Source organism: Sus scrofa, chromosome 8 (assembly GCF_000003025.6).
Source record: "Sus scrofa isolate TJ Tabasco breed Duroc chromosome 8, Sscrofa11.1, whole genome shotgun sequence".
NCBI lineage: Eukaryota > Metazoa > Chordata > Mammalia > Artiodactyla > Suidae > Sus > Sus scrofa.
Window position 1 is genome coordinate 108,352,674 of NC_010450.4, and position 144,179 is coordinate 108,496,852.

General features: G+C 36.4%; 2 long non-coding RNA genes and 2 pseudogenes across 3 annotated transcripts; 3 read left to right on the forward strand and 1 right to left on the reverse strand.

Annotated features, from left to right (window-relative positions):
- LOC106504735 lies at positions 17,135–42,054 on the forward strand. Its single transcript, XR_002346827.1, has 3 exons — positions 17,135–17,898; positions 34,583–34,743; positions 40,170–42,054. It is a non-coding gene; the product is annotated as an uncharacterized LOC106504735 (long non-coding RNA).
- On the forward strand, positions 27,437–31,013 carry LOC110262169 (annotated as a pseudogene).
- LOC110262170 lies at positions 42,296–79,474 on the reverse strand. Of its 2 annotated transcripts, XR_002346826.1 has the most exons (4): positions 77,796–79,474; positions 55,597–55,681; positions 42,683–42,799; positions 42,296–42,429 (listed from the first exon to the last, which is right to left on the reverse strand). It is a non-coding gene; the product is annotated as an uncharacterized LOC110262170 (long non-coding RNA). The 2 variants fall into 2 exon arrangements; XR_002346825.1 differs by lacking the exon at positions 55,597–55,681 and having other exon boundaries at positions 77,796–79,467.
- On the forward strand, positions 117,445–118,464 carry LOC100620254 (annotated as a pseudogene).

A 144,179-nucleotide genomic window follows, 5' to 3' on the forward strand; every position in this document is an offset into this window, starting at 1 on the left:
CTTAAATTCAGGGAGCCAACTTTGATTGGTTCACTATGTTGACAAAGATGCTGAGATGACATTCTGCTTTAGCCAGAACTACTTCTGTGATCTATTAGCAATGCCTGCTCAGGTCTGAGAGCTACTGGTTGCTATGCATTTGAGTTCTTCGTCTAGTCTAATCACCACATTTTCACCACTTGGGCACACTTGAGCTCTCAGTTGACATGACATACTCAACACTATCATTTATTTAATGACAGGAACTCTGGTGGTCAGATTAGTGATCTTCTTTGTGTCTTGGTCTTTGCCTGTTTCAGTTTTTACATTTACAGCACTGATAACTACAAATCTTTCCTGGAGAAGCTGAAAAGATACTAAAATTAAAATTTAAATCTATAAAACTTTTGCAATTTTTAAAGCACTTTTATCTTGACCTTATTTGAACTGTAGGATGGCCCTGTGCATCCTTAATAATCTCATAAAGTCATCTTGGGCCCTAAAGTGAAAAAGCAGGCCCTCCAGACAGCTCTTTATTAAACTGGATTTGCCTGTCACTGCTGAGATTTTTGTCAACAATTCTATGTGTAAAATGTAACTTAAAATTATTACCAAATTTATTAAATATTCTTAGTGTACTTACAGCAAAAGGAAGGAAGAACCAAAGCTTCCAAAGTGTTCAAGATAAGCTTACAACTGCCATTCTTTCTGCATTGTGGGGAAAAAGAGGAGGAGTTCATGCTGAGCTACTGTGATGACTAATGAAATTTTTATTCTTTTCAATAAGAAGAGCTTTAACAATTAAGCTGTGTTATAATGAAATGTTCATTTGTCCAAACTCTGATTCCTGGTCCATCAATACCTCTTTGTGAGAGGTACATCCCTAAAATATGCCTTTGTCTTGAATGGAATGCAACCAGAGGCGTTTAGTGCAAGGACTTTCAGTAAAGCAGCCTGAAAGGAACAATGGACTTCAGAAAAGCTAAAATTAAAATGTATATATACATATATTTTCTTTCCTGTACCATGTGCTATTCATTACCTGACTAAATACCTAAAACAATGAGAAGCAAAAATTCACATTTTAATATGAGCACAAATAAATGTTTAAAAATCCCAATTGTTGGATTTTTGTGTAGAAGCACATTCTACATTCTCTGGATCAGCAGAAAGGATATCTGAAAAATACTTTTTTTTTTTTTTTTGTCTTTTTGCCTTTTCTGGGGCCGCTCCCGCAGTGTATGGAGGTTCCCAGGCTGGGTGTCTAACAGGAGCTGTAGCTGCCGGCCTACACCACAGCCACAGCAACGTGGAATCAGAGCCACATCTGTGACTTACACCACAGCTCATGGCAACACCAGATCCCCAACCCACTGGGCAAAGCCAGGGATCGAACCTGCAACCTCATGGTTCCTAGTCAGATTCGTTAACCATTGAGCCACGACGGGAACTCCTGGAAAATACTTTTTTGTTGTGTATTTTGCAAGGATTTCAGTCAGAACTGTGTAATTTTAAATAGCCCACACTTTCTTAGAAATATTTTGTTTTATATTTTAATAAGTAGAGTTAACCACGCCCTCCCCCCCCCCTTGTTTCTAATGCAGCTGGAACCATTTGGGATCTATTTTAATTACTTTCTTGTTCTCCTACTACTCCATCCCTCTCATTACTATTTAACAATTAGGGAGTGCCAATGAAATGTTGAGTCTGTATTAAATATATCCATCACAGTTGGCTCCCATTTCCAACATGACAGAAAAGAACCTTGTGTTTATAAAGAATGTACACAGCAGAGAATAGAAGTGACATGGTAATAATTTGGGAGATTTACATCAACTACAGGTTGATTCTGGTTCTTTTCATAGCTTGAGATAATTCCAAAATGCCACTGAGAGTGCTAATGGGAAACATTTTATCAGGGATGACTTTAAGTGAGTAGTGGAGAATATCAGGCTCCTGGAGATGGAGGGAAGTGAGCAACAGGCAGAAGTGGGATCAGTGAATAGTAGTAACAGTAAAAAGGGCCAGTGACACTGCTCATTTCATCTTACAAGGTTGTGTGGTCAACCCATGGCTCTGTGGACATCTAATGAGTCTTTGGTCTCTGTTCTGCCATCTTCATCCTCCAACCCATGTGAGAGTGTTTAGTGGGATACGGGAACAATTGGGCCTAATTTTTTTCTCATAGACAATGTTCATATTCTGTTTTCCTGCTCCTGAAATGAGAGTCCACTTTTTGAGCCTCGGTAACTTCTAACACACAGCCCCCCAACACACACAGTCAGTGAAAAACACTCGCTTTGATAAACCTCTCTGTTATCTACAGTCTGAATGAAATGTCCCTCATTTGAACTCTTGTAGTATCTTGGGCACACTTCTATTCTTACAAGATTATATGTATTTTTAACATACATGTGTTTTTTTTTGTTTTTCTAAGTTTCTCTTAAAAGATTATACACTACTTGACAACAAAGAGAATATCTCATTTAAATGTATAGACATATACATTGAGAGAGAAAAAAAAAAAGAAAAGGAAGAAAAAAGGAAGGAAGGAAGAAAGGAAGGAAGGGAGGGAGAGTGGGCCAGACCCAGCTCCTGGAGAGTGAGAAGTGCTCTAGAAAGGCTTATTGTTCTTACTAAAGAACAAGAGAAGTGATCATATTTTTCATTCTGCTTGTTTTGCCCATTTCAGGTAAATTTTTTTTAATGTTAGATATTCTGAGAGAAAGAGAAATAAAAATCCATACACCATGGTTTTACAGAAGCTTCTGTAAAAGTGGAAGTGATTCTAAAATGATAAAAAGTGATCTGTTGCATTTATCAACACAGGATATGTTAGCAACATCATTCATAAGAGCTAGTTGCAGTGAAAATTGTAGTGGGTGAAACTAGCTTGTCTTAGCAGGATCTTTTGTAAAGCTTGTATAAAATGTCATTTCAAGCAGAATTGACCTCAACAAGGAACATGAATTATCTTCAGAGGTAATTTGCTTAGAGACATTGATGGCTCCTGCATGTAACAATGGACATGGTCCTGAGATGCTCCCAGCATGCAAGCTTATCATTTCTTCTGCCTTCCATCGTATTGAAATCATTGTACGTTCTTTTAGGCTTAAGTTGTATTCATTAGGAGTGATAACACTAGAATGTTGTCATTTCTCACTTGTTAATACCAGTGAGAGCTTTCTATTCACTGCTTTCTAAGAATTCCTTGCAAAAAAGGAGCAGAAGACAGGTGGTGCATAAAGAAATGTACAAAACCACATAATCTGAAGTTTATCGTATAATAGCACTAGCTAGAAAATACTTGTGGGACTTTGAGAGACAATTTTTGGGGGCTTTAATCAGTCCCCTATGAAACAAAAGAGTGGAAAAATTTATCAGTTCTAAATTTCTAAGAGATACACCATTATATATATATATTATATATACATATATAATATATATATACACACACACACGCATATATACATATACATATATTGGCTGTGCCTGCAGCATGCAAAAGTTTCCAGGCCAGGGATCAAACCCGCACCACAGCAGTGAACCAAGCCCTAGCAGTAACAATGACAGATCCTTAACCCACTAGGCCACTGGGGAACTCTCCAACTTTTTATAATAATTGAGATAATAAAATGAAGGCCCATACCATATCATTAGAAGGCTCTTGAATAAAGAACCAAGATGGACAAAGAAAAACACTTAAACCTGATAATTCAGAGTATGAGATAATGGGGTTAAGGTGACAATCTAATGATATCATTCATTTTGCAACTTTGTTTAAAGCTAGTAAGAGAGAAAATGGGAAACTACAAAAAAAAAAAAAAAAAAAAAGAATGAAAGAATGGCAGGCACAAAGTGTATGACCCTCAGAGCAATTAGAATCTTGAAAGATTTCTGGAATAGTAATCTGAACCTTAAATAATAGAAATAAAATAAAATGAAATGCCAGTGGGGTTCATATTTAATAAACACATTTATCAGCTGCTTGAGGTTTTACTTATAGAAATCTATACAAAAGAATTGGCTTTACATTAAAGTAACAATAATAACAAGTAATAAATATTAGTTACTCTGTTGATAAGCACTTGCTAAGTACTCCTTCTATTCTCTCCACCATCCTATGAGGTACGGATTCTTTTTATTGGCATTTTACCAATAAGGAAACTGACACACAGGAAGTTTAAATAATTTGTTCAAAGTAAATAGTAAAGAGTGTTTTGAGGCCAGGGAGTCTGATTTCAAATCAGAGTTAAACTCTTATCCATTTAGCTGTAATACATTGATTAAAATTATCCTGAAGTAGATCATAAAGAGTTTAAAAACTCAACACAGACATAGAGAACAGACTTGTAGGTGCCAAGGCAGAATAGGTAAAGAGTGGGATGAACTGGGAGCTTAGGGTTGGTAGACACAAACCACATTTAGAATAGATAAGCAATGAAGTCCTGCTGTACAGCACAGGGAACTATATCTAGTCTCTTGGGATAGAACATGATGGAAGATAATATAAGAAAGGGAATGTGTATATGTGTATGTGGGTAGGTGTGTGTATGTATATATGTATATCTGTGTCACTTGGCTGTACAACAGAAATTGGCACAATATTGTAAATCAACTATAGTAAAAATATAAATTAAAAATAAACTCAGCAGTTTTTAAAAGTGGTATTCTGGGATGATGTAAAGCATGCAGACAGTCCTTCATCCCCAAGGTATCTGCCACTTCCTCCCTATTGTTGCTAATAAGCACCTGTGGTCATAACCTGCTACAGAGGAGGCAGACTTTGTCTGGCCACTGCAACCTTCTCTTCCACCCACTTCCATCCTGCAGGGCCACAGAGGTCCTCTTGAGATCTTTAACTCTCCAGCCCCGAAGTTCTCCCTATCCTAGTAAAGGGAGCCAGACTTGGCCCAACTAGATAAGCATCTCTACATAGAAAAATGAAATGGACAGTACCTCTTTGTTTGCCCATGTTCCCCAAGACTCCTGACACAGGACTTACTGTGCTTACACAGATGAGGATGTTACTCCCTCATGTCAGAGATTTAGGTTCCTGGAAGACAACTCAAGTCCCAGAATGAGGTTAAGATTCAAATTCCCCCAAATATCCATTCATCACATTTTTAGCTTTGTAGCAACATATGTTCAGTTTCCTTTTGACAATGGACAGAAAGTTAAACTCTCAGGAGAAAATACCTAATTATGACTAGAAGCTCATTGAGAATAAAATTCACAAATAAAACATTTTAAAATTTGCCCATTTACCATACCACAATAAAACAGTCTTAAAATTCTATGATTTTATGCCAGTATATTTTGGGGTGCTTTCATGTATAACAAATTCACAAAATCAAAGTATATACAACTGAGATTCTTACACACTCTAGTTCTGTGCCTAAGATTCAGAGACACTGAATTGCTATTATCTTAGGATGTAAAGGTCTCCCAGTTCCTATTTCCACTTCCTTTCTGTTATACAGAATTGTCTTAGAATTTTGACAACACAAAAAGTTAAATCGTGACAGGATTTATCACAGTCTCAAGTGACTTGAATTGTCAGACGGCAGTGTGGCATTTTTTGAAATAGTACTCTCTCCTATCAGTAACCTGTCATCCAACACATAGCTTCTTACAGTGAGATCCCCAATCCATGTAACTTCAATGAATACCCTTTTAGAAGACATTCCTGAGAACTTTTTAGTTTAGATTTGGCTATAGTCGTTTTACATATGCCTTTGTAGCCTATCTCACCAAGCTTCTATCTTACAGATAATGACGATAACTATTATTCTACATAAAGCTCCCCTTCATGCTCTGGAGTCCAGTTTTATGAAATCACTCTTTTAATAAATCACTTTTCCTTGGACAACCATGTCTCCCCAAGTTTTTTGTTGCTGTGGTAGGTTATTCATTTCGGAACTTAATCTGTGAAATTTTCTTCCCAAGCAAGCATCTATCACATCCTCTAGGCCGAGTAGCGCCTAAATGTGCACCTTAGACCCAGACTTGCCTAAATACACATCTTAATTAGAAATCCATACATAGGTCATTGCTTTGGCTACTCTGGCAACTGCCTATTTCCACAGACTAACCAAAAGAACTCTTGTGGGCAGTATAATCTTTTCTCTGCCTAGAGCTCCAGGAAGATGTTTCAGAGATTGATAGAGTTCCAAAGCTTGCTTAACATGGGATACCAGCCACACTTTAAATAAGTTATGTAGCTTTCCCGGCAGAACCAAACGCATGCTGAGATGAAGCCAGAGCCCAGATGGCTTGGCTTAAAAGGTAAGGAAAAGGACTCCTGCTCTAGGATGTTTATTCACCTGCTTGTATTTCTAACAATCCTTTCTCAGTTTGATTATTTTGAGTGAAGCTACAGCTCTGTGTTCATCATGTTTGCTTTTAGAATATGATATCAAAAGATGCAATCATTAAAATTAGCTATGTTTTGTCACTCCTTTTTCAATATAATAATTCAAAATAGACTAACAGGTGAGACAGTACAAATGGTGATAAATGAGATCTAAGATGAGAGCAGAGGTTTCTGGGGTATAAAACATGGTGGAACAGAGAATAAAATAAGTAGGAAATGAAAAACTGCCATAGACAATTCTTAGCTTGAAACATTGCCTAGGACTAGCTGAGTTTCTAGAACATCTTGGAGTACAACCAAGATGTAGAAGTTCCCTGAAGAACCTGGCACTGGGCTGTCAGCATGTCCCTGGGCATACAATATGAGTCTCCACTTGGGAAAATCCTGAATTTTTAGAAGCCATGCCAGCTCTATTTTTCTTCTAAAAAGATTATTAAAAGAAATACATGCTCCTTGAAACTCTGTTAAGATACTGTGGGTTCTTACAGACATCACACAACTTACACAGGTGGCCACAAATGTATTCATATGAGTTGGACAAAAAGAGCATCACTCAGTGAGAGGAGGTTGTCCAGCCTGAGGAAAGCTGAGTAGTTTAATAACAGTGACATGGTACATAGATGGTTTGCTATAAAGGTGAGAACTGTCAGCTGATTACAATCTGTGCTGTGGTTATAGCAGAAGGAGATAATTTCAAAGCATAGGAAGTATAATGAAATGTAAAGGAGAACATTTCACTAGTGGTAGGGCCTGATGCAGCATCTTTTTCTTGTTCTGATTTGACAATGTTATGTTGAAGGATGACACTGAATAACTTTCCTCTAGAAAAGCGGTTTACTAATTTTTATTTTAATCACCACCAACCTTCTAAACTGCAAAGATAAGAATTGTTTCCTAGTATTTTGTAATCAGGTAACCTATTTTGTCAATGAAGTCATATCAGCAAAGTACAGTGAGCTAAAGGATTATGAAAAAAAATACATAGTGTGTTTAGTTTTTGCACAACTTCAAGGTCAATACAAAAGCAGAGAGTTGCTGAAAGAGGTCCAATATACCCTTAGATATTTTCTAGATCTATAGAACTCTAGAATTCTATGCCAGGAGAGTCCCTATCACCCTTCCTCCTTTTACACATAGTTTCGTTCTAAGTTTAAAAGGGTTCCAGTTAACCATAATGGTATTGAAAACTCCATTTACTATTGCTTAGAAAGATATATTCTTATTTACCTGAGTGTGTGTGTGTGGGGGGGGTCATCCTCCCTGATTCTACCAACATCCTTTTCTACAAATTTCTCTCTTCTCTCAATCAAATGTAAGCCAAATGAAATTTTTATTCAGAATTTTCCATTCAATGACCTTTGCTTATTTTTTAAATCCTATTTCTTGATTTCATCTACTTTATGACAGAAAAGCATCTGCTCTAGTTTACTTTCAAACTAAAATTTTAATGAAATGTCTTTCACTAATGATTTAAATTTCTAAACTAAATTATATCTGAGGAATAGGGAATTACAAAACAATGGAGTTGGGAGAAACAGGGAAATCCAAACAGTTTGTGCATCCAAAGTATTTGCCTTGAAGCCATCACCATACCTGACTAGTTCCACACTCACGACAGGAGTAGTGGTGGGTGTCTTTTGAGCAGATAGACAACTTTATTACTCAACTCTGCTAACAAGCTAAGGGCGCTTCCATTTTTAAACTTAAAGGAAATTTTGAATGATTTCTTGATGCATACTAGTAGTTTTCTTCCTTTTCTAGAGCTGCACCAGTGGCATAGTAAGTTCCTAGGCTAGGGGTTCAATCGGAGCTACAGCTGCCAGCCTATGCCACAGCCACAGCAACGCAGGAGACGTGTCTGAGACTTACACCATAGCTCACAGTAACATCAGATCCTTAGCCCACTGAACAATGCCAGGGAATGAAACTGCATCCTCATGGTTACTAGTCAGATTCACTTGTTTCCACTGTGCCACAATAGGAACTCCCTACAATTACATTCTAAGAGCAATAAAACCCCTTTATAATGGAAATCATCTATAGGGTAAATAAATTGATTATATTTTTTCTTAAATTCCCTACACCTTAACATCTTTCCTGCCCATTAAAACAAAATTAATATTTTTTACAATATGGGGGTTCTTAAGTTCTTTAACTTTTGCATTATAGTAGAATAGACCGATGGGGAAAAAATCCATAAAAATTACTGAATGATCTGAAAACCAAAATCCATTTAATTATGGCCAGAATTTATAGGAAGCTGGAGAAGGGTCTTATCTAAGCAGCGTGAAATCGGTGCCAAAAAGTTGGAGAGCACACTGCTACTACGTAAGGCTAAGGGAGTGTTCTTTATTGGGCAGTGGGGGAGCAATCCTTGAGCTCAGCTGATAGGAACATCATGCTTTCTGGTTCAAATGATTTAGTCACTTAAAAGTTTGAAAGTGTTTGGCCCATGTGATTAGAGAGAAAACTCGGCTTAGGGAAAATGAATAGGCTGTCAGAGAACAAGAAGGCAAAGGTGGCATAACTTGAAGGACATCTAATGAGCTTCTGATTGTCCCACTGAGGTGTGCCAGGCAGGAAATCCCCATTTCAAGCACATCTCTGAACTTCCTGAATCCTGCCTACCCCTTAGCAACAACTTCTGACCATGTCACTGGAAAGTATCTTTGACAAATAGTTTTTCCTCATGTGTGCCCTAACATTAAAAATTTGTAAACGTTTTCTCTGGGAGGATGTTATAGTGGACATGTTCTTCATTAGTCAGAATTACTTACCTCCTTCACCTTCCATAGTGAATCCTAATACTATTTAGTTAAGCTACATGGCTGAGACATAGGTAAGTGCCTCTTAGAAAGTGGGCCTGGTAGTTCTAATGCCAGTCCCACTCCCAATTTTAGTTTTTGACTCGGAGACGGGCATGGGCAACATTTAGAATACTGAAATTCTTACTGAGATTTGTAGGGAGCTTATGGAAAAGATCCTCTTTGCTCTTGTGGAAGAATTTCCGGAAACCACTCTTAGATTTGCTATGAACAAATACGCATGTATCTTCAGTTGCAACTATTAGTCATTCTATAATCAGGTAGGGGATTAATAGTAAAAGAAAGATTACAGGAGTTCCCACTATAGTGCAGTATGTTAAGAAACTGACTGCAGCAGCTCAGGTCACTGTGGAGGCACAGGTCTGGCGCAGTGGGTTAAAGTTTCCAGGATTGTCACAGCTGTGGCATAGGTCACAGGTTGCAGCTATGGCTCAGATTCAATCCCTGGCCTAGGAATTTCCATATGTCATAGGTGCAGCCATAAATTTAAAAAAAAAAAAAAAAGATGACAATGGGGGTCACAGCAGGGAAACAGACCCTGGGACTTGAGGACCTTTTTTGAGTGCTAGATTAGCCAAACTCAAACCTGTGTCTCTTCGGATTTTCAGTTGCATTCACTAACACCTTCTCCCTGCTTTTTGTTTGTTTGTTTGCTTGGCTTGATTTGTTTATTTAATTACATAAATAAACAAATCATCCTAGATAACAGTGCATTTGATCATAGGATATATTGTGTAAGCCTGGCTTTAGTGTGCAAAAAGTGACCAGCAAACTTTTCCAAAATGAGATACATAACAAATGCTTTTGCAATTGAGTCAATAACGGTTGGTTGGTTTCCATCAACATTTTTGACCCTACTTTTTATTGAAGTTCAGTTGATTTATGATATTAGTTTCAGGTATATAACACAGTGATTCAATAGTTTTATAGATTATACTCCACTTAAAGTTGTAAAATACTGCCTATATTCCTGTGCTATACAATATACCAATGTTGCTTATTTTATACATGTGTCTTAATTCTCTACCTCTATCTTCTTCCTTCCCACTACCCTCTCTCCACTGGTAACCACTAGTTTCTCTCTGTATCAGTTAAGTCTGCTTCTGTTTTGTTATATTCACTCATTTGTTTCATTTTTTTATATTCCACATGTAAGTAAAAACATACAGTATTTGTCTTCCTCTGTATGACTTATTTCACTAAGCATACCATCCAGGTCCTTTCACATTACACATGGCAAAATTTCACCTTTTTGTAAGGCTGAGTAATATACCTATATATATGCATATACATATATATACATATATCTATCTATATAATATCACATCTTTATCCATTTATCTGCTGATTGACACTTAGGTTGCTTCATATCTTAGTTATTATAAATAATGCTGTTATGAACATTACAGTGCATGATCTTTTAAATTATTTTCATTCTCTTCTGATATATACCAAGGAATGGAATTGCTATATCATTATGGTGGTTCTCTTTTTAGTTTTTTGAGAAACCTCCACACTGTTTTCCATTGTGTCTATATCAATTTACATTCCCACCAACAGTACACTAGGATTCCCTTTTCTCCACATCCTCACCAGCATTTATTATTTTGTGATCTTTCTGATGACAGCCATTCTGACAAGTGTGAGGTGATCACTCATTGTGTTTTTGATTTGCATTTCTGATGATCAGCAATATTGAATACCTTCTCATGTGCCTTTTGGCCATTTGTATGTCTTCTTTGGAAAAATTTCTATTCAGGCACTCTTCATTTTTTGATTGGGTTGCCTTTTTTTATATTGAGTTGTATGAGCTGTTCATATATTTTGGATACTAACCCCTTGATGGTCATTTCAACAGCAAGTATTCTTTTTCCATTCATTATTGTTTTATTATATTTTTTTTCAATCTGCTGATGGTTACCTTTGCTGTGCAAAAGTTTTTAAGTTTAGATCTCATTTGTTTACATTTGCTTTTGTTTTCTTTTTTTGCATTAAAGTATGGTTGATTTACAATGTTTCTTTAATTTCTGTTATGCAGAATAGTAACCCAGTCACACACAATTCCCTGTGCTGTACAGTAGGAGTCCATTGCCCATTCATCCCAAATGTTACAGTTTGTATCCACCAACCCCAAACTCTCCATCCATCCCACTCTCTACCCCGAGCCCCTGGCAATCACAAGTCTGCTCTCCATTTCCCTGATCTGTTTCTGTTTTGTAGATAGGATCATCTGTGCCATATTTTAGATTCCACATAAAAGTAACAGCATATGGTATTTGTATTTCTCTTCCTGACTTCACTGAGTATGAGAAACTCTAGTTCCATTGGTGTTGCCACAAATGATGTTATTTTGTTCTTTTTATGGCTGAGTAGTATTCCATTGTACATATATACCACATCTTCTTAATCCATTCATCTCTCAATGGTTAGTTAGGTTGTTTCTAGGTCTTGGCTATTGTGAATAGCACTGTGACGAACATAGGGCTGCATGTATCTTTTTGAATGAATGTTTTGTCTGGATATATGCCCAGGAGTGAGATTGCTGGGTCATATGGTAGTTCTATATCTAGTTTTCTGAGGTACCTCCATACTGTTTTTCTTTAGTGGTTGTACGAATTTACATTCCAACCAAGAGTGAAGGAGGGTACCTTTTCTCCACAACCTCTCCAGCATTTGTTAACTTGTTAATGATGGCCATTCTGATGGGTGTGAGGTGGTAACTCACTGCAGTTTTGATTTGCATTTCTCTAATAATTAGCGATGTTCAGCATTTCTTCATCTGCCTGTTGGCTATCCATATGTCTTCTTTGGAGAAATTTCTATTTGGGTCTTCTGCCTATTTTTCAATTGGATTGTTTGGTTTTTTTGGTTGTTGAGTCGTATGAGTTGTTTATATAAGGATTAGGCTTTTGCTGTTGCATTGTTTACAAAGATTCTTCTCCCATTCTTCTCCCATTGCTTTTTTGAATGGTTTCCTTGGTTGTGCAAAAGCTTTTGAATTTAATGAAGTCCCATGGGTTTATTTTTGGTTTTATTGTCATTATTCTAGGAGGTGGATCAAACAAGATGCTGCTGTGATTTAGGTCAGAATGTATTCTGCCCATGTTTTTGTCTAGGAATTTTAGGGTATCTGGCCTTTTATTTAGGTCTTTAATCCATTTTGAGTTTATTTTTGTGTATGGTGTTAGAGAATGTTCTAAATTCATTCCTTTACATGTAGCTTTCGAGTTTTTGCAGTACTCTTATTGAAGAGACTATCTTTCTTCCACTGTATGCTCTTAACTCCTTTTTCATAGATGAGTTGACCATAGGTGCTTGGGTTTATTTCTAGGCTTTCTACCTTGTTCCATTGATCAATATTTCTGTTTTTGTGCCAGTACCATATTGTTTCAATAACTGTAGCTTTGTAATACTGTCTGAAGTCTGAGAGCCTGGTTCCTCCATTTCCATTTTTCTTTTTCAGTATTACTTTTGCTATTGGGGGTCCTTTGTGTTTCCATACAAATTTTTAAAATATTCTGTTCTATTTCTGTGAAGAATGTCCTGGGTAATTTGATAGGGATTGCACTGAATCTGTGGATTGCCTTGGGTAGTATAGCCATTTTGACAATATTGATTCTTCTAATCCAAGAGCATAGTATATCTTTCCACCTGTTTGTGTCATCTTTAATTTCTTTCATCAGCATCTTATAGTTTCCAGAGTATAAGTTTTTTGTCTCTTTAGGTACATTTATTCCTAAGTATTTTATTTTGGTCTTTTTAGGGCTGCACCCATGGCATATGGAGGTTCCCAGGCTAGGGGTCCAATCAGAGCTATAGTCACTGGCCTACACCAAAGCCACAGCACGTGAGATCTCAGCCACATCTGTGACCTACACTACAGCTCATAGCACTGCTGGATCCTTAACCCACTGAGTGAGGCCAGGGATTGAAACTGCCTCCTCATGGATGCTAGTCAGATTCATTTCTGTTGAGCCATGATGGGAACTCCTATTTTATTCTTTTTGATGTGATGGTGAATGGGATGTTTTTGTTGCGTTAGGACATAGATGTATAAAAAATATTGCTGTGATTTATGTCAAAGAGTGTTCTGCTTATGTTGTCTTCTAAGGAGTTTCATGGTTTCCAGTTGTACATTTAGGTCGTTAGTCCATTTTATTTTTCTATATGGAAAGAGAAAATATTCTAATTTCAATATTTTACATGCATCTGTACAGTTTTCCCAGCACCACTTATTGATGAGACTGTCCTCTTTCCATTGTATTTTTTTAATTACTCAAAGAATTTAAAACATTTGTAGTTGTACAATGATCATCCCAATCCAATTCTATAGGATTTCCATTCCACACCCCCAGCACATCCCCTCACACCCCAAACTGTCTCCTTTGGAGATCATTAGTTTTTCAAAGTCTGTGAGTCAGTAGCTGTTCTGCAAAGAAATTCATTCTGTCCTTTTTCAGATTCTACATATCAGTGAAAGCCTTTGATGTTGATGTCTCATTGTCTGACTGACTTCACTTAGCATGATAATTTCTAGGTCCATCCATGTTGCTAAAAGTGCTGGTATTTCATTCCTCTTAATGGCTGAGTAATATTCCATTATGTATATGTACCACCTCTTCTTGATCCACTCCTCTGTCGATGGACATTTAGGTTGTTTCCATGTCTTGGCTATTGCAAATAGTGCTGCAATGAACATCAGAGTACATGTATCTTTTCGAGTCATGATTTTCTCTGGATAGATGCCCACGAGTGGGATTGCGGGATCAAAGGGTAGTTCTATTTTTAATTTTCTGAGGACTCTCCATACTGTTTTCCACAGTGGTTGCACCAATTTACAATCCCACCAATGGTGTAATAGGGTTCCTTTTTCTCCACACCCTCTCCAGCACTTACTGTTTGTAGACTTTTTGATGGCAGCCATTCTGGCTGGTGTAAGGTGGTACCTCATAGTGGTTTTGATTTGCATTTCTCTAATAATGAGTGATGTTGAACATCTTTTCATGTGTTTTTGGCCGTCTATATGTTTTCTTTGGAGAATTGTCTGTTTAGATCTTCTGCCCATTTTTTGATGAGGTTGTTTGTTTTTTTGGTATGGAGCTGCAGAAGGTGTTTATAAATTTTGGAGATTAATCTCTTGTCAGTTGATTCATTTGCAAAAATTTTCTCCCATTCTGTGGGTTGTCATTTCATTGTGTTTAGGGTTTCCTTTGCTGTGCAGAAACTTTTAAGTTTAATTAGATCCCATTTGTTTATTTTTGTTTTTACTGTCATTACTCTTAAGAGGTGGATCTGAGAAGATGTTGCTGTTGTTTATGTCAGAGAGTGTTTGGCCTATGTTTTCCTCTAAGAGTTTTATAGTGTCTGGTCTTTTATTACCTGTTTTGTCTAGATTAATTTACCATAAGTGCATGGGTTTATTTCAGGGCTCTCTATTCTGTTCCATTGATCTATGTGACTGGTTTTGTCTCAATATCATACTGTTTTGATGACTGTAGCTTTGTAGTATAGTCTGAAGTCAGGGAGCCTAATATCTCCAACTTTGCTCTCCCCCCCCACCAAGATTTCTTTGACTATTTGATTGAGCTGAACTTTTTAATTTTATAAATTGTGAGATATATATGATTAGTCTGAATAAACCACCTAAAATTAGTATCATGGTCTGTACCTCTGTTTTTGTCATCCAGTATTACACAGCTAGACTTCATCTCTTTGGGGAAATATTTCTTCCTATTTACACTGACTCAAACTTATTTAAATAGGAGTTCCCACAGTGTTGCAGCAGTTTAAGGATCTAGTGTTGTTTCTTTGGTGGTGCCAGTTCTATCCTTGGCCTGAGAACTTAAATAAGCCATTAGTGTGGCCAAAAGCATAAACAACAAATTATTCAAATAATAATAACATTCAGATGCCATGCAAGCTTAGAACATTATTAAATCCTAATACCTTGATAGTATTGTAGTGTTAGTGTGTGCCTGCCTTAACATTCACATTGAGAATGACTTAGCAGTCACTAATAACTGATAATGCTCACAATGTCTTGTATAGTTTGAATGCAAACACTTGCCTGAATAACATAAATTTGCTCTAGAGATTAAGGCCATATTGGCACCATTCTTCATCAATTAGTTCCTTAAAAATGTTCTGATCTTCCTTTTCCTTTCTGTATTCTATAACACCCCCCTATTCTAATTAGTTGAATAATACTGCTTTACTTCTTTGTCAATCTTTGCCTATATCTACTGGAGGCAATTGTTTCATTGTACAGTATTCTCTTGGATAGAGTCATTATAGTTACATTGAAGAAAGTTTCAAAATAAATATAATTCCAGTATTCATTGCAGACAATTTTACTCAATAACTTTTTCATATGCCTAAATCTATACATAAAAAGTTTTATCCATAGTCTTCTAGTTGGAAAATACACAACTCTGCATTCTGATGATTTCAACCAACACATATCATGTAATCTTTAACTTCAAGAGTAACACCACAAACTGTTTTTGTTTGTCCGATTGTTTGTTTTGCTTTTTAGGGCCACACCTATGGCATATGGAAGTTCCCAGGCTAGGGGTTGAATTGGAGCTACAGTCACTGGCCTACTCCACAGCCACAGCAACTCAGGATCCGAGCTGCATCTGCGGCCTACAACGTGGCTCAGGGCAACACTAGATCCTTAACCCACTGAGCGAGGCCAGGGATTGAACCAGCATCTTCATGGGTCCTAGTTGGGTTTGGTACACTGGGCTACTAAGGGAACTCCCACAAACTGTCAGTGGTGATCACCTCTGCAGAAATATCACTAGATGTTTGCTAGTGGAAAAGTCATTCACTTTATATGATAATTTTATAGATTAGTGGATTACGGTTATGTTTACTTCCTTATTTTACATTTTCTGTATTTTTCTAATAAAAAAATATAAAGCACATAAGCTGTAAAAAGCACTACCAAGAGAAACAAAACCAGAACTAAACAAAATATATCCTCTACTTTGGCCTAAGACCTTCATGAAAATCTTTTAAATGGTCTATAAAATATTTAAGTGATTGAATATACTAGATTTTCATCAATAAGTTCTTAGTTGATGAATGCATGGGTTGCTTAATTTTTTCACTATTCCATTTAGTACTATATTCAAGATGTTTTTAAACAAAGCATTTGCGTTATTTTGATAAATTTGGAGTGTAAATTCCCAGAGGAATGACTGTTTCATTTGAAAACTGGTGTGCCACTTATAAGAAGTTTTCAAATTAATATCCAAAAGGGTTGAATCAGTTTACATTGCCTTCGGCAATATAAATTTTTATTGTAACATTTTCTAAAAAGTATAGCAATAAACATTTATGGGACCACTTTGTCTATTGCTCTTAATTTTTGTTTTTCTTTGCTTGTTTAGCCATTTATTCATTTAACAAATATTGAATGAGTATCAACTATATATGCCAGTTACTGATAGTCACTGGTGAGAAAAACCCAGCAATGATCCTTATCTTCTTAACTTATCAAAATCTCAGGAAGAAAATATTTTTATCCTCATGTTTGCAGAAAAGGAAAAAAAAAAGGCTCAGGCAAAAAATTTATTAAAGGTCATATAGCAATTGAGGGACCTAGGGCTCTAGGATTCAAATCTAAACTATTAGATACTAAAGCCTATCCTCTTTTTAGTCTATCTAGCTATGACTAGGTATCACTAGTCTAGAAATTTCTATTTTTTTTATTTTTATTTTTTTAGGGCTGCACCCATGGCCTATGAAAGTTCCCAGGCTAGGAGTCCAGTCGGAGTTGTAGCTGCCACCATATACCACAGCCAGAGCCAACATGGAATCTGAGCCTTGTCTACAATCTATACTGCAGCTCATGTCAATGCTGGATCCTTAATCCACTGAGCAAGGCCAGGGATCAAACCTGCAACCTCATGGTTCCTAGTTGGATTTGTTTCTGCTGCTCCATGACGGGAACTCCTACTCCATGTAATATTTTATTATCCAGTTTTATCACCATAATTCAGTTAATGGAACTCTTCTCAATGAGTACTCTTCTCAATGAGTCATGTTTCCTTCATATATTTATTAATACTCTTTAAAAGTTAACAATCACTACCATTCATGCCTCTGATTAATTGTCTGAAGGTCTTTCGATGGTGAATTGAAATCTGTTTGAAGATTTATCTAAAAATAAGTTGAATATTATTTTTCAGCTTACATAAGGCACTGCAATTACAAATGAATAAAATATTACACAAAAGTATATTAGTGATATATTGACATACATGACTTATAACGACATAAAGTAGGGAAACATAAGGGGCTACTGCTGCTATGGCTACTAGCTACCATTTACTGAGCACTTAGTAAGTGCTACAACTAGCTAAATACTTTTTTTAAAGTGTTATTTAGTTTTCACAAGATTTTACATATTTAATGATTAAAATGAGGATTTTTTTCCCCAGATTATGCAAGGCTTAAGTATTTGATGCAGGTCATATAGCTAGTGAGTGGGTAGAGAGTATGAATTCAAATAAAATTCTAAATTTATTTCAGCAGGGAATATAAATTTTGGAACAGCTCTTTATAATTCTAGGGACAGTGGTGTTCCCCAGAACAATCTAAAAATATTGCCTTATGTGTTCCAGACTTAAAAATACTTTAGAAGTATGAATACTTACTCATGAGACAAATACAGAGAAATCAGAATGCAGATTTCATCAATATACAATGGTAAGTATAAATACCAAAAAGAATTAACCACTTAAAGTTCTTCAATCACTAGATTCCATTGACTTTTGGAGATTCTATCTAGAATTCCTCCTGTGTGATTTATGCACTCAGAAAGTCTGGCTGCACTTCCTCATTTGTGTTTTGCATGCTAATACTCAATTCTATTTCACTAGAAAACAATAAATAATAAAGAGAAAGGCAGAAGTTGAAAATTGAAAACTGGAAAGCTGAAACCAAAAAGCTGTAGACTAAGCTGTACTTAAGACTGTGATCATAATAGTGGATGTAGGACTGTGGCAGGGAAGGAAGCATAATGATAGATTTTAAATGAACAATAGGAAGCCAGAAGTAGGATTAAAGTATGGATGAGTTCAAAATGATAGTTTTAAAATGAGGAATAAGGGAACCTATTTAGAGTATGACTGCAAGAAAACACTGGGAAAGAGAAATTGTTTTGGAATTTGAAAGAAGAGATTATAGGAGTGGGAAAGGGGTTAGATACACTTCCAGAAGTTTGGGAGGACGGATAAGATTTACTAGGCTCTACAGGCAAAGAAGAAGAGCTGTTTTGGTGGTATGATGTTGTACCTCGTTACTCAAAGTATGGTCTGTGGACCTGAAACATCAGCCCTACCTGGAAACTGATTAGTAATACAGAAGCTCAAGCCATACTCCAGACCACATGAATTAGACTCTGCATTTAACAGTATCCCCATGTGAACTGTCTGCACATTAATAAATGAAAAGCACTGGAGTTCCTGTCGCGGCTTAGCAGAAACAAATCTGACTAAATCCATGAGGACGCAGGTTCAATCCCTGGGCTTGCTCAGTGGGTTAAGGATCTGGTGTTGCCATAGCTGTGGTGGATGTCACAGATGCGGCTCGGATCCTGCATTGCTGTGGCTGTGGTGTAGGCTGGCAGCTACAAATCTGATTCCATCCCTTGCCTGGGAGGCTCCATATGCTGCAGGTGCAGCCCTAAGAAGACAAAAAGAAAAAAAAAAAAAAAAAAAAGGAAGCACTTATGGAGTAAAATCTTCTACCCCCTATTTTGAGATGTTTGTTTTGCTTGGCTTTCAATCTTTAAAATAGATTAAAAGTAATGATTTCACAGAATTTGAAGATTATTAATGAAAATACATACTAATGGTTAGGCATGTGATAGGTGCTCAGTACATATTAATATATATATTCCCTTTTATTGAAAGTTTCTCTCCTGGTAATTTCTTGCCTTTTTTTTTTTTTTTTTTTGGCGGGGCGTGGGGGTAGGGAAAGCACATACCTATGGCATGAAGAAGTTCCCAGGCCAGGGACTAAACCTGAGCCACAGCAGTGACAACACCAAATCCTTACCTGCTAGGCCACCAGGGAACTCCTCTCCTGATAAGTTTCTTTCACAGTTAGAACAGAAATGAGAAATAAAAGGAAGACATTTTAAATTTCAGCAGAGGAAGTTTAGGTCATTAAGCTCTGTTCTTGAGCTGAAAATAACTAGAAAAAAGTAGACTAACACAAGAAACATATGTGAGAAAGCATTGGAAGAGCTAAAAAACAAAAACAACCCCAAACTGAAGGCAATGAGGAACTATGGAAATAAAAATCTGTGAGAAGAAAGCGTAAAGGTAAGTTTGGTGGGGTAGTCAATTTTTCCCTAAGGGTATATGCAGATTCTAGAAGAGGAAACAGCGAGTATGAAAAACTAAACAAAGAAATCAACAAATTCAATAGACTAAAAGGCCAAAAAATTGATATTCAGAGTTTGCCAATTGGAGCAGAGTACTAATAAATTTACAGATTTTGGTAGGTATCCCCAAAAGTTCAGTCCTAGGAGTAACGGCAAAGCAAAGCAAAAATATATACTTTCACTAAAGTCTAGCTTATAATCATCTCAATTCCAGAACAAGATTAAGGTGGTCACTTTATAATAAATTATTGAGTTATCCATGTAGTTCCATGCATTTTTATATGTGTATCACATTTCATTAAAAATACCAAAAATGAAAAAAAGAAGTGAAGGAACAAAATTGATGCCAAAGACTCTCTGCCAATTTTTGTACAGAAATTACAATAAAAATGAGACAATTAATAGGAGTAAAATAAATAAGGATTGGAAAGAAAGACATGAAGTTTTTATTTATATATTTTATGATTTTTCTACATATAAACCACCCAAAAAATATGGAAAAATTACCAGAGATACATTTAATAAATTTGCTGAAAAACAAAATAAAATCGTAGTTTAGATCTTTCATATTTAATTGACTGTCATAGTGTACCTAGGTAACAACTTTATAATGCATTAATAGGCATTGAAATATATATTAAATGAATACACAGACCATATTATAGACAAAAGCGAAGGACTTTTCCTAATTTCTAAAATAAGAGAGCACACATTTAGTTCCTAAATGGTCATATAATTTTTTTTTTTTTGCCTTTTAGGGTTGCACCTGAGGCACATGGATGTCCCCAGGCTAGGGGTTAAACTGGAGCTGTGGCCACAGGCCTACACCACAGCCACAGCAAACTGGGATCCTAGCCACTTCTATAACCTACACTGTAGTTCACGGCAATGCAGGATCCTCAACCCACTGAGCGAGGTCACGGATAGAACTCACATCCTCATGGATACTAGTCAGGTTCTTAATGCACTGAGCCACAATAGGAACTCCTAAAAATTTTTTAATAAGTTGTTATGACCCAGCACTGAATTTTATTATTTGAGATTAAAATACAGTTCATCAAGGACTATTGTCATTCTAATTCCCATTCACTGGAATCTTGATAACTTTGGATTTTTAAATTTTTAATTGGATTATAATTAACATAATATTATATTAGTTTCAGGTTTTTCAACAATGATTTGATATTTTTATATATTATGAAATGATCACCAACAAATCTAGTTATCAGCTATCACCATACAAAATTATTACAATGTCATTGACCATATTCTCTATGCTGTATATTACATTGCCATGACTTACTTTATAGCTGAAAGTTTATACCTCTTACCCCCTCCTTTACTTATTTCATTTGTCCCCCATCTCTTTCTCTCTGGCAACTACCAGTTTGCTCTCTGTATCTATGAGTTTGTTTTGTTAATTTTTTTGTTTGTTTTTTAGATTCCAGATATAACAGAAATCATATGGTATTACAGCATTAGTAAACTCAAAATGCATTAAAGACTTAAATGGAAGACCTGCAACCATAAAACTCCTGAAAGGTAGAATATATAGGCAGTAATCTTTTTTACATTGGTCTTAGCAATATTTTTTTCATGACTCCTCAGGCAACGGGAACAAAAGCAAAAATAAACAAATGAGACTACATCAAATTAAAAAGCCTTTGCACAGATTGAATAGGAAAAGATATTTGCAAACCATATATCTGAGAATAGATTAATATCCAAGGAACTTATATAACTCCATAACAAGAAACAAACAACTGGATTAAAAAATGGACAGAGCGCATTTCCCATCATGGTGCAGTGGAAATGAATCTGACTAGGAACCACAAGGTTGTGGGTTCCATCCCTGGCCTTGCTCAGTGGGTTAAGGATCTGGCGTTGCCATGAGCTATGGTGTAGGTTGCAGATGCGGCTCAGATCTGGCATTGCTGTAGCTCTGGTGTAGGCTGGCAGCAACAGCTCCGATTAGACCCCTAATCTGGGAACCTCCATATGTCACGGGTGTGGCCTTAAAACAATAAAAGACAAAAAAAAAAAAGGCAGAGGACCCTAAAAGACATATTTTCCCAAAAGACCTATAGATGGCCAGCAGGCACATGAAAAGATGCTCAACATCATTAATCATCAGCGAAATGCAAATCAAAACCTAAGGAGATACGACCCCATACTTGTCAGAATGGCTAATATCAAAATGACAAGGAACAAGTGATGGCAAGGATGTGAAGAAAAGAGAACACTGATGCACTTTTGGAGGGGATATAAATTGGTATAAGCCACTATGAAAAGCAGTATGAGCTTTCTCAAAAAAACTAAAAATAGAACTGCCATATGACCCAGCAATTCCACTTCATCCTAAGAAAACAAAACACTCATTTAAAAAGATGTATGTACCCCTAAGTTCACTGCAGCACTGTTTACAATAGCAAAGATATGGAAACAACCTCCATGTCTATCAAAAGATGAATGTATAAAGAAGATGTAGTACATATACACACAAGGGAAAAGGAATGAAATGTTGCCATTTGGAGCAACATGGATGGGCCTCGAGGGTATTTTGCTATATGAAATAAGGCAGAGGAATCTTGCTAATTTTGATATGGCTGTCATAACCTGGCATCCTAGTTGAGGTCTTACATGCTCGTAACTTACATGCTTGTCTGTCAGGGGGAACAGGTTTCGTGAGAAGCAGTAGTGGAGTACAGTGGATTCACAGTATACTCTCCTTTGTGCAATATTTTCATTTAGGGTGATGAACCACTTATGAAATTACTTTTTCTTCTATCCAAATTATTTTTATCTTGCAATATTATTCCCATAATAGCTGGCCATCTTTATGGGTATTGGTTGTATTCTTTTAGCTTTTCTGTACCAGATCAAATTTGCAGATAACTCAATTACCTGAATGCAAACTCAAGTTGACTAGTTATTTCTGCTGAGTAAAGAATCATCATTTATCCCCTAAAATAACCACTCAGTTCTGAAGCTAACTGGAGTCCTCTCTGTCCTTATACCGTTACACAGAGCTACAACTCATTATAGAAGCAGAGGCAAAGAAGATCCAAAATAGTAAATCAGGAGACTCTACGTTCCTGTACAGAAAAATATTTGTCTCATTTTGTAGTTCTTGTCAAATTTGAAGAGTTGTGTTCACAAAAGAAAGAGGTTCCTGCTACTGTCTTGTATCCAGGGATCTCAGGTCACTAATTTTCATTATAATAACATATCTGAAGGTGACCTCTTTTAGTCCATCCTCACTGACTTCAACACATTCCGAGCACAGAGGGCTGATAGTATAACAAATGATACAGTCTCTCCTGTTGTGAATTAATAATTGGACTCCTTACTTCTGCCAGTTATCTGCAAAAAAAGCAAACTGACTTTGAAACCTGGGGAAGAACAAGCCCAATGATTTAATTCTTCTTATTAATGATATAATAACATGCGCTTGTATTAGACAGTTCCATCTATATCTCCACGCTTCATTTGTTCACTTTAGGCATATCTGCTGAATCAAGCCAAGTGCTTTGTTTTGTGAAAGGCAGTGATGGAATTTTCAGGTGTGGCATGAAAAAAAAGCATAGAACCAGGAGCTTATGTCGAAGAATAAGCTCTAATTTGGGTTGTTTATTTGGTTTAAAGGGATATAGTGAAGAGCTGGAATTTTCAGGTGTGGCATGAAAAAAAAAAAAAAAGCATAGAACCAGGAGCTTATGTCGAAGAATAAACTCTAATTTGGGTTGTTTATTTGGTCTAAAGGGATATAGTGAAGAGTTTAAGAGCCTACTTAAAGGAAAACTGTTCAGAGCTTATATGCCTAACAAGCTCTCAAAACTAACATAACATGTATAAGAGAAAAAGTTTTGTCTCCTCAGTATCTTACTACACTCTTTAAGTGGAATTCTCACTAATGTAAAAACCTGAATTCTCATTTTTATTTATACATCCCATTGATGTTTAGCCACTAGGGGCCGACATCCAGAAATTACCACTATAATGATTTTGCATTTATTATTTTAAAAACAAAGAATTATTCCATATATATTAGAAAGCAAAGAAAAGAAAATATAAAGAATTCACCCCAAATCTTTTAGATTCAAGAAGACTACATTTTGATATGTTCCCATTCTCTGTGTGTTACAGATAAGGAAAGAGTCACTGCTCTAGAAAAGCAGAACTGACTTTTCTAGGCCCTGCTCTAGGAAAGCAGAACTGACAGAAGTCAGGGTCAATTTAAAAGGAATTGTTGTATTATGTGGCAATACAGCTTAGGCTTATAATGAGTGAAAAACTCATGATAACATTATTTCCTTTTGAGATTTTATTCAGAAGCATCTTTGGGAAACAACTTATGCATCAACAACTAGTCTCCTGCCCTTTTGGCACTAGTCGCACTGTTGCTCCACTTGATAATATGACTTTTCAATTCTCAAAATGCTAATCACAATGCATATCTTCATTAGCTTAAATACAATGTTAAGAGGTTTATTTTGTTGTCCAAGAAGGATGTATGGTTGTGGATTAAGTTTTTAACCATGTTTTTTGCCATCCTAAGTGATGAGTAAATAGCTTACCTTTATTCATTTGTTTACTCATTAAAATACTGAGTGTCTAATATGTGCTAGACTCTGTTACACTTGCTAAGGCTACAGAAGTAAACATAGCAGATTTCTCAAGAAATTTTAACTCCTCAAAAATGTATAAAACATATTCTGGTTTTTAATGTTCAAGTAAAAGTGAAACTGGCCTGGGTTTATTCCCTTGTATCCAAATACATCTTAAATGTTTTTAACTCCTTATCATTCAAAAAGGAAATGGGTCTCTTTACATTAATGTGTGAACTCTCAAACAATGTACTCAGGTATGCTTTTAGGAAAAAATTTTTTGGAAGTTATGTACTTGGTTATCATTTCTGTTTCAAGTTTTCTGACTTCATTCTTCTTCAGAAATAGCTATAAACGAGTCACATCTTTTTGTTATTTCACAGGTACCATCTTCTGTTTGATAGCTTTCACATGTTATGTACTTTTTTTTGGCCATATCCACCGCATGTAGAAATTCTCAGGCAGGGATTCGACCTGTGCCACAGCAACGACCCAAGCAGCTGCAGTGAGCATGTCAGATCCTTAACCCACTGCACCACAAAATAATTCCCTCTTGTGTACTTTTTAACTTTTTCTATCTTCTCTTTGATAGCTTTCATATATTATGTACTTTTAAACTTTTTTTCCTACATTCTTGGATACTTTATCAGCTTTTTGCTTCTGTTTTATGAATTATTAATTCTGCTCTTTTCTATATCCATATGGATTTTAACTTTTCTCATTACAATTATACATTTTCTCTATGAAACAGATTGTTTTAATCTCATTCTTTTTTTACTTCCTGACATTTCTTCATAGAAAACATTTTTTAAAATTTGCTAGTTTCCAAAAATTTAGTTTGTACCAAAGAAATCCTGAGGAAAAAAACAAAGCAGGAGGCATAAATGTCCCAGGCTCCAGATATATTACAAAGTGACAGCAATCAAGACAGTGTGGCACTGGTATAAAAACAGACATATGGATCATTGGAACAGAATAGAGAACTTGGAAATAAACCCAGACACCTATAGTCAATTAATCTTCAACAAAGGAGGCAAGAATATAAAATGGGAAAAAGATAGTCTTTTCAGAAAGTGATACTGGCAAAACTGGACAGCAGCATGTAAATCAATGAAATTAGAGCACACTCTCACACCATGCACAAAGATACACTCAAATGGTTTAAAGGCTTAAACATAAGAGAAGACACCATGAAACTCCTAGGAGAGAACATAGGCAAAACATTCTCTAACATCAACCTCACAAATGTCTTTTTTAGGTCAGTCTCCCAAGGCAATAGAAATAAAAATAAATCCATGGGACCTAATCAAACTTACACAGCAAAGGAAACCATAAACAAATGAAAAGACAACCTATAGAATGGCAGAAAATATTTGCAAATGATGCAACCAGTAAGGGAATAATCTCCAAAATCTACAAACAATTCATATATCTCAACAACAAAAAAATAAATAACCCAATTGAAAAATAGGCAGAAGGCCTAAAAAATATTTCTCCAAAGAAGAGACACAGTTGGCCAGCAGGCACATGAAAAAACTCCCAACATCACTTGTTATTAGAGAAATGAGAATCAAAATTAGAATGAGCTACCATGTTACTGGTCACAATGGCTATCATAAATAGTCTACAAATAAATGCTGGAGGGTGTGTGGAGAAAAGGGAACCCTCCTACACTGTTGGTAGGAATGTAAATTGGTACAGTCACTATGGAAAATAGTATGGCAGTTCCTCAAAAAATGAAATATAGAGCAACCATATCATCTAGCACCCCACTCCTGGACATATATCTAGACAAAAATTTCATTCAAAAAAAAAAAAATACATGCATCTCTATGTTCATTGCAGCACTATTCACAATAGTCAAGACCTGGAAACAACCAAAATGTCCATTGACAGATGAATGGATTAAGAAGATGAAGACGTGGTACATATGCACAATGGAATACTACTCAGCCATAAAAAGAACAAAATGCCATTTGCAGAAACATGGATGCAACTAGAGATTCTCATACTAAGTGAAGTCAGAAAGAGAAAGACCATGTGATATAACTTATACGTGAAATCTAAAATATGGCACAAATGAACCTATTTACAGAAGAGGAACAGACTCAGATACATAGAGAACAGACTTGTGGTTGCCAAGGGCAAGGAGGAAGAAGTGGGATGGACTGGGAGTTTGGGGTTAGTAGATGCAAACCATACATTTAGAATGGATAAGCAATGAAGTCCTACTGTATAGCACAGAGAATTAAAATCAATCTCTTGTGATAGAATATGATGGAAGATAATACGACAAAAAGAATGTATATATATGTATGACTGAGTCACTTTGCTGTACGGCAGGAACTGACGCAACATTGTAAATCAACTATACTTTAACAAAAAATAAATAAATTATTTTTGTTTCTGTGGTAGATCATTTAAGAAATCTACATTGCTTCAAGAGTGTTATTTGACATTCTCTTGTTCTATAAAGTTCTATATCTTGTTCTATAAAGTTTTTTTAAGTCTAAATATTTTGGTAGTTTGCTCATATTTAGACCTGGTATTTTTCAGTGGAATCATAAATTATCTTAGAACATTCCTACTCTCTTTCAACTGAAAAAATGTCAAATTCCTTTTTCTGATCTGTAGTTGGATGAAAGGATGGACCAGAGCCTATAATTACCCTTAGGCAGAAAAATCCTTTGGTGTTATTTCAAGTTGATAATCTGTAAATACTTCTTTCATACTTATTTAATAAGAAGAGCACTGGTGCCTACAAATAGGTTTTATAAATCAAAACCTTAATGCTAATAAGAACTATAATAACCATTGGATTACACGTTTCATGCTATGACTAGAATTCTCTGTAGAGCCCTAACTGCACTAGTACTTCCTTCTTATTGTTTTAAAGCCTCTTATAGACCAGCACAACTTGCAATGGTGTGACTGGCCTTTTGCTTTTCCACCTCTGATTGACAGCTGCTGAGTGTTAACAGTATGCCACCTGGAGAGACTTCAGATACTCTACTGCCTGCTCTGTAAAATCAGACAGAGGAAATATGTGAAAAGCCAGTACAACGCAGAACTTTGTCTTTTTAGGGCCACACCCCCACAGCATATGGAGGTTCCCAGGCTAGGGGTCAAATTGGAGCCGTAGCTGCTGGCCTACAACACAGCCTTAGCAATGCCAGATCTGAGCCACATCTGTGACCCACACCACAGCTCATAGCAATGTCAGATCCTTAACCCACTGAGCAAGGCCAGGGATTGAACCTGGGTCTTCATGGATACTAGTCAGATTCATTTCCTCTGAGCCACAACAGGAACTCCACATCTTGCATTTTAATTCAGATATTAAAGACTTTTAGTCTTTGGATATAGTAATTAAGGATGCATTCAATAAGACCAGAAAGTTTTATATGACGTACATTGAGATACAGCTGAAGGTGCAATATATGTATTAGAGATTAATAACCCTTCAAAGAAAATAAGGACTGGCAGCCATAGAAAACAACCTGAGAGGCAAGTCAGCCAGAGCTTTGCAAACCCAGACCAACCACATCAAAAAATGCATTAGGGTAAATTGTTTAAACCTCTAATTATAAGACAGATTGAGAGACTAGAAAAAAGTAAGACTCCCACTCTGTGTTATCTGCAAAAGACATACTTTACCTATAAAAACAGACACTTTAAAAGTCAAAAGTTGGAAAAAGATACACCATTGTAAACACTATTCATTAAAGATGATGAAGTGGACATATTAACATCAAGAAGAATAGGCCATAGGACACAGAGTGATACCAGAGATAAAGGAGGACATTTCATAATGATGAAAAGGCCAGTTCGTTAGAAAGATACAGCAGCTATCACAGTAGACTAAAAATATGAAACCAAAACTAACAGACATAAAGGGAGAACTATGCAAACTCACAAACAGGTGGAGATTTCAACTCTCTTCCCTCAGTAATTGATACAATAAGTAAATAAATTATGAGTAAGGAAATAGAAGATTTAATCTACATTAGCAATCAATTTGATCTAAAATTCTAGAATATTATTCTATAATACATGAAACAGTTATGAAGAGGTGCATTTTAAGAGGTGGGATCTCTTTGAAAAAGGATCAAATTCTTGAACTCAACACACTAGATATGCTTGTGAATAAACTTATAGCATAAATCCTTAATGCCTCTTCTCTGAAATATGGAACGTGATAATTGAGCATGAGCTTACTTTTTGAGTAATACTCCATTATTAGTTTATTAATTAAATATGTATGTGATTTTTAAAAATACACATTGTTTTTGGCTTCTTCATGGAATGTTGACTAATACAGACAATAGGCTGGGCAATATATTAATCTCAGTAAATTTCAAAAGCTTGAAACCTTAGAGAGCATGTTCCCATAACCCTAATGTTATTAAATGAAAAATCAGTAACAAAAAGATTTCTGGGAAAGCACCTGTGGCTTTTTTACTTGACCTTTCCCACTCATTCTCAAGCTCACTAGCAGCCTTAAAGATAACAGCCTACATTCCCAGTTCAGGAGTGATCAGAGCAGACTTTATTATCAAAGAACAGTGTCTTGTTTCCTTCTATCTTAGGGCTACCTGAAGGAATGATACAAGACATCTGTCTTTGTTTCTCCCAACTCAGAATTGTCTTAAGGGAGAAACGTGTCTTCAGAGAAGGCTTCCTAGAAAACACTGTAAGGCAAATGAACAACTCACTGCCTCTGCTGCAGAGGGAAAAGATTACAGTTGAGGCAAACAATAGGCATGGACAGGAGGAAAAGCTGGGAAGGGAATTTCTTTTGGAAATTAGGGCACTGAAGAGAACTTGCAACATACAAGGAATTTAGAGAGCCACACACATGCCCACAAGTTCAGAAAAGATCCAAGAAGACCCTCAGCTTTTACCTCTGGCTGATCTTTAAGCTCAGCACATGTAAGAACCAAAGGCTAAGGCAGAGTTGTAAATAGCCTGGCTAAGCATTGAAGGAGTGCCACAACATAGAGCCAATTTGCCATCTGCAGACAATGGGAGAATCATTTAGCTTTTTTCCCCCTTTTCTTTTTGTTCTTCTTTTTTTTTGGGGGGGGGTGCAGAGGTAATCTAAGCATTCAAGGAAATATCTGTCAAAACACTAGCTCATTGCAAGATTAAGGAACAGAGACTTTGGACGCCACATATGATAAAAAATTAACTACAAAAAATAGTTTAAAAATAATTTTTAAAAGTCAACTAAACAACCTAGTACAACCCACAAGGAACAATGCAAACATTGTTTCCTGAGGAGGGAGTAAGTTGCCAAGATGGTGTTGGAAAGCACTATGGTTTGGCTCAGCAGGATGCTGTCAACATAGTCTGTCACTCTAAGACCCACAGTCACCCTGAGAACAACGTGGACCTCATCACACTGGCCAATGAAGTGCTGACCACACTCACTCCTCACACCAGCTTCATCCTGTCTAAGCGCCACACTGTCCAACTCAAAGGCAAGATTACTGCACTGGCATCTATGTGGCCCATCTGGCCCTGAAGCATCAGTGGGGCAAGAATCAGAAGACTCGAATCACTGCCTTTGTGAGAAGCCCTATAGAGGACAATGAGAAGGATCTGGTGAAAGTGGCTAAATGCCTCAAGAAGGAGAAAGTAAATGTTGACATTATTAATTTTGGGGAAGAGGAGGTGAACACAGAAGAGGTGCCTGTCTTCATAAACACAATGAATGGTAAAGATGGAACAGGCTCTCATCTGGTGACAGTGCCCTCTGGGCCCAGCTTGGCTGATGCCCTCATTGGTTCTCTGATTCTGGCTGGGGGAAGGTGGTGCCATACTGCATCTTGGTGCCAGTGACTTTGAATTTGGAGTGGATCCCAGTGCTTATCCTGACCTGGGCCTGGCCCTGTGTGTTTCTTTGGAAGAGCAGTGGTGGTGGCAGCAGGAAGTGGTGTGGTGGGCAGCTGCCACCTCTGCTGCTGAGACCAGGATTGCTACAACTGGGACTGAAGGTGAAAGAGACTAGGACCATGCCCTGCTAAAGATGACCATCAGCCAGCAGGAGTCTGGTCACACTGGGGTCTCTGACCTCAGAAGTGTGACTGAAGAAGAACAAATTGACCTAAGAAGTATGACTGAAGAAGAACAAATTGCTTATGCCATGCAGATGTCCCTGCAGGGCACAGTTTGGCCAGGCAGAATCAGCTCACATGGAGGCCAGTTCAGCCATGGACACATCTGAGCCCGTCAAGAAGCAAGATGATTATGATGTGATGTAGGACCCCAAGTTCCTTCAGGATGTCCTTGAGAAACTTCCAGGCACAGATCCCCAAAATGAAGCCAATCGAAATGCCATGGGCTCCCTGGTCTCATGGGCCACCAAGGAAGGCAAGAAGGACAAAAAGGAAGAGGACAAGAAGTGAGACTGGAGGGAAAGGGGAGCTGAGCCTGTTCATGGGGCCTCATAGGGTGAGGTGGGATATAGGGTTAGCTGTGTTATCTATAACCATTGTACCTAAATAAAGCTTGGCAACTTTTTTTTTTTTTTTTTAAGAAAGAAAGAAAGAAAATATACCCTGAGAAGGGCGAAGAATTTGACACCCAGATTTACCACATCACAACATCCAAATGATCAGTTTTCAACAACACAAAATTTTGAAGCATGCAAAGAAACAAGGTGTATCTCATCCATAGGAAAAATTAACGGAAACTGTCCTTGACGAAGCACAAAATTTGAATTACTAAAATATATTTTAAATCAACTGTCTTTTTTTTTCTTTCTGTGGGAAGGTTTATTTGTGCCATATATTAGATTCCAGATGTAAGTGCTATTATATGGTATTTGTCTTTTTCTGACTTACTTCACTTAATGTGAAAGTCTCTAGTTCCATCCATGTTGCTGCAAATGGCATTATTTTGTTCTTTTTTATGGGTGAGTAGTATTCCGTAAATCAACTGTCTTAAATATGTTCAAAGAGCCAAAAGAAGCCATGGACAGAAATAAATGAAACCAAGATAATGGTTCAAAAAAAAAAAGAATTAAAATAAAGAGAAAGAAATTATAAAAGTAAGCCAAACAGAAATGCTGGAAGTTAAAAGTACAATAACTGAAATAAAAAATTCACTAGTGTTTCAATAACAGATTGTAGAGACAAAGGAAAAACAAAGTCAATAAACTTGAAGATAGGTCATTTGAAATTATTCAGTCTGACGAACAGGAAGAAAAGAAATTCACAGAGCCTAAGAGAACTGTGGAACATTAAGTTTATCAGCATACACATAATGGGAGAGCCAGAGAAGAGGAGACAGAGACAGGGGCAGAAAGAATATTTAAAGAAATAATGGCTGAAAAGTCCCCAAATTTGATAAAAGAAATGGATCTACACCTCCAAGTAGTTCAGCAGACTCAAAGAGAGATAAATGAAAAGAGATCTACCCACATGGAGGGAAATTATAATGAAACTGTCGTAAGACAGAGACAGAGTCTTAAAAGCAGTAAGAAAAGTAACTCATCATTCTTAATAAGATCATCATCCTTAATAAGATAAATAGATAATAGATTTTTAAAAATTAGAACCAACAAAGCCAAAATTTGGCTCTCTGAAAAGATTGACAAAAATGACAAACTTTTAGCTAGAGTGATTAAAAAAGTAAGGGAGAAGACTCAAATTACTAAAATCAGAAATGAAAAGTAGGAACAGTGCTACTGACTTTATAGAAATAAAAAGGATTGGAGTTCCCGTCGTGGCGCAGTGGTTAACGAATCCGACTAGGAACCATGAAGTTGTGGGTTCGGTCTCTGCCCTTGCTCAGTGGGTTAAGGATCCGGTGTTGCCGTGAGCTGTGGTGTAGGTTGCAGACGCAGCTCGGATCCCACATTGCTGTGGATCTGGCCTAGGCTGGTGGCTACAGCTCCGATTCGACCCCTAGCCTGGGAGCCTCCATATGCCACGGGAGCGACCCAAGAAATAGCAAAAAGACAAAAAAGAAAAAAAAAAAGAAATAAAAAGGTCATAAGAAAATACCATGAACAATTGTATGCCAACAAATCAGATAGCTTGGTGAAATGGACAAGTTTCTATACACACATGAACTATCAAAACCAATGCAATAAGTAATGGAAATACAAATACAGTAACAAATAATGAGATTGAATTAGTAATCAAAAAACTTTCCAACAAAGAAAACCAAGGACCAGGTAACTTCACTAGGATATTCTACCAATTATTTAAGGAAATAATAACCCTACTCAGACTATTATTTCTTTTCTTTTTTTTTTTTTTTTTTTTTTTTTTTTGGCCACCCTATGGTATATGGAGTTCTTAAGCCAGGGACTGAATCCAAACCAGAGCTGCAACCTGTGCCACCAGTGTGTCAATGCTGGATCATTAACCCACTGTGTCGGGCTGGTGATTGAACACATGTCTCTGCCACTGCAGAGACACCGTTGATCCCACTGCCCCACAGCAGGAACTCCAAACTATTCTAAAAAATAGAAGAAGAGAGAATATTTTCTAACTCATACTATGAGTTCAACATCACTCTGATACTAAAGCCAAATAAAGATACCACAAGGAAGAAAACTATAGTTTTCTTATGAATATGAACAAAAATTCTCAACAAAGTACTAGCAAACTGTATTCAACAGCATATTAAAAGGGTTATGCAATGTAAACAAGAATATTAAAAGGGTTATGCAATGTAAACAAGCACAATTTTTCTCAGGAATTCAAGGGTGGTTTAACATTTAAACAAAAAACAATACTAATGGAATACTAATGGAATGAAGAAAAAATGATCATCTCAATGAAAAAAAAGGTATTTGACAAAATCCAACAATTCTTTCATCATAAAAACATTTAGGAGGGAGTTTCCATTGTGGCTCAGACATAATGAACCCAACTAGTATCCATGAGGATGAAGGTTTGATCCCTGGCCTTGCTCAGTGGGTTTTAAGGATCCAGTGTAGCCATGAACTGTGGTGTTGGTCCCAGATGTGGCCAGGATCTGGCATTGCTGTGGCTATGGTGTAGTCTGGCAGCTTACAGCTCCAATTTGACCCCTAGCCTGGGAACTTCCATATGCTATGGGGTGGCCCTAAAAAGACAAAGACAGACAGAGAGTGGGACAGGGAGGGAGAGAGAGAGAGAAAGAAGGAAGAAAAATCTGAATAGCTCTGTAACTTTTTTTAACATTCAAGTATCCATTACCAAAACCTTCCCACAAACAAACACCAGCCTATGTGGTTTCATTGCTAAAATCTATAAATCATTTAAGAAAGAAATAATACCTAATGCAAACTTTTTTAGAAAACACAGGTGGAGATAACACATTCCTACTTGTTTTATGCAGAAGGCATAATTCTAAGGTGACAGAGATTTGCAAGAATAATTATAGACCAACTTAGCCTCTTGTAAAATGAAGAGCCTGTACATTTCACATCAATTTGCATTTGATAGATGTTTTAAGGACAAGAATGTTATAAATCACTCTCCTATAATAAGAAATACTTTTCATCAAATATCTCAGAAATGATTAATATCTGGACTAGGTATTCCTAATAGACTGGATGTGGAAACATTTAGAGGAGAAATACAAGTTTCTGTCTGTTAGCCATAAATAACTAACATGTAGAGAAGCAAGAATTCTAGGGATAGTTGAGTTGTTTTAACACCACCCACAAGCAGAGAACTTAAGAGTTTCAATACACACCATAACTTAACATAGTAATAGGATTCCAAGAGCATTAATGTCTTAACAACTTAATAGGTGCTCCTTCACTCAGCAGATGCTAAAGAACAAGGTGTGTCTTGGCAAACATTCCCAATATGGAGTTCTCATACATTTTAAATTTAGATAAGGCTGAGATAAGTATAAAAGCCAAAGAGACCCAGTATATCATAACATTAAGTCTTATTAATGGAGTCCTAAAATGGGAAAATAAATGCATTTATTTAATAAAGCAACTGTTATTGTCTAGTTGATGACTGTTATTCTTGATGAATACTTTTAAGACTCTCTTAAAAGAATTCCTACATCAAGACAAACCTATTGTCAGCAATCTTTCCCGGAGAAGTCGTAAAAATTTATTTTTTCTCAATGACATCTTATTGATTCTTATTACATACCTGAGTATACTTGATGAGTAAAGAGGGAGTTAAATTAATGCTTATAATTCTTACAAAGATTGCTACTATTTCTTCATTGAATCAGCACTTAGCTAAATCCTACTTATTTATTAAACAGCTCCCTTCAGGGTATACACTCTAGATTTATTACTTTTATTTATGAAATATATTTGTAAAACCTTTCCATTGTCTCCGCTTTCTTCATCCTTAACATAATGTCATGGTGAATACTGTTTTGCTAAATTAATTAGGAACTATTTCACTGCTTTGTGATACAGTTTATCTTCAAATGTGGCCGAAGCAAGACTTCTCTTTGGAATGTCCTTATTAAGTTGCTTCTGGATAGAAAAATAAATACCCATATTAATGTTTGTCAAGTTGAAGTCCTTGAAGCCATTGGCCAAGAGAATAAGGCAAGTCACAGACCCAAGACATTCTGGTAAGTTCATTTAAAAGTCTATTTAAAAAACATAACCTAGCACATTGCCCAAATAGGGATAATAGGAGTCAAGTCTTTGTAGCCAATAGATGAAGGTGAAGTCTGCTTTGATGTTAACTATTTAAAAATATTTATGCTTGCCTCTTGTTAACATATACAGAAATCATTATCCAATATGCCAACCTGCTCTTACCAAACGCCTTATTGCCATATAATTTATTTAAGCAAGTTAAATTGCAGCGCAAAAAGGCAAATCATTTATAAACTCACTTAAAATGCTTTGATTTTTATTCAACCTGTGTTCATGTCCTTGTTCTTGTTTTCTGCACGTATGAGGCATATCTCATCTTCCCCATACTTACAATATTTTCTGTGTAGCTATGCATATTAGTGATTGCTAACACATGCAAATATGTGTGAACAAAAACACAACGTTCTATCAATTGTCATCTCTACCTATCCCTATTTTTTTTTCTAGTTTTACTCCTATTTCAAGTCAAACCAGAGATATTTTACTTGCATATTCTGGCAATTAGTCAGGCAAGTCTATTCTCCTGTACCATCCCTCTGTACCATCCCTTTCCTCAGCTAGTTGCTTGTTGCACCCTTCCAAAAACAACCCTCCATCATGTTGTCTTCTGCAACTTCTCTGAAAGCTTCTTTATTCTCACTTTAATTCTTTACCTCAGGACTCACCTGCTCCTTTTCCATTCAGCCTTTAGAAAACTGAAAAATAAAATTTGTTCTTGAGAAAGATCTAGTTTAGGAGTCAGTAAACCAGGGGCTGTGTTTCAAATCCAGTCCATAGCCTGTTTTTGCATACCCCATGAACTAAAGAATAGTTTATACACATTTATGGCCACACCTGCAGCAGGGACTTAATCCAAGCCACAGCTCTGACCTATACCTCAGCTGCAGCAACACTGGATCCTTAAACTCACTGCCCCAGGCCAAAGATCAACAATTAGATGAGACTGAAACAAAGATTATTGCACAATGCATAATTAACTTGGTAGCAAAATTATTTATACCTTTGCTAAACAATGGATTTTAAAAATCAGTGTTACTTCTGGTTAGGCAGAGTTGCATTAATACTCAATATATGCTATAGTATTGCATTTCAAACACTTTTATATACACATACATTCTTAGAAGAAAATGAGAACAATTCTCTAAGATAATTTATCATCTTGCTTTTAAATGAAGAAAAGAAATAAGTTCTGCTGCTGAGATGTTTTCCACATGCTCTACCCATGTCAGGATAAATAATTGTTTGATCAAAATAGCAGCTGCTGATGTGCCCCTGGCTGAGGAGTTGATTAATGGAGTCTCATTAGTAGTTACAACCCTAGAACGATCCAGCAGCCTTTGGACATCCTCGCCCTGATCATCTACCTCCTTCCCTGTCTTCATTTTGGGAGCTACCGCTGTGTCTCCTCCAGGCATCTACAGACCACTGAGAAGACAGAGGTTAAGAGCAGTAATTCCCTGTTTCTTCTCTCCCAGACCAAAGGAACAACAACCTTCAAACAAAATGCTCTAATTATCTCTGCATAGCTATATTCCAAATTTCTATTTCCGCCCTTGGTGTAAATACTGCTCCTACTATATTTGAGGAGGGGAAGGAGTTATTTACCATCCTTTTCTGAGCCCATCTATGCTGCTGTAGCTTCTCACACCAGTTAGGTCTCCCTAGGCCTCTGATCACTGCCCTTGTGCACCAGTTCCCATGGAGCAGCAGCTTAGTGCTGCCTTTGTTTCAGTGGAGAGCACGTAAGGAAGATAACACCATCCTTGACTATCTGCTGCCTTGATTCCCCACAATACCCCTAAGCCAGAATGTGGCTGTGACCCAAGGTTACAGGCATAACTAGAAAGAGTGGGTAACAGGACATGGCAGGAGAATCCACTTAAAAAAAAAAAAAACTGGATATTAAAAATGACTGTTGCCACAGTCCAAAGAAAAGGTTAATCCCAGCATGCCATCTGTGGACACAGGCCAGTTCATAGACTTGCTCCACCATTCCAGAAGAGATCTCCCTTTTTCAGATATTCAGAGAGTAAATTTTCTATCACTTTAGGAAAAAAACTACCATCACCCACACAAATGTTATCTTCTTGGAGCTATCAGACACCCTGTTAATAAAGACAAACTAAGTTTATGCTAACTCATTATAGTAAGGGAGACAGAGTCTTAGCAGTATCTCAGAAGAGGGACATTTAGAAGGTCTGAGGTCTAGGCAGACCTTTCAAGGCAGGGAAATGATTAGGACTGGGCATTGTTTGTGATACAACAATTTAGGATTGCTGGATGCAGGGCAGAAAGGGTTCTGAAGTGATAAGGAAACCGTTGTTTGATAAACGATCTCCTTACTCAGGTGAGAGAATGTTATCTCCAACACATTAATTTGTAGGAATTTCTTAAAGCCAATAGTAAAATTAGTTATTGGTTTGGTCTTATCCTTTGCTGGGGGAAGTTCCTCCTCCTCCTTCTCCAGAAGAAAACCAAGTCCTATTGACATAACTGGTTTCCCTTCTCACTAGGATGATCTTTAGTACTCCACAGTAACAGAAAAGGCCAGGCATAGTATGGACAATCCAAATTTGTGGATTGGTGGTATGTTTCCAATGGTGTAAGCAAACACACACACACACGCATAGCTACATCTCATAAGAATAACCATTAATTTTCAGAGGCGGTACAGCCAGGATAGTCAGAAAGAAAGAGAACTTTTTCTCCCAAGGCCCCACAACTAGAAAGCAGCCAAGCCTGATTTGGAATCCAGCTCTTCTTAGCTCTGAATCATTTACTATTTCCAGCACACTAAGCTGAAGCTACAGAAAACAAAGATGAAAAATCAAAATTTCAGGCAGGATGTATCAGTAAATTATTCCAGGAACTGAGTCAGGAGAATTAAAAAGATGAAAGTAAAATTTGGGAAAAGTAATCTGAGAGGGATGTTCAGGGGGAGGGAAGCAGATGTAGAAGCAGAGAAACCAACTAGCTGGCTGAGGTATGAACATGGTAAGGGTTTAGTCTCGAATGATAATAGCTAAAAAAAATTAACACCAACCAATTATTACACATCACTTTCTGTGCTAAGCACTTTAATAACAGATTTCCTAATTAAGTGCATTAATATGCTAACATTATTGGCAAAATTAATGGCAATATTTTTTTCCAAGTGTCTCATGAAATAACCACCCAAATGATGTTAATTAATCAAAAAAAAGGGCTGGGATTTTATATTTTAAGATATATGTGTCATTCAGGTTTTTATTAGATTATTGGTATAACAATTCAATTAGTTTACATTCATATTTTAATGCATTGGCAAATAATTGTTGGAAAAATGAGAACTTTGTTTCCTTGAGAAACATGGTTTTACATTCTTCCCTTAATAACAGAGCATTTTTACAATAGCATGATCATTTCATGACTGCTACTTGTAAAAGGCCTACTCTGTGCCAAGAATATACAACCTATTACTGCATGTTATCCTGTCTGCAACATAGAAGAGGTTTAATAGACATTAGCTGACTTAATCTTCACAAGAATGCTATGGTTCATGTTACACATTTATCTTCTATACAAGCCAGATTATATGAGCCTAGGAAAGATTGCATGACTTGCATAAGGTTTCTTATTGGTAACTAGCAAGACTTAGGTCAGCTCTTTAGTCTATCTGAGAGTGGCCTGTGCCCATTTTGTTTCCACTGTCTCTTGAATCCTTGATCATAGAGAATTTAAATCAAATATGAATATTTTCACTTAATTCTGAATGAGTGGATCTGATGAAATGGTGTAAGTTATCTGGTATGTCTGCACTTCCTTTGCTTTCTCAGCACTTGTGAAGGTAAAGTGAGAGATTTAACACAGCGAATAGTCACACTATGCAAGACATTTAACTGTGAGTTTAGTTGTATTCTATTAAGGTAATTTTCAGGCTATGCTTTTATATGGCTAAGAAATATCTGATGGAAAAATCCTTTCCGTTGTGTTTTTGTAGTAGTTTATTTCCACCTAACAGCTTAACCAAAGGAAAAAAACCTTTCCCTTTAGGGTTTTTCTCCTGAAATTCCATGAGGACTACCTGACCTTGCAGTTCACAGGTTAATGATTCAACTAACTTGTTAAGTTAATTAGTTATACTTTAATGCCTCTTGAAAGGCATTGCCTGGCTTTCTCACACTTCAACAGTTAACTAAATGATGCAGAGCTATATTAGAATAAATATAATCTTGCTCACCTTTTTTTTTGGCTTTATTATATTTTTCTTTTTAAAATTTCTTAAATTGGATTCTTTTTTCTCTTTTAATTTAAACCAATAAACTTTCCTCAATTTACTACTTTTGTTGCACCCAATTTTGCTGTGGTCTGTTTTGTTATTCAGTTCTAGAAATTTTTTAGCTTCTAGAATGTATTAAAATACATGTATTATTTATGTGTTTCTAAATTTCTAAATGTACAGTAAATTCTAATTTATCCAGTTATTAAATTCTACCTTAATTGCCTTTGCAGTCAGAAAGCAGTCTGCACATTATATATTCATTGAAATTTGTTGAGGTATATTTTATGTTCTACTGAATGATTTTTTAAAAATTTCCACATGTTGCTGGGAAGGACACATATTTTCACTGTTAGGTATAGATTTTGCTGTATGTCCACTAGATCAGGCTTATTGTATAGTTTTGTTGACACTTTCTATATCCTTGTTAGTGTTTTGTCTGTTTAGCCTTTCAGTAATTAAGAGATATCTTCCAAATGAAAGTAGATTTACAATTACTTCCTTTAGTTTAATCCATTAATCCTTATATATTTTGAGACTTTTTATTAGATGCATGTCTGTTTAGAGATGTTACAGTGGAGAAGTGAGCAGTTTCTTTTAATGTAGTAACTACCTCTATCACTAATGATGTTTTTTGTCTTAAAGTTTTTTGTTTGATATTAATATAGTCAGATCTGATTTTTCAGGAGGGATATATCTGACATGTTTCTCATTTGCCAAATAAGAATATCAGTGTGATTCACTGCCAATTCTTCAGCACATATTCGGAGTATGTTTTGGTAGCTGTAGATAACCTACCATTTTAGTTAATAACCTCTGGGCCATGATACAGATGGGTCTGAGAGAGAAAACTGTTTAACATCTAAATATCCTGGACTTTACGATGGTAGCAGTGATTGGAAGGTAACTGGGATTCTCTTTTGGGGAAGAGGTGTTCTGTGTGTGGAAGGAAGAAAGAAACAGATTTGAGGACCAGAAGAGCAGATCAGGCATAGAGAACAGTTTGTTCAAACATATTCTTTTACTCCTGAGCATAAAAATTGACCATATTTGTAAACCACTACAAACTCCCCTAAAATATCCCTTGATAACTTGCATGTTGTGTGTCTTCTCTTGTCCGCTGGCTGGATCCAAAAGAGTTGGTGGAGATTTCCATACAACTGAATGGAAGCTGGGCCCAGAATAATTGTGTGGTGCATGGCTTTCCTCCTGCTGCTTCTCATCCTTTCTCAACCCACTCCCTCCACTCTCTAAAGGCCTACTTTGGAGTTTAAGGTGAGCAAGAAAAATAATTTTATTATATGAAGTCACTGAGATTTGGACTTTGTTATGGCAAAGCACAAAGCAACCTAAAACACCCTGCATATAGCTGCACTGGTTTTCCCAGTGGGTAATCATTGTCTTTTAACTGACTAGTTTATTACTACGTATTTTTAATTTTGATATATTTGGATTAGTTTATAATTTGTCACAACTTTGTTTTTAAAGTTCTTATGGATTTCTTACAGTAAAAATCTAAATTTTCTCTCTAAAAATACAAAAATATTTTATTATATTTACATTATGTTGATCTCTCACTGCACAACACACATCTTAATGGTTTTCCAGAATTTTGTTTCTGGATTCTTATGGGTTTACTTTTTCTCTTATTTTGATCTTAACTATTTTTTTTTTGTTACTTATGAGTTTTATACAGCTGTTTAGTCATTTTAGTTAGTATATATCTTAGAGCATCTCTGAGACTTTTCTTTTTATTGAGTATTTCCTCCAAAAGTTTCTTTAATGTGAATTTTTGTGAGGCAAGGCTTCCTAGTCCAGGTATTCTTAACAAAGTTATTATAATACCCTGACTTTCAAATGACAGTTTTGCTGGATATAAATTCTAGATTGAAAGTTTTTTCTTTAAAACTTTGAAGGTGTTGTTTCCTTGTTTCTACTCTTTTTCCTTTAAATGTGATCTCTTTTTCTTAATAGAATTTTATAATTTTTCAATATTCTTAATTTTTAACCATGTCTAGATGTAACTTTTCTTTATATTTCATTTTGGTATATAGGGGATACTTTCAATCTGAAGCCTTTCATTTTTCTTTACTTCTGAGTGATTGCTCTCATTTAAAAAAAAAAAAAAACTCTTTTTTTTCCTTTCTGTGATATCTATTATACAGATATTGATATTTCTCCATAAAAGTTCCATATTTGTTAATATTTCCTTTATCCTCTGCTCTCTAAAGAATTGCTCGATCTGATCTTTCAGGTTTCTTATTTATTCTTTGTCTGCATCCATTCTATTTTCAAAAATCTACTGTTTTTCATTTAATAATTAATATAGCATATCTAATACTTTTCACATCTAATATTTCCAATTTATTAAAAGCCAGAGGTACAAGATGTATCTTATAGAGATGTATAAGATTTTATATATTTTATAAAGAGGTAGCACTGGAAATCTGCATAAGGGTTTCCTTGAGTCTGATATGTATATTCACCAGAATCAGTATAAGTACTGATATGTATATTCACAAGAAGAAACTACCCAAGGCCAAAGAGAGAATCACCAGAAAGCAGTAGGTCAATTAATTTCTGGAGCATAACCGAGTGGGGATATTTGTACTTTTCACATGACAACAATCAGAATCACACCATATACAATGTAATTCATCTAATAAAAAATTAACAGGCAAGATTGAATACAAGACAGTGGAAGAGAAGGACCTTGAGCTCACCTCCTCTCATGAGCACACAAAAATCACAATCAATTGCTAAACATCTAACAATAAAAAAGACTTGGACCCATCAAAAGAGATATCCTACATCCAAGGACATAAAGAAGAACTACAAGACATTATGAGGGACAAGCTCATGATATAATCAAATACCATACTGCCCAAGTGGGTGACACATAAACTGTAGATAATTATATCACAGAATTCTCCTACAGGAGTAAGAGTTTTCTGAGTCCCATATGCATTCCCTAGCCCAGGGGTCTGGTATGGAAGGAGGAGACCCAGAGCATTTGGCTTTGAAGACCAGTGGGGTTTTATTGTAGGAGCTCCAAAGATTGGGAGAAACAGACTTCACTCTTGGAGGGCACATATAAGGTTTCATGTGCATTAGGACCCAGGGCAAAATCAGTGACTTCATAGGAGCCTGGGCATGGGCAAGATCTACCTGCTGGACTTGGAGGATCTCCTGGGAGGCAGGATGGAGTTGTGGCTCTCCCTGGAGTCATAAAAGCTGGTGGCACACATATTGGGTACTGTTCATTTAAATGAGTTCTGGCTAGATGCAGACATCTTGCTTGGGTACTTGGCACCAAATCCAGGCACCATCCAGTTGTCTGTAGGTTCCAGTGCTGGGACATCTCAGGCCATACAACCAACAGGGTTGGAGCACAGTCCTACTCATCAATAGAAAGACTGGTTAAAGACTTCCTGAAGCCACCTCTAGACATGTCCCTTGACACATCCCTGCCCACCAGAGGGCCAGGAACCTAGCCTCATGCACCAGTGGGCAAGCACCAGACCCTTCTTCAAGTAAGCCAAATAAGCTCCTATACCAGCCTCACCCACCAGGGGACAGACACCAGGAGCAAGAAAACAATTATCGTGCAGCCTGTGGACTGAGTCTGCAAACACAGATTTAGAACCTACCTTGGAAACAGCTGGTCCCTGGCCCTTGGTGTTGAGAGGGAGTGTACTGCTGGAGTGGGACACATATAACATCCCCTACAGAGGGCTACTTCTTCAACGTCAAAAAATGTAACTAACCTATAACATAAATAAAAATACAAATAGAAATTTTAAAAAATGAGATGTCAGATACATTCAAGCTGAAGGTAGAAGGTAAAACCCAAGAACAACTAAGTAAATTGGAGACAGGCAATCTACTGAGGAAAGATTTCAGAGTAATGATCATAAAGATAATCCACAAACTCAGGACAAGAATGATGTACAGAGTGAGGAGTTACAAGAAGTTTGTAGCAAAGAATTAGAAAATACAAAGAACAACCAGATTTGAAGAATACAAGAACTAAAATGAATACACTACAAGGAATCAATAGCAGAATAAATGAGGCAGAAAAACGGATCAGTGAGCTAGAAGACAGAGTGATGGAAATCACTGTTATGGAACAGAATAAAGAAAAAAATAATTAAAATAAATGAGGACCATTTAAGTGACTTCTGGGACAAAGTCAAATGCACCAACACTCACATTACAGAAGGAGAAGAGGGACAGGAAGGACCTAAGAAAATATTTGAGAGATTAACAGCTAAAAACTTTTCTAACATGGGAAAAGAAACAGTCACATAAGTCCAGGAAGTGCAGGGAGTCCCATATAAAATTAACGCAAGGGGAAACACACTGAAACACAAAGTAATCAAATTGACAAAAATTAAATACAAAGAGAAAATACTAAAAGCAACAAGGGAAAAGCAACAACATTCAAAGGAATTTTAATAAGACTATTAGCCAGATTTTCAGCAGAAACTCTGAAGGCCAGAAGGGTGTGGCATGATATATTTAAAGTAATGAAAGGGAAAAACCTATAACTAAGAATACTCTATCCAGCAAGGTCTCATTCAGATTTGACAGAGAAATCAAAAGTTTTACAGATAAGCAAAAGCTAAGAGAATTCAGCACCACCAAACCAGCTCTACAGCAAATGCTAAAAAAACTTTTCTAAGCAAAGCTAACCAGTAAAGACAAACATACAATGAAGGTTGGAAATCATCCATACACAACTATGATATCAAAACTAGTAATCATGAGAGGAGGAGAGTAAAAATGCAGGATATTTAAAATATATTTGAAATTAAGAGATTAGCAACTTTAAAAATCATGTTTATATATAGACTACTATAACAAAACCTCATGGTAACTGCAAACAAAAAACCTGTAACAGATATACATTTTAAAAAGAAAAAGGAATCCAAATAAAAATAGTCACCAAATCACAAGAGAACAATAGAGGAAAAGGGAACAAAAAGTACCTACAAAAATAAATCCAAAACAATTAACAAAATGGCAGTTAAAAAAATACATATCGATAATTACCTTAAATGTAAATTGATTAAACACTCCAACCAAAAGACAAACACTGACTAAACGGATATGTAAATAAGACCCTTACATATGCTATCCTAAAAGAGATTCACTTTAGATCTAGAGACACATACAGACAAAAAGTGATGGAATGGAATGAATTATTCCATACAAATGGAAATCAGAAGAAAGCTGGAACAGCAATAGTTGTATCAGACAAAATAGACTTTAAAATAAAGACTCTGACAAGAGACAAAGGAAACTACACAATGATCAGGGGATTGATCCAGGAAGAAAATACAGCAATTGTAACTTTATATGCATCCAACATGGAGAACCTCAATACATAAGGCAATGTTAACAGACATAAAGAAGGTGATAGTAACACAATAATAGTGAGAGACTTTAACACTCCACTTACATAAAAAAAAATAGATTTTTTTCAGCCAGAAAAATCAATAAAGAAACACAGGCCTTAAATAACTGATCAGAGGGACTTAATTGATATTTATAGAACATAATATCTAAAAGTAGTAGAATACACATTCTTTTTAAGAAGTGGCTCTTAGAGCTTAGGGACAAGAGAAAAGAAAAGAGACAAGGTAGAAGATGTTCGTAAACCCTGATTATGTGTGCCATAATGAAGAATTGCCTCATTTTTCAAGCAAGTGAAGTATTTTGAACATGAGAGTGATATGGTTAAAATGCTATTGAGGAAAATTTCCTAAATCCCAGTAAGATTTTCTGTAGAATATATCAAAGAGTGATGAGATCAATGTGGTAGATGACTTTAGTGATCCAAACAAAGGTAGGAGCAGTGAGAATAAGGAGGAGTAGAAACAAGAAAGAAAGCTTAGAGGTCATCAGGATTAATCAATCAAAATGTGAAGAGGAGGAATAAAGTAGCATCATTCATGAAGGTGGACAACACGGTATGAAGATGCACAGTTCAGTTTGGGTCATGTTGAAATTAAGACTCCTCTGGGTCATGTTGAGATTAAGGGCTCCAGTTGGAGGTATTCAAACGTTTCACGGCATATGGGTTGTTGCAAAGGGGTGTTATGGATAACACAGAACCTGCCAAGGATGTGGTACTATAGAAAGAAGTGCAGATATTTATAAATCTTTCCTCTTCTTTCAAATCATTCCTCTTCTTTCACTATTTTTAAGTTAAATTTATTATCTGTATTCTTAAAAAGTAAAAGCAGTGAAGCAAGATTAAAAAGGAACAAAGAAAAAAATGAGACAAATAGAATAGCCAGAGTTTAAATCTATTAGTATCAATAATTAAATATAAGTGATCTAAATGCAAGTATGAAGCAAAGATTCTCTGACTGAATTAAAATGTCAGAATTAACCATTATTCACACATAAAAAGTTACTCTGGACAGATAGATTAAAAATAAAAGGATGGGCAATAAAATACACACAAATACCAGGGGGAAGGGGGGATGCAGAGTGGAAATTTTCTGCTTCCAAACATAGAATAGGAATTCTCTTGTGGTGCCACAGGTTTAGGATCTGGCATAGTCACCTGTAGTGGCTTGGGTATCCCCTAGCCTGGGAACTTCCATATGCTGCAGATGGAGAAAAAAAAAAAAAAAAGAAAGGAAGAAAGAAAGAAGATAGAGTAACAGGGACTGGATTTACCATACCTCCTGAAACTATTTTAAAAATGATAATTTTTTCAGATATTGAACATCAAAAGTTTCATGACAGTAATTCCTGACAATGGGGAAACCGATTAGATAAGCCTATGATTACTCAAGATTACTGCCGGAGAGAATATCCATACCACAGAGGACAGAATGGGAAGCCAGGAGGAGACTCCAGCTGTCTCTCTGAGTTGAAGAGAGAAAGCTAGGAGTCTAAGAGCAGAGGCAACAAGAAGTTTAGAATTCACCTGGAAGAGAGAAGTGTAGATTGATATAGAGAGCATGCTACAGAGACCTGCTGAGAAAACCCCATAAATATTTAGTTGAGTTCTAATCACTGCATGTGTGTAAAAATTCCAAATTAAATGGACAAAATGAACCGTCTTTTGAATGTTAATCCTTTTCCCACAACCACCTTTTTACTTGCTTAATGATTTCTAAAGTTTAGGGAAGACATGCTTATAATGATAGAGACAGGTGCTATTCATGGGCTCAAGAATATAGACACTTCCTTCATCAATATCGATTTGGCTATAGTCAGAGCTATGTCCTTAGCCTGCCAACAGCAGAGACTATTCCCCAGAGAAGAAGTGAGCCCTCTGCTGACTGATTGTACTAGATATTTTCTAATACAGAAGGGACAGAGAATTGGCTTTACTGAGACAGTCATGGATTCTGGCTGTTAACAGCCAATCTCTATCCATAGTCCTTCTGCCAGCAACACCATCTGTGGACTTATAGAACGCCTCATCCATTTGCAATGGTATCTCAACATCAGATAACCAAGCCAAACTTAAATGGCAGAAGAAGTATAGCAATGGGCTCACATCCATGGAATTTGGTAGATTTACTAAATTTTTCCAATACCTAGTATTAAACTATTTCATTTGGTAAACAGCGTACTCATGTTCACAAATTGTACCAGTTAGGAGACAAGAAAATGGAAAGAACAAAATCAAAATACTGGAAACAAGGGGATCTGTACTAGACATTTATGGAGGAATAATCCCTATAAAGTTTAGATATGCTCCTATAGGATGCTATATATGCCCTAAACCAGAAACTAGTATATAAGTGCCATTTTCTGCTTCAGAATTCCTAAATACAGGATGATGAGTGTCAATAAAATTTAGGTACAAAAAATAATGTTCCCAAGGATAGACAGCAATTAAATTGAGGCACTAGGATATGAACTTAAAACTGCCCATAGTCCAATCTCTTAACTGGATCTCCGAAATTACATTTCGTTATTAATCTACAATTATTACTATCTATATAAAGCCTATTTAACTTGTTTCAAAGGTCATCATCAATCCTTTTATGAAGAATGTCCTTATTTTTGATTAGATGTTAATAATTGTTCAACTCTGGCTTCAATAACTAATATGATAAGGCTTACTTGTCACAAATTAGAGATACATGTGCTTAGACAAGCAGCTATTTTGCTTTAATAATGCCTTGAATTTGCAGAGGAAAGGGAAACTTTGAAAAACTATCTTTTAGATCTATTATCTATCATCTTTCTAGGGTAGTAAGACCTGTCTGCTGAAAGGTCAGATTTTAGGCATTATTCAATTGACAGCATTTTATTAATAACTTCAAAAACTGTATCTCTGACATTAAACCATCTTTCTTTGCACTTGGAAATTACAAAACATGTACCCTAAAGTGATGGTTTGATTTTAAGTATATTAACAAATTAATAAATGTAATTACTCAAAGGAAAACTGATTATAGATCATTGGCTGTTTTCACTTACAGGCCACTTTTCCTAAATGTTTCTTCTTCTAAGTAAAAAGGTAACAACAGTTACTCTATTATGAAACCAAGTTGTGTTCTCAAATTCAGGGTTTATCACCTAGAACAGTGTTAGGCACAGAGTAGATTTTCAATAATTCTTAAGTAAATAAATGAATGGCTCAGATCTTTTATAATAATTCTCACTCTTTTCTCATTTCAATAAGCTAATGTTATTCTGCTTGGGCCTAATGGTTGTTGCATCAAGACTGGTCACTTGCTTTTCAATGGAAAATTTATTACTAAGAATCATTCAGGAAGGCAGCTGCTTACTTTTCACTGGCTCAACTTTTTATATTACCTAGGGAAAAACTGGCCATATGCCAAACTAAAACATTTTTATGGCCAGCTCTCTTTAGATGAGCAAAAATTATCTCTAATTCATATTATATTCAAAACTCACACACTCAAGTATGTCTTTTACTTCTTGGATTTTCAAGATAATATCAACCAAATTGTAATGATGACACAATAGGAAAGCTCTTGCATACATTACAGGCTGGTATACACTCTTCTTTCATCCTCTCTAGAGATAAATAGAATTTGAATACATCTTTTAAGTTCATTATCTTAATATACAGAATTTTAATTCTTGAGTTAGCATGTATTTACTTTCTTTTGGAATTTAAAATTCAGTGAAAGCAAGGTGGGTTTTGTTTGTTTTTGTCATGAATCTTGCATAGGAAAATAGAAGAAAAGACATTAATGAACATATAATATTTAAGCACAGATGATTAATCATTTGGGAAGTAGATAAGGAAGTTCTGGGATATTTTAAACATATTGATACCCTCTTTCACTCATCCGGGTGTTTCTAAACATTAGAACAAACCAAAAAATCACAAAGTTAAAATAATTTTAAAGTGGATCCCAGCATGTAAAAATGAGAATAAAAAATTAAATCAGTTTTGGATATAGGTTTCTCTTTGTGGTAGATGGTTTCAGTATGTCTTAATAAAAGTTTCCCTTTACATTGATTACAAATGACTTAATCCAAAAGGCATTTACATAATCTACAGAACTATTACATTTTAAGAAAAATTGCTCACTTTTGTAACCCTGAAAAGAATTATGTAAGAAAAAAATTATTACAGATTTTTTAAAGCACCCTTGTGCTATTCCATCTTTGTTTAGTAATCTTTGTTTTGATTTAGCAGTATTAATGTAAAGTAGCTGAAACAAGCAGCTAATAACATAGAAGTGATATCAGGTAAGCTACTTGAGCTTGTTATTAATTGTTAATTGTCTTCCGATCCTTAAACTAGATACCTAAACTGAATAGACCACTATCAGCAACTGATGCAAATTATATAAATAGTGTAGGTTCCCAAACACAAGTGGATTACTACATATTTTATTGCTTTTCTAAATGTCACTGAAAAATTCCATGTAATTTCCCTCATATTCTAAAAGAGGTAGCGTCAAAATTTTTGTCCTATTGTAAATAATCAGAACTTATCTTACAATTTTCTTGAGGGTTTGTCTCAGAAAACACAAGATTGTATTTTATATATTTTCTTTATGTAGATGAGAACTGGAGGAAATGTATTTTTATATTTTTTATAAAATATCAATAATCATCTATTCCAACCTCTTTAACTTATGCATGTTATATTTAGGACAAACTAAACAATTTATTTTCCTCTAAATATCCAGCATTCGCATATGTTTGTATATTTGTATATTTTTACTACGTTTTCTGCCAATATCCATGTTGTCCAACAAATTCTATCTCTTCTAACCTAAAACTTTACCGTTCTGTGAAGCTTACTCTGATCCACATAGATAGAAATGACCCCTCCCTTTTCTGAATTCTCATGATGCCTTGACATCACTTTTATGGCCTATGTCTCATCTGTTGTATATTGTATTTAGCATTTCAGGACTTAGTATTACTTTATTAAACTAAAGAACATATTAGAAATGAAACCAAATAGGTAAAATGCAAGGTATTCCACTTTGGAGGGGGATCTCAAAAAGTGAATATAGTACATAAATAAATAATTATGAGACAGAGAATATGAATGGAAAATAGCCGGGCTGTCATAGCTGGCGTGTCTTTATCTTAGAGAAGTTGATTAAGAAATAGCCATTATGTAAAAGGGGTCAAAGTATACAAACTTCCAGCTATAAAATGTCTTAGTAATATATAGCATGGCGACTATAGTTAATAAATCTGTATCGTATATTCAAAATTTGTTGTAAGTCTTAAAAGTTCTCATTATGAGAAAAAAATATGTAATTATGTGTGGTGATACATGTTAATTAGACTTGCTGGGTGATCATTTCACAATGTAAACAAGTATCAAATCACTATACTGTACACCTGAACTAATATAATGTTATAGGTCAATTACTTCCCAAAAAAAAGAAAAGGAAAGGAAAGATAAGATCCATTACAGAAGTAGGGACCTTTGAGAGGAAAAAAAAAAAAAAAAAAGGTAAAAGGAAACTATTTTTTTAAGACGTAAAGGTCACTGTACAAGTGATGATTCATTTTACCTCAGTGAATGTAGAAAAATGAATTGTCCTGTGAATTAAGGCTTTTAGAAAGTTATTTATTAATGGTGGGAAATTCTAGTGTCTTCCTCTATAGAAATTTTTTAGTAAGTATAGAATTGTATTTTCCTGAAACATTTAAATGAATTCTGTCTGAATACAAAAAGTGACCCTATAAGAAACAAACTTAATAGGTGCAGCCACTATCAACTGTATCTTCTTTATTAATCCTTTTCACACAGTCTGAGACCCAATATTGAAAAGTACAATAAAATCCTATGTAATTTAAAAGCTAGGAAAATAGTGCCAATTTACTTGTTTGGTTAATTAAGGGTTAAAAAAAGTCTTATGGAAAGTTATGCCCCCTTTTCTCATTGCTGAAATTTTTTTCCAAAACTTGCCAGAGCAATCTATATTTCATGGAATATAGCATTTGGACATAGCTGAAGCTTCAGGAACTTGCAGGGCATCAGGTTTATTAATATTAATGTTAAAATCCTGCATTTTTAGGCATTGTGCATTTGCGCATGATTCTATTTAAATGATTGGGTTAGATATTTTGTGTTCCGTATTACAGAAGCATTGATCCTATTTAACTATTCCATCTTTAGGCCACACACACACGCTCATCTATAAAAATTCATATTTAAAAGTGAGAGAGTTTCTGCAAATCACTAAAGAGGGGTCTTCAGTTTTACTATTTGAGTTAGAGATATTAACCATAAATAGGAAATTCGGGAGATAGTATTGACCTGCTTGCTTTGGCATGAGTGTGTGCAGAGGAAGTAAATCTGCTGACAAGCTCAGCTTCTCTCACTCATCTGATCTGAGGAGACACTGAGTCAACAGAACAGAATTCCAATAGCTTCCCTACTGCAACACTCACGCCCTTCAGAGTGATACCTTTGTCCTCTGGGGCTTATTCAACTGCTTTAGGAAAGTGAGCGTGATAGCCTAAGCAGTAAAAATAGAACCGTGTCCAATTTGCAGAGGAGAAAAAAAGGTTAGATTTAACCTAAAACATTGCAACACATTACATTTTTTAATCTATTCTATTTTTTTTTCTTGGCATATTTGTGTAAAGTTAAACCTTCTTTGGAAGATAATAATTTTATTGAAATATTGTTTTAGGATATCTGACTCCTTATCCTCTCTCACAAAACCATGAAGGGTTTAAAAATTTATCTCCCTATCTACAACTTAACAGCATGAAAAGAGGTGGGAAATACTAGAGCTCTTCTGAATTGGCAGCAAATCTACCTTTTACTCACTCATTCACCCACTCATTGACATCCACTCTCAGGAAATCCAAAGAAAGGAACTGAGTCTAGTTAAATGACCACACTTTGACCTTGCCCCAGGGAAGTGTACTAGCATTTACTTATACATGTGGCATGGACTTGTGTTAGAAAATTGGACTTGGAACAAGCTCATTTCAAAACAACTTGAGACTATGGTCTATTCCAATCTTTTGATTTTACACATAAGAAAATTAAGGCAAATGACTTAATGACAAAAAGATTACTAATAAATAATTAGCAGAGTATTTTCAAGAAGGAGGAAGTTAGATTAAATAATCTTAACACACTTTCAGTGATAGATTTCTATGAATTCACAGGAATAACATATTTTAGGTTCATTTTCTATAATATTTTAGTCATTTATTCTAATATTCAAGCATCTGCTATAACATAGGACTGTGCTAATTAGACAAACCACAGTTTTGACGAAACATAATTCCTGTATGTTTGTCAAAGGATACAAACATGAAGTTACAAAGTAGTGTCAAATGCTCCTTAATATAGAGTGTGACCATATTGAAAAGGGTCAGCTAAAGAAGAATTTGAGGTGCTGCAGAAGCCCCAGAGAAAATATGGAGGAATTCTGGGTATAGAGCTATTTTCTTGAAAAATAAAAAGTGATTTGTGAGGAAATGAAGTGACTGAATAAAAAATGCTGCTTTCAAGAAATTTGATTAAGCAATGACAACAACAACAACAACAAAGAGTTTCTGTTTAATGACAGGTGTCAAGGAGGGACCCCCCCCCACTCAACCTCCCACTGAATATACCATAAGAACGAACCTAGCATGCAGAGACATGCGTGATAGAGCAAAACACCTTTGGAGATGGAATGCATTGGATCCAGATTATTGGCTACTCTTTTTAACAGAAAAAATAGGGTAATAAGGAGTAGATACTTGACACCCGAGTGTAAAGCAGAGTTACTAGCTAACAGAAAGCCAGGTCAGGCAGCGAGTAAGATGAGAGGGGTGAAGATTGCCTTGGTACTTGTGGGAGTTGGGATAGGAAGAAGAAATGGGAGAAGTAGCTGACTAAGGATATGTGTGTGTGTGTGTGTGTGTGTGTGTGTGTGTGTGTGTGTGTGTGTGTGTGTGTGTGTGTGTGTATTGAAAGACCAGCAGAGATTAGAAAGCATGCACTTTTAGTACCAACAATAAAGCTCAGGATTGCAAGAGCTGATCAAGTGAGATGAAGACTGATGGTTTGAGCAGGAGCACAACAGTGGAGAATAAATACCTGGGATAAAGGATTTGTAGAGAAAGTGTTATGAACCTCAGGATACCCAAAATATAAAGAAAGAGGTTTACATAGGAGAAAGAGAGGGAAACTAAAGGTCTCAATTCCGTCAAAGACCACGGATACATGGGAGAAGGGGATTGAGAGAGCCAGCAGGGAAGGGGATTAGATGAATACAGGGCTTTTTGCATATTAAGACTCCTGGGTTGGGGAATTTTCAGATGGTGACTTCCTGTGTGCTGTCTTGGAGTGTATAATGAACCACAACAGTGGTGAAAATGACTGGATTTGAAGATCAAATAAATTGTGTAACTAGCGGTTGAATAGGATCTCTGCTTGCCGTCGGAAATCATCCAGAAGAATAGAGAAAGATGAGATGGAAAGAAGAATGTAAACTGTGGGCCAGTGAATATGGTGGAGGATTCATTCACCAGAAAAATGGCAAAAAGGGGGGAGTTTAGAGGATGGTAAATTTGGTTACTATAAACTTTAAAAGATGAAGGGGTTTTTCTTTCATGCATATAGTAGAAAAATGATCTAGAACTGGAAAAAAACAGGAGAATGCTGTGATTGCTTTAGGAATTTGGGGTGTGGGAGAATGAACAAGGCTATTTTTGAAAGGATACAGTGAAGTCAGGTATTTGGAGGTCAGCCAGGGTTCAGCTGAGGCATTGAGGAGAAATGTATAGAGAACCTGTCATATGCTTCCATCTGGAATATTACAATATGTACTTCAAGTTCCAAAGATAACCATTTTAAAAACTCCTGGTGCCCTTTCAAGGTGATTTCTTAAGGCAGGAAGTGCAAATACACATGTTTATCTCTGTATCTTCTGCCTAAGCAGGCACTGTATACTATGAACTCCTTCAGATCAGGTACTGTTCCTGTTTGTTGAATCCCAAGCATCTAATATACAGCTTAACAAACAGCAGGCTCTTAATACTTGTGCCTGTATTGTAGGTGACCCACATATATTTGTGGAATGACCACGTTATCCAGGACATAATATAAAGCCTTAACATTTTCTTGTTTTTGCCTTTGAAGAATATAAGAATGAAATAAAGGCACCCAGCCAGTGCATCTCAAAAACTTGTGTGAGATGTCTTGAAATAATTAAATTACTATGAAACAGGTACTTTTTCTCCCAGTTTGAAATGCATAGCCATTTTTCTAAGTATGAGAACATTCTATTTCTTTTCATATTATGGTGTTAATTCTTGGATTTTTATTTTAAAGGAAAAAAAAAAGTTCAGTCAGAAAAATCATTTTTTTCCCATCTTATTTAAGCAGATGCCTAGCTATCACCCAGTCTCGCTATGGACATCTATATTTTTCTCTTATGATTACAGCTATTTTGTGTTTTAGTGCTGACAGATAAACAAAATTCAAATTAAGTCTAACAGTGCTACAACAGTTTCTTCTAAAAACAACCTTTAAAAAATCTAAGAGTCAATATTATTAACAGTGAACATCCTAATAAATTCTAGGTCGTATGTGAGGCATTTTGCAGTTGATAATTTCATGTGTTCAGAATAACAAAGATAACTTCAGTTGTTGGATACTTTCCCCATAACTAGGCTATAAAGTTATTCAATTTTCTCTAACACATATATACACTTAACTTCACAAGGAATACACATGGTATCATTAATTTTACATGAATTTATGTAAGAATTAGCCCACTAATGTCAATGCCTGCGTCCTTAGACTAATTTTGAGTTCAAGCACTAATTTTTCAAATATTCTAATATTTATAGAGTGCCTACAATGCACAAAGGAGCATGCTAAGATTTTTGTGAGGACATTGGGATTAAATTAACTTCAGATACAAAAAGTCCAATTTATATACTAAGACATGCCATTTCTTTATAAAACTGTAATGACCATTACAGAATACTACAATAATACCTTTATTTTTAATTACAACAATTCTGATAATTATCAATTTTAAAATATGGTTTGAGTACTGATAGTTTTTTCTTGACAAGTTCTGTTCTTTTGGATTTCTCCATTCTCTTATTTCGCTAAATTGGGTTCTATTATGCTATTGTATTCCCTTGAACTTGGCAGGATACAGTATGCAAATAAGTGCCTGCTTCTTGTGCATCAGCAAGTGAGATCTCCAAGCTGTCTGTTAACTTGCTGATTAAAGTTAACCCCAGCCAAACAAGAGAGCACATTAATTCTCACTGCAAGATAAATATCAAGGGGTGTTTGTATTCTTTCATACAAAGTTCCCATTATGAATGAGACAGAATTAAGATGTTACACGTATACCATGATAAAACACTGAAAGATTGACCTATGTTTCTTAAACAAATTTGCTTCTTAAAAAAATCCATTGACTTTATTGAGATTAACCATGGAAAAGGCATTTATTGACACTGATATAAGTCATGAAGTTTTAAGTCACCATGAAGTTAATGTATCTCCAGAATGTATACTATAGGCAACAAATTAGGGTAGTGTAATTAAAAAAGGAATACATACTGCAGACTGAGACAATATAAATTCAAACGGATTCCAGCAGTTGGGTAAATGACACTACCTTTTGGAGACTGCATTGCCTCACCTGGAAAAATGCATACAATTACTACCTCTTTTATCATTTCATGCTAGTTTTATAATTCCCGTGTCTAGGCATCCACTGATTTAAAATTTGGTAATTTGGTAAAATGATATTTGTTACAGGCAGAATGACATTGCACCAAAGATAACCAAGTCTTAATCCCTGGAAGCTGTGAGTATGTTAAATGACATGGCCAAAGGGAATGAAGGTTGCTCATGACCAACCTTTAAAGAGGGAGCTTATTCTGGATTTTCCAGCTAAATCCAATGTAATGAGAAGGGTCCTCAAAAGTGGAAGAAAAAAGGCAGAAGAGGAGAGCCAAAGAAAGAGACTTGATAATGGACACCTGGTAAATGAGAAGGATCTGCATGTCTGGCTTTGAAGGTGGAAGAAGGGATCCAGGAGTGAAGGAATGCTGGTAACCTTTGGAATCTAGAAAACCCATGGAAGTAGATCCTTACCTAAAAGCCTCCAGAAGGGAGCACGGTGCTGCCCACACCTTGATTTTAGCCTGGTGTGATGGTGTCAGATGTTTGTTCTACAGAACTGTAAGATAATAAATTTGTGTTGTTTCAAGTCAGTATGATTTTGGTAATTTGTTGTAGCAACAATAAGAAACTAATACAATGCTGGAATTTTGAAATTTAAACAAAGCAAGCCAGCATTGTGGGTAAGAACTTGAGTTTTCCTCTATAGACTAGACCTATAAATTAAAATTTATACTATTATATTTTAACAATCAACTTACTAAAACTGTTTCTAAAGTATCTTTATTTAAATTTTATTTCATATACTTTACAATTATACATTCACTGATATTTCAGCACTGTCTACACTGGATTTGAACATGCACAGCTTTATAGAGGATTAAATGCAAAGCAAATATGAATGAAGTATTATATGTAAGTTATTTCTCAATAAAGATGAAAAATAAATCCCTTTTCTATATTAAAAAAGTGAATTAAGATCACTTTATTAACTTTATGAGTTTATATAAAACTTAAAATGAATACTCCATTATTGAGATGGGAGCTAAGAGTATGTTAACTTCAAGTTAATAATCAGTTTCAGCTTCCCATGCTGAATTATAGCCTGAACATTTAATATGTAATTAAAATTATAATTATTAGAATTGTTTCCATTGGTTATTCTTTGGTGAGGGTATACATTATCAAACACTGTAAGCTACCAAGTGCTTTTTCATTTATAAAACAATACTTAAAATTTTAATCTCCAAAGAAAGACAATGTAGTCTCTTGTTAAAGTTGTAGTCCTGCTCAAGAAGACTAGAACTTTCAACTAGATCCTAATACCACATAATGCTAGGGTCATAAGGAGATATGGTATTAGGACAAGAAGTGTGTACAATGTAAAATCTAAATAGGCCACTATCTGCTTTGGCAGATATAGAGACAATCTTCAGACGGAAGCTGGGATAAGCTGGTAAAATGAAAGGAAGAAATATTTCCTTCTTGAGTTTTTAATATGGGCAGAAAGGAGAAGACAGAAAGTAAGGCAATAAGCAGATAGCAGGACAACACTGGGCCAAGATTCAAAGAGGCTACATGAGGCAAGTCTTAAGCAATGACATTAGGTAAGTGAATCCTCCTACACGGTTGGTGGGAATGTAAATTGGTGCAACTGCTATGGAAAACAGCAGGGAGGTTCCTCAAATAAAACTAAAAATAGAACAACCATATGATCCAGCAATTCCACTCCTGGGCTTATACCAGAGAAAAACATAATTTGAAAAGATACATGCACCTCAGTGTTCATTTCAGCACTATTTTCAATGCATGGAAGCAACCTAAATGTTCATTGACAGAGGAATGGGTAAAGAAGATGTGACATATATATATACACACATATACATACATACATACACACACACACACACACACACACACACATATACATATGTATGTATGTAGTGGAATATTACTCAGCCATAAAAATGAAGTAATGCCATTTGTAGCAACATGAGTGGACCTAGAAGTTCTCACATCAAATAAAGTTAAGTCATAAAGAGAAAGACAGATATCATAAAATATCTCTTATATGTGGAATCTAAAAGAAGGATACAAATGAACTTATCTGCAGAACAGAAACAGATTCACAGACTTTGAAAACAAACTCAGGATTACCAAATGGGATAGGAGAAGGGTAGGAGGGATGGATTGGGGGTTTGGGAATGGCATATGCACACTGTGCTATATGGAATGACTAGTCAACAGGGACCTGCTGTATAGCACAGAGAACTCTACCCAATATTCTGTGATAATCTATGTGAGGAAAGAATCTAAAAAAGAATGGATATGTATACATCTATAACTGAATCATTTTGTTGTACAGCAGAATTTATCACAACATTGTAAATCAACAACACTTCAATAAGTGTTTAAGAAATGAAAATAAAAACTACATTACAAGGCTTTTAGAGGCTTGAATTATATTCATTATGTTCACCTCCCGGTCACTTATGTGAAGGGAAGAAGAATGTGCCACCCTCAAACACGCCTCTTTGGCAAAGGATTATATTGAGATTATTTTTGGAGAAAAAGTAGACACAGGAAAACTCTGAAAACAGAGAACTAGTTATCCTTTTGTAAAGGAAATTTACATTTATAAGGGAAATCTTCATTTGCAAGGCTGTCTCCCTCTCTGGACCAAGAGAAGATGACTAAATCACAATAAACTCTTACCAGGGTTTTGAATTAGGGAATAGGAGCAGGCAAATCTACATTAAGAACCTTACCCTTGTTTACTGTGCTTTTCCTGACAATCTCCCTTAACCAGCCTCCTACCTATCAGCCCTTCACCCAGCAACATCTTTCCTTGGTCTTTAGCTGAAGATAGTATTTAAGGGGTTAGCCTGAACCCATTTCAGAGAATGTATTCATTTTCCCTGGGTATATCCCATGCATACATGAGGTATACGTGTTAATAATCCTCTGCTTTTCTCTTGTTAATCTCTCAGTATAGGAGGTTCCTCAAGGAAAAATGATTTTTCCTCCACTACATAGGCTAACTGCTATGAATCAGGATTGTAACATTCACACATTTAAATGTAAACATTTCCCCCCAGTGCAGTCAGATTGATTTCGGTGATGATTTTTCCACCTGTATGTAACTGGAAATTAAATGATAAACTAGGGTGTATTACATATTTTAAGAGTTTACTTGAGCAAAAATTGATTTGACCCCAGCAGCACTAAACTGAAAGTGGCTAGAATTCCACTGATAGGATTCCAGGGAAGGATTTACATAAAGAAAATGTGGAAGCAAGAAAAGAAATTATTTGATTGGCTATAGTTTAAAACCTAGTTGGCTATTTGTGATTGGTTAATATTTTTGATTCTATAACCTGAAGCTATATACAGGCATCAATTTTGGTTTGCTTAGGTAGGGGGCTATGGCATTAAAGCCACAACTCAGTCTAATGGGCTCCTTGTTTAATTTAACAAAATCTCTTATCAATTAACACCATTTACCTCATTGTATCTTAACATTGCTATGTGAATGTAACATTATTATTTACTTGACCCAGGGTTTCGAATTAGGGAATAGGAGCAGGCAAATTTACCTGACTATAGACATTACACTGATACTAAGATATTACAATGATACTAAGCTATCATTCTGTATACCATGTACACATGTACACAAAGTAGTAGCAACAATCATTTATTTACTACATTTAAAATACTATTAATATATATTGTATAATATAGTAAAATGGCATAACTATAATAAAATTATTTTATTGACTATAACATACCAGGCACTGTAGGAAATAAAAAATTCCTCTCCTCAATCACTTTCTAGTGGAGAATCAGACAATAAGCAACATAAATATAGTGATAAATAATGAGAAAAAGAGCAATGAGGGAGAATAGAGATGCAGATGGGCTTGAGTAATATTAATACTTAGAGTGGTTGGTCAAGGTTTTCTGGAGCAGGCAGCTCTAGAGACCTGAATGAAATGAAGGAGTAGACCATGCAGATCTCTCAGTGAAGGGTATTGTGGACAGAAAAACTATCAAGAGCAAAGGCTCTGTTGCAGATAGGTACTTGAAACATCAATGATGAAAGCAGAATAGCTGGGTAGAGTGAAGTGGGGAGGAAACAGAAGAAATTATAAAGGAAAGTCAGATGAGGTCTTGTAGGTCATATTAAAGTCTCTGGCATTTACTCCAGCTGAAAAATAAGCCATAACAGGCTTTTCAGCATTGGAATGACATGATTGGACTTATTTTTTTTTTTTTGACAGAATCCTGGCTACTTTCTTGAGAAAAAAACTGCAGGGCTTAAGGTGGGAATGGGTCAAAGGTAGAAGCAAGGAAGACAGTTAAGAGGCTATTGGAATAATACCCATGAGAAATGGGTGGTTAGACCATGGTAGTGGTAGAGAGAAGTTGAAGATTTATAGACATATTTTGATAGTAGAGTCAGCAGCATTTGTCACAGGTTTGGGGGTGAAAAGGACAAAAGACTTAACACCAAGCTTTTTGGTCTATGCAACTAAAGGTATGGGGTCACCATAAATTGTGATGGGGAGAACTGCAGGAGGTTTTTTGGGGGGAAATGCTAGGAACTAAGTGTGATGGTAAATTTGAGATGTTTATTGAACATTTAAATGAAGATGTCACATAGGCAGATGGTCTGAAATTCAGGGAGAGGTTTAAGGTAGAGATATTAATTTGGAAGTCATCAGATTATAGGCAACATTTTAAATCGTGAGATTGGAAAAGATCACAAGCGGAATGAGTGATGATAGAGAAAAGAGATGAAAAGTAAGATGCCTGTGAAAAAAACAGAAACCAGCAAAGGGACTTAGAAGGCAAAAGTAGGTCAACGTGGTATCCTGGATGCAAAGTATTAATGGGAAGAGAGAGACCTAATAGTGTCAGTTACTACTGACAGGTGAAGAAAGTTGAATATTGAGAAATGATTATAGGAATTAGCAATATGGAGATTGAAGGAAACCAAATATGTCTCCCTACAATTTGCCACTTTGACATAAGGGCAAACAAGCAATACAAGGAAAGCTTTCTAACTGTCCCCATGCCCAAATCTATTTGCCTGAAAGCAGAATATACATTTTCGAAGATATCCCTCCTCCTCTATCAGAAAGGACAGAAGTTAACCACCAGAGAAAACTTGAGACCCTTATTCTGGAGACTGCCAGAGGACTCTACATGACAAAACTTCACAAAGCAGCCTTTATTCACCATCAGTTTCCCATGTATTTACTTTCCCACATTTTGCCATCCTTAAAAACCTAAAATGACTTCCTTTTAGGCTCTCATTTCTCCACAAATTTATTGTCTTTGTAGCCTGAATAGCCTGAATTTTAAGTCACCTCTTTGAGTTACTCATTTCTAGATACTCTCATGTATTCAGGCACGATGCACATGTTAATAAACTTTTTGGCTTGCTAACTGGTCTCTTATTTCAGAGCTCCAGCTGAGACTCTAAGATGGGGAATGGAACAATTTTCCTCTCCTACAAGATATCATGACTTTGATGATAGTTCTGAAGTAGCAGTGGGGACAAAAAAAAAAAAAAAAGTCAACGAAATATGTTCAAGAGAGAATACGAGGAAGTCATTTGGAGATCCAGTGAGTATAGAGAATATTTTCAAGGAGTTTTGCTTCAGTTATGAGCAGAGAAATGGTGTAGCAGCTGGAAGATAGAATTTTGGAAAGGAGAGGGTTTCTTTGGGAGTCTTTTGCTCTTTGTTTTAGGATGGGAGAAATAAAGGTATGGTTAGATGTGAGCGGTATTATGCTTTAGAAAGGGAAAAAACAATGTAGGAAAGAAAAGGGATCCTTGCTGGAGCAATGACCTTGAGTGGGAGATAGGGGATAGGATGCTAACTAGATGCACGGAGAGTTCTCTTATTGAACCAGGATAGAAGCTTGAGTTGACAAACACTGATTCAAGTAAGTTGGTAGATATAGTTGTAGAAGACTGTCATGTCTCCTTTGACTGCTTTAGTTTTCTCAGTGAAGTTGTTATTTATCTGTAATGCACCAAGTGAAAAGACAAGGAAAATATAGATCTAAAGCATAGTAACAACAAGCCCTTCCCCATGGGTTTATTTCACTTAATTCTCCACTTAGCCTGACAATTGTTTCTAATGATTCCAATGAGTTTTCAGCAGCAAAGGGGATTCATCCATCAGGATGGTATCTAAATACTATTTGTGCATTCAGTCTTTACTGCATAAAAAGAACCTAGAGCATCTTACAAAAGGAAAAAGAAATTCTAGACTCCTTGCCCTTATGAGATAGAGCATACATCAGCACAACTTCTTCTCAGGAGTGTAGATACCCCATTAAGATGCTAATTAAATACTTGTCTGGGAGAATTATTTGCCCTTTCCCTCTTTTATCTGTTTTCCCCTGCATTTGAAATCTAGTCTTGGGCTGCAGAATTTCAATTCACAACAAAGATATTCCTGGGAAAGCACAAAACTCTCTGGCAATTGCCAATAGTGCTGAAGTTCTCATTTAGTAGAAATTCCTTCCTAAATCCACCCAAACTGGAAATTTGTACTTAAAATGACTGGAATGAATTATACATGAGGAATATTAACTTCAAAACATGTAACCCTATGGCAAAAATGTTGTGAAGACCTCAGAGTGTCAGACAGAGACAAATGTTTACATTCTGGGTTTTGTTTTTATGAGTGGGAGCAAAGGCTAGTTGCTATGCCCCATATAGGTCATTTATAATTACTATAATTACTATATCTTAGGCATTAGAATGAGTAACTCGGAATAAGGAAAGAAGGGCATGGTAAATATTACACATGGAAAATTACTGGTTTGAACTTCTTAATAAGCAGTAATTTAATACATAAATAGGTAGAATAAGTGGCCAGTTGTAGGGTTATTCCTAAACTAATTAACTAAGAGGTCCTTCTTGTATGTTTATGGAAACTATACTCATTTTAATATATACATTAGTTTGTTTCCTTTAACATATACTGTGGTCTGGGAACATAATCTATAAGAGGTAATCCTGTAATAATAAACAGCTAACCTGAAATATAATTACTTTAAAAATTAGACACAAATAATGCAAAAACTAAATTATATGAGTCATTTTTCAAGAGGTGATTAAGCTTGAGAAAAAACACATAATTCTATTCGTATGCAAAATGATCCATAATACTATGTTCTAATTTTGATGTATTAATAAATATAATGCTATTAAGATTACACCTAAAGTGTACTTTTAACTTCAGACCTTTTCCATATACTATTTTAGGCTTACTTTCTAAAAACATAATTGTGTTTTTCTTATAGAGAACATCTCAGAGTGACACTAAACATATTGATTAATCATCCTAAATACCTTTAGTTTCTCTGTTTAGTAACTGATGTTTCAGTGTCTCACTTGACTTCTATTAAACCTAGGTACAATAAGATATTATATTTAGTGTTGATAACTGTAACAATATGTCTGTATTAACTAAATCAACAAACTTCAATTCTAATATAAGATATTAATTTAATACTGAATATTTCCCAGTTTACGTGAACCTAAAATTAATTCTGGCTAGTTTGTTCCCTTCCATATTTTGAGAATTTATATATGCACTTAATTTCCTTTAAGGCAATAAGTAGAGCTCATTTACATTTAATTTTTGATAATAGCATCCCAAAATTAAGACATAGATGATGCACATACAAACTCATAGACAGACACAGAGACATCATAGCTTCATTTTTTAAGCTTAGTCATTAGTCAGGTATTACAAATAAAACTCACTAATTTATAAATAAGTTTTGAAAAGACTTCTTTCCCCACTTTTTTTCTTCAGTCTCAGGATTTACAGATGGTCTAGATAAGAGTTCTCGAGAGCCCAGGTCCCAAGGCACAGGGCAAGAAAATTAAGTTCTCCTAGGACTTATTCCCTCAAGATCAGAATTCTGAAAAGACGTTTCCTCAAGCTCGCTTTAAAAAAAAAAAAAATTATATATGCAAAAAGAGTAAACCAAAATAATCTCAGTCTTTGAAGGTTTCAAAGGGAGGAAAAAAGGCTACCTTGAGAGGAGAAGGTAAGGGGAAAAGACCAACCAAGTCTCTTGTCCCTCACCAGGTTGGGTCACTCTGGCCAGTTGTCCACGTCAGAAGGAGACAAGGGACCAAAGGGTCCCGGTTGTGGCTGCTGGGTCTGATCCATCAGCAGGCGAGCTGGTCCTCAAGTACCCTGAGAGGTCAGGATGTCGTTCAAGGCAAAGAAGGGATATCCCACCAGATTTGTGAATTCTAAAAAGATTTTTTTTCCAGGCTAGTTTTCACTAATAACTGCATATGCAACAGAAGAACCCATTTTGATTATTTTTTAGAGCCAATTTTTCCTTTAATACTCAATTAAGTAGATACTTGCAAGTATAAGTTTTGTACATACATAAATATGGCTGAGGTGTTAGTTGGAGGCTGGCTTTCCAGTTCTCCTTGATTTTCTGTTTGAGACAACTTCCCATTTTAAAACTGAATTTGTCAGGGATAAAGTTTACTAATGACATTGTGTGCTGCTTGAGAGCTTAATTCCTCTGGGTTTTAGCCCAGAGTTGCTTCAGCTCTCTCTTAAGTGTCTCAGGTCTCCCAGTGGCATCTAGGACACTACGGGTGCTCAGATTGCCAAATGGCCAGCTGTTATTTGAGTCCCAGGTGCAGCTAGTTTTATTAATGATCCCTATGGGATCGCTGCAACAGCAGTGAGGACTCTGCCCTTCACCAACCCCATTAAATTTCTCAGTCACTTGAGAAAACCGTAACTGGCTGGGAGGAGTCTTGTACAGTTTTATCAGAACAATGCTCTCATATAGTATTTTCACCTTTATCCCGACAAATTCCATTAGGCAGCCAAACTGAGGAAAAGTGTCAGATCAGCCTCTAACCTAAATACCCAGCCTGGACCCCTCAATCTCTTCCAACTAAGCCAAGCTTGGCATCTTAGTCTTTGGTTCATAGATATATGCTGCTTTCAATCTTCTCCAGGGGACTGCCTGATGGAATTTCACAGATTTTCCCAGATTGGCTTTGTTCTTTTTTTTTTTTTCTTCTTCTTCTTCTTTAAATGATTTTTATTTTTTCCATTTTAGCTGGTTTACAGTGTTCTGTCAATTTTCTGTTGCACAGCAAGGTAACCAAGTCACATATACATTTTTTTCCCTCACATTATCATGCTCCATCATAAGTGATTAGATATAGTTGCCAGTGCTATACAGCAGTATCTCATTGCTTATCCATTCCAAAGGCAATAGTTTATATCTATTAACCCAAAATTCGCAGTCCATCCCACTCCCTCCCTTGCCCCCTTAGCAACCACAAATCTGTTATCCAAGTTCATGATTTTCTTTATTGTGCAAAGTTTCACTTGTGCTGTATACTAGATTCCAGATATAAGTGATATCATATGGTATTTGTCTTTCTCTTTCTGACTTACCTCACTTAGTATGAGATTCTCTAGTTCCATCCAATGTGGTGTATATATACACAATGGAATACTACTCAGCCATAAAAAAGAACAAAATAAGACTTTGTTTTTCCTTAGCTCACAAAACTGAAGCCTAGGCTAGAACCTCTGACAAAATCTTTTCTAGGGTATCATCAAATGGAATTAAATATGCACAAAACTTAAAGCAAAACCAGAATCCTCACCAGCCAAAAGGAAGCCACAGAGTTACAAATGAGATCTCCCAAACAGAAAATCCCCTAAATGGGAACCAAAAGTTTCCACCCACTAAGCCCGGGACCTTAGTCCCAGTGGTGCCTTACAAATGGGATCTCCCAAAAGGAAAATCCCCAGATGGGAACCAAAAGTTCCCCAGAAGGACAAGATCTAAAGGGCCTCGGAGTACATGCCAGGGGACTTACCTAGATGCTGGCAGAGGTATCACAATGTCCCAGATGCTATTTTTCTCCTTCCCCAAAAGGTTTCTTGAAGTGGGAAGTTTAGGTCGGCAGGAACAGAGAGGAAGGAAAGAATTGATCCCCCAAGGCCAATGGGGCCTCAGCAGCTATTGCAGTGGTCCTTGCCTTCCGACCACTTTTCCAGCCAGGAGTTCCAACTTCTGAGAAGACCAGTTGGGTCTGCTTGGGGCCCCAACCCGTGGCAGGAAACTCTCAGTGATCTGGCCTCCGAAAGAGTCCTCCAACCCTCTGCACACCTGAAGGGAGACTGGCGTGGAGAGAAACCTCAGAGTGTCTGATCAAGCCGAGAGCCCTGCAGGGCTGCCTGCCCACAGGCAGATCCCAGGTAAATCCCCAAACTTTGTTGCCAGAATTTGGCTTCTGTCTGCTGGTGCCAAACTGAAATGCAAGGTCAGAGTTTTGGGTAAAAGAGAAAAAAAAAAAAGCTTTATTGCTTTGCCAGGCAGAGGAGGGTCACAGCAGGCTAATGCCTTAAAGACTATGCCCCCCAGAGAAAGAATTGAGAGGATTTTTATAGTAAAAAGGAGAAAAACAGGTTTTCAGATAGGAATCAGGATTGGGACAAACTTGCATTCTTCTTTCTTTGGGGGAATCTTAGTCATCAAAGCTGGAGTCAGATGTTCATGACGGTGGTCTTCCAGGTTATTGTCTAGAATAAGAGTACTTGCAAAAAGGGAGTTATTGATCAGAGATTAGAACAAACTAGGAAAGTTCCTGAAAATATCATGTGCTAATAATCTTTAACCCACAGGCAATTTTGCTTATGGGTGATGTGTTTGCTTACAGGTGATGTGTTTAGGGTGCAATTATGTCAGGGAGAAGGACAAGGAAGGACTCTAAGCTGTTCAAGTTCAAAGTATTCACTTCAAAAAGAAGCGTAAGGAATATAATTTTTCTCTCAGGGGTATGAGGCACCTGATCACAGATGACCATTAATATAGTAAGCAAAAAACCCCCACAATTGATGAAATATTCATATAACAAAAACTTATCTTGCTTATTTAAAAATATTCAGTTCCAGAAAGTTTATTATTCAGCAGTAGTTTGACCCTTTCCAGTAGTCAAAATTTATACTCCATGGATTCGTGGATACTGATCTGGGGGGAAAATGGTTCACTCACAGTTTTGTTCACTCAATAAATGTGGGTGGTTATATTCTGTCATGTAGGAGAGGAAGCTCACAAGGGACAAGAATGATATGTACAGACAGAAGTAGAAAGAAAAGAAGAAGAGAAAGAAGCCTGAATTCACTCAAATTTGGTTACAGTCCAATATGGAATTGATTCTTGCCTTGTGTTCCATGAGTGATGCCAGAATCCTCATAATAAATTATACTCATGTATGTACAAACACACATATATATTACACACACAAACACATACAGTCAATCCTTATTCACGGATTCCATATTTGTACTTTAGTCTGCTCACTAAAATGTATAACTCCCAAATCAATACTTAGGGTATTTTCTCACATATTCAGCGACATGCACACAGCAGGAAAATTTGAGTCATCCAATGTGCTTGTTCCTAACTGAGGCCAAACAAGCGATAGCTTTCCCGTTTTGGCTCTCAAGTGTCCTTTTGCATTTTATTTAGCGACATACTTTCTGCCTTTTTGTGCATTTTGCTGTTCAATTAATGATTAACCTCTCTATTCAACATAGTATTCCCTTTCTTGTCCCAAATTTCTTCCCTTCAAGATTGAAGAGTATCTAAGGAAAGGGGGGATTGAAACTGATCAGGACTCTGGGGGATCCTCCCAAGTGCAAAAGCCTTTCCCTGTCCCCATTTCTTGCCTAAAGGGAAAAGATTTCAGACTCTTAGACTTTCCCTGATTTCTGAAGGGTAGAATCAAATAGTTACTAATTAGATGAGTGAGGGAATGCTGAAAACAAAGGAAAGGCAGTTAAGAAACAACAGTGCAGTCATGGAGTAGAGTCCTGGTTGCTCCTGAAGGGATATATCTAGTGATCTGATAGAGAGCTCAAAGCTCTTCCACAGAAACTAAGGCCCCCCCAACCCCCCCCTTCAGGTAGACGATGGTAACTTCAGGCTGAGCACAAGCATGTGGACCCCAGACTGGGTAAAATCAGAAGGTTGATGACAGATTCCTGTAACACCATCTTGTTGCCTCACCACAACCAATCAGAGGAGGGTTACAAACCCTGGAGACCTCCCCAAAATTTTGCCTGGCACCAGAAGCCATTCTAATGATCTTAAAAATCCCTTTTGTGATAAAGAAATAAAAACTTTTATTTGGCGAATGTTTAGGACTCCTGGGCCACTGCAAAAACCCCCTTTAAGTGGAGAGCAATAGCCATTCCACAGGAGTCTCAGAGGCTCCCAGCCTCTCATCGTCTACAGGAAAGAACTGTAATGGATGCATTTTGTTTCACTCTTCAAGTTATCTGTTTACCTCTCTATCGCTCTGAGATGTTTGGAGATGAGTGAATACCCTGTGAAGGATGTATAATTTTGTTAAGTGAATGCTGAGTGTGAAACTAGTTTTTGAAGGTTGTTGCAAATTGTTTTTAAAACCATTAGATATCAAAAAATGATTTCATTATGTTAAAAGACAATACTGGCTGATAACATTTTACAAATTTAAAGTGTAAGCTGTGGCATTAGTCTTCAAATAATGAGGATATAGGAAAATATCTGTACATGGGTAGGCTGAACTTACCTCTCAGATTGTTGTGAAAAGTATAGGCAATAGAAAGAAATAATTATAGCCTATATTGCTGTTTTGCACAAGTAAGTTACAAACGTGTGTGGGACAAACATTAGCAAGAAGATGTTTATGCCTTGCTCTTTAATAGCTAACCCTATAGTTTCCAGCTTGTGTGAAAAAATGGCTTGTCTCTATTTTCAGAAGACCTTTTGTATAAGAAACCATGTTGCAACAGCAATTTTGTACCTAGCCACCTGAATCATCATCTGTACAGCTTTTCCTTCCTAAATTCTCGGCTCAATATTTATAGTTAAACCACATTAAATTTTTCATTGGAAACAATTTGCATCTTTAAAGAGCATTCTCATATTTCATTGCTGTTGGTTTAAACTCTGATGCTGGCTGCTTCATTTTTTATGTCTTATATTTTAATGTTTATGTTCTTACCCAGAGTTGCTTATGGTTATGTTAAAATTGCTACTTAAAATAAAGTTTATTAAGTGTCTTCCATGACATATGTATAGACACATATGTCTATACTATATATTTAAATAGCTGGGTTGACATTACATATATGTGAGAGAGATGACATTTATTGATTGCCAATTATATCAATTACTAGGCAAAGTACTTAATATAATCATTTGGTGTAAGATGGCCTTAGTCTAAGGTGTACTTCTAGAAAATGAAGAGGTGGGAGCGTTGCAGAGCACACAATAAAAATATTTTGCAGGCTTCATCCCATACCATGCTATGTCTCACATATCTAAGACAGTGTGATGTTTCTTAATACACTTGAAGATACATATTTCTCACAATCTTTATTAAATATTTCTAGGATTATTCTTACAATTCTTTGTTCTCCTACTGGTTTAGGGTAATCCCAAGAATAATTTAAATGGAATAAAAATGAGATTATCTGGCATTTAACAAACAACATTCTTTAGACACCCACAGTAGATAGCATACATAACATTGCTTAAATACATGGCCAAGATTTATAGAATAGTGAAAATTACTACAGAATAAATTGTAAACTTCCCAGAATATACTTTGTAGCATGCATTGATTTTTTACCACACTCTAGGAAGATATTTTTGTTTGGTTTAAAAACACATTTTTTAAACTCAAAGTTTAAGAGAAAAAAGTACTCATTTTAATATATTTTCCTTGGTGGAGATGAAAGGGCATTGCACCCTACACTAAATTCCAGCCAAGAAAAAATTTTTTACAGTTTGACAGATATCCCATTATTTTTTAAGACGCTGTGTGCGTCACAGTATGAGAAATTCTTTTTCAAGTAAAATTATTCAGAAACAGAGAAACCATTTTTTTTAAAGCTAGAGCTTTTCATACTATAATTTTCTTAATTCTCTCCTTACTCTGATTACAAAATTTATTGAATAAAAGACTTCAATTGAAAGTTTACTGAATCCAATAAAAAAAAAAAAAAGGAATCAGGGTTAAGTCTAACACATTTGTGATCTGTATGTCCTCAGAAGTTTTGTGTGTTTTCCCACTTCTTCCCTGAGCCAGGCCCCACTGAGGACACTGACCTCCAGGCTATTGAGCAGGAAAGGACTATTATTGAAGGCCTCACTTAGTATGGTAGATATGAGATGGCTGAGGAGTTGCTTTCACCCACAGCAGGGACCAGGCCCCTGTTGATTGACTGGTCCACAACACTTACTGCAGTAAGCTCAGATTTGTCTTAAGTTATTGCCTTCTTTGCCTCTCAATGTATTCAGCTCCATGAATAAAACCCTAACCATTTGGTATGGACAATATTACAGAATGCCACTAACAGTAGGGGTTATAGAATATGCAACTAAAACTTCAGATGGTTTCGGCTATTATCTCTTCATTCAAAGTTCACAAAATTATATTAGACGCATTTGATTCTTCTTCATTCTTGTGGAACTATGCACAAACATCATATTGTCTACATAACTTGGAACTTTCAAGCCACAGATACATCCTTTTAACACACTATGAACAGAATGTTTGTGTTCCCCTGAAATTCACATTGAAGCTCTAACTCCCAATATGATGGTATTTGGAGGTGGGGCCTTTGGGAAGTAATTAGCTTTAGATGAGGCCACAAAGAGTAGTATCCTTATTAGAGATCTTTCTCCACTACATGAGGACACACTGAGAAGGTGGTCGTCTGTAAGCCAGGAAGAGGGTCCTCACTAAGAACCAAATCTGCAGGCACCTAGATCTTGGACTTCCCAGATTTCAGAGTTTTGAGAAATAAGTATCTGTTGTTTAAGCCACCCACTCTATGGTATTTTGTTATAGCAGCTGGAGAAGACTAAAGACAATTAGTCATCATGGTTTTACCAAGCTATAATTTAAAAATAAAAACACCTGAAGTTTAGGATCATACCCATTTAAAAAATTCACGCTCATTTATTTTTATTTTTACTGAAACTACATTTATGTTCAGCTTTCAAATTCAGTGGTAATGACTGCTAGGTCTGAATCTTTAGTTTAAAATTCCCATTGAACTGCAACCCTTCAGACCATCTGCTGTATTTACTCCAATGGATACAATGTCACCATCAAAACATCTTGGACTAAAAGAAAAAATAAATCCCCCCCATCAACACTTCTCACAAGCATTACTGTCTACAAAGCTTTCAGGCTTCCATGGAAAAATCTCACTCTCTCAACTTCTTCACTTAATCACTTAGATGTTTTTTATCTATATGCCTGAATTACTGAATTTCTAGCACAGGATTTAATCCTTATTTATAAACAGTTTTACAATTTTAAGTATTTTTTCATATGCAAGTAGCATTTTTTTTCTACTTGTTTTGTCAATTAGGTTATATAATTTTATGACCAGGAACCTAAATTTATTCTGTATCTCCCCCCAGCATTTAACACAGAAGCAACTAACAATGATCAATGAATTATTTTCTGATTAAGACAGCCAACTTCAAATGTGTGTTTTTCAGATGTTAGTTTCTACTCATACAAGTAGATTTTAAAATTTTTAGAGGAATGTAACATATTGTTAAACAATTATTGAAAAATCATTTAACTGCATCAGTTATTTCCCTTCTAAACTCCAAGCAAAGGAACTTTTTTGTGGAATATCTATGTTTAATTAAATTGAAAGATGCTAATGATTCTTTGGTCATGTCTTTGTCAAACATCTGTGATTGTCCTCACACATTCGTTCTTTAAAGATTTCACTCATTCTTGAATACAGGATATTGCTTGGAGATTGAAAATAGAAAATGAGAATTATGATAGTAATAAAATCTTAACTTGAAAATTGGACAAGTACAGGTTTATTGTTAGACATAAAACTGTATTCAAAGATGTGTGCTCCCCAGATATTCTGACCAAGTTAATGACTACTGTTCTCAATTAGAAATTGGTTTTTCACCTTTTAGTACAGAAGAGAATAAAAAGTTTAGTTAATACATAATTTAAATTCATAGAATCATTAATATATAAATTACAAAAATAGAACATATGAGAACCAAAGGGGAATACTTTATAAAAACACTTACTAATTTCAGAAATCAGTTGCACTCCTGTATACTAACAAGAAATATCAGAAGAGGAATACAAAAATATGATATCTTTTAAAATTGTACCCCCCAAAAATCAAATACATGGGAATACACCTGACCAAGGAGGTAAAAGACTTATATGCTGAGAACTATAAAACATTGATCAAGGAAGTTAAAGAAGATGTAAGGAAATGGAAAAATATTCCATGCTCCTGGGTCAGAAAAATCAATATTGTAAAAATGGCCATACTACCCAAGGCAATCTACAGATTCAATGCAATCCCTATCAAATTACCCATGACATTTTTCACAGAAATAGAACAAACAATCCAAAAATTTATATAGAACTACAAAAACCCAGAATTGCCAAAGAAATTCTGAGGAACAAAAACCAAGCTGGGGCATAACCCTCCCAGACTTCAGGCAATATTACAAAGCCAAAGTCATCAAGACTGTGTGGTACTAGTACCAAAATAGACACACCAATGGAACAGAATAAAGAACCCAGAAATAAACCCAGCCACCTATGGTCACTTAATCTTTGACAAGGGAGGCAAAAACATAAAATGGGAAAAAAGACAGTCTTTTCAGTAAGTATTGTTGGGAAACCTGGACAGCTCCATGCAAATCAATGAAACTAGAACACACCCTCACACCATGCACAAAAGTAAACTCAAAATGACTGAAAGACTTAAAGACAAGACACCAAACTCCTGGAAGAGAACAGAGGCAAAACAGTCTCTGGTATCAACCTTACAAATGTTTTCTCAGGTCCACCTCCCAAAGCAATAGAAATAAAAGCAAAAACAAACCAGTGGGACCTAATCAAACTGATAAGATTTTGCATGGCAAAGGAAACCAAAAAGAAAACAAAAATATAGTTTACAGAATGGGAGAAAATCATTTCAAATGATGCAACTGACAAGGGACTAATCTCTAGAATATGCAAACAACTTATAGAACTCAACAGCAAAAAAGCCAACAACCCAATTGAAAAATGGGCAAAAGACCTGAATAGACATTTCTCCAAGGAAGATATATAGATGGCCAACAAGCACTTGAAACAATGCTCAACATCCCTGATTATTAGAGAAATGCAAATCAAAACTACCATGATACCATCTCACATCAGTCAGAATGGCCATGATTAATAAGTCCGTCCACAAATAACAAATGCTGGAGGGGGTATGGAGAAAAGGGAATGCTTCTGCACTGTTGGTGGGAATGTAAGCTGGTACAAATCTATGGAGAACAATACGGAGGTTCCTTAGAAATCTATAAAATGGAACCACCATATGACCCAGCAATCCCACTCTCGGGCATATCTCCAGACAAAACTGTACGTTCATTACAGCATTATTCACAATAGCCAAGACATGAAAACAACCCAAATGTGTATGACAGATGATTGTATTAGGAAGATGTGGTGTATATATATGCAATGGAATATTACTCAGCCATAAAAAAGAACAAAATAATGCCATTTGCAGCAACATGAATGGAACTAGAGACTCTCATCCTGAGTGAAGTCAGAAAGAGAAAGACAAATACCATGTGATATCACTTACATGTGGAATGAATATATGGCACAAATGAGCCTTTCCACAGAATAGAAAATCATGGACTTGGAGAACAGACTTGTGGTTGCCAAGGGGGAGGGGGAAGGAGTGGGATGCATTACCTTTGGAATGGATTAGCAATGAGATCCTGCTGTGTAGCACCTGGAACTATGTCTAGTCACTTATGATGGAGCATGATAATGTGCGAAAAAAGAATGTATACATGTGTGTGTAACTGGGTCACCATGCTGTACAGTAGGGAAAAAAAAATTGTATTGGGGAAATAATTAAAAAAAAAGATATCCAATCTTAAAAAATAAATAAATAAATAATAAAAAAATCATCTATATTTCAGATATTTTACAGATATTTTCCTTTTTTAATACAAAAAAACTAAGAGCTACTAAATGTAATTACCTTTTATTTAAGGAAAAACTGCAAACTGAGCATGGTCCATTTGTTCAAGGACACACAGAACTGATAAAGAGCCAAGAAGGACTTTGAATTTAAATGACGTTCTGAGTCCATATACTTTTCTTTACCTAAGACAGCTCATCCTCTACATTTAATCTTACGGAAAAAGAAGTTCAACTACATACATATAATTGAGTACATGTTCTGAGTGCTTACCAAGGATTAGGAAGAGAATCAAATCCCTATACAGATTAAATATGTTTTTGAAAATATTCAAACATTTCATGCATATCTTAGGTATTTTGCCGCCATTTTACAGATGTCTCAAAATTAGTCTAGGGTTACTTTACCAGATAAATAGGCAAAGGAAGAAACAAAGAAAAACCAATTTAAGAGTTTAAGTAATACCTTAGAAAGGAAACAACAAGGACCACCCCCTCTACCTCTCTATCTCATCTGCTCCGTTTAAAAATTCAGGTTTAAGTGACTGCAACAGAATGCTTTTGAAATTCAATTACACAACAATTATTTACACACTATGCCAGAGAGTGTGTACCAGAGACCCATACCAATGCTTCCCAGAAAGGCTAACTGTGTCATAAGATAAAGGGCCTGGTACTAAAGAAAGAGCCTTGAGAGAAAGAATTATAGCTTAAGCAGAGGTCAAGTACATGTGTCAATGTAATATTGCAACATATTTTCCCAAATGAAATAACCAAAGAATCTTAGTAGTAGGTAACTTTGTTATATTCTTTCAGCAAATCTAATTAAGAATTATAGAGTGGTTATTCATTTTATAATAGGATGGTTTTTTAAACATCAATAAAGTAAATTCTTGCTGTTCTTAGCAATTCAATTTATAAAAATTATTTGTGTGTAACCATTTAGCTATATGTTGAGGTAAGAGGCTGAATTGGAAGTGAGATCCCTTAAGACTGCTAAATTCTGTATCTGCAGTTCTCTGCTTTGTTTCACAGCCTCAGTTTTCTAACCTGAAAAATTAAGTTACTTATCTATGCATCTAATAAAGAAAGTGATGAACTTGTATTATCAGGACCCTGAAATCATAGGCCAGTCCTAGTCACAAATCTAAGTCAGTCTTTACTTACTATGGAAAACACTTGTCAGGGAAACCTAACACATACCAATTAAACTCCTCCAATTTAGCTTTGGCTAATTTGTCCGACTACACACTAAGCCCTGTTAGCTTTACGAGGAAATCCCTGATCTCTCAGTCAGTCATGCCCTGTTTCGGGTTGTCTCTTCTAATGCTCTATAAAATATGTTCTTGCCTCAAATCCCTCAGGAAGGGTGCTCCAGTGCTTGTGAGGCACTATACCCCCCAGTCCATGGATTTTCTCTTGAATAAAGGACATCAGACTTATTACTAAATTGGTCTAGTCTTGTCAGTTGACAAAGACATGTTCATACCTGTGAAACAAAGTCAGGATTTCCACTCCTGTACTAATTTGGATTGTTTTTCCTTATCAAACACCTTAGTAGGTATAGCATAAGAACATTTATATTTCAAAAAAGATGAAATTATTCAAATTTTATTTTACTTACTGGTGTTGGAACTGTGAACTGGCTCAGGTTTAAGAACTTAACAGATTTTTCAATCTTCTGGAATATTTGGAACAATATCTTTAAACACTTCTAAATAGACAAGCAAAATATCTTAAAGGGGATTTGTGTCCTGTGTTCTTTGGTACCACAAGCAGATCCCTGAGCAATAATACAGCATTGTAAACACCCCCAAAGCTACATGAAAGCTACAGTGTGCTAAGTCTTTTCAAAAACATTCCTAAGAACAGTATAAATTTTATGCAGCTTTCTAAGATCTTAAGAATAATTATGGACACTGCTGTAAATAATTTTAGAATGCCTCCAGCTAGATAGCACAGTAATTTCCCAGAGAATTTACAAATCCATGGAATCAACTTCGTGCTTGTAATTTTATAAAATGAACTCAATTTGATTTAAAAACACTAACATTTCCTTTACAGGTATAAGTATTATGTGAGAAGGGAAGAAAACAAAAGGAAAGTGCAATAAAACAGTGAAAGGCAGTGATGTGTAGGTGGGGAGATAAAATAGGAGATAAAATAGCAAAAAAGCAAAAACTGTAGAAAACTCAAAAGAAAAAAAAACACGATCTCTAAAATGTGAAGTACCTACAAAATGAATCTAATAATCATAGCACATGTTTTTCTCCTAAGACTGGGGGCATCTAAATATCACATTATCTAAGACAACATGGAGAAAGAGAAATAAGGCCTGTGACTGGTTCTTGATAATGAAGTGGCATTTGCACATAAAATTCAAGAGCTTAACTTCTCCTTTTGCATAACAATTAGTGGTAGGTAGAATTCTAAGAGGCCTCCACCCAATATTCCCACCCACTACACACATCTACAGCTTATGTAATCTTCTCCCCTAGAGTGTGGTGGTGGGACATGGGAGGTGGGCTTTCACTCCTGTGATTAGGTCACATTAATAGATTCTGCAGGCAGCGGGGGCGGGGGGTGTTATCAGTGATTGTAAAAGGATAGTATAGCTAAGTATGGATTTTTTTTTTTTTTTTTTATGGTGCTTAGCTAATGTTAGGCAGAAAGGCAGAAGGCAGCACAAGTGAATTAACTTTATACAAAATTTCCAGTCCGTATGGTAAAAAACAGGCCAGCTTTCAGAGCAACCACAGGTGTTAGAAATCAAGGTGAGACTCTCAGAAACGAGAGAAAACCAGAGGGTGGAAGCCCCAAATTCTGTTGATAAGCTCTCTACAAATCTCTGGCTGACCCTAGAAATATATATAGGTAGGAAAGATCCGATTAAACATAAAAGAACTAAACTGAGATGTGAGCTGCTTCAAGAGATATGTTGTAGTGGAAATCCAACCATACACACGTATGCATCTAATAAGAGCTTAATGCACATAAAGCAAAAATTCAGGATTAAAAGGTACAGGCAATTCTCTAACTGCAAAGATTTTTAACAGTCCTCTCTGAGAAATGCAAGAACAACTAGAAAAAACTCAGTGAAACACAGATGATCTGAACAACACCATGAATCACCATGACCTGTACGTTAACTTCCTGTTAGTTGTGCAGCAAATTTCCAAATTATTTAATGGCTTAAAACAATTTGTTATCTAATAGTTTGAGAGATTAAAAGTCCAAAATGGGCTTTACTGGGTCAACCAAGATGCTGACAAGGCTACATTCCTCAGACGCTCTAAGGAGAGAATGTGTTTTCTTAACTTTTTTCAGCTTCTAGAGGCTTCTCTAGCCTTCTTTGGTTCATGGCCGCTCCGTGCATCTTCAAAGCCAGCAACTTAGTATATTCACACTCCTCTCTAATATGGTCATCAAATTGCCTTTTTTCCTGTCTGACCTTACTACCTCTTCCCCCTTTTATGAAGGGCCTTGTACTTCATTAGGCCCTCCCAGTGATCCAGATAATTTCCCCATCTAAAAATCCTCAGTCATACCTGCAGTTCTCTTTTGCCATAAAAAATAAGAGTTTCAGGTTCTAGGGATGATGTTTACATCTTTGGGGCACTACTCTAGGTCCCATTACAAAATTTATTTTTGAGTGCATATGGTAAATACACCAAGATGATCTATATGTTGGGCCATAAAAAAGACCCAGTTCTTATTTCAATAAATAAATGAAACCATATAGTTTATTTTCTGACTACAATGGAATTAGAGAACAGCAGCATATATCTGGGAGCTGCTCCCTCCTCCCCCATACTTTGAAATTGTTCAGAATACTTCTAAGTAATATATGAAGCATAAAAGAAATTAAAACCAAAATCAAAACATTTAAAACTGAATGGTAATGACAACATAATGAACCAGTGCCTAAAGAAATATGAATATTTTAAATGCTTATATTTAAAAAGGCTAAAATCAGTGACAAAGAGAAAAATAAATTTGAAATAGGAAATAAATGAAGAAAACGTTATTGGGGAAAAAAAGGCTCAAAGCAAAGAAAAAGGAGTTTAAGATTAAAAGAAAGTACCACTCAATTTTATATTCAAATCCTTATTCAAATATAAAGGCAAGAAAAAACATGTAATTCGTAAATTCTGAAGGAACCTAATTTGCATGAGGAACTCATGAAGAAATTCGTAGAGAAAGAACTCAAGCCAATCAGAAAACATAGGTATAGTACTGGCTGGGAACATAGATTTAATTAACTGTAGGACTAACCATAAAAATAAAAATGATAACTATGGAAGAAGAAAATTGAAAGGAAATGGGGATGAAATATTCAAATTTTGTCACTCTTTATAGACTCTATGTAACAAAAATGGAGGATTAAATGTAGACACCTACAGTAGCTATCCACACAACAAAAACACAATCTCCCTGATTATCAGAGCACACACATCAGAGTAAAACAAATGGTCGATATAGTCAAATACATAAAAAGTTATGAAACCAGAAATCATAAATAAAATATGATAACAGAACCAAAAACAAACATCTTGTTCTCTCACTACACAAAATATACCAAACTCACCAAATGTTGTGGGTTGGGTTTCCTCGATGCAGAGTCAGAGAAGTTCAGGCAATTCATTAAAGATAAGTGTTCAGAAGAAGAGTGAGAAAGGCAGGAGAAGGTAAGGATTAAAACCTAAACAAGTATGTGGTTGCAGCAAAGACTAATTTCAGCTTAATTCCACAGGAAAGTTCTGGAACCAAAAGTTACACCTCAGTTAACTCCCTTTTGAGGCTAAGTGGTTAAACTTTTATACCCTATGTCAGTCAGTCATTGGCTGAGATCTGCCTCCTCAACAGGAAGGGGGGATGTGGAGGTCACTCCTAGCTTGATGGGTGAGTTGGCTTCAGCTGGGAGCAATTAGGCAACTGGAGGATGGGCATCTGAGCAGGGTATCAAGAGCACAGGCCATCCCCCACACCACCCAGACTTATTTGCTTCCTACATTAAGTACATTCCAGGCACAGTTTCCCCAGGATCCTGCTTGGTCATATTTCTGGGGAAATCTACAAGAGGTTAGTTGGCCAAGTTAAAGCACCAACAGCTGCAGCTAGTCCCGAGGTTCTAAGTGATACTGATAATCTTTGTCTCCTGCCTATGCTACATAGTGGTCGAAAAAACCTGGACTTTCCCTCTCTGTCTCTCTTTTAATAGATTGAGTCACCCTGTTTACTTTTGTGGTGCTAAGAGAGTGAGTTTCTTCTCTTTGAGTGAAAAGTAGAGGAGTTAACACATCATAGCTACACGTGCAGGGACTGATGGAAATTTGGCATGATTAATGATTCAGGAGCATATCATGTAATGTCAGTCAACATATCATGTATTGTAATATATTAGCAATAAGTCATTTATATTTGCCATGATTCCATACTTAGTGGTCACTTTTAGAGAATCCCTCTCCTCTTCGACCAGAAGTGCTGCCAGTCTAGGTGATGAAGGACCTAAATGTGCCACCCCAAAATATGCTTCTTTGGCATAAGGATTATTTAGAACAGATTATTTTTAAGAAACTAGAAATACAGGAGAACCTCTGAAAACAGACTAGAAGTTTTCCTTCTGTAACGGAAATCTACTTTTAAAAGGAAATACTGCTTTCTCCCCTTCGAAGCCCAAAACCCACACATCGTTTTTCTTAGCTGAGGATGGTATATAAGCCTCGATTTTCTGAATGCCTTTTGAGTCTCATATGTTTGTAGATTTCTTCTATGGACATACATAATTAAAATTGAGTCTCATATGTTTGCGGAGCTCTTCTATGGACATACATAATTAAAATTGTTTTTATTTTCCTCCTATTAATCTGTATTTTATTATGGGAGGCAAGGGCGGGTCTCAGCCAAGAACCTAGGAGGATCAAGGGAAAATTATTTTTCTTCCTCTACATTGACTTGGATGTAGACTGAACTGACTTTCACCCCCAACGGTCTGAGTTCCTGATTACCATGCCCTTATGAGGATGTGGTTGTTGTACTTGCCCAGTTACAACTAAGCATGGGAGCATTGAAAACACTCAGCTGAATTCCAAATACATTCCTCCCTGCCTATGTCTTACTGCGGCTTCACAATGATCAAGGCCCATTTCCCCACCAGAATAGTGATCCTCTTTTTGCCCACTGGCTTACTGGTGTGAGGACACTAAAGTGACTCTTGCCATGTTTCTTGGTGGAGGCATTCCCCTTTTCGAAACCAAGACCACTAGTCTTAGCCTAAAATGATGGAATAACAAGCAAAAATTGTGAATAAGTGACAGGGCCATTATTATTCTCATTCCTGGCTTTCAGGTCTAATATATTCTACTATCTGAGATAAAACCATACAATGTGTAAAGTATATGCCATATATTGAAAGATAGTGCACCAACCACACAGTGGGTCATCTCCAAGGTAACATCTCAGCTGTACTTTCAGAAAGGTGCTCCATCACTCTGAGTCCGGGGGATAGGTGTGGTAAGTGGTAGAACGTGCATATGGTATGACTAGTTATGTGGTGGAACCATGAGCCCATGTTTGTGGTGCACTGCCATGACTCTTGCTGAAAAGTGAATCCCTTAGTCTGAAAGAATGTTAAGCCAGACCCATCTGGATAGATTAGATATTCTGTGACCCCTTAGGTAGTGTACAGGCTGAAGTACTGGAGACAAGCAAGAAAAATCACTCTCTGGAATATAAGTCATTTCCAGTCAGTATGAATACCCTTTCTAGAACTGAAAAGTAAGATTTAATCAACTTCCCACTAGGTGTCTAGTAGGTCTCCTTGAGGAATTGTGCTATATCAGGGGCTCAGCATTGGTCTCTATTGCTAGCAGATCAGACCTTTAGCAGCAGAAGTAGCTAGATCAGCCTGAGTGGGAGAAAGAGGTGAGGGTGAGAGGGAGCCCATGTTTTTGTTTGCTGGTTGGTTGGTTTTTGAAGCCCATGTTTTTAGCATAGCTTCTCTCTCTCCCACCTTGTTCACTTCATTCTTGAGCCTGACTGGGCTGGGATGGCTGAGGTCAGAGGAGAGCTGGTATTTATAGTCCAAATCATCCTCTTGGTTGTTTAGTACTTCTCAGATTATCCTCTAATTGGCATTCACATGTGATTAAAAAATATCTTCATACTCTGTTCCAACTCCCACAGGTCCACATACATACTTCTTCTTCAGATATTCTTTACTTGACGTTCCAATTTTTTTTCTTCTCAGGATTCTGACTAACCAGTTAAGACATTTCCAATGCTTACAAGTCTGTGTAAATTCTCGGGTCACTTCTCTATGCATACAAAGGAGATTATCAGAGGCACTGCCCCAACCCTATCCACAGGGAGGATTTCGCTTCACTGTCTTTCCTATATACTCCAAAAATGACAGATAGTAATAGTGACATCATGGTGCAATTTTCTCCTTGATCCTACATGAAAGGATGATCAGTTTGTGCACCAACTTGAGCTTTTTCTCTTCTATCAGCTAGTCGCAAGATGAGTTGTCTCAAGGAAAAGGTGTCAATGCAATTAAGCAACAGAGGTATCACATATTTATTCAGCTAACCTGTGCCCTTTGACATTCTTGAAACTGATCACAGATGTGCCACTTCCATTTTACTCTGAGATGATGCTGAGCCTACCCAACTCGGGGAATTCTAATAGTACTTGCTCATGATTGGATATTCTAGCCACAAAGTCATTCAAAATTCAATGGTCATACACTCTGTTTCTACTAGGACCCAATATAATACTAAGAGATGCTATTGGGTTGCAGAAGGCATAACCATGTCTCCGACTCAAAAGATCTACACTAAAACTACCATAGTAGGGCTCAAAATGGTGACTTTACCATAGATACATTTCATACTCATTGGATCTGGGTCATACGGTGAAAGAGGCAGATTTCTTGCTCTGGTCCTACTCAAAATTGGCTTTATCAGGAGTCCCAGTTTTAGAAAATGCTCCCTTCTAAAACTCAAGGAAGCCTACAAGTATTGCGCACACACACACACACACACACACACACACACACACACACACACATATGTATTTTAGTAGTAGTAGAAGTTACAAGTTGCAAAAATGTACCTGTTATTTTGGAGGGGGTGTCTGAACATCCCCCAGACCATGGTTCCCTAAAATCTTTATCAATGCAGGTCTAGTTTAACCTAAGAAATTTTCATATTCTACTTTTCCTTCTTTCTCCAACATTGAACTTCACCTGATTAACTCTATCTGATCCTTCAGATTTTGGCACAATCAGCATTGCTTTAAGTAGCTGACATCCAACTAATCTTCCTGGGTCTTTTACAGCATCTCAAAATACCATGCATTTTCCTTCACAACACTTTTCACTTGCAAATTTACATTTCTTTTTGTGCTTACATTTCTTTGTGGTTCATGTTTCTCTGATCCAGCATATAATGTGGCTTTTTTTGTTCCCAATTGTTCAAAAATACACTTTAGATAGTGGTTGAAGAGGAGGTACTATATGGAGTTTGGGGATACATAAGAATGTCATCTTTGTGTTTTCACAGTTACATATTACAATGAATATCTTTTATCCTAATAAAAGTCCTTGATTCAAGACTGATTTCTCCTGTGCCAGTTTGCTTAAAGGCAACATAACACTTTTAAAAAGTATTACATATGTATAATTAAATTAGAAATTCTGATCTGTTATAGATAAACTAGAGTAAAGTGAAAGGAAATTAAATCCCCTTGGGCAAAATGCTGGCAAATTAGTTGACAAGTAAGCTTGGTATCTGAGAGAAAGGAAATTAGCTCTTGGGGCCTAAAGACAAAGTTAAGTCTATTGGAGTTATATTGCCATCATGTGGTTTCTGCAAGAGAGAGAATACTTTTAAATACAGACGTGTAGTGTAGAAAAGTATGCGGCATCTATTGGAAAGGTGACATTAAATCTGAACATAGGACCTCAGTTTTTTAATTACAGATATCATTTCTGTAAAAATGTAATTAATCCATTTTATTTATTTATTTTTTGTCTTTTGTCTTTTTAGGGCAGCACCCGTGGCATATGGAAGTTCCCATGCTAGGGGTCAAATCGGAACTGTAGCCTCTGGCCTACACCACAGCCACAGCCACAGCCATAGCAATGCCAGATCTGAGCCATGTCTACAACCTACACCGCAGCTCATGGCAGCGCCGGATCCTTAACCCACTAAGCAAGGCCAGAGATCAAACCTGCAACCTGATGGTTCCTAATCGGATTTGTTTCTGCTGCATCATGATGGGAACTCCTAATTAATCCATTTTATCCAAAACTTATCTCTGTTCTATGACTTTTACTAAGAAAAACAACACCCTTTAGTTTTTCTTCTTCTGTCAGGAGAAAATAATAACAGTTTTAAAAAAACTAAAATTATGATTCATGTGAATTAAGTAACAAATATTAATAAAGCAAAATAGAAGAGGAAGATATAAATCACATTAAAAGATAAAAATCAGAATCTATACAGAGGAAGTTCTCCCATGAAGCTAATAAAGCTTCAGCTTAGGGATTCTTAGATTCCTCTCCTTGATTTTGTACTGGCAATTTTTAATTCATTTTCATAAAGATGGCCTCTTGAATTCAATAAACTTCAGGCTCTACAAAACCTGGACCTGTCTCTCTCTTTTTTGTATCACTGCTATCCAAGTTAGATGATAAATTCAACACACATAAAACTCTGCTCCAGATGCTAGGATTAGAGATAAAAAGTCCTGCATTTCAGGAAACACATAGTCAACAACAAGTTCGCAGTTTAGGTGACTATGTTCCTTTTTTTTTTTCTTTTTTTGCTTTTTTTGCTTTTCAGGGCTGCACTCATGGCATATGGAAGTCCCCAGGCTTGGAGTTGAATCAGAGCTGCAGCTGCTGGCGTATGTCACAGCCACAGCAATGTGGGATCAAAGCCACATCCTGACCTATACCACAGCTCACACCAATGCCAGATCTTTAACACACTGAACGAGGCCAGGGGTTGAACCTGCATCGTCATGGATAATAGTTGGGTTCATAATCCACTGAGCCACAGTGGGAACTCCCTAGATGATTACCTTTTTTTTTTTTTTAAACACATAACTCTTCAGAAACTCAGAATTTAGATGAAAATAAAGGTGTTTTATATCTTATAATGCATGAAGAATTAGGAAATGTGATCCTTCATAAATTTTTCTATAACTTCTATAAACTTGCTAAACTTTACAAAAATGATAAGAAATGATGACCCAAGTCACAGAATCCACCCAGAATCAGAGCCTGACTCCCTTCACCAGGCCAGAAAAACCATATGTAGAGATAATTTCATTGTAGTTGAACACTTTAAAAACCTGGAAATTTCGAAATCATATGCTACAAAACAATGATTCTTCCCTCCTAAAATTATGCCTCATCTGACAAGCCTAGTAAATGCTGAAATCATAAATATAACCTAAATGTTCTTCATTCCACAGCCTTCCATAAGCATCCAGCTTTTTAATAGCTGAGTACATTTGTGTAGCTCCATCCCATTTCCTACGAGAAATATAGAGCTTTCTCAAATTTCTGAAGATATATGGGTGCAGGCCATAGGGATTTTACTCAGTAATGATTATTTCAAATCCCTGCTCTCAGACCTCAGTTCTCAACTGCACTTACCCTATTGCTCCTATAACTTTTAAACTCTTTCTATAGAATATTATTTTCAAAGATGTATGATTTTAATTTCTCCTTTAATTACCAAAACATCACTAACATAAGCTAACATAAACATAAAAGACTTTAACTAATGGTTTGTGGCAAAAGGGAAAGAAGGTATAAAACAACACAGAACTAAAAACATTTTAATGGTGTATGTCAGCTTTCCTAAAATCCTCTGGGTGGTTGCAGCACAGTAATTTCTCAATGACCATCATTTTCCTCTGGACCTGGTTAATTATCTTACTGATGGGGTATATTCTCTCTCTCATTAACCTTTTCCAAATTCTTATTTAACCAGAGTCCTAATAGTCCCTAGAATAATTTTTACTCATCAATTGTATAATAGCTACCAAAAGTCCTCTTTTCCATTACGCAATAAAATTTACTTCTTTTAATTCAAATTTTTTCTTCTAGATTATACCTAAATACTCACCCTCATCAGGAAATCTGTGAAATATTTCCAAAGAATACCAGGGTTTTGCAAATCGCTGTTTGAAAATAAGAGATTTACTTTGACACATGTACCATTGCTATTTTCATGCATTCCAACTCTAGTCCATCCTTTTAAAACAATTCACATCTTACCATTTCTATCATTGTCTTCTTCCTAGGAAATCAATGCATAGTTATTAAGTCATACTGCAAAGTTTACTTAAATTAAAAAAAATTATTGGAATATAGTTGACTTATAATGTTGTATTAGTTTCAGGTGTACAGCAAAGTAAATCAGTTATACATATACATACAACCATTTTTTTTCTCAGATTCTTTTCCCATATAGGTTATTATAGAATATTGATATTTCTTTGTGCTATACAGTAGGTCCTTATTAGTTACCTATTTTATATATAGTAGTGTGTAAATGTTAATGCCAAATTCCTAATTTATCCCTCCCCGCTGTTTCCCCTTTATTAATGTAAATTTGTTTTCAAAATTTGTGTTTGTTTCTATTTCGTAAATAAGATCTTTTGTATCATTTTCTGTTAGATTCTACATGTAAGTGATATCATGTGATATTTGTCTTTCTCTGACTTTCATCACGTAGTATGATAATCTCTAGGTCCATCTCTGTTACTGCAAATGGCATTATTTCATTCTTTACTGTGGCCGAGTAATATTCCATTGTATATATGTACCACATCTTCTTTATCCAGTTATCTATTGATGGACATCATGTTGATTCCATGTCTTGGTTATTGTAATAGTGCTGCAACGAACACCGGAGTGTCTGTATCTTTTAGAATTATGGTCTTCTTTGGATGTAAGTCAAGGAGTGGGACTGCTGGATTATGTAATAATCCCATATTTGGTTTTTTAAGGAACCTCCACACTGTTCTCCATAGTGGGTGCACAAATTTACATTGCCACTAATAGTGTAGGAGGGTTCCCTTTTTCCACACCCTGTCCAGCACACTTAAACTTAATTTTAGTTAAACCGTAATATTGTGTTTGCTGCATTTATCTTGTCTGCAGTTTTTAAAAACCCACTCATAAAATACATAGCATTGGTACTCAATAAGTTCTGGTTGATTTAACTATACTGTGTTTTAATGATTTCTAATCTGGATTTTTCTTATCTCCTCTAGAAAGTTTTGGCTAACCTAAATAGGTTAGAGACCCTTGACTACACTCGTAGGACATTTGCGTATAATCCATAACAATTACATCATCTATTCACAGGTGCAATGGGATCTGTAGAGCTTCTTTGGTGAATTTTGGAAAATTTTCAGCTAGCATATTTTCAACTATGGCTTTTGTACCATTCTCTACCTCTGTTCCAAGACTGATTACACAGGCTTTAGAACTTTTCACCATGCACATTCCTTATACTCATCAGTAATTTTCACTGTTCTTTTTTTTTCTCTCTGTGCTTCAGTCTGGATAGTTTCTACTGTACCTGTCTTACAATTCATGAATATTCTCTTCAGATGGATCTAATCTGCTATTAAACCCAACTATCGAGTTCTTAATTTTAGTTCTTATAATTTCTAATTATAAATTCTAGGAACCTGTGGAAATTGTCAGTGCATCCTCTGTTATATATATATATATATATATATGTATATGTATATATATATATATATTTTTTTTTTGGTCTTTTTTAGGGCCACACCTGCAGCATATGGAGGTTCCCATGCTAGGGGTCAAATAGGAGCTGTAGCTGCCAGCCTACGCCACAGCAACAGTGATGCAGGATCCAAGCCATGTCTGCGACCTATACCACAGCTCATGAAAATGCCAGATCCTTAACCCACTTAATGAGGCCAGGGATTAAATTCACGTTGTCATGGTTGCTAGTTGGTTTGTTAACCACTGAGCCACAACGGGAACTCCCTAAGATATATTAATAATAGTTCCTTTTAAATTTTGTTTGAAAATTTAATCTCTGTTGGATTTGTTTCTACAGTTAACCCTTTTACCCTTCTTTTTAAATTATTTTGTCCTGATTTTTAGCATGACTCAACATTTATTAGATGTTGGACACTGTTCATTAGAAAATATATAGGAAGATGTTTTCTTCTTCCTAAAACGGTTAATCTCTCCTCTAGCAGTTAGTTAGGGAGTAAGCAAATCACCATAATCTTATTGAGTATTCTTTTAGGATTTGTTCAGGCTGCTCTATTTCAGGCCTTTCTGGGCTTTTCAGGGCAAGGTTGAGATGCTCATCTCAACAGGACTTGAACTCTAGCCTCTTTATTTTATCACCGAGTGACTGCAAAAATGTTGGCCCAGGTCATTAGGCTTCTGGCTGCTATTTTTTGTGGGGCTTCTTGGAGTTTCACTCTGGGACTGCAGGTTTAGAGTTGTATGTAAGAGAGATTTCAGTAAATTCTAGACCATGTCTCCCAATAGTTTTCTCCTCTTTAGGATGCTGTAATTCAAATCTCAACTTATTTAGGTGCTTCAAGCTCCACCATTTATTTCCACAGAGAAAAAAATAAGACTACCACCACTGCTAGAACTCTATGCCAAACAGGGATTGGGCAGCACAACAGATTTTCTCAGATTAGCCTTAAGAAGATGAAAAGCCAAGTGTAAACAAGTTTAGGTAATCAACCAATAATTGAGTCTCATATTAATACAAAACTAGACACTCTTTACAAGAAGACAGCAGAGTCTAAAGACTTGACAACATTCTATCCAAAATCTCCAGTATTGCAAAATATTACAAGGCATGAAAAGAAATGGGAATATGTTACCTGTAGATAAGCTGTAAGGCAATTCATAGTAACTCTGAGGTAACTGAAAGGTTGGATTTAGCAAAAATGGCTTTCAAGTAACCATTAAAATTGTGTTCAGTTCATGAAAGTATGTTCAAGGAATTAAAGGAAGAAATTAATGAGTAAATAGAGAATCAATGCAGAAAATGGGAACTATAAAAGTACAAATTTTTGAACTGAAAAGTATATATAACTTCTCAGAAACCATGTAAACAAGAAAAGTGGACTGAAATATTTAAAGTGTTGATAGAAAACCCTATTTAAAATTAGAATTCTGTATCCTGCAAAATTATCTGTCAAAAACAGACTTTTTCAGACTAACAAAAATTGACATAATTTGTTGCTCATAGACCTACCCTGCAGAAGTAAAATGTTAAAAGAAGTTATTTACAAAGATTAAAAAAAAAGTATAGGTCCGAAACTCAGATCTACATAAAAAAGAAAGAATATCAAAAAAGGCATAAGAGAAAATAAAAACTCTTATTTTTCTCATTCTTTCTAAAAAATTTATTAGGATTGATTTATAACATTATGTATGTTTCATGTGTATGTTATATTTCTACTTTTGTATACTCTATAGCATACTGATCACCGAAATTTGTTTCTAAATGACACCACACAGTTATCCCTGTTACTCATTTCACCCTCCTCCTCTGATAAACACTGCTCTTTTCTCCTATTTACTTGTTTTTGTTTTGTTTATTATTTTTGTTTATATTTTAGATTCCACATATAAGTGAAATCATACAGTATTAGTCTTTCTCTGACTTATCTCACTTAGCATAATGCTCTCAAGGTGCATCCACGTCGTCGCCAATGGAAAAATTACATCTCATGGCTGAATAAGAAAAGAAGAGGGTCACATGGCCATGATTATCTGCAAGACGGTATCTGGAAATTAAAATTTTAGCAGAGCACCTTGCTGACCTCTGTAAAAATCAGGGTTATTCAGTTTTATATTTTTTCTTTGTCCAACTTCTACAAATTATCCTTGTGAAAACTGTCATTTTTACCTCAGTTTTCAAATATAGGAGCATAAAATGGTTCAAAATAATGTCCTACTATTTTTCAAATGTTTGTTCTATTAGAGTCAGAGCCCTTTCTTCATTCCTAATTTTGATTATTTGTGCCTTCTCTTTCTTTTATTCTTTGGATGATTGTGCCAGCAGTTTACCTTATTTAATTGTGTTTTCAGAGATTGGTGTTAGAGAGAGAAATATATTCTTCATGCTATATATTTCAACAAGAAAAATATTAGGGGATAAAGGTGAATTTTCTGCCTTCATTTTCCAATGTATTAATTATAATTTCAATATTTAATATAGTATTAGTAATTATTAATATATTAATAGTTATATTCATTCTGAAATTTTAATTAAATTTTAAATATTACTAACTATTAAATTATGAATGTTATTCATAGAAATACACAGTAAGACTACTACCTACTGTGAAAGATGTAAATTTTTAGCACTCTATGATTGCTGTTTCTCTTCCCAATCCTTATCCTTATTTTTTAATTTCTTCTCATTATTGGTATTGATTTTTATAGGAGCTAAGTATTAAATAATCAAACAAAGAACATAAAATAATTATAAGCAAGCTCTTGGGTTTGACATTACAGTAGGAACACTGGGGTATAATTTAACCTTAACACCATTTTCAAATCACTTACTTTCAGTGGATGCAGTTGTAACACAAATTCATTCAGTTACGCTCAGTTTTATAATCAAGTATTTATCATGTACTATAAGCTTTAGAAAATAGACCTAACTGCCCAAGAGCACTATTAATTAGATGAAAATGTGTGTGTGTGAGAGAGAGAAATTTGTGTTTAGTGTGTGACAATACATGGCCCCATTGTTCTGTCTCTTCTAATTTCAAAAATCATGGTTCATAATAAAAGGCTAGAAATACAAAGAGAGATGATAGATAGATAGATTATAGATAGATAGATAGATAGATAGATTATAGATAGATAGATAGATAGATAAAGATAAGATAAGATAGAGGATAGAGTCAAGGTTTCTGGAATACTGAAACTATTAAATGACATTCAGCCTTAAGTCTAAAGTATGATGCAAATTCATAAATTTCTGCTGGCACAAATATTATCAAATCTCTATTTGGAAAAATAAATAAAGCTCTGTAAAAATAATTTTTCCCTTTTCATTCCTAGAGCATCTAGAAAGAATACGTAGTTAAACGCATTAGGTTATTCATAGAGACATTTAAAATGTTTCTTCCGTTTCACTCTTCCACACAGGCTTTTGGCTTTATCTAAAGAGTGGAGTGAATGCCTCCCATGGCTACACTCCGCAGTACTTAGTAAAATCTACTGCTTGAATTGAACATCATAGGTTTAACACCTCAGACACTTCAGAGGGGAGAAATCTTTCCCTGTCTAAGTAGGGGCTATCTTCTGCTAGCCCATAGAAACATTACAGAAAACAGAAAGTGTCAATAGAACTGTCAACTAAAACTAGTGCTCCTAAGATGCTAACTATTCTGTAAATTGTTTTTGACATTTGCTTATGACCTATTATACATTGGTGCTACCTACAAATGTCCTAGCTTTATAAAAATGTTCTAAATAATCCACTTTATTCCTGAAGGTACTTCTTACTTTATATTCAATTTGTAATAACATTCTCAGATGATCTACATGAAATTAAGTCAGATAATAACTAATCACCTCTAAAAAGTGCTACCATGAGTTTTCCTCTAATGTTTCTCTATAGTTTCCTTATGTTACAAGTTCAAGATTCTCTATGAAATTCCTTAAGAAAGGTCCCATGATAAAATAAGTTTTGAAAATGATCTACTGGCTATCTATCTTTAATATAAAATATGAAAGTCTGAAAATAATAAAGATATAGAGAAAAAATACTTAGTTATTCCAAAAATACTTAACTAAATATTCTTCTTTACATTGTACACCCCAAATTAAAGTCATGGACATCATGTGCCACTGATATTTTAGTAAATATGTTTTGGAAAATAATTTATGCTGCTATGAAATTTCATATTTATATATACATTTTAAAGACCCTAGAGCTGTTTTAAGAACTATATTTGATTACTTTACCTGTTTTGAGTATACTATGATAGAAGATTAATGAAAATTACAAACACACCAACATGATGATTCTGTTAAAGACCTAAAAACAGGATTTTTCTTGAGGCACATCATTTTAAGGATATGGCATTGTCACTGCAGTGGCTTGGGTTGCTGCTGTGGTGCTGCTGCAGTGACTTAGGTTGCTGCTTGTGGTTTGGGTTTGAGTATTTGATTCCTGGCCAGGGAACTTCTGCATACTGCAGTCACAGCCAAAAAAAAAAAAAAAAAAAAAAAGAGAGAGAGAGAGACCTAAAAACAAACAATGATTAGGGCAAAACTCTACAAACTAGGATGTGCATGTGCGTATTATCAAATCTAATATGCACAAATCCACTTAGAGTTGAACAATACGGCAGTCTTGTAATGACAAAGTTAAAATCAAAAGCAGAAAGTGGCTGAAATAGCACAATTGATTCATTCACTATTCACTATAATGGCTCTATTCTCTATCTAGTATGTTCTTGTTGCATGCAGAGTGACTGGTGTAGGATAAGTATGCAAGAAGACCAATTATTATAATTTAATTTGTAATATCAAGAAAAAAAGCTCAAAACTGGATCATGCATACATTTTTGATGGGAATGCAAAATGGTATAGCTTCTCTGGGAAATAGTTCAATAATTTCTTAAAAAGTTAAACACATATCTACCATTAAATTTAGCAATCCCATTCCTATGTATTAACCCAGAAAATGAAAGTTTACATTCACACAAAATGCCTATGTTTATAGCAGCTGTACTTCTAATGGCTCCAAACTGGAAATAACCAAGTGTCCCTCAATGGATACATGGATAAACAACTGGTACATTCATAATATGGAAGCGTGTACACACACACACACACACACACACAGGAATACTACTAAGGCATAAAAAGATGAAATCTTGTCATTGATGACAACATAGATGGACATTAAGGATATCATTCCAAGTTAAATAAGTCAGAAAGGGAAATACAAATAACATATGATTTCACTCACATATGAAATACGCAAACAAACAGAACAAATGAATAAACTAAACCAAACCAAACCAACACAGATATAGAGAACAGAGCAGTGGTTACCAGAAGGGACAGGTCTTAGCGGGAGGGAAAATGGGTAAAGGGAGTCAACTGTATAGTAATGGATGAAAACTAAACTTTTGGTGGTGAGTATCGTGGAGTACATACAGAATCAAAATATATTATTGTACACATGAAACTTATGTAACGTTATAAGCCCATGTTACCTCAATAACAAAACAAAATAAAAGCACAAATTATTGGCAAGCAAGCAAGAGTAACCAGAGTCAAAAATTTGCTTACTATGTGATTCCACAAAAAAGAAATTTTGAAACAGGCAAAGCTATAGAGAACAGAGAGGTGGTTGCCAGAGATTAGGGTTGCATGGTGAATTTAATAAAAATTAAATAATGTAAAGAAACTTTTGGAGATGAGGGATCTGTTCTGTATCCTAATTGTGGTGATAGTTACATGACTCATTGATTTGTCATCTCTCACAGAATTGCAGGGGAAAATGAATTATACTATATGTAAGCTGAAAAAAATAGTATATTAAACATACCATATATGATTAACAATAAAAAACTAAACGGATGGTGGTATAATATTTATTTAAAAGTAGCCATGTATATATATATATATCATAATACCTTTTTATAAAATTATATACTGAAAATGAAATAGTTATTAGAAATACATAGAAATTTGAAGAAAATTCAAAGAAAAGATGGATTTCTTGCATACTTAAACTAAATCAGTGGACAAATAAATTAATATTCTCAATCAGATAGCATATGCAAACTCTGTTATCTTTTGAACGTGTGTTATTTTTTCAGGACTGGGCTCATTATTTTCATTATATTCACAAAGTAACCCAATAACAATAACAACAACTGAAAAAGTTGAGGGCCATCTGCATTGAGGAAAGAACACTAAAATAAGACCTTAGGCAATTCACACTTTGTGCCATTTATCTGCTGTGTGGGCGTCATTTACTACCTCTGGGGACTCAATGATTTCTAAAGCCCTTTATTGCTTGATATTTCTGTGACTCTAAGGTCAGAAGCCTTTCTCAAATGCTGGCTCTTCCAACACATTCTTTAACAGCAATTCACAGATATTCCTTTCTTGTTATCTTCATTATGTGGTAAAATAATCCAGTTTTGCTCCAGTCAGAATCGTGGCCAACTGAGTGTAAAGCCATAAAACACTCTTAGTCTGTGACCTAAAGGACATCGAAGATCCAGAGTTCACAGACTCTAACTCTTGAAGCCACTATTTTGTATGACATTTAGATTGAGCTTTCAAGGCCACAGTTAAAAGAGGAACACTTAATTTAGAAGGAAAGCTGCTGTGGACAGCGATATAAAGTTCACAGAGAAAAAGACTGGTCATTCTTCTCTGATTTATTTTTATGTTCAGAGAAGAAGAAAAGATAGTGAGGAATTACTCAAAGAAGATTTCTAACATCCTATCAGCCCCTAATCCCACATTGTTTACAATTTTATTTAAGAAAAAGCAAACAAAAGCTCCCCTTTCAATATGAGATTTGAATCTATAAAGAGATAATATTCTATAGGCAGCAATGTAACTTGAAGAATTAAAGAAGTAAGGCTATCCTTTCTCAAGTGGTATTGAAACTGGATTCCTTACAATTCAACCTGAGTGGCCATTTTCTTTGGCAAATGAGAATTAAAATAAATGACACTTGAGGACACCTCTTTAATCAGAATTTTCTTTTTAATCTATTATGATTACTCATAAGGTTCCGAATGAAAAAAATATATTCCAGCACTAAACTATATCAATAAATAAATAAAAAGTAAGTTTGAAAACTGCAACTCTAAAGAAGAATGAGGTGAAGAAGAACATAGTGTTAAGGAGGAGTTACCCTTTTGCTGTTCATGAAACTTGAGAATATAAAAGTCAGGCTAGAACATGCCCTTCATTTTCCAAGATGTTACAGAGTACCATAGGTTAACCTCCAAATAATCTACTCCACAGATTACAAACAACATAGCCCTTTCCCCCGAGGCCTCTGCCATGGAAGGAATGTCCCCACCAAGCTCCATACACATGTGGAAGGTTCCACTGTGGGCTTTGGGCAGATGCAGCTCCACAATGACTTGAAAGTAGGGCATCCTTGACCCTCTCAGAGAGAGGAAATTAGTGGCAGGTGGACAGTCTATGATTGGAGTTATTAGATTCCCTCACCTGAGTGAGAAACCTTCCTCCACTGGGACCTCACGTGTCTGACAGCCCTTTGTGACACCAAGATAACTTATGGTTGAAAGAAACATTGTCAGATAACTTTTACATTGAAATTTTGGATTATATCTCAAATTTTAATTAGGAAAACAAAACTCAGAGGAATAAATTGTGCAGCCCCCCAAAGAGACACAAAAAGGTGGCTCAGTGCCTAAGAATTCACAGAAAGGAAAACAACCTGGATCCCACTGAGGATATTACATTTAGTCGTCATGTCTCCTTTGGGTTCTCTTGGCCGTGACGGCTTCTTAAATTTTCCTTGTTTTTGATGACCTTGAGTTTTGAGTAAGATATTTTGTAGAAAGTCTTAGTTGAGTTTTTCTCATATTAGATGGAGCTTAAGGAATTTTTTTAAAAGGAAGATGACAGAGGTAAAGTGCCATTGTCATCCCATATCAAGAGTACCTACTATCAACATGACTTATTACTGTTTATGTTAACTTTGATCATTTGCCTGAGGTCTTAATTACAGGTTTTTCCACTATAAAGTTATCCCCTTTTCCCCAATACTATACTCTTTGGGATGAAGTCACTGGGGGCAGCCCACACTTAAGAAGAGTGGACTTGTGTTCTTGAGGGTGGAATGTCTACATTGGTTAACTGGAATTCTGTAGAAAGAAACTGGTCTCTTCCCTCACTTATTAAATTTACTTATACCACACCAAAAAACAATATAAAATATACTGACTTGTTAAATGCACTTGGAAAGGTGGCTAATGTCTACTATGCTGTGCCCTATTGCTTTTATCAGTTGAATCATATGCTTACCAAGAATCAATTGCACTTTTCTCAAGACCTATTACATCACTGTAATTGTCACTGTAATTATGTAATTTAACTGAATATTTAACTAATATATAAACAAATGAATATATAATGAAAGAGTCTTTTCTATGAATGCTTTTGAAATTTTCAAGAGTTGAGAGTTGCTAAAATAGTCCCTGTTCAATTAAAGTAGATAGGGCAACTCTAAAAGTATGGAAGATTTATAAAATATAGGAATTCCTGAAGACCTCTTCTCACTCCACTTTCAAGAAAGTAAAACTGGATGCATTTTATGTGTGAGAGACGCTCTAAGGAAAGGCCTTCTCACTAAATTGACTGATAAATGTACTTTTATTTTTAAACTAAAATAAAATGTTTAAGAGATTTATACATCCTTTCTTTTTTGTTACTTCAAATAACATTTTCAAACAATCGATCAACAATTGTATCTTAAGGATTGGATAAGATGGCTGTTGCATTACATGTTGGAAAAGGAACACTTGTAAGTGGAAATTTTCTGGCATTAGATAAGATGAATGAAAGAAAATTTGAGATTTTTTAAAAAACAAGAAAAAGAATTTCTGCAATATAACAATATGCAAGGAAGTGTGGTGCAGTTTGTATCAATACAACCTTAATGTCTGTATAATAGCATAAACATGAAATCAAGAACACACAAACAATTCAAAATTTCAGTTCCTAGTAATGATTTTGCAACACTCAGATGCATTAAAAAAAAAAAAAGCTGTTTCTCAATTAGAGCAGCAGATTGGAGTTTGGGGAGTCTTCACTCCATGCATCTCACCGTTAAGCTTCTCTAACAGCATCAGGTAAAATGAATCAGGTAAAGCAAATGTTGTTGGTGCCTCATCCAGCTTCCATTTCTCTGGGTGCTGCTCTCATTAGCCAAGGGTTGTGAGTGATGTTAACTCGTTCCTTCCTTCTTTCCTCCTTCCTCCCTTCCTTCTTTCTTCCTCCCTCCTTCCTTCCTTCTTTCCTTCCTTATTCTTTCTCTTTATGATCACACTGTGGCATATGGCTAGGGGTCAAACTGGAGCCACAGCTACAGGCCTACACCACAGCCAAGGCAACAATGGATCCTTAACCCACTAAGCCAAGGCATCCTCACAGAGACAAAATCAGGTCCTTAACCCGCTAAGCCACAAGTGGGAATTCCTGCTGCTTCCTTCTTGAAAGAATTAACCTCAGCCAAATAGAACCCACCCAGCTTAGGGGGCTATGATTCTCCTAGCTACAGATCACAAACAATGATTAAATGGCAAGAGGTATTCGAAAGTCAGGTTTAAAGTATTAGAATGAATCAGGAGAGAATTCTAAAGTAGATGTTTAGGCTGTTGAATCAAGAAGAGAGCCATATAGGGGAGAGTTTGTCAACATGAAAACTTGGACAGAGTTCCAGTATGATTCCAATATGCTGCAAAATGGTTCTTGAAAGCAGTGCCTCACTGTAAGTCTGCGCCAGACTTGTAGGCAAACTGTGGAAGAAGAACTCTAAAGGCTCAAGGGAATGGGTCCGCTTGAATGAGTCTACTAGCTAAAGATGGGCAAAACCTTAGCTCTCTGTGTTCTTTAAAAGGAATTGCAACTGGTTTCAATTTTAGATGTGTTCACCAACTTACACAGATGAATTGGCAGAGGGTGGAAGCCTAATGGCTAAAAATCATTGCTTGATCATTAAGCCATGAAGACATAGAAGCAATCCAGGCTAAACAATACAAACAAAATAAGAAAATCTGAACAAATACACTGGTGGCCACCATGGAAGATATAAATAGAGGGTCTTGGCTAGTTCATATTAACCAGTTTCTGTACTTGGCCACCCTAATTCTTTTAAGGGCTCATGAGCAGAAGAGACATGGAGGCAGGGAATAGATACCTTGCACAGGCTCAAAAGTATGGGCTCCCTTTCATCAAGGTTCCTTCTTGTACCACTGCTGCTGAATTTCTGATCTACCAGAAAGAGAGACCAACACTGATTCCTCCAAATTGTGTCATACCTCAAGGAGACCAGTCAATTGCTGACAAGTTGATTATATCAGACCTCTTCCATTCTGAAAAGGCAAAGATTCATATTGACCAAGTTTGACACATGTTTTGCATATTGCTTTGCCTTTTCTGCTTAGTTTCTCAGCCAGAAGTACTATCCAAGGACTCCTAACATCTGATCTACCAACAAGAGATTCTGTGAAGCACTCCGTTGACTAAAAGGCCCACCTACCACAATATACCCTGGATCCACTGGTTCTACCACAAACTACAAACCACACCATCTATAAGTTACCAAGCATAGTGGAGGAACCAACTTGAAGATAATATGCTTTAATAATAAGATTTTAACCTTCAGAATGAGATATATGCATATTTTAAAAATTAGCATTTTATGGTGCTATGTCCCCAGCAGATAATGACATTGGTTCCGAACTGCTTAGCAGCTTCAAACAACACACTTTTATTATCTCATATTTTCTATGATTAGGAGTCTGGGCTCAGCTGAGTCCTCTGCTTAGAGTTTCACAAGGCTCCAGTGAAGGTGTCAGCCAGGCTGCACCCTCATTTGGAGACATGACTGGGGAAGAATCTGTTTCAAAGTTCACTACATTAATTTCCTAAGGCTTTCATAAAGATATAACTGAGGTTGTTTAAAAAATGGAAATTTATTGTCTCAGTTATTTATTTTCTTTTTATGGCCTCACCTGTGGCATATGGAGATTCTTATGCTAGGGGTTGAATCAGAGCTGCAGCTGCAGGCCTACACCACAGCCACAGCACTGCTGGGTCCAAGCTGCATCTGCTACCTACAGTGCAGCTTGTGACAATGCCGGATCCTTAACCCGCTGAGCAAGGCCAGGGATTGAATGTGCATCTTCATGGATATTGTGTTGGGTTCTTAACCTGCTGAGCCACAAAGGGAACTCTTATTGTTTCAGTTCTGAAGGCCTGAAATCAAGATGATGGTAGAGTCATGGTCTCCCTGAAAACTGTAGTAAAAAATTCTTTCTTTGCCTCTTCTAGTTTCCTGGCAGGCTTTAGCATTCCTTGGTTTGCAGATATATCATTTCGATTTCTGCTTCTATCCTCAAACTGTCATCGTCTCCTTATGTATCTGTCTCTCCTCTCTTCTTGTAAAGACACTAGTCATACTGAATTAAGGGCCTACCCTACTCCAGTTGACCTTATCTGAACTAATTATACCTGCAATGACCCTATTTCCAAATGCTATCACATTCTGAGGTACTGAGGGTTAGCACCAGAACATAACCTTTTGGGGGGACATAATTCACTCAGTAACACTCACATTACTGGCAGAATTCATTCCCTCATAGTTGTAGAACTCAGGTCTCCAGTTTCTTGATGGTTGTCAATTGGAGGTTGCCTTTAGCTCTTAGAAGCCTCCCCACAGTTCGCAGAGGCTGCTTGCAGTTTCTCAGCACTTGGGCTTCTCCAAAATGTCTGCTTGTTCCTAGCATCATGGAGAACCTCTCAATATGGTCATGGAAGCAACATCTGTACTCCTCTCCCCTCCTCTCCAAAAATTTATACATGGAATCTCAGAATGAAAACCTATTTGGAAATAGGATCATGCAATAAGTTAAGATGAAGTCCTACTGGATGAGCAAGGGTCCTAAATCCAGTAAGAAGTATCCTTATAGGAAGGCCATATGAAGATACAGAGACCCACAGAAAAAAGGCCATGTGATGACAGAGGCAGATACTGAAGTGATGCATCTGCAAGCCAAGGAAAGCCAAGGATTGTTGGCAATCACCAGAAGCTAAAAAGAGGCAGGCAAGGATTCTTCTTAGACTCTTAGAGGGAGCAGTTCTGTCAACACCTTGATTTTGCATTTCTATCTTATAGAAATGTTAATAGGTTTCTGTTCTTCTAAACCACCCAGTCTGTAGTTATTTGTTACTTTAGCCTTAGAAAATGAAAATATACCCTGACACTGTGCTATATTCTATTAGTTAAAAGCAAGTCACAGACCCCATTTATAACCAAGGAGAGAATTACACAAAGGTGTGAGCACCGGTAGGCAAGCATTATATGGGGACACTATGCCTCTTTCGTGGAGGATACGTTTTGTCCTCCACAAAAGAGGCAGGAATATGAATAGCACTCCTACCCAAAGTTTCTGGGATCTATCTAAAGAGTTTGTGCCTCACTTCCTGTGCCTTTAGACTCTGTGCTTCTAGAGGCCCTAATGCCTAAAGCACAAATGTTTCTACCAAGGGGGCATGATAAGAGTCTTCCTGAACCTAAGGCTTTTGCCTGGTCACTGGGGACTTCTCATGCCAGTAGGAAAGTAAGCAGAGAAAAGAGTTACCATACTGGCATGCTATTAGGCCTTGTCATTGTTAGGAGGTAGAACTGTTGATAAATAATAGCGACAAGCAGGAATATTTTTGTCACTGAAGTGATTTACGAGGCTGTGTCTTGGTATCTCATGGTCAGTGAAAATTATAATGAGAAGTTTCACAACTGCAGCCTGATAAGGATATGGTAACTTGGGCCTCATGGTGAATGGTTAGGATCTTTGTTCACCCAACAAACAGGTCAAATAGCATGAGCCAAAGGGGAGAGGAATCTAGAGTGTGTCATGAAGGACAGAGATGCTGAGTATCAGTTATAATCTCAGGAGCAACTAAACCATTAGGAACCATAGTTCAACCTACTGACTCTCCTTGGCAAAGTTTCCCCAGGAATTATGACTAGCTATAGTCCTGGAGAAGCTGTGCCTGGACGGACTGAACTTAATGTGACAAGCATGTAAACATGGGGACCTCAGTGGATACAACTGGTGTTCTGACAAGCTCCCCTTTACCATCTAGTGCACCCATGCTCCAGGTTACATGAGGATTGGCTTTCAACAATGAACAGGTACCCCTTTTCCAGAGAACTACCTTTGGCTAAATAAGAGTCTCCTTGCAGTTTCCGTCGTGGCTCAGCAGTTAACAAACCCGACTAGTATCCATAAGAACTTGGGTTCGATCCCTAGCCTTGTTCAGTGGGTTAAGGATCCGGCACTGCCCTGAGCAGTGGTGTAGGTTGCAGGCACAGCACGGATCCCACATCACTGTGGCTGTGGGGTAGGTCAGAAGCTATAGCTCCGATTTGACCCCTGGCCTGGGAACCTCCGTATGCCATGGGTGTGGCCCTAAAAAAGACAAAAAAATAATAAGAGCCACCTCGATCTGTTGGATATGCCCTTCTTACTCCTCCCTCTTCCAGACAGAATTATGAGGCTATGATTTCAAGAGCTGTTCCAGAGTTTTCCTGTGAGATCTGACTAAAGCTAATCTCCACCTGAGGAAAAAGTTCTTGCTTGGCATTTTTTCCCCCTTCTTTTATTCGAATTCATGTTTCTAACCCTTCTTCTCTTGTGAACAATTTCTTAATAAATCATTGAACAAGAATTCTTACCCAAGGCTTTGCTTCTAAGGAAACCTCTCTAAGACCTGGGCCACTAATTCTTATTTGCTTATTAGAATGTTCCAAATTATTTTTCCATTTGCATTATGTTGATCACTATTAGTTCTCTTTTTAAAGTATATAAAACATCCAATTCCTACTTTTCTGACTTTCTGGATTTCTTATGTCATCAAAAATGAACAAAAACACAGACTTGGATAATTAAATACTGTGGATATTCAATTAAAAAACAAAACAAAACAAAACCCCAATTACTTCTATTAGAATGTATGTGCATGGATTAAAGGTTTTTATGTTATTTGATGATGCTCCCCTTTTATGCAACATGTCCCCTCATAGAGGGAAGGTGTGCACTGCTCAGAAGCTATGGGACCATTAAAGATAAAGGAGTTCAAACTCAGTTCCTTGGGCTCCTAAGCGGGAAGCAGTGGTTTCAAGGCATTCACTGCTGAGTTGCAACAAACTCCCTTTGTTTTCCTATGTCTAGATACTGTGTTTTAACACTTCTGGAGCATCTTAGGAGATGGTTCAATTCTTTCCATAACCTGCTTGTGATAGCAGTGTGCAAACACTTGAAAGAATCTAGCATTAATACTGAATATGTATCTACTTCGATAAGACTTTCAAAATTACACCCATACGAAAGTATTCAACATTCATTCTGCCAACCTCAAAACTTTCTCTGGAAATTCAGTGCTGACCACAGTCAACTCTTGGACTTTTATCTTTGCATTCAAGCCACAAGGGCAGATCCACAGCAAGCTTTGTCAGAGAAATCATGAGATAGGCTCACAAAATTACTAAAACATGTAAAGTGACTTGCTAATGTTCCCTACAAATTGATAAGGTTCTCACTTTATCTGAATATGTACCTTCTACCAAAGGAAGAAAGCTTGAGGTAGGGTGAAACTGAGATGGGGTCACAGAGCTGTGACATGAGATTGGACCCAGAGACATGCAAAAGCCAGCTGCACGAGGCTAGGACCCCATGCCTTTTTGGAGATTGTTCTAAACATCTGCCATTGTTTCTAATACAAATTAGTGACTGCTTGGGAGTGTGTACTTGGCCATTACATGAGTATACTCATATTAGTAACAAGAGATGGGCAATTTTGCCTGGAATTTAAACAGGGTCCTTCTTTTGATGCCTTACTTTCTGACCCATAGGTTGAGCAGGGAGGCTCAACTCCCACGGACTGTCTCTCTAAAACTTTTGTTATCACTCACGAAGGCAAAGCTTTGTTGCTGAGTCGACCCATTTTCAGTCAAAAATTTGCATATTCTCAGTTTCTTTTCTACCTAAGTTAATTGCATTATGTGAGAAATTTAAGATGGCACTCAAGTTAATTTTGTCTCTGACTTTGATTTACAGATCTTGGCAATAAACGCTTCCTTACAATATGTCTTTAAACTACAGTGGTTTTTCTGGTCAGGTTCTATGGTCCCCTCTGCATTGTGCACGTTTTTATAAGACCCATGACTTAATTAAAAATCTTTAAGGACTCTCCTAGAATGGATCATGAAAACTTGACATATATATCCTTACTACATTCCACGCATTCAAAGACTTATTCTAAAACTAGTAACAAATCATGTATCAAGATTGACACATCCTTGACTTTCAATCCATACACTAGTTTGAAGAACAATGTCCTGGAAACCCTCTAGAACTTGAAGGGTAGCAAAATATGCCATCCCAAAATATGCCACCTTGGTTTATTAATTATATTGAGTTGGTTTATTGATTATATTGAGTTGAGGGCACTTGAAAAAGTAAATGCAGTGAGATACCTTCTCCATACTGCCTTTATATGCCTAAGAAAGAGCTTCCAAAAGGAATTTAATTGGCATAAATCCCCTCCATGGATGCGGATTTCATCAATCAGCAAACACTGACTCAACACAGGAAAGGAGACTACAGGGTAGCACCACACTCAGACAAGCTTTGTCACAAACTATCATTCCTCTCCTCTGTTCTCCTAAGGGCCCATTAATCATTCTTAAAAATTATTTCCTCTCCCTTATGAGGCCTACAGCTCCCTGCTCTTTTCCCTATTAATATGGCATTTAAGCCTAAATTCTAAGCCATCTCTTCCAGTTACTCATTTTCCCCTGGGTATCTCCCATGCATACAGGAGGTACACATGTTCGTAAATTTCTGTTGTTTTTCTCTTAACAAGAGTCTTACTATGGGGGTCTCAGCCAAGAATTCAAAAGCATAGAGCGAAAATTATCCCCCCCACCACCACCATAAGCCTATGCTTTGTTTCTCAATTTTCACACTTAAAACTTTTGCCTTATTTTCCATGGTTTAAAATAATCATTCCCAGATGTATGCCTCTCCTCAGAAACTCAAAAGCACTTTAGATTTTTGGACCTGGGATAACAATGAAAACAGGGACTTCCAATTGATTTAGGACTGATGGTTTCAAATGATCTGCCTAGGATACAAAAACAGCAGCCTCCTAACCATATCTGTTCTGGCCCATCTCCCTTTTTGCCACACCAGTAGTGGACATGCCTTTCACTTATTCTGGAAGTAATTCATCTTTAAAAAAATGTTTAATAATCCTTGCCAAATTGGAATTTCAAAACACTATACAGATGATATCTCCTGTGGGAAGTTCTGAAGGAAACCAACACAGTAAACTTCCAGCATAGCATAATTCTCTTTCTCTGGTTAAAAGAATTTATCACAAATACTGTTCTTATAAAATGATTGTGGCTGTGAAATTATTACTAAGCATACCATGTACTTTACTTGAAAGCATTTCTTTTCAGTTGAGATATAGTTGAAGTACAATATTAGGTTAGTTTCTGAGAGCATTTTCTAAGCTAAATGATAATTTGTGCTAAGACCATATTTCCTCATTGGCACATTCCATTAACAATTTAAATGATACAATGGAACATTTCTTCCTTCAGAAATAATGAATATGTTGATATAGAAATAGATATGAATTTAGACTTAGATACATATCATACTGAAGAATCTTGGACAGCAGCATCCAAGTAGCATTCTGCTACAGATCATTCTAGCATTTTTGCCCCTATTAAAGAAAAAAAGAGAATTAAAGTCTATAATCATATGATAAAATCAGCCAGGGAAACTGACATATACAGACAGATCTTTATTTTATGTTTGTTATCACTGAGGGGTAAACATATGAAATTGGTTTTCTATTCTATTAATTTTTATCCAAAATGTATACAGTTTGGAGTTCCCGTCGTGGCTCAGTGGTTAACAAATCCGACTGGGAACCATGAGATTGCGGGTTCGATGCCTGGCCTTGCTTAGAGGGTTAAGGATCCAGCGTTGCCTTGAGCCGTGGTGTAGGTTACAGATGCGGCTCGGATCCTGCATTGCTGTGGCTCTGGTGTAGGCCAGCGGCTACAGCTCCGATTGGACCCCTAGCCTGGGAACCTCCATACGCCTTGGGTGTGGCCCTAGAAAAGTCGAAGAAAAATGTATACAGTTTGAATTTTAAATACTTGGAGCACTTTATATGGTCACCCACTGACTACTGGTCATTACTTTCATTATAGACTCTTTCTACAACTTCTCATCCTTTTAGCCAGTTCTTCCCATTTGGTCCTATACTTGGTTTGTGTTTTGGATTGTTAACTAGTAATCTTTGTATAGTTCTGCTATTGGATAGGGGCCAAAGTGTGTGTGTGCGTGTGTGCGTGTGTGTGTGTGCATGTGTGTGTGTGTGTGTGTGTGGTGTGTGTGCTAGGGTGAAGTTGGGACAGCATAGGATGGCAATGGGAGTAGAGGGGCAATTATATCTGCGATGAAAAATGGAAGATAGAAGAAAGTCTTATAGTGACTTATTCTCAGGATATATGTATAAAAAGTACTAAGCACCAGCGAGATTAAATCCTGCATGATTATTTCTAGTTTATATTTACACTAAAATAACTTTTCCACATTGTGTTGCAATATGAAAAGCAATTTTCTGTATTCTAGGCTTGTTTTGAAGTAGTCTTTCACATTACATTGACCATTGCCTGCTGAAATGATAGCAGTGTATCCTTGATCTGGCAATCAGAAGAACCCTTCTTAGGTGATTCTGCCACAAATAGTGAATGACAAACTCCTGCTTACTCAATCTACTCCTTGTCTAGTGAGTCTATTTTTGGTTTTTATGAGACTGATCACCTTGAAGATACTGGGACAGAGTTGTAAAAAGGCTATAAATTATAAATAGAGTATGGGCAGAGTTCAGCATGTTACTGAAAACTAATGTATATAGAAATTATTCAAAATTAGAATATAACCATACACAAAGATAAACTCAAAATGGATTAAAGACTTAAATGTAAGGCCAGATTCTGTGAAACTGCTACAGGAAAACACAGACAGAATGCTCTTTGACATAAGTCACTGCAACTCTTGTTTGATCCACCTCCCAGAATAATGACAATAAAAACAGAAATAAACCAATGAAATCTAATTAAATTCAAAAGCTCTTGCATAGCAAAGGAAGCCATTAAAAAAACAACAAAGATAACCCACAGAGTGGGAGAAAATCTTTGTAAACAATGCAACCAACAGCAGCCTAATCTCCAAAATATACAAACACATATAACTCAACAACAGTAACAAAAAAACAAATAACCCAATTGAAAAATGTGTAGAAGACCTAAATAGACATTCCTCCAAAGAAGACATACTGATAGCCAATAGCTACATGAGAAGATGCTCAAAATCACTAATTATTAGAGAAATGCAAATCAAAACTACAATGGGGTAACACTGATCAGAATGGCCGTTATTAGCAAGTCTACAAATAACAAACGTGGGAGAGGGTGTGGAGAAAAAGGAACCTTCCTTTACTGTTGGTGGGAAAGTAAACTGGTACAACCACTATGGAAGACGGTACGGAGGTTCCACAGAAAACTAAGTATAGAACTACCATATGATCCAGCAATCCCACTCCTGGGCAGAAATCTGGGGAAAACTATAATTAAAAAAGATACATGTACCCCTATGTTCATTGCAGAAGTATTCACAATAGCCAAAACATGGAAACAACCAAAATTTCCATCAACAGAAAAATGGATTAAAAAGATGTGGTACATATACACAGTGGAATACTGCTTAGCCATAAAAAGGAACAATTTAATGCTATTTGTAGCAACATGGATGCAACTAGAGATGCTCATACTAAATGAAGCCAGAAAGAGAAAGACAAATACCATACAATATGACTTATACATGGAATCTAAAATACGGTACAAATGAACCTATGGATAGAACAAAAACAGGCTGACAGACAGACATGGAGGACAGACTTGTGGTTGCCAACAGGGATGGGGGAAGTAGTGGGATGGATGGGAAGTTTGGGGTTGGTAGATGCAAACTATTACATTTATTTATTTATTTAGTTAGTTAGTTAGTTAGTTAGTTATTTTCTACTGTACAGCATGGTGACCCAGTTTCACATACATGTATACATTCTTTTTTTCTCACATTACGTATTCCATCATAAATGACTAGACAGAGTTCCCAGTGCTACACAGCAGGATCCCATTGCTAATCAATCTCAAAGGCTACATTCTGCATCTATTTACCCCAAGTTCCCAGTCCCTCCCACTCCCTCCTCCTCCCCCTTGGCAACCACAAGTCTATTCTCCAAGTCCATGATTTTCTTTTCTGTGGAAAGGTTTCTTTGTGCCCTATATTAGATTCCAGATATAAGTGATATCATATGGTATTTCTCATTCTCTTTCTGACCTACTTCACTCAAAATGAGAGTCTCCAGTTCCATCCATGTTACTGCAAATGGCATTATTTTGTTCTTTTTTATGGCTGAGTAGTATTCCACTGTATATATATACCACTTCTTCCTAATTCAATCATCTATCAGTGGACATTTGGGTTGATTCCATGTCTTGGCTATTGTGAGTAGTGCTGCAATGAACATGCGGGTGCATGTGTCTTTTCAAAGGAAAGTTTTGTCTGGATATATGCCCAAGAGTAGGATTGCTGGGTCATATGGTAGTTCTATGTATAGTTTTCTAAGATACCTCCATACTGTTCTCCATAGTGGTTGTACCAGCTTACATTCCCACCAATAGTAGGAGGATTCCCTTTTCTCCACACCCCCTCCAGCATGTGTTATTTAATAATAATCACTTATTAATGATGGCCGTTCTGACTGGTGTGAGGTAGTATCTCATGGTAGTTTTGATTTGCATTTCTCTAATAATTAGGGATGTTGAGCATTGTTTCAAGTGCTTGTTGGCCATCTGTATATCTTCCTTGGAGAAATGTCTATTCAGGTCCTTTGCCCATTTTTCAATTGGGTTGTTGGCATTTTGCTGTTGAGTTGGATAAGTTGTTTGCATATTCTAGAGATTAGGCCCTTGTCAGTTGCATCATCTGAAACTATTTTCTCCCATTCTGTAAACTGTCTTTTTGTTTTCTTTTTGGTTTCTTTTGCTGTGCAAAAGCTTCTCAGTTTGATTAGGTTCCATTGGTTTGTTTTTGCTTTTATTTCTGTTGCTTTGGGAGGTGGACCTGAGAAAACATTTGTAAGGCTGATGTCAGAGACTGTTTTGCCTCTGCTCTCTTCCAGGAGTTTGATGGTGTCTTGTCTTATATTTGTCTTTCAGCCATTTTGAGTTTATTTGTGTGCATGGTGTGAGGGTGTGTTCTAGTTTCATTGATTTGCATGGAGCTGTCCAGGTTTCCCAGCAATACTTACTGAAAAGACTGTCTTTTTCCCATTTTATGTTCTTGCCTCCCTTGTCAAAGATTAATTGACCCTAGATGTCTGGGTTTATTTCTGGGTTCTCTATTCTGTTCCATTGGTTTGTATGTCTGTTTCGGTATCAGTACTACACTGTCTTGATGACTGTGGCCTTGTAATATTGCCTGAAGTCTGGGCAAGTTATGCCTCCAGCTTGGTTTTTGTTCCTCAGAATTGTTTTGGCAATTCTGGGTCTTTCATGGTTCCATATAAATTTTTGGATTGTTTCTTCTAGAACTAGAGCAAACTATTACATTTAGAATGGATAAGCAATGAGGTGCTACTGTATAGCACAGGAAACTATATCTAATCTTTTGGGAAAGAACATGATGGAAGATAGTATGAGAAAAAGAATGTGTATATATATTTTTATGACTGGGTCACTATGGTATACAGCAGAAACTGACACAACACTGTAAATCAACTGTATTTTAATAAAAAAATAAAAAATTCTTCAAAGACATTTATTTAATAGAATGATTCCATGCTTCATAGTAAATAGTTATTAGTTATTAATAACATTCTTATCAAAACAGTGTGTCAAGTTAGAAACCTATCTAGAACTGCCTAAGAAAATAGGACAGACAGTTACATTTTACAACCAGGATGGAATTAAGAATCTTGTAGAATATTTTGCACTGTGAGGGAGAGAGATCTAGAATGGAGTAATATGATGGGTGCTCGTGGTAGCCCCTCCGACCAAAAGCACAAGAGTCTAGTTTGGATGAGGATTATGGCAAAAGAGAGAAGAGAGTTTGCCAAAGGGAAAGTGATGAGAACTGATGAAAACAGCTCTCCTTTTGCAACTCAGCTTATAGTTTGTTTTTGTGAGGTCAATCACAGTGCATAAATGGAAAAAATTAAAGAAGGGAAAAATCTGTATTTATGTTTAGCTTACTTTTTCACGGACCTGCCATAAAAATGTTGGTATCTATTGTGCACTATATCTGTATTCCTACAAAATTCATATGTTGGAATTCCAGTCTCCAATGTACAGCATTAGGAGATAAGGCCTTTGGTGGGTGAGTATGTCATGAATGGGATCAGTGTCCTTATAAGAGACTCCTAGAGATCTCTCTCTTTTTCCTCAGTCATATGAGGATACATCAAGAAGAGCACAGTCTATGAACCAGGAAGTGTGCTCTCACCAGACAATGATCTGATAATGCCTTGATTTGGGACTTCTAAACCTAAAGAACTATGAGAAATAAATGTTTGTTGTGTATGTCACTCAATCGATGGTGTTCGTTATAGCAGTACAAACAGACTAAGACAGTGTATAATGTTAGAAGTTACTTGAGACCAGGGATTTTATCTATTTTGATTCCTGCTATCTTGCCTGTGCCCAAAATAGTGCTTGGCACTTAGATATTATTTGGTAAACACTTGTTGAGTGTGTGAAAATGAATGAGTGAATGAATGAATAAATGCTGCTATATACTATAAAGTATTTCATATATGTATGAAGAAAGGAATTCACCTCTAACAAACTCACAAGTTCTTTACACAAAAGGTCCATCTGAAAATAAAAATATACACTTCTAGAGAGTATTTTATCACTACCTCCTAATTAAGCTTTATGCCAAATAGAAATAAATGTATAAAATGTCATTGTATATGCAGCCAGCATACTACCTCAAAAAACTTTTCTAAGCATAAGAAATATAGAAAGTTCTGATAGGAGAGAAATAACATATGTTCCGAAGTAAGACTGCTTGGACATAAATTCTGAATTCCCTGCTTAGTTACCTTGGGCAAGAGCACACTAATAAACTAAACCTTAGTTAATAAAAATGTAAACTGCAAATCATTTCTCTGTATTTCTATATTCTTAAGATTCTCTAAGCAAGGTTTGCCAAACTTTGCAGATCAGGTACTCCTATCCTATTTTGAGCATGCATCCCAATATATGTAACCCTATTTTAGTTTCACATTATATCCATTTGCAAATGTATTCATGTATTGTCAACCTCTTAAAACATGCAGAAAATTAGAAATACAAAAATAAGTGACAAAGACAAAATACACAAAATATTCTATTTCAAATTTTTACCCTCAGTAAAAATGTGATTAGTAAGAATGTAGTTTTGTGAGAATTATGTGATTTAACATGTTATATTTAATTAAATATTCATGGATTTTACTACCTTGTGACTGAAAAAGTGCTAATATCAGGGGAAGAAGTATCAGCTCTGTCATTCTCTTAATTGTGTCCCCCTTCATATATGCATGAATTATATACAATTTTTTTCTTGTGCTACATCTGTGGTGCTTATCTATTTTTTTAAGGATTAGCATAGTTTACATAAAATAATATTATCTATAATACATTTAAGTGGGGATGGAAAGGTTTAAATACTTAGCAAAATTTTGCAAAAGACCAAAAAGTAAGAATAACACCCTCAACACATTAGGATGCTCTGGAGACATTAGGGATGTGGAGCTTATATGAGAATCTGACTTGTAGAGCTGATGAAGATGCCAGCTTTGGTACATATATTAAAGAGTATCAAAGACCAATTATTTCTCATTTTAGGTAAAATTAAATATAAATAGAACATGTAATATTTGCCCCACTCCAGTCAATGCTGTTTATGTCTGACTTCGATACCACTGCTCTACTGGGCATAAATGTTTCTTTTCCTACCCTTGTATTTCTATCATTGCATATTTTATTATTAATATATTAAATTACACTAAAAAGAAGCAAGTAGGTCTTGCACACTAAATAATATGACTGCAACACAGATCCTCAGAGTGTAAATCTTAGAAAATGATTTTCAAAATGTATATACAAATTAATCTTGTGAGGCTTCATGTAGATTTGATTCTGTGATTATAAGTGGAAATGTCTTGCATCACAGCTGAAGGAAGCATCAACTTAACCTCAATAGATGAACACAAAATCCATTGAATTATGGAACTATTGAAAATAATCTTAAATGTATTTTCTTTTCAGTAAAAATGAAAGTTATTTAGGAAAGTAGAATACAACATGACATGTCATTTGTCTGCCTCATGCACATTTTCCCATAGCTTCAAATGGTGAGCTTCTATAGGGCTTCGCAATGACTTCTCCAGGTGGCTCATGATTTTTATATAAACCTGAGTATCAAAAGACCAATTATTATTGGTCTACTATTAAGGCAATGTAGTTTTGGCCAAAATTTTAAACCTCCGTGGACCTCAATTTCCTAGTCAGTAAAACAGGAATACAAAAAAGAAGCTATTCATACCAAGTATGAACTTTGAGAGATAACATAACTAATACAGCACAGTGCCTGAACTTAACTGCCTCGTCTCCTTCAAGTTTCTGACACCATCAGTGCCTCTATGGCAGGAAGTTGACCTCTATCAGCCTGCTGTATTACCAAGTGTCCAGCAGGTCCTAGTCAATGGGAGACACTCTGGGAAGCTGTGAAGGTGTAAGAAGGAAGGCTCACCCCTTCCTAGCCCCAGGCTTTGGGTCCTGTGGCATCCACAGCTCTTCCAATGGCCTCAAGTGCCCCCTAGACAGGCCTGGTTCCAGCTGCAGTGTGATTCCAACCAAAGGACTCTACTAACTCACTGCCCACTGTCCTCTGACGTAGGGGTGATTCTGCAGCTGCCAATCAAGTTGCCTCACTGTTTCATTTACTGTCTTTTGCTCTTTTATCATTTGTGTAACAAAACCCTCTTTCTTAAAATCTCAAACACTTTCTGCTTTCAGGTTAGACCTAGCATAAGTTTTCTGCTGCTATGCACCAAATTACTCAAATATAGCAGCTTAAAAGAACATTCATTTATTATCTCACAGTTCCCGGTCAAAATTCCACATGGGCTTGATTGGGTTTCCTGCCTATGAGATCATGAGGCTGAAATCAAGGTGCTGGGGCTGGGGTCTTATCTGGACGCTCTGGGGGAAGGATCTGCTTCCAAATTCATTTTACCTTGTCAGCAGAACTCAGTTACTTGCAGTTATAAGTCTTCCTTTTGTTGTCAGGAAGGAATGCACTCAGTGTCTGCTTCCTTCAACCCTGGCCCCTCCATCTCAATAATGGAGAGTGTTAGTTCTTCACATCCAATTCCTCTCATACTTGGACAATATCTGAGGTCCTCTCTGCCCACAGCTGGAGAAAATTATCCCTCCCTTAAAGGGCTTAAGTGATTAAATTAAGCCTACTGGGGTAATCTTTCTATTTTAAGGTCAACTGATTAGTAACATTAATTGCATTTGCAAAATTCCTTTTGCCCCCCCCCAATCCAGATAAGGTAATTTAATCAGGGTAACAACACCAGGGAAGGTCATCATAGAATTCTGCCTTCCACAGACCTTAAGTTATCTATCGCTTCTGGTATCTGCCAGGTTTCTGTCCTTGAGCCAATAATTTAACCTCCACAGGCCTTAGATTCTTCATTTATAAAATGCTTGTAAAACAATCTGATTGCTGACATTCTAGTTCTGCAATACTACTGTTTTGTGACCGAGATCAAGACTATTTGGGGCAGCAGGAAGACTAGTGTAGGGTTTGCTGTCTTCTCTTGTGTCACTTTTATGAGGGAGTGTTTTGATTTCACTTTGGAAAAAAGAGAATTGTGCTTTCTAGCAACATATCTTAAGTATATCACAATGAAAATGTTTACATTTAAATTGTATAAACCTCGGGAGTTAGTTTAGCCGTGAGTTGCTATTTCTTCTTTTGGTGTTGCCAGTGCTGCTGGAAGTTCTGACATGAATCAGTCAGCCTCCTGCCATGGTGTTTTGATGTGATGGTGAGCTGGAGACTGCAGATGGGTGGGTGTCATTAGAGAGAATTCAGTCTCAGATAACAGTGCCAGCCCTGGGGATCTCAGACATGCCACATAACATCTCTGAACTTCAGCTCTATCATTTGTAAAGTGAAGAAATTAGAACAGGGGGTCTTAGAGTCCTTTAAGTTTTAACAATGAATGATCTTCCTCCATCTTAAATTCTTGGCTGTAATAAAATATAATGACCATATGTATACTGAAATCAGTTTATTAACTTCGGAGGTAGAAAGAAAGCTGAGTACTTTAAGAGGAATCATTTGGAAAGTTATTTTATTAAATAATTTCAGTGTATAATTTTTGGATGTTATCATTCTTTTTTTCCCCATAGATCTAGTCTTTCTAGATTTTAAAATATATAGTAACATACCATCAAATGGTAGTCATGTAATGCCCTCTTCTGGCTAAAGATCAAAGTGCACCCTTTCTCTGCCATAGCAGTATCTGAAAATTTGCATGTTCTCAATTATTTTCTATGTATAAACTTTTTATTACCTGTTTCAACAATTTTTAGCCTATTTAATCCTTACCAACTATAAAAATAAATGTATTCTATTAATTATGTACACATTCACCTGCTTAACAATTCAATTTATTAAACAAAGGTAACCTAAAATAATTCCTTAAAAGTCTTGGACTGTAATCTGTCTAGTTGGGATATTTTTACTTACCAGATATGCATTTTACATTTCATTTATAAAGGACAGAGCAATATATAAGTTCTAAAACAACACGGTATTTTTATATTTAATTTTTCAATATATTTGAGTTTCTGCCTCCAGATTTATATGGGAGTTAGTTAAATGATTTTTGTTGCTCCCTAGTCAAGGCAAATTCTCTGTATTATTATTTTACCATAATTGTTCTTACAGTTTTAACTATCTAGAAAAGTGATTATCAGCCCTTAGGGCCACATCAGAATCACTTGGAGGTATGGTGGAAAGATTACATGTTCTCTAATGATGAAATGTGTGGTATTCTTCAGAAGTATTGGAACACTTTCATAGTGTATTTATATATATATACACTACCATATGTATTATATATATTTTTTTACATCTATAATTTCTTAGCAAAATCTGGACACTTTTGAGGGTGAAGGAATTGTTATTAACAATTATGCCAGGATATTGCCCTAAGCTTAGGGTATTGAAGTTGAAGCAGAAGTTGGGTCACTGTATTGATGTTTTACAACATACCAGTTAGAATAATGGGAAGCTGAGAATCACTGCTGAAATTCTATTTTTTGTTTTATTTTAAATGATGTTCAATTTTTAATTTCTACTGTATGCCAAATAGAAATCATCTTCTCCTTGGAGACAGATGGCCTAGTTTCAAATCCTGATAAATTACTTAATTTTTCTCTTCCTCTCTTTCCTCATCTGTATGATGGGAATAATAATAGTACTTATAGGGCTGTTACAAGGATTAAAGAGTTGACAATAACTAAACATGTGGCTAACATTTAGAATAATACCTGGAGCATAGAAAACTTATTTTTAATAATAAATTGTTAGTATCTGTGAGTGAATGATAATATATTTGAATTTTTATAATGTATGAGCATTTTGGAGGTTATATGTTTATTTCAGGAAAGCACTTATGGTAGGCAGCCTCTTAGCAAGCCCCCCTGATTCCAGGCATTCATGCTATTCTGTAATCTCCTCTGCTTGAGTGTGGGCTGGACCTATTTGTAATACACAGGAAGAAACAAAGGCAAAAGTGGTAGGATGTCACCTCTGAGATTAAGTCACAAAAGACTGTGACTTGCATTTTGCTTTTGCTCCCTCACTGTTTTTCCTCTCTTGGATATGTTGTTGTAACTAGCCATATGGAGAGGCTTCCTTACACATGTGGTAAGAAATTGCCTCTGGCTAAAAGTCAGCAACAACCTGGAGACTGACAGCAGCCATTTCCAGTAGCAAAAGGCAAATTATAGATATTAAAGAATCAAAATAAAGAGTGGAAAAATAGGATTTCTTCTAAATATTCCTCCTCTGTCCATAAATAAAATCATCAGAATTTCCAAATTAAAAAATAGCTAAAGTTGTGTTTTTGAAATGAGGAGATATTTAATTATGAACAGCCTTAATAGGAATTCTAGCACAGAAATTAAACTGAATGTGTTTTGAGACTAAGCCCATAATCCTACAGTTTCATGTCAGTTTTACCACTTGATGGAGCTATAATGCCAGATAACACTTCAAAAACTGCAGTGTTTACATGGAAGCAATCTTTTTGAGAAATGTAGGCAGAATGTATAATCCTAGTCATTAGTTTTAAGTGTTCATTCCAGTGATTACTCTCTATCCTCACCAATTATTTCTGTAACATGTTAAAGGACTGCTGGTGGAAAATAATTTGCTTGTTTCTAATTTAGAAAATGTGAGGAGGATATTCCTTGGAAAATACTTAACATATCTGTAGTAGGAAAGATAAAATCTAATAATAAATTTAAGGATGAACATTAGGTCTTCTAGATGTCACTGTCTAGACATATAAAGGAAAACTGAATCTTCTTGGAGAGCAAGGCCTATGAAAGATTCTTGAGTCAAACAGAGGTGGATGAAGACTGATTTTTGCAAAGAAGAAAGAAGACAGAGTGGACGTGTTGGTCACAGACAAACATAAAAGACTCATAAAAGATTCATCATCTAATCCTTATGGCTCTTTTCCCTATTCGAATTATTTATATTTGGTAAACAAGGGTCCCCAATCCCTTATCTGAAAACTTTGGGGCTAACTATACTTTAGAGTTTAAAACTTTCAGATTTTATAAAAGGAATACAGTATTTGTGCCATATAGTATGTGACACCCCCAGTCACATCTGAGGAGGCACTCTTAAATAAACATGTTGTCCCAAGCTAGGTTCCACAGGAGTCAGACTTTGAGACAGGTTCAGGGAAGGATGCAATCATTGCTATGGTCTAACCCAGACCGCCATCCCTGAGGTATCTGAACCCCAGGTCACCAAGTTCTTCTCATGAAAAGATACCTGAACTTTGCCCTTGATTACCAAAACTTGGCAAGGGCGCACCAAGAATTACCTCAATGATCATCTGAATATCAGACACATTGCTTGCTGCCCCCTTTGTATTACTTCCATTGGTGGAAATGATTTTTCCTACCAAGGTACCAACTTCATTCATATTCTGGTCACTTGCAAGAGGAACGTGAAGTGCCTCGGAGGCATCGCTTAGCTTATAGTTCGATAGGGCTCTTATTGCAACCTGGGGGAAATACCCCTTTTTGAATGAAGAGCCCTCAGAGAGACAGGGAAGGGAAGCACCAATTTGCCAAGTGAGTCACTGGGAGAGATAATAAACAGAATTAATCTTGTTTCTGCATGTTGGTTTCTGGACTTACACATTCTACTTACTGGAGACACAGCATCACATAAAGACCTTTGAATGAAAATGGACACTATGTCCTGAAGGAATGGATTCATTGTGAAGTATCTTCTCTCACCTTGGGCTTTACCTTAGCCTTCGGCAGGCCAGAAGCTTCTGAACGGCACTGTGTATAACACAACTGCTGGGTCATGTGTCATGGGCCATCTACAAAATCCTTTTTCTGCAAAGTGGGTCCTTTAATCTGATATAATATTACATGGACCTTTGTAGTGATGAATCATATGTTGTATAGACCCTAGGACAATGGTGCTGGCTAGAGCTTCATGGGTTGGAAACGCAAGGCCATAACTATAAAATTTGTCTGTTCTTATCAAAATGAATCAATATACCTTCCAAGCTGGAAAGAGTCCAATGTATTCAGCTGTCCTCCAAGTGACCAGTTGGTGCCATATGGACAGCTTAGCAATGATCTCTATTGCTGGCAGGTTGTACATTTCATGGCTTTAGCAAGTAGAATCCCATACTGTTGGCCCATGCGTAGCCTCCATCTCTGTCATCAAAGGTACTTATTTTATGTGCCCATTGTATCAGCACCAGGGTGGGTGATGACAGAGGCTGGTTTATGTAAACTGGCCAATTCAATTTTATTTACCAGGGTGTTTAGTGCTGCTTTCATGTTGAAGATATCTGGAGGACATTAACATGTGATATGAACATCTCCACAGTGCGTGACCATTCTCATACATCCACCCCATGTCTCTACCCAGAACACTTTGAAACTGATCTTTCAACATTTCTCTTTCCAGGCCTCTTATCAGCCAAGCCACCTCCCTTCGCCCATCATTCTATATGTATTTTAAGCTTGGGTCAGTTATCTGTCCACACAAAATGAATCAGCAAGGCACTCTCTGAACCTGTCCATTGGGATGATTTCCTATAATCATTGTCTTACCCTGAATGAGGCTCTAGTGCAGCCATCATCTGTTTCTGTCTTGTACCTACATCCCCAGCTTGCCCATTCATGAACCCAAACCCTTCCATAAGCTAATTGTAAGGGATCTTCACTGCAGCCATAGATGTGAGCCGAGGAAGAGGCACTGGTGTAAACGTGGTATATTAACATGGGGGTAATTATGATTAATTGCACCCATGAGGCTTCTGATGGTGAAGCAATGCCCCTTGGGCCTTACTGTTTGGGAATTTTATTAATTTCTGCTGTTACTAGTGAGCTTAGTCTCATGGCACTTCTGCCCCAGCCTGCAGAAGACAGCCACCACCTGAATTTGTAGTGTTGGTGCTCTTCTCACCACTGCCATCCTTATTATATTGGAAAATCATGTGACATCTGGGCTCTTTAACTTATTGGCTTTGTTAATAAAAATTAACACCATAAACGTCATTATGAAAGGTCAAATAAATTTCTGCTGCCAAATGAACTTGCAAAAAGAAAAAGAAAAATAACTATTGGATGTCAGAGATCTTTGGATATTTGGAATTGTGAATAAGGGATTGTCAGATGGACAGAGGAAGTAGCAGAGAATTCTCTCTGTGGGAGTCCCATGATAACCTTTTATAAATAAGGTGTTACATTACTATACCCAGAGTCAGCCATGTATCTGTGACACTTTTCATTCTCCACATGTGCCCATTCTCCTGTGTCCATTCACATACCTCTACTCCTTGAACCTGATCTTTTAGTCTTTCTCTGTCCAGGATCCTGATCAGCTAAGCCGTTTGCCATTGCCCATTAATTTCATATATGTAGTAAGCTTGGCTTAGATATGGCAGTGGGCGGTAATTCCAGAACATAGGGGAAGAGATGGAAGCAGATTGGATGCTGGGGTCTCGTGTCACAGCAGGTCACTGAAACCATTCACCTATGACTCAGGACCAATGTGGGACAGGAGGAGTGAAACAACTATAGCAGAAAGTTAGAGGAAAGACTGAAAACATCCTCTTTACCTGGTGGCCACTCTCTAACAACACAAATAATGGTTATGATGAGATAGAATAAAACATGAGTTTGGTTATTTTAGAATGCTTATCAGAGATGTGGTAGAAAAAAGCTTCTAAGAACTCTTCACTTTTCATATATGTAGACTGCTGTCACCTTCAACTGAATTTATTCAAAATCAAAGAAAACAAATTCCGAGAAAAACAATGGTCAGCATGCCAACATTTATGTTTCTAGCACTCACACATTTTTCTTAGTCTCAAACTTTGAAACCATCTATGACTCTTACATCTATTTAGATCCTACACTGACCCAACTCCTATCATTCATCCCTTAAAACGCATCTGACACTTACTCATAATGTTTTGTTTCCATCTCTAGCTTTTGACTGTGGACCCCTGTCTCACTTTTTGACTATGGAATAATAATCTAGTTGAGTTTTCCCTGTCTAAACAAGCCTACCTACCACTGTAAGATTAGTTTTCCTGAAAAACTATTTCTAATACCTTATTTTTGGCCAAAAACTATAAAAAATATAAATAAAAATTTCTTATTAAATACCCTTAAACAATTTTAAAAAGAAAGCCCCAAACTAAGAAAGCATACTAACAACACATTAGAGGGATTGGTGTTAAACTAGCTACCACTATGAGAAGGGATGCTTCAATTTAGAAGCAAAAGATAAAATCTCCATGCCGCAGGTATAGCCCTAGAAAAGGCAAAAAGACCAAAAAAAAAAAAAAAAAAAAAAAAACAACAACTCCAAAGAAAAATAGGAAAACATCAAGTGGTAATTCACAAATTAAAAAAAAAATATTTATATATATATATATATAAGCAGATCATATGCATGAAGACGTGCAGGTTGACAGTAATAAAAGTGCAAATAAAAATACAACTCACCTTTATGTGCTACCCAGAGAGGAGTCCACATGCATTGTTCTGGGTTCCCATTGTAACTTAAAGGAAAATTTTACAATGCCCAGAGCCCTGGATAGTCTGAAAACGAGGAAGAAGAATCTCCACAAATTCCTTGCAGCAGGAACCCACTTAGGTAACACCAGCTTTGACTTCCAAATGGAACAGTACATCTACAAACAAAATAAAACAAAGAAAAAAGAAATAATGTCATCTACATCATACATCTGAAAAGAACCTGCAAAAAGGTTTCACTGGCAGCTTGTGTCTTTGAAAACCCAGCTGATATCAGTGTCACATCCTCCAGGAACGCTGGCAACTGAGCTGTGCTGAAGTTTGTTGCTGTCACTGGAACCACTCCTATTGTTAGGTGCTTAACTCCTGGAATCTACTCCAACCAGATCTAGGCAGCCTTCTGGGAGCCATGATTTCTGGTGGTTACTGATCCCAGGGCTGACCACAAGCCTCTCATGGAGGCATCTTATGTTACCTGTGTACAGTCACTGAGCATAAACAGATGCTCCTCTGCACTGTGTGGACATTGCCATCCCGTGCACCAATAAGGGAGCTCACTGAGTAGAACAAGTGTGGTGGATGCTTGCCCAGGAAGTTCTGCACATGCATAGTACAATCTCCTGTGAACACCCTTGGAAGGTCATGCTTAATCTCTTCTTCTACAGAGGTCCCAACGAGAATGAAAAGGAAGATTGGGCTGCTGCTCTAAAGGCTATGACCACGGAGGAATTTCAGGGTGAATGAACTGCTCTAGCTTCCAAATTTATTGCTACTCAATCCTAGGTCACACACAGGTGTGAGGTTGGCAGGTGATCTCTATGCCCATCCAGCAGTTTCCCACTGAAGACTGGAGCACTCAGCCTGCCACTGGAAGACTGGACTGCAGCTCCCACTGCATGGGCCATAAATTGGATAGGAAGAGCCACTGAATGATCTTAAGTTGTTCTTCTACACTCTCTTAAACAGGACATGGAAATAAGAGTAATGGAAAATAAACAGTTTAAAAAAACTCATTATTACTTGACTCTCGGTTTGGTTAGATTTAAAAGAATGATAATATCCATTACCAATGAAGAAGCTGGGATAGAGACATTCTCCTGAACATTGCTGGATTGAATGTAAATTGATGCAACTTTTCTAGAGAAAGATTCCATAATGTTTTCAAAACTGAAAAACATATATGCTCTTTGATTTGGATTTACATCTTTAGAAATTTATCCTAAGAAAATAATTGTGCATTTGCCCACATATTTATGTATAAAAACACTTTTCTCAAATACACTTTTGACTGGAGTTCCTGTCATGGTACAGTGGTTAACGAATCTGACTAGGAACCATGAGCTTGCGGGTTCGATCCCTGCCCTTGCTCAGTGGGTTAACGATCTGGCGTTGCTGTGAGCTATGGTGTAGGTTGCAGATGCGGCTTGGATCCTGCATAGCTGTGGCTCTGGCATAGGCTGGCGGCTACAGCTCCGATTAGACCCCTAGCCTGGGAACCTCCATATGTCGCGGGAGCGGCCCAAGAAATGGCAAGAAGACAAAACAAACAAACAAAAAACACTTTTGCCTGAAACATGAAATGAGAGAAAAATAAATACAAAAATGGTTTTAAAAACTGTATAATAGCATCTCCTGCTGCGGCTCAGTGGTTTAAGGACCCAACTAATATCCATGAGGATGAGAGTTCAATCCTTGGTCTCATTCAGTGGGTTAAAGGATCCAGCATTGCCTCAAGCTGTGGTGTAGGTCTCAGATGTGGCTCCGATCTGGCTGTGGTGTAGGTGGCAACTGCAGCTCTGATTCAGTCCCCAGCCTGGGAACTTCCATATGCCACAGGTGTGGCCCTAAAAATAAAAAAATAAAATAAAAAAACCCTGTATAATCTCCATATGGTAGAATGCTACATGCAATCATCAAAATGATGTAGGAGAACAGTATTGTAGACTGGAATATTGAAGACACAGTATTAGGTAATAAAAGCAAATGAACAACTAATATGTACAGGTTAAAATCAATTTTAAAGAAAATTAATGTCCAGAAATAGAAAAAAAAAATCTCAAAATACATAACCCAAAATGCTAGCAGTGGTTTTCTCTCAATGATAGAATTATGACTGACCTTTCCTTTTTAATTAAAAATGTATCTTCCAAAATATTGAATATTTTATGTTGAATGAGTTTCTAATTGTAAACACAATGACTATAACTGTCATGCTAAAGGGTCTACCTGAGGACCACACTTCCCATAGATTCCAAACATGGGAGCCCATACTCCCACCATGTCTCCTCATTTCCCCTCCCTCCCACACAAACAACCTGGGTTATGGAATCAATACAACCCACTTAGTCTGAGGGCTCTAGCGAGGAGGACTGATGCTTTAGCTGCATGATTATCCTCCAGTATTTGGGTCCCTGGCTCTCTTCAAAATGCAACTTCAGGGAAGACATGCACAGTAATGTGAACCAGGTAAATAAGCTAAAGCCAAATCTAGCCAGATAATTAACAGGTGACAGATTTTTGGAGTTAGATTTCCATCATATTCAATTGAAGCAGTTATCTTTAAGAATAGCATTTTCTTTCTGCTGTTCAAAATGAAAGTATTTTTATAAACATTTTCTCCTGCCAGCTTATCTCTAACTGCACTTAAGAAACAGAAAAGAAAATTATTTAATCTTGTACCAAGTTCAAAGAATAATCAGTATCTTCTACCTCTTGTTTTAGGTTTTTATTATATTAAATTATATTCTCTTGGTATAAAAATATTTTTTTAAAAAAATCCCAAACTAACACATAAGCAAGCAACAAGCCTATCAACAAATAAACACAAATGTAGCTAATACATACACATTAGATAAGACAGGAATGGTATTTCTGAGTTGTTTAATCATGAATGACAGCAGGTATTAACACAAAAAAAAGTTCCTAGAACATGCTCAATCTTTGTTTTTAAGCACAAGATAACTTTTTATTTAACTGTACAGGTAACACAGTGTTAAAAAAGCATATTAAAATATTAAAAAACAATAACACCTGGTGTACTTGATTAAAACCAGAGGAAAACAACCATGTTTATGGGAAGCAACAACTGACAGAAAGCACCCTGGAGTGCACTGACAATTTGAGGGGAGGCAAGATTTTTCTTTCTTTTTTATTTGCAGCTGCACCTGTAGTATATGGAAATTCCTGGGATAGAGGTGGGATTGGAGCTAGAGCTGCCAGCTTACACTAGAGCCACAGCAACGCCAGATCTGAGCCATGTCTGCAACATACACCACAGCCCATGGCAACACTGGATCCTTGAACTCACTGAGCCAGGTCAGGGATTGAACCCCCCATCCTCATGGATACTAGTCGAATTCTTTTTTTTTTTTTTTTGTATTGTGCTTCTGAGTGATGTTTATTTTTATTTTCTTTATAGCATAAAATACATATATTTAAACACAATTACATTCACACAGATTATTATATCATGGATCTTAAGAAACAGATTAAGTGACTCCCTCTGGAGAAGTGGAATGGAAAATATGCTGAGACAAATAGGAAATTTATTCTATACTTTATCCCATTTTGTATGGCTTTCATCTTTACTATTTAGTATTCTCTATTACATTTCAATTTTTCTTTAAAAATTAGCATTATATTAAAATTGTGTATATTATGCAACTAAAATTTATAAAGAAGAAAGCCTTATATACCATTAAATATTTTATATAGCATAATAAAAAGAATAACTTAACTGGTAAGAATAACAAAAATAATACACCCTCTGAAAATAAGTAAAATATAAAAGGCATAAATTGGTTAAAAAACAGTGTAACTATATAAATATGTCCTCATAATTTGTTACATGTTATTGATTCTTCAATATAGGCATTACACCATTCTAGGTGGTGTGATAAACAAGACATTATAGACCTTACATTGTACCATGGAGAGAAATGGTTATTAATAATACAATTGTAGAACTGTATTATTTAATTGTACAGTTGCATTCTTTAATTATAATTATCACAAATTCTTTGATGGAGAGGAAATCAGAATCAGATCTAAGAAGACTTCAGCATTCCAAGAATGATGTCAAATGACATCATCATGATGTCATGGTGATTATGTGCTTATTTACTATGAGATATATTTCTTCTCCAGAGATTCCTTGTTTGTGTATCAATTGTAGGTTTTTGGTTTGCAGTTATTCTGAAGTTTTGATATAAGAGTCTATATGTATATGAGATTGTTTTAAGTTGTTGTTCTCTTAATTGCAAGTTCATCTCCAGTGTCCTGCATTTGTACCCACCTCTTCTCATGATTTCTGATTTTGGTGGTATAATTGTGCATGGATGATTTTGTATCTTTACTGTATATATACCTTTACTGGTGAGCCTTGTCATTTGTGGAATTTTTGTTTCCTGTTGCTGTCTTTTCTTTTCTGCCTAGAGAAGTTCCCTTAGTATTTGTTGTAAGGCTGGCTTAGTGTTGCTGAATTCTCTCAACTTTTGCTTATCTGTGAAGGTTATGATTTCTCCTTCAAATCCGAATGAGAGCCTTGCTGGGTAGAGTAATCTTGGTTGGAGGTTTTTTCCTTTCATCACATTAAGTATATCATGCCACTCCCTTCTAGCCCGCAGAGTTTCTGCTGAAAAATCTGCCAATAACCTTATTGGGGTTCCCTTGTATGTTATTTGTTTCTTTTCCCTAGCTGCTTTCAAGATTTTCTCTTTGTCTTTAATTTTGGTTAGCTTGATTAATATGTGTCTCGGTGTATTCCTCCTTGGGTTTATTTTGTATGGTACTCGTTGTGCTTCCTGGATTTGAGTGAGTGGCTCCTTTCCTATGTCAGGGAAGTTTTCAGCTATTATCTCTTGGAATATTTTTTCTGTCCTCTTCTCTCTCTCTTGTCCTTCTGGCACCCCTATAATACGGATGTTGGTGCATTTAACGTTGTCCCAGAGTTCTCTGAGATTCTCTTCATTTGTTTTCAATCTTTTTTCTCTTTTCTGTTCTGCATCTGTAATTTCCACTAATCTGTCTTCCACTTAGCTTATTCATTCTTCTGCCTTCTGTATTCTGCTGTTAGCTGCCTCTAGTGAATTTTTTATTTCAGTTATTGTATTTTGCATCTCTTCTTGTTTAAGTTTTATATCTTGTATTTCTTTGGTCAGTGTTTCCTCTAAGTTATCCATCTTTGCCTCCAGTTTATTTCCAATGTCTTGCATCATCTTTAGCATCAACAATCTAAAGTCTTTTTCCTGGATGCTAAGAATCTCATCGCTTAGCTGATTTTCTGGAGTTTTTCCTTTCTCCCTCATCTGAGTTATAGTTCTCTCTCTTTTCATTTTTATAGGTTTTTGGTGTGGTGACCTTTTTGTAGACAATAGAGTTGTAGCGTCTCTTACTTCTGGTGTCTGCCCCCCTTGTGGCTGAAGTCAATATGGGGGGCTTGCTGTAGGTTTCCTGATGGGAGGGACTGATGCCTGCCCACTGGTAGGTGGAGCTGATTCTAATCCCTCTGGTGGGTGGGGCTTAGTCTCTGGATGGGATTAGAGGCAGCTGTATGCCTGAGGGGTCTTTAGGTAGCCTGTTTACTGAGGAGCAGGGCTGTGATTCCACCAGGATTATTGTTTGCCCTGGGGCTTCTCAGGGCTGACTGATGAGTGGGGCCAGATTTTCCCAAAATGGCCACCTCCAGAGAAAGGCACACTACTAAATATTCCTGAGAGCTTTGCTTTAAATGTCTGTCCCTCGCAACAAGCCACATTCACCACTGTTTTCCCAGGATGTCCTCCAAGAACTGAAGTCAGGTTTGACCCAGATTCCTATGGAGACCTCGCTCTGCCCTGGGACCCAGTGCACATGAAAGTCCGTATGTGCCTTTTAAGAATGGAGTCTCCATTTCCCCCAGTCCTGTGGAGCTCCTGCACACAAGCCCCACTGGCCTTCAATGCCAGATGCTCCTGGGGCTCTTTCTCCCAGTGCCAGATCCCCGCACATGAGGGTTTGATGTGGGGCTCAGAACCCTCACTCCTGTAGGTGAGTCTCTGTGAATGGGTTAGTTTTCAGAGACTCGCCTAGTTCCCTGTGGAGCTTCCCACCTGGGAGGTATGGGGTTGTTTATATCACGAAATCGCCCCTCCTACCTCTTGATGCGGCCTCCTCTTTTTCTTCTGGAGTAGGGTATATTTTTTAAAGTTTCCAGTCCATTTGGGTGGAGATTGCTCAGCCTTTAGTTGTGAATTTTGTTGTTTTTAGGAGAGAAGTTGAGCTCCAGTCCTTCTATTCTGCCATCTTCCCGAGTCTGTTCACTGGTCAAATTCTTTTTTTTTTTTTTTTTTTTTTTGTCTTTTTGCTATTTCTTGGGCCACTCCCGTGGCATATGGAGGTTCCCAGGCTAGGGGTCGAATCGGAGCTGTAGCCACCAGCCTACGCCAGAGCCACAGCAACGCGGGATCCGAGCCGCGTCTGTGACCTACACCACAGCTCATGGCAACGCTGGATCGTTAACCCACTGAGCAAGGGCAGGGACCGAACCCACAACCTCATGGTTCCTAGTCAGATTCGTTAACCACTGCACCACGACGGGAACTCCACTAGTCAAATTCTTAAACTGCTGAACCACACTGGGAACTCCGGAGGGTGATCAAGTTTCAAAGTCTGACCTATACGATATATGGACAAGTTTTCAAAATTTTAACTCTGTAGGTATATCCAGAATTTATATAAAACTTTAAAAATGTGCATTCCCCTGTCTGTCTTTAACGTATCTGATGATGACAAACTGGAGGTAGAAGTGCTCCTTCCAAATTACAAGTAGGATCGTTTCCAAATTCAAAGAAACAGCTATTCTTCAGTGTGTCTTAGTTACAGGTGACTGGTTGATCCAGGAAATGTACTCTCTTGTTGGTGCAGCTTCTTAGCCTCCTGCTGCTTTTGCTGTTAAGACCTCTTTAACATCAATATCAATTGTTTGCCGGCAATTGTGGTATGGGTGATACATTCAATGTCCCATTTTTTCACTTCAAGTTTCAAATACTCTTCAAGGGTCTTATTCATCAACTTCTGCTTTGTGGCAGACTCTTGAAGCTGCTGAGTTCTTCTGCATGGATCACATAAAACTAGGGCTTGAAGACCTGCTGCTGATTCTCTTTGAGTTGTTCCTGCTGTTTCCTCTGGAGACATCTACATTGATTCCTGACCTCTTCAATCTAGTCTTTTTCAATGTCCGAATTCAAAGTTCTCTGTGTTGCTTGGTTTTTCTTCCAGTTCTTTCTCTTTGCCTTTTTGGTGAACTTGTTGTTGCCCCAAAAATCTGACTTTCTTCTTCCTTTTTCTCACTAATTTTTGAAGCAAATGAATTCAAAAGCCTAAATTCTTCACTCTCTTTGTCTCCTTGGAAGTCAGGGTTCTCAAATGTAATTTTAAACCATCAAAGAATATGAAGAAGGCTCTTTACTTTCTTCTTCCCTAGAGATTTTTTGTTTCTTCTTCTCCTTCTCAGTTAATGAATGTGCATGTTTCTTCTGTCTTTTGTCAGACCTTATTTTCCTATATCTTCATAAGCAAATGGATTTATCATGAATTTCATGAGTCTTATGAAAGATAAAGAGTCTTATATACATGAAAACTCCATGTATATGTGCCCGGAGAAAAAATGATCCAGTAAGATGTGTGAGATCTAAATTTTTAAGGACTTTCTTGGTGACAAATTTGTAATCATCATAATGGTGCTTCCTGTATCCTCTCCTAATCCTTCCATCAAGTTGTTTAAGAAGAAACACATCAATTGTGAGCAGAACCCAAAACTAAACCACTGGTTCATTATAAAGGGATATAGCTCAGGCACAGCCAGATGGAAGAGATGCATAGGTCAAGGCAGTGAAAAAGGAGCTTGCACACCCTCTCCTAGGGCACCCCTTTCCCTGATTCACTCTGTTCACTAACCTAGAAGCTCCAAGGATAGCATATTTTTGTTAACCAAAACATGAAGCATAGATGTAATATATAAAAGTATAGTGAAGTGAAGCAGTATATTTTAAATTAGAGTTGCCTCTGATAATATAGGACATGTGATACTCTTAGAGATGTCATCAGAAAGTGGTGGGAAAATTGCTTTTCTTTTTATGTTCATTATCACTCCCAGGCATTCAGCAACAATGAGAAAAATCAGGGTAAGCTGCTCTTAAGAATTTGAGGACAGGAGTTCCCGTCGTGGCTCAGAGGTTAACAAATCCGACCAGGAACCATGAGGTTGCGGGTTCAATCCCTGGCCTTGCTCATTGGGTTAAGAATCTGGCATTGCCATGAGCTGTGTTGTAGGTTGCAGATGTGGCTCGGATCCTGAGTTGCTGTGGCTCTGGCATAGGCTGGCAGTTACAGCTCCGATTCAACCCCTAGCCTGGGAACCTCCATATGCTGTGGGAGCAGCCCTAGCAATGGCAAAAAGACAAAAAAAATTTTTTTGAGGACATCTATGATAAAGTACTTCTTAAAAGTAGCAAATGTATCAACATTTTCATAATGAAATCATAGGACTAAAAAAGGATGTAACTTTTAAAATGCATTCCATATGCTAGGTATCTTCTTATACATTAACTTCTTGAAGCTACATAGCCATTCCATAGGATATATATAGAAAAGAATTTAGTCTAACTACTTTAGCAGAAATACTAAAGGAAATTAAATGCCTCCTAGAATCTCTGGGAGAGCTGGAAGAGAACCAGACTTGGATACTGCACTGACAGGAATAGCACAGGAAGGAAAAACTCCTGAATATACCTTAGACATGGAAAGTATTCTGAGAAGTTAAAAAGCACGAAGAAAATCATTATTAATGGCATCATGAGAAAATATAAGTACATTAGAAAACATATTTAATATCTTCTCTCAATTTTCAGATGATCTTCACAAGGACTGATCTTCATCCAATTTCATGGCCATTGTAGGCACTCAAACACAATGTATGTCCTTCACACTCAATTATATTAACTTCAATTCTAATGATGTTTCAGCAAATTTTACAATTACAAGATGCTCAGCAAAATAATTTAGATATCAGCTAAAAGGCTAGAATAGATTTATTATTTTCTCACAATAATTTCCTCCTCCCCACCCTTGTCAGGCATCCCCCTTGGTAGGAAAGATATCCTCTTGCTTCAGTGACATGGTTTAGGCATGAGACTTGCTTTAGACAAGTATGAGTGTCTTGTGTCCAGTGTGGTGTGAGTAGATGTGACATACATCTGACTAAGTAGAAATTTTAATGCTTTGCCTGGGTTGGCTCTGCCTTATCTAAGCTGTTGTCCTCTTCCATGAGAATATCATGTCTCAGAAGGTGGCACCTCCTTTAGAATGGATACCGGCCTGAGAGAACTCAGGGTGCTGGGCTAAGCCTAGTGAAGACCAGCAAACAACAGCTTTTAAGTTACCTCTGCATCAATAAAAAATGTGTACTGAAGAAAGTGCTTGCAATTTTGAGTTTTCTCCACTAGCCAAAGTTGGACAAGACAGGGAAACACAATTTTTTTACGTTAGGGTCAAATTTAGATGTTACTACATTTAAAAGGAAAAGCCCTAAGATTAAGGTTGAATGAAATTTGCTTTCAGATATCATCCCTAGTAATTTATTTCTTTCAGCAAAAAGACCTTATACAAAAGAAGTATATTTTATAGGGGACTTGGTCTAGTAAAAGAGAATGAGTACTGTGTATATCATTTTTTATATAATATACGAACAGCTTTAGGGAATCTCCTAAGTTTCATATTATAACATATTAATCATAATAAGTTTCAGATACAAATACAAATAAAATTGAATGTAAAATTCATAAGTTATGATAATTAAATTAATTTGCTTTGAAATAGTGATAAAACTTCTGTAAACTAAACATTATTATTGTTGGGTATACTCATATATAAGACAAGAGTTTTCTTTTCTGTAAACTATTAACCCTCAAATAAGATGATACAGTTACTTTATATCCAAGGTCTTACAAAGTCAACTTACTGCTGATCTTCTTCCTAAATTTTATATAATCAAATACTACTTGGGGAAGAAGATACATTAATCTGAAACCACATATATCAATACTAGCATTAAATGATTAACTGAATAAATAGGTGAGAAAACAAGAAAAAACTTTAATACAGATTTCATTACTCTCACTGGCATGACTTTACAGTTGCAAGTATCTGCATATGAGGCTTCCAAAGTTGACTTAAATAGCAAAGCAGAAAGTGTGGTTAAGTTAGGGAAATCATAAATGCACATACATAGAATAATATAAAATATTGTAATAATATTTTGTGATTTTATGTTCTCAGGATAAATTTTCCAACGAGTATAATACATAGTGATCCAAATCATGTTCTACCTCTAAAAATGTGGACAAAATTATGTTCTCTCAACAAATAGGATTTAACAAGCAACTCTGACAGTAAGGAGACTACTTCATAAGCTACATATGAAGAGCCTGAATGAAATATTTTCAACAAATGTTAAAAAGCATATATCTATATAAATAAGATAATTACATAAATGCTTTTAAATTTATTTTTATAACATGTAATAAATTTTAAAGTTAATATTTTACAATTATATATTTATACTTAAATATCAATATGGTATAATTGGTTAAAAAAAAAGGGACAAACCTCCTTTTGGACCTTCTCCTTGGAAAATGAGAGATGGCTTTATATTTGGGGTTAACTCCTAGTTAAGAATGCATGGTATCTAACTCCATTCTGAACCAATTCCTTTTAATATTTACTAAATATTATCAATTTATCTCACACACTTTTCTCACCCAAGATCACTTCACCCATTTACTCATCAATTAACCAGTCTAGAATGTAATTTATAAGAGGAAATGTCCATGCCGCCTAATTCCAGAAGCCTAAAGATTCAATGGTAAGGCAGAGATCTTATCTAATCATTCTAGCATGTTTGATTTTTTTTTCTTTTGATTAATGAAGAAGCAGCTAGAATTTAAGAGACAAAGATCTAACTCTGAGGCTGTCGCCTCAGAGTTAGATCAACCCTTTGCTAATTAAGACACTGTTGGGCCCAATTAGACAAGTAATGATTCGACTACCGTCATTGGTAAAGGGAGGCAGCTAAATTGGTTTCCTTCAACCACCACAATTTAAATTGAACCTTCATTAAAACCACAAAGGCACATTTTGAAAATGGCCAAAAAAAAAAAAAAAAAAAGTGTGTATAATCTCCTTTTAGATCTTTCCTCCCATAGTTCTAAAGTAAAATTATAGGGTAGATTTTTACTAATAAATGATGACACGCAAATAGAAATACTTTCCCATTGACTTGTGAGTGGATTAGTCAAGCCCATGTGGCTTAATCCTTCCAGAATAACATTTAGGAGGGCTCTCAAAGTTATACTAGGAACTTAAACCCATGTCTTCTCCAGGAAAACATGGCAACAATATGATAATCCAATGATTCTCTTGGAGCCTATCTACAAAAATTAACTTCGACCCCATCAGACTAGCTTGTCCCAGTATTCTGATCTAACATCAGATCCTTAACCCACTGAGTGAGGCCAGGGGATTGAACCTGCATCCTTCATGGATATTAGTCAGGTTCTTAACTTACTGAGCCTCAACAGGAACCCCTCTACTCCCATTTCTGATCTCTTTTCCTGAGAAACCAATTCTTATACCAAACTAGTCATTCCCCAGCTAATCCCTTGTTTCCTCACATCTGTGAAAGATGTGTTCTACATGCCTGGCAAATGTGCTCTTGAGCTTCGCTCTTTGAAGCATAGCCTGTGGTCACACATGGCTGTGGAAGAGCTGACTAGAAATTCAGACTCTCAGGCTGCACCCTAGACCTACTGTATCAGAATCTTCACTTTTAAGAGTAACCCTAGGTGGTTGGTTTGCACTTTAAAGTTTGAAGAACATGTCTCTTGGGATTTCTTTGTCATTACTCTTCAGAACAACTGTTCTTAGTTCTTGATGCACGTTAGAATCACCTGGGGAACTTACAAAATTCCTAGTGCTGATGCCCAGGCCACACACACACTTATCTACAGCACAATCACTGGAGGTGGTTCAGGCATGAATATATTTATTTATTTATTTACTTTGTCTTCTAGGGGTGCCCCACAGCATGTGGAGGTCCCAGGCTAGGGGCTGAATCAGAGCTGTAGCCGCTGGCCTACTCCACAGCCACAGCAATGTCAAATCTGAGCAGCGTCTTTGACCTACACCATGGCTCACTGCCATGCCAGAGCCTTAACCCACTGAGCGAGACCAGGGATCGGACCTGTGTCCTCATGGATGCTAGTCAGATTTGTTTCCGCTGAGCCAGGACGAGAAGTCCAAGCTGAGTATATTTTAAATACTTCCAGATTATTCCAATGTGCAGTCAAGAGTGAAACCCTTCAGAGTGAATCAGAATCACCTGGTGATAGTCTCAAAACACAGATGCTGGCATTCAAATGTCCAGAGTTCCTGATTTAATAGGTAAGGGCTGGGACCTAAGGTGTATCTTGAACAAGCTCCAAACTGCTGTTTGCTGCTGCTCAGCTGGGCATGCTTTGAGAAATACAAGGGGGTGTGACTCAAACATGGAAATTTCAAAAATCATTGCCTAGGAAAAAGCATTAATCCATCTCAAACCTATCTCCTGCTATTATCTTATAAATAAATAGATGAATTCAACATTTAGGAGCCTTCTGACACCCTGAACTTCTTTACTCTGAAATTCATATTCCTATTGTTCATCAGAAACCCAATCACAAAGCCATATCATGGCTTTTTTTCAGCACCCAGAACAGTTTCAACTTTTTAAAAAAAGGTGAACTTCATACTGGATAGATACACTTGAACACAATCCAAGAACCATTGGCAAGGACTGTTCTTTCTGGATTTTTCATCTCACTAAATGACATCACTGTTTACCTTGGCAATGTAATCCAACATGTCCTAGAGCCATCTCTGACTCTCCTCTCTCACTCTGTTTTTTTTTGGGTTTTTTTTTTTGTCTTATATTTTACTGTACCCAGCAATAATAATAATGCTTAGCTCACAGAAGTTTTATCACTGTTTCAAAGCAAATTCATACTAAATATCATGATTTCTGAATTCTACATTCAATTTTATTTGTATTTGTATATTAAATTGATTATAATTAATTTAAGTTATAACATGAAACTTAGGAAATTCTCTAAAGGTGTTCACATATTATATAAAAGGTGATATACACAGTACCCATTCTCTTTTACTAGACCAAGGCGCCTATAGAAAATACTTCTTTTGTATAAGGTTTTTTTTGCTGAGAGAAATAAATAACTAGGGACGATATCTGGAAGCAAATTTCAACCTTAATCTTAGGGCTTTTCCTTTTAAATGTAGTAACATCTAAATTTGATCCTACATGAACACAAAAAAACTGTGTTTACCTGTATCTTATCCAACTTTTGCTAATGGCAGCAAACTTCCCTTGCCAGTGATTGAATCATGCCACAGCACTGGATCCTTAACCTGCTGGGCCACGAGGGAACTCCATCTTTTTTTTTTTACTTTACCTTATGTCTAGTATGCTAAGTTCTGATCATTTCCCTGTAACACTCTTATTCATATCTTCCTCTTTCCCTATTAACCAAGACAATCAACTTAATTTGTTTCCTCACAGATGATTTTATCTCTCCCTATCCCCATTCACTCAGACATTGATGGAATTGTTAAAATACAAACTGCTTATCACACACAAATCTTGTTTCCACAATTTAAGATATCTCCATTACACATAAAATAAAGTCTAAAATAAATAGGGGAGTTCCTGTTGTGGCTCAGCAGGAAAAAAAAAAAAAAAAAAAAAAAAAACCACTAGTATTCATGAGGATTCGGGTTCAATCCCTGGCTTGCTCAGTGGGTTAAGGATCCAGTGTTGCTGTGAGCTGAGGTATAGATGGCAGACACGGCTTGGATCTGACATTGCTGTGGTTACATAAACAGCAGAATTATTATCAAATAGTAGTTCTCTGTCCTTCAATATTGTTACTATGCCCTCCTTAAAATATATATAAAAAAGAGAACGAGGGAAAATTCTCTCTTTAGTGTTCATAGGGAATTCTTTTCCTTTAGTTCCTATGGATTAGACAATCCCAATAATGCCATTAGGACACTGCAGTATTTCTCTAAAAGAATAAGTTCCAAGTCAACAATCAGTATTCCAAAGCCACATTTTATAGTCAATTCCTATAATGAGAAAAGGGTAGGAAGATAATGGGGAAAACTTTTTTTCTTATTAGGTAACAGCTATATTCCTGTGACTATCCAAAGTAATAAAAAATAACCACCTATTCTCTGTCCATTTCAAATACAGCTCTTTCACATATATTTTTATACCAACATCAAAACTGAGAGAAAATTTTCCTATTTTTTCCAGTTGAGCAAACTAGACACAGAGAAAGTAAACAATTTCCATGTCAGATACTTAGTGACAGGATTAAGATACAGCTAGCAGTCTGCTTTTTAACATCTCAGAAGACTTTACAGTTAATGGCTACTTTCCATTTCAATGATGTGTATAGTCTAGAGCAGGCTGAGAGTGTGGTAAGTGATAGAATGCTTGTTATCCTATTGAAGTCCAGAACAAGAGGACTCAAATGCAGAATTAAACTAAAGCCAACTTGATAGAAGAATATCAAAATAGCAAAATTTCACAAATTCTAAATTTACAAAATTACTAATTAGCAAATTAGTAATTTTACGTGTTTAGTATGACTAAATAGTAATTTAGCAGACAAATATATTTCAAGAATAAGTGAATCTTACTTCTTAAAGGGTTCATTTGTTATATTCCATAACTGATTGTCAGCATGAGTCAGAGTAAGAAAAAGACAACACTAACTAGTTCAGAAGTTACCCAGATAATATTGTGATATAATCACATAAATAGTTAATTCAGAAACAGGAGTTCCCGTCATGGCTCAGTGGTTAACGAATCTGACTAGCATCCATGAGGACACAGGTTCGATCCCAGGCCTTGCTCAGTGGATTAAGGATCTGGCATTGCTGTGAGCTGTGGTGTAGGCTGCAGACATGGCTTGGATCCTGCGTGGCTGTGGCATAGGCTGGTGGCTATAGCTCCAATTCGACCAGTAGCCTGGGAACCTCCATATGCTGTGGATGCAGCCCTAAAAAAAAAAAAAAAAAGAAAGAACCACAATATTTAGAATTTAGGTGAGAAGAAAGAATATAAAATATATATGAACATCATAAAGTTTATTATATCTTTCCCTGCTTTAATAATAACAGTAGATTAAATGTAATTAGGCATTTACTTGATGACTCAGGGTGATTATTTTATATCAATCCTGTATTACAATACAGAAACACTTCTTCTCTTCCCCTCCACCCTTGACTTGCTACTATGTGTAAGCTGTATCTCGCTTTTGGCCAAAAATTCTGGCAGGTATTTATATTGTTTTCATTGCTCCCAAGTCTTTTGTTTCTCTGTAACATATCACCTATTATTGCTGTCAGACTTTTGTTTGTTTGTTTCTTTATTATCTCATGGCTCATTTCTACTCCCCATTTGTAAATTAGGATGGATTTGAGGATTGTCAGGATATTTCAGGAAACCAAACTGTAAAATTATCAGAAAAATGCTGTCAAGTATAGAGATTTTCTCTTTTCATTTTCACTTGAGAAACTAGTGTGGGTAGTAGGGGGGGAACCTAGTAAAAGAACAGGATTTGTCCCAGTACAAGAAGAAAGGTCAGTCACGCTGGAGGTAGAACCACAGAGGGTCCCTGACTTGGCATACAAAAAGCTCTCTTGGACTATTCCACATATCCTGGACATGGGGAAATAAATGTGATTTTGTAGGTTACTGAGACCTGAGGGTTGCCCTATGGAAGAAAGAAAAAAAACTTTAGAGCCTGAGACCAATCCTGAATTTAGGGGTAAATTTTTAAGAGAGCCACTCTGAAAAGATAAGGATTATACCCCAGATGCATATAAGACTAGCAAGACAGTCAGCCAATGTAGGCTCTTTTAGCGGTTATAATACATTTTCTTAAACATTAGCATCTAATCTTGGGTTTCCTGTCCATCTCCCCTACCACTATTTCAGAGTAAAATTCCTGGTTATCATGAAACTTTTGCCAAGTCATACCTTTTGTTCTTGATGCAGTTAGGAGAAATCATGGGAGAGGGCAGTTAAGAGAACTGGGACTTTTGCTACATGACAATCACATGATAATGGGAGGATAGGGCATGAGTGTTCTAGGGGGGTAATCAAAGTGAGGCACCCTGGGCAGCCCTGAGAATGGCACAGAGAAGGCAGTGTGGAGAAGCAACTACCACCTGGTTTGACTCAAGGTATGTGTGAAATACACCTTTTTCACTACTTACTGTACACTGAACAATGACCCTTAATAAAAGAGGTCACAAGTTACAATTTGAAACATGATAAATATATTTTATAACTACTATTTGTTTCATTAATTTCATTTACAGTGTTTTCTTAATTTGTTCAAGAGCATTTCAGAAGCTTGAGGTTGCTATAAAGCTCTTATTTGTTTAGTGGACACTTTTAGCACCAATACAGTCAAGTAGGTTTGCTAAAACTAAGTAAGAGATAAAAATCTGAGGTGCTCTGGAAAGTGAGTATCTGCTGCCCTGGATCCACATGATTAATAACCATACACACACACACACACGCACACGCACACGCACACGGACACACACACACACATGTGGACTTCAGAAAGAAAGAAAGAATATGCAGTCTATGCTGTAAATCATTTCCCTTTTTTTATAATGTGCTAATTTAGACATTTGCTGGTTTAAATATCCTTATCTATTAAGGCATACATTATGTTCTTCCCAAGCAAATTGTTGTAATAAATATTTAAATGTCTAAGGTGGATTACAGTACATTAAGGTACATTTTAAGACCACATTATTTTTCTTTGGGAGCTCTTACACTCTATTAGGGAAGTACAGCCTGGCTGCTATTAATCATTAACTAGAATGAATTGAAGAACCATCCTGAAACTGCAACACAAGAATTAGCTCTCTACTGGGAATTAGAAGCTAGAGTAAGAGTTTGAAATTAACCCCCAAATTTTGGTATCTCTGAATATGTATCTTTCATAATGGAATGTTGCTCTTTTTGTGTCGATAGCTGTGCTGTCTAGTATGGCAGTGACTAATCATACACAGTCATTGGAATATAAATTTAAGTTAATTGCAATTAAATAAAATTAAAATTTTGTTCCTCACTCTCACTAACCATATTTCAAGTGCCCAACAGACGCATATGGCTAATGGCTACTATGTTGAACAATACTAATAGAGAATATTTCCATCATCTCAGGAAGTTCAATCGAACAGTGCTGGTGTATAGAATGATTTTCCATTTTTCCTTCTCATCTACACTGCTCAGGTACACATTAATATGTAAGCCATTATTGCAACATTAGAGAATGGCATATCCCAATACTCTGGCTAGCTGAAATGGGAAGTTTAGTGACACAAACACGTCCTTTCCCCTTTTATTCTTTCTTGGACTTAAGATACAATAAATTGTACATGCTTTCCAAATGTATTCTGTCCTTCTGTTTAGCTAAGTTATGACCATTCCTCTCAGAAAATGCAATCCAGTTGCTTATTCTCCGCCTATTCTGGGATACTATTTCTTGGATTTGGTCTTGGGGAATGATAACATACTATTTGGTAAATAACACACAATTAAAGAAAAATGAATTCCCCTCCTCTGCCAGGTAATAGAAGAACATAGAAAGACATATACTTGCCCATCATGGCAACATCAAATAGTTCCATGAATTAAAGATCCTTGCACTAAATCAAGTCACTTCTGTGAATTCCCAATGAGTATTAAATTTAAATACTTCTCAGTTTCTCATCATATGGCCATCAGGACAAACATAAGGTCTTTGTTGGTATTATTTCCTTTCTCTTCCCCCAGGTAATTGCATTTTGAAAATGTAATTAAGATTAGGAATTGCCTTCATTTAGGCATAGATGTGTTTTACTTAAACAGGAACTCTTAATATAACCAATTAAGAAATGCTTTATATATTTGAAGATGAGAAATCTTCTGCTCTGAGAAGATTTAACTAAATCTTAACAGAAATCTAACTGGTCTGAGGCATCACATTAATGCAACGGACAGTGGACAGTGAGCTTCCAGTTTGAGTACCAGTCCATTATAGCCACAGAGATAATGAGATTTTTTTGGAGTCCTGAGTAAGTGAAAAACCACCAAGACTTAGGTTTTTAGGGAGTTCCTGTTGTGGCACAGCAGTAACTAACCCAATTAGTATCCATGAAGATGCTGGTTTGATCCCCTAGCCTCACTCAGTAGGTTACGGATCTGGCGTTGCAGTGAGCTGTGGTATAGGTCGTCAATGTGGCTGGATTCCATGTTGCTGGGGCTGTGGTGTAGGCTGGCAGTTGCAGCTTTGACTCAACCCCCTGGCCTGGGAACTTCATGATACGGCAAATGCAGTCTTAAAAAGCTAAAGAAAAAAAAAAAAAAAAAGACTTAAGTTTCTACAGAACTGTTGAAAAAAAGAAATACACCAGAGGTTTATCTGTGGAGTAGTTGTGCCCTGAGCATGCAGCAGTCAGGATTTCTGTCAAGATTTGACAACAATGCTATCTGATAGTCATTAACTTGAATTATCAGCATGTCTTAGAAGCTACTGAACTTTCTGGTGACTTTTACTCTTTATCCAGTCCTCTGTCTCCATATGTACTTTCTTATTAGTCAGATTATGTTACCTTAACTGTCTTCAGAAGTCTGGATGATCCAAATACACAATGCTATCTCAAATAAAGAACACAGGACTATCACTGAATAAATGTCATGTTGCATCCAATCTGAATACTAGGCAGTTAAGATGTGACATATCGTTAATATGATTTGTATGAATAAATTACTTAAATATGGTCAAGAACACACAAGGAACACATCCATACAAGTCACAAGTACTACTCCTACTGATAGAATATTGGAGAGAAAATGAAAGGATAGCTTAGGGAAGCCACCTCGGGTAAACCTGTGGAGAGACCCTGCCTCGTAGGACCTCTCTCTGTTAGACTGCCTAACATATTCACATCACTTCATGATGATGCCTGAGGTATTTCCAAGTAGAACTTTACTGGGCAAAAAAACCCAATTCTTTTATAACATGCAATCTTCTCAGAAGGATCAAATGATCAGCACCATACGCTAGTAAAAATATTTCAACTGGATTGTTCTTGTACAAGGATCTTGCTCATGTAATCTAAACCATGGGAACAATGGGATGTTGAACATAAAAGCAGGAGAATTTTATTTATTCTATAGTTTATAAGAGGGAGGTTTTGGGAGGTCACTTAGGAGACAGTAACAAGGAGTTGCTGTACAGTTGCTCTGCATATACCACATCTGTGATTTAGCAGGCCCGAGACCCTATAAGTTAGCTCGGGGAATCAAGGAATAGCAGGAAACAGACAGTCTTGACCCTCCATAATAGCCCCACATGTGCTAATACTAGTCAAGCACCTTAATCACTTAGCCTTAAAAAAATAATAGAGACCTGTTTATTGGGAAAAGAACCAACCCTTCCTTATATGCCACATATGTTAAGCCAATATGTATACCATATATTTATATGTGTGAAAGTTGTTATAAATTAGAATAACACATTTTTAAATCAAATAGTCCCCTAGAGACAAATATATCCTCATAATTTAAAATTTTGAATGTAAATAAAAATCACCGTTTTTTATATAATGGAAAGTTGGTACAAGAAAATCAAAGGTAGCTGAATCTGTTGTTGCCCAGCTATTGATGTTCTATCGATGGGCTGACATTGTTTGAGTAATAAATAGAATGTTGATAATTTATAAATGATTGTGAATTTATCTCATAAGATTTATTTCTTATCATAGCAAAATCACTATGCTGTAATAATCAGGATATTCACATAACTTTTTGCTGCTGTTGTAGGCAGAAATCTAAGGCTGTCCGTCAAGGTATCTTAGCCCCTACTGTAGCAGGGGCTCCTATATATTGGATTGAACCTAAGACTAATCTAGGTATTGCTGTGAAGGGATACTGCAGATGTAATTAAGATGAAAAATTAGTACAGTATTATGAAATACTGTGCTTACTCTACTCCTTAAGAAAATGAATCCATAAATACTTTTAATTGGCACATGTAAACTGTAATGTGTCCAAAAATGGTGAATGCAAATAAACAAAAAGAACACTCCCTGATGAGTTCCCATTGAGGCTCAGCAGGTTAAGAACCCAACTAATATGAGGATATGGGTTCGATCTCTGGCCTTGCTCAGTGGGTTAAGGATCTAGTGTTGTCGCAAGTTGTGGCACAGGTTGCAGATGCAGCTCGAATCTGGCATTGCTGTGGTTGTGGCTGTGGCGTAGACCTGCAGCTGCAGCTCTAATTCAACCCCTAGCCTGGGAACTTCCATATGCCGTGGGTGTGGCCCTACAAAGAAAAAAAGAGCACTCCTTGAGGACATTAACAGTCATTTCAAAAAATGGTATTGGGTCTACTAGGAGCCCCATGGAAAAATCTGAAGGGCAACCATACATAAACATTAATTCCAAGTAGATATAAATGTGAAAACTATAAATCTTTTAGATGGTAACATGAAAATTTAACTTCACCAACTTAGGGTAAGCAAAATTTACTAAACAAACACACCAAAAAAGCACAAACCATAAAATAAAAGATTGATAAATTGGACTTGACTAATATTAAGAACTGTTTATCAAAAGATGCCAATAAGAAAGTGGAAAAGGTAAGCCACAGAGTGGGAGAAAGTATTTGTATTACATGGAAAAGGACTGATAAATATAAAAAATACACTGAGAATGATTAAAAATCACTAAGAAAAACAGACAATCCAGTTTTAAAAGACTTCAAGATAATTCCCCAATGGCCAATAAATATATGAAAAGATTATCAATGTCATCAGTAAAAGGAAATGCAAATTCAAATCACAGTTGTATGTTATTGCACATCCACCAGAATGGCTAGAATTAAATAATAATGAATGTTGGTGAGTATATGAAGCAATGGGAACAGTCATGATCTGCTAGCCAGAGTGTAAATTGGAACAAACACTTTAGTAGACAATATGCACTTGCACTAAAACCTAACAGTCCCATTTCTGGATATAAACTCATCATAAATCTGTATATACATTCCTCAAAATACCTGTTCAAAAGTGTTTAGGGCAGCGTCATTTCTAAAACCCCAAAGTGAAAATATCACAAATTTCCATTAGCATTAAAATATATGACTAAATCGTGACATATATATACAATAGAATAATATACAGTCACTAAAATGGACAAAGTACTTAGAACAACTTGGAAGAAATCTCACAAACAAAATGTTGAGCAAATGAAATTCAGCACAAAAATGAGTTTGGACGGTGTGATTCCATGTATATAGAATTCAAAATTAGGAAGAACTAAACTATTTTGATACAAGTCAGAAGAGGGTCTACCTTTGGGAGAGGAGGATGATGAGTGGGCAGGAACCTGGGGAAGCTTCTGAGCTGCTGGTGATATTCTGTTATATTGATCTGGGGGTGTTCACTTTGTAAAAATTCACTTCACTGTACACTTATGGTCTGTGCACTTTAAGTATATTTTGACAAGAAGTTACTTAAAGAAAGAAGGAGAACACCATCTTATCTTCCATTGTTCCCTCAATACCCCAAATACTATCAATGGCAAAAACCATTTGGACTAAATGAAGATTCCAGGTTCAGTTGGGTATGAAATATAAAGAGAGCTTAAGCTCTTTCTATTTTATATTGAAATACATAGGTACATAAAACATAAGCAATTTTTTTTTTCACGAAGTTGCTTGGCACTCCTAGGAAGGGCACACTTCACTGTGGAGATCTTTGGTATATATGAGGGATCTGTGGAATTGAGTGTTCATACCACACTGGTCACAGTGTGAAAGGAGGGTTCGGTCTTCTCATGAATTCATCCCTCGGTTCTTGTCATCCCTGGTGCTTCTCTCTGATCTGTCTCCTTCAGCGGTGTTATGTCAAAAGCAGAGGTCTACATTTATTGACTCAACTTACTGAGCAGAGCTTTATAACAAGAGGAAGTAAAATATTCTTACGGGTTATTCATCATGTATTATTTCTTATAAATACAGAACTTTATTAAATATTTGCACTTAACTGAATCTGTCTTTCTACTCTATCCTAAATTTTTGAACCACTAATGAGCTGTTCCAAAGACTGGGAATTCAGTAATATTACAAGTACTGGAGTTCAGCTTTCATTATGGATATTTAGGGCTTTTATGACTGGCCTGAGAATCAAACTCTCATTTGCAACTTAGTTTATAAGGAAAAATATGTTCTAAGTTTCACTGACCCACAAATGAACCTTTTGGAAAATATCAATTTGTAAGTTAGGGGTTTCTTATGTAATTGAATTGTGGAAAATTCAAATAACAAATTTTTTTTTGCTATTTAAATAACTTAAAATATTTTTAACATGTCACATTTAAAAATAAAATGTATTGTTAAAATATCCCAGGAATGGCATAAATAGGGCCTACCTTCTGAGATTAAGGTAAATTAATCAATAGACTTCAAGCTAGGATAGAGTTGATGAACGAAGTCAGGAACAGAATGGTAGACTAAAATTGACAGTTTTTTCCAATTCAAGGAAAATATAAATGGAATACAAGATTACAAGTAAATCTTTATTGTTTTAGTTGGAGAATAGCTTTAGACTCAGTGAAATGCCAAAATGAATGAAAAGCATCCTTTTTAAAGTAGCGGTTAGAGATTCAAGCCAAGCAACATTCTTTCTTCTTAATGTTTTATTTTATACAATTTAGTAGGATTCCTTGACATTTAAAATCTCCTCAATCTCTTTATCAAAAATAATTCAATGCAGATACTTGAAGCAAAGCTTTTGAGATCAGACCTTTATTAAAATCTTAATGCTACTATTCACTAGTGGTTGATTTTGCCAAATTCTTTACCTTACTGGGTATCAGTCTTCCTACCTGTGAATTGAATCCCTCTCCTGGCCATTGTCAGGATTAGAGATAGCCCATTTTAAGCAAGTGGCGCAATACCTGATATATGGGAAATGTTCAATAAATAGTGTTCTCTATAAATCTTTATATTTAGTGTGGAATTAATGTTGTCACTTTTGTTTATAGTAAAGGAGTGCAAAAGGTTAACTTTGGATCACATGTTGTACTTATTGATGTTTAAATTATTGTATTCAGCTGTAGGAAAATAAAAATCCTCCATACAAAGAAGGAGGATTTTGTATGGATAAATCATGATTTCATTCAGAAAACTGGAGGAAGTAAATGTCTTATTCAATAAACAGAAGTTTCTGAAAAAGCAAGGTACCCCTCCATTATGTCTTCCATGCAGATGACATAACTCAATGGACCTTGGAAGAATCAGCTTACCACATTCTTAAAGAAATTATTACACCTAATCATGAGGGGATGGCTTACAGGGGAGTCATTGATGTTGCTTCTTTTGCTTTTGCTGCTTTCTCTGAAACACATAAGATATACACCTTAACATCTGCACTAGTAATAGATTTTATTTTATTTATTTATTTTTTTATTTTCCCACTGTACAGCAAGGGGGTCAGGTTATCCTTACATGTATACATTACAATTACAGTTTTTCCCCCACCCTTTCTTCTGTTGCAACATGAATATCTAGACATAGTTCTCAATGCTATTCAGCAGGATCTCCTTGTAAATCTATTCTAAGTTGTGTCTGATAAGCCCAAGCTCCTGATCCCTCCCACTCCCTCCCCCTCCCATCAGGCAACCACAAGTCTCTTCTCCAAGTTCATGATTTTCTTTTCTGAGGAGATGTTCATTTGTGCTGGATATTAGATTCCAGTTATAAGTGATATCATATGGTATTTGTCTTTGTCCTTAAACTACCTTGAAACAAATGATAATGAAGACACAACCTCTCAAAATCTATGGGATGCTGCGAAAGCAGTGCTCAGAGGGAAATTTATAGCAATACAGGCCTTCCTCAAAAAAGAAGAAAGATCCCAAATTGACAACTTAACCCTCCACCTAAACGAATTAGAAAAAGAAGAACAAAAAAGTCCTAAAGTCAGCAGAAGGAAGGAAATTATAAAGATCAAAGAAGAAATCAATAAAATAGAGACTCAAAAAACAATAGAGAAAATTAATAAAACCAAGAGCTGGTTCTTTGAAAAGGTGAACAAAATTGACAACCCCCTGGCTAGACTCACTAAGAAGAGGAGAGAAAGAACCCAAATAAACAAAATTAGAAATGAAAAAGGAGAAATCACAAGGGATACAGCAGAAATACAAAAAACCATAAGAGAATACTATGAACAACTGTATGGCAACAAGTTTGACAATCTGGAAGAAATGGACAATTTTCTACAATCTTACAGCCTGCCAAAACTGAATCAAGCAGAAACAGACCAACTGAACAGACCGATCACTAGAAATGAAATTGAAGAGGTCATAAAATCACTCCCTACAAATAAAAGTCCAGGACCAGATGGCTTCACAGGTGAATTTTATCAAACATATAAAGAGGAATTGGTGCCCATCCTCCTTAAACTCTTTCAAAAGGTTGAAGAAGAAGGAATACTCCCAAAGACATTCTATGAGGCCACCATCACCCTCATTCCAAAACCAGACAGAGATACCACCAAAAAAGAAAACTATCGCCCAATATCATTGATGAATATAGATGCAAAAATTATCAACAAAATCTTAGCCAACCAGATCCAACAACATACCAAAAAAATTATACACCATGACCAGGTTGGGTTCATCCCAGGTTCACAAGGATGGTTCAACATACGCAAATCAATCAGCATCATACACCACATTAACAAAAAAAGGTCAAAAATCATATGATTATCTCAATAGATGCAGAAAAAGCATTTGACAAAGTTGAACATCCATTCATGATCAAGACCCTCGCCAAAGTGGGTATAGAGGGAATATTCCTGAATATAATCAAAGCCATTTATGATAAACCCACAGCAAATATAATACTCAATGGGGAAAAACTGAAAGCCTTCTCACTCAAATCTGGAACAAGACAGGGATGCCCACTCTCACCACTGCTCTTCAACATAGTTTTGGAAATCTTAGCCACAGCAATTAGACAAACAAAAGAAATAAAAGGCATCCATATAGGAAGAGAAGAGATCAAACTGTCACTGTATGCAGATGACATGATACTATACCTAGAAAATCCTAAGGACTCAACCCAAAAACTCCTTGAACTGATTCATAAATTCAGCAAAGTGGCAGGATATAAGATTAACATTCAGAAGTCAGTTGCATTTCTGTATACCAGCAATGAAACATTAGAAAAGGAATACAAAAATACGATACCTTTTAAAATTGTACCTCACAAAATCAAATACCTCGGAATACACCTGACCAAGGAGGTAAAGGACCTATATGCCGAGAACTATAAAACTTTAATCAAAGAAATCAAAGAAGAGGTAAAGAAATGGAAAGATATTCCATGTTCCTGGATTGGGAAAATCAATATTGTGAAAATGGCCATACTACCCAAAGCAATCTACAGACTCAATGCAATCCCTATCAAATTACCCATGACATTTTTCACAGAACTAGAACAAACAATCCAAACATTTATATGGAACCACAAAAGACCCAGAATCGCCAAAGCAATCCTGAGAAACAAAAACCAAGCAGGAGGCATAACTTTCCCAGACTTCAAGAAATACTACAAAGCCACAGTCATCAAAACAGTGTGGTACTGGTACCAAAACAGACAGACAGACCAATGGAACAGAATAGAGAATCTGGAAATAAACCCTGACACCTATGGTCAATTAATCTTTGACAAGGGAGGCAAGAACATAAAATGGGAAAAAGAAAGTCTATTCAGCAAGCATTGCTGGGAAACCTGGACAGCTGCATGCAAAGCAATGAAACTAGAGCACACCCTCACACCATGCACAAAAATAAACTCAAAATGGCTGAAAGACTTAAATATACGACAGGACACCATCAAACTCCTAGAAGAGAACACAGGCCAAACACTCTCTGACATCAACATTATGAATATTTTCTCAGGTCAGTCTCCCAAAGCAATAGAAATTAGAGCAAAAATAAACCCATGGGACCTCATCAAACTGAAAAGCTTTTGCACAGCAAAGGAAACTCAAAAGAAAACAAAAAGACAACTTACAGAATGGGAGAAAATAGTTTCAAATGATGCAACTGACAAGGGCTTAATCTCTAGAATATATAAGCAACTTATCCAACTCAACAGCAAAAAAACCAATCAATCAATGGAAAAATGGGCAAAAGACCTGAATAGACATTTCTCCAAAGAAGATATACAGATGGCCAACAAACACATGAAAAAATGCTCAACATCGCTGATTATAAGAGAAATGCAAATCAAAACTACCATGAGATACCACCTCACACCAGTCAGAATGGCCATCATTAATAAATCCACAAATAACAAGTGCTGGAGGGGCTGTGGAGAAAAGGGAACCCTCCTGCACTGCTGGTGGGAATGTCAGCTGGTACAGCCACTATGGAGAACAGTTTGGAGATACCTTAGAAATCTATACATAGA